We start from the raw sequence: 121,272 nt of genomic DNA on the forward strand, positions 1-121,272 counted from the left end.
ACACATATTTTTTGTAGTACAAGTCTTTTGTTTTTGAGGTATAAAGCATTGAAAATTTGCTCGAAATTTCCAGTATTCTACTGAATTGAAGTAATTGGGAAAAAAGATACTGAAAATTTCGAGTAAATTTTCAATGATTTATATCCCAAAAGCAAAAGGCTTTTACTAGAAAAAAAAATTGTATTGCATTTGTATTGACATGCATTTCCAGAACACTGTAGATATTTATAAAGAAAATATCAGAATTGTATAAAAAGAAAAAGGTATAAAAATTACAAAAATCAGAAACGAAATAAAAAAGAAAAGATTTATATCAAAAACAACAAACAAAATTTTTTAAATTACCTCTATAGATATAATATTCTTAAAAGAAATGGGTAATAATTAAGTTAATTGGAATGATATTTAATAAGCAGTGCAACAAAATAACAATAAATTGCATTAATTAAATATTAGGAGGTACCAATAATGAAGGATAAATGAAGAAAAGTGAACAAAAGAAAATAATGCAATATACAGGATGATTCATATAGTATCATATAAACTTTAACCGGTGGTAGATTCCAACCCCTAGATACTCTTACAAAAATGTCTAGGTTCTAAGGTTAAAATTGTTGAAGATAAAGCATGTTGAAGAGTGTACTACCACCTTTTAAGAACTGCAGATAAATGAAAATATTTTGCGTTGAAACAAATTGTCAGGCGTTGTTGTCAAAAAGCGAACTTTATAATACCAATATTTTCTCTATAGCAACAATTGTTTGCTTCTATTATGACATTCATGATATTTGTTATACATTGGACGTAAAGTGGAATAATTTAGAGAAGAATGGCATTTACTAATAGTGAAAAAACCGATCTGGTAATTTTTGCCAACTTTTGATGTGACTCAAAATTTTATTGTCAAGAGCCTTTTGAGACCGGAATCTGCCACTGGTTAAAATATTTATGAAACTATATGAATCACCCTGTATATAACAGGTGTATGGTAGATTATTATCAACGCAAAATTAGCGAAAAAACAATGATAAATCTAAAAACAGATCTCTTGAAACAAGGAAATAGTCGTTTAAATTTAAACTAAGAAAGATAAACAAAATGATGACAGTGAAGAAGTAAATGACCAAACTAAATGCCATTATTATTACATATTTTATTTTGCTAATATGAGAAACTACACCAAGTGGAAAAAGTTTCCGCAGAATAATTTAGTACCATCCCAAAATAGTTTCTTTGGAGCAAACAATTAAAATTGATTCAAAGAAAGAGGAATAAGTATTGGTATTCAAAATCTTGAAAATATCGGAGTGGGCGTCTGGTGCCTGCGTGGCGTGGTGCTAACTAACATCTTTTGGATATCATGGTACTCATTTTGGGGACGATGGAGCAGTAGTAAATGAGTGAGTGAAGCTACTCACAAAAAAACAAAATGAAGTGAAGACATTCGATATTCGATGGTATCAGTTATCAAAATAAAAATTTCAGTCCTTCTGACCGGGACTGTAAGGTGGCTGTTGTAATAATTTTCCTCTCGAGCACTTTGTTTGTCTCGCAAGATAAAACGATGCATTCAGGACATTACAAACTACAAATTTCACACTTTTTGGTTCAGATTTTGAGATTAAAAAAAACAGCACTTTGAATTCGAGATCTTAATCGCGTCTGCACAACAAAATCGTCCCTTTGTGAATTTTGTTGTGAAACATACTCGTATATCTCGTCGTTCTAAATAGTTGTGTTTTGTAAATATTATTATCAACCCCCCGATTGACTCACCTCCGACGCAGCGTCGACGACCGATACCCAAAACACCCCAACAATCCCAACAATTTTTTTTATTGTTCGACGCACTATTCACGAATACCAGATCAAACTATTCGACCAACATTAGTCAGACCATTTTTTTAATATCGTTTGTTTCAACGTTGTTCGTCAGCGCATTTAAATACTTGATAAACAAGTGAGAAACGAATGCACGATTATTGCATTTTTTATTGGCTCATTTTCGGTCCGTCACGATCTTTCGTTTCGTAATGTTCACGTAAATTCAGTGGGTGAGGGAACAGGACGTGGTGCACGTTGAGGTTTTCCCCAAAAAAAAAAGATACGAGTGGTTTGTAGTTTTTTATATGGAGATTGAGGTGTTCTGAGACGGTCTGCGTTAAAAATAGATCAATTCAAGATTGTTATAGTGCCAAGTCAAATAGCCAGATATAAAAGTGATAAGATAAGAGGTGTATCCGGTTGCAGTGAACAGATTAGATGATTTAGATGTTGTCCGATTCAAATTTACATTTTTACTAAAAATGGCATTGTGCAAGCGCACACCATTCTGTTGGAAACGTACTTTTTCATCTTTCATGTAATTATTGCACGAGCGCGGCGAGGATCAAAATATACCTTTTAGTTTATTATCATGTAATACAGAGTCTCCCAAAAGTACCGCCTTTCCTTGAGGGTGCGTCATCTAGAAGTGTTATGGAGTACTGAAAAATTGTTTAAAAAATTCAATATCTACTTCTACGGTGACTCCTGAAATGCTTGAGCGCGTTCACGGCAACATCGTTAAAAGAGCCAACGCATGTTTAGACGCAAATGGGCAAAATTTTGAAAATTTATTTTAATAAAATAATTTTTGTTGAAGTGTTTGGTTGTTGTGTTACCTCTCAAGCTCAAGCCTAGGTATTCAATAATACACTGCTATTACGTATTTCTGGGTAGAGGTAATTCTCAGGTTACAGCGTTGCCTTTTTTATATTTTAAAATTGCCTATATTTCCTAAATGGAGGGTCAGGATTTAAAAAAAATATTTTTCTAGCACTCCACTACATCCCTAAATGACGTACCTTCAAGAAAGGCGGTACTTTTGGGACACCTGTATAAGTAGTATTTGTCTGGCAGAATTTTTTTTTTTTGAAAATCGTTTTTGCTTCGTATTTTTTAAAATATTACTCGTAATTCACAAGATTAAAATTTTGTAAATTTTAAATTAGATAGATTTTAATAATAGTTATTTATGGTATAAGTGGGTTATTTAAGATATTACCCACGAGAGGTATTTGTAACCTACGAGGGCTTGCCCGAGTAGGTTATTACCTCGAGTGGGTAGTACTTAATAACCCACGTATGCCATACAACGTTTTATCCAATATTCCAAAATTTTTAGATAATGACATTATTGATGAAATTCTGCTCCCGATGGGTTATGAACGTTAATAACCCACGGTGCTAATGGCAACGTGGGTTATGTATGTTATAACCCACGGTGCAAATGGCAACGTGGGTTAAAACAACAGACTAGTTATAGCCCAGTTTACTCAATTAAAACTAACTAGTAAAACACGATATTACTATTGAATGTTGGATAAATAAATTTTATGATGGTTATTTAGCATAATAGTTATTTTTCGAATATTAATTAATTGAACTGGAACTTTTTTTTAATAAAAAAAAATGCTTCGATAAAGTGAAATGTTAAATGTTAGCATTTTGGATGAAACATTTGCATTACGAACGCCTAACAATTTAGACAATGTCATCTTTTTTGTCAAGTTCTGCTTCTAACAGGAACATAGATACATAAATAACCAGTAATAAAATAAATCCAAACAAAATTTGTGTTAAAGTAGCCTGTTATATAGGCAACCAATAATTGCCTAGGTGTATATTAAGTTGTTAGTGAGTTAGGCGCCTAGTAGTGTTAGTACTTAGTGGCGCAAGTATAAGAACTATTTTCTACTCTCTTTCTTTAAAGTGCCACACTGTGCACTCACAAAATATCTTTATTTCTACCTTCTAAGTAAATGACACTTTATAGGCATTTGTGGTAACTAAGTAAATGGGTAGTTACAGGCAGAGCCCTGTAATATTTAACAGGCACGTAGAAGAGACCTGTAAGGACTTTACAAGGCTCATCAAAAAATAATAATTAATCAAAACTAATTATGTAAATGATTTTTGAAAAAGTTTATTATAAACACAAATTTAACTAATTACATACGTTAATAATGCATTTTGATCCGTTTCGAAAGCCATTGTCATATCGCTCCTGGGATTGAATCAGTAGAGAACCGCACTTGCAGCGTTGGTAATTCCGTGGTTATTTTCTTGGATTTCAAGAAAATCGCCTTCAAAGTTTTCATCGAGCATTAAAGCCTTTCTTTCTTTTCTTCCTTTTTGCAACAAATTTCACAAAACTTCTGACAGTATTTTTGTTGTTTATTTCCACACAATGACGACGTAGGTAAAATTGCCTCACCGCCTTTCATTACAAAATTTTTATAAACATAAATAACAATTAAAAAACGAAATTTAAAGGCTGAAGGTGGAAATAAAAGTTTGTATGCAACTCGCTTAGCAATTAATCTTTACTGGGCTTACTGGCTTATGGAGACTCGTTCCTTACGTCACTCGTCCCACAAGTGCCAGCGCGCCCGTAAAGATTAATTTACTAAGCGCGTCACATAAATAACTATTATGGTCAGCATACTCCATGTTACGATCAACAATTAATCCCATAGACAACGTCGGAATAAGTAAATATCACAAACTGCGAGGAATTCCGTTTGCTTAAATTTTAAATTTTCAGTAGCCTGAAATTTCACCTGACATTTGTAACTTTGATATGTAATTGATTGTGCAATTGCTTAACCGCCAATGGAGGTCATTTTGAACATTTCATTTAATTTTTATCGAAGTAAAGAACCTTGTTATAACATAATAATGAATCTATCGTTTTTAAAGTAATGTTCAAACAATTTTTTGCAAATAACATTTTGATTGTAAATTGTCTATTACAACCATTTAGGTATTACAAAATGAAGTATATAAGTAGATAATATTATTGTTTAATCTAAAAACAACGCTAGGTTTTGTAATTTTCATAAAAATAAAAGTTAACAGGGGGTTGAAAAATTAGCATGTAAAACCCTATGTCCAGTCTTTAAAAAAACTCACTGTATAAATAAATGTACTTTTTTTCTTGAGTTGGGAACAGTTCTCAAAAATTACTTTGTGATAAACCCAGACGAAGGCGCGGGGGTGAAGCGGCGAAAGTGGGGGAATCTCCAACTCGAAAAAACTTTTGTTCGATACCTCCCTAGAAAATGGGTCTGTATCCATGGTTACCAGTGAGTGAAGGTTCCACTTTCGCTCACGCACTTTCGCTCACGTACTTTCGCTCACGCACTTTCGCTCACGCATAATTGAAATTCCATTTTATGAAAAAGAATTTGTATATTGAAAATAATTACATTACATACCAATAATAAATTTTGGCTCTGTAATTATGTTTTGTAAATAGTGACATGCAGCTAACCAACATAATGCGAATTTAGCAATGCTCAATCCATCGTGAACGGTATTTACCTGCATGTCACTGTTTGCTAAATTATTTGACCTTGAAATGTTCAATTCAACGTGAATAACGTATACAGTGCGTTTTTTTAAGACTGGCCAGACGGTTTTACATGCTAATTTTTCAACCTCCTGTTAACTTTGTATTTGTAATACCTAAATGGTTGTAATAGACAATTTACAAATAAAATGTTATTTGCAAAAAATAGTGTGAACATTAATATTTTACATTTTATAACGATAGATTCATTATTTATGTTATAACAAGTTTCTTTACTTTAGTAAAAATTAAATGAAATGTTCAAAATGGCCTCCAGAGGCAGTTAAGCAATCACATAATCAATTACATATCAAAATTACAAATGTCAGGTAAAATTTTAGCCTACTGAAAATGTAAAATTAGACCAAACGGAATTCAAAAAATGTCTTTTTGCTATAACTTATTCCTTGATTCTGGTTATTAAATTGAAATTGTTTCAATACATTATCATATCCCACAACTTTACTACAAAACTGGGTTGAATATTTTCATGAGGACAAAAGTTAACAGGGGGTCGAAAAATGTAGCTTGTAAAACCCTATGGCCAGTCTTAAAAAAAACTCACTGTATAACAATTCATCACTTTACATAATTAATCACGACGGCCACCGAATATGCCCATCATCATTACAACTTTCTGAAGGATCCACTCTTGGTCCGCCGCTTCCAGTAAAAACTTGCAAACATCGTTTCTTGAAGAAGTTGTAGCTTTTTTCGGCTGATAGTTTCTACATTTTGTTTTCAAAAAGGAGGTGAGACTGTTGAACCTGTACAATTTATTATATTAAAACAACTAATAGCTTATTAAAAAAACCTCTTACCTGGATACCTGGAGATATAAACGTTTTGAAATACAAACAGTGTACTCTTCAACATTGAATAACCGCGCTGATGCTGCTTTCGTCTTTTCCCTTGATCTCGGTCTGCCATTGTGTAAATATTTCCAATTCTTTCTGGTATCGTAATTTTGATTTCGTAGGCACCATTTGGTACTTCGCGGCACTTGCCTCTTCCAGGACGTCATCAGGAACACAGAATTCTTCGTCATCCATTTCCACAACGTGGTGTGCACAATCACTGTATTGACTTTGCAAAACTTTGTTTATTTTGTATTTTATTTTTTTCCATAGCAACAGATCTCTCCGAAAATGTGATTTATTTATTTTATTTTAATTTTATTTAAAATTTTGAATATAAAGTTACAGACTTAGGGGGTCATTCACGAAACTCGGTAAGGCTCGATAAGGCGTTGCAAATTCAAAACCATGACAACCGACATTGTTGAAGCATTGTATTTGCCGTTTCGTTAACGATTTGCAAATTTGCAAATTTGCAAAGTTTCGTGAATCTCCCCGAAAGAAGTTATGTCTGATATCGAACAAAATCAAATACAGCACTCGAAAGTAAGGCCGCTTTTGTTCACTTGAATTGCATCGACCACTCCGCTGCGCGTCGTGGCCGAACATGCAATTCGCGTGAACAAAAGCTTTACCTTCCTCTCTCGTAGTGTAAATAACTATTTTTCACTACCGGTTAGAAATGTAGGCTGTGGATACCTCATTTGAGGTGAGAAAATTCAACTTTCTCGCTAAGGTAAGAAAGTTAATCATGAAATGTTTATGGTAAAACTGTACCAAAATACAAATGTCAAAAGTGTCAAAAGTGAAATAAGTTATTGATAAATGAAAGCCAATTCAATAAAGCAAGTTGGTAGATCAATCATATAATCTGGAAAATAAACAGAAAACAGTAGGTAGATTACTTTACCCTGTTTATATCAAATTTTCGAACGAATGTCAAATCTTGAAATGCGATGACAAGTTAATTAAACAAATAACCCAGCCTACTATTCAATTCTCAAAATTTTCGTTTTATTCAGGAATATAACCATTTTTTTTTTGACTTTTTTCAACGAAGTTGTGCCGGTAGGGAAAAAAATAGTATTCAAACTATATATACTATTTTATTAATTAATTCATTAATAATTCCTAGTAACGCAAGCTTTTCAAACGTCTTTTGTGTTCGCACTTCGCAGCATCGAGTAATACATCCACAATGATGAGGGGCTACGTTTCTTTGACTACATAAACAAAAAGGTAACTATCACTACGAACACTTACCAGTTCATGAAAATACGCCAACATAACACTTTCATATTTACAGTCGTAACCTTATTTAGATCTTGCCATTGTTTGAATGTCTCGTGTGATTTCAGATACCTGCCTTTTGTTCTCCTTCATTTAAAACGTTTTGCCGTAAAACACTATCATCAGTCAAACTGACTTTGCAAAATGTCTATTTGTATAAACAACCAAATGTAACTATGACACCTGAATATATCATGCAAACCCAATTTCCAACTTGAAAAAACTCTGTGCTCAAGAAGGTTGAAAATGGTAGTAGGAGTTGGTTCTTGTAGTAAAATTAAAGTAGACAGCAATTTCCCCCCTGTTTTGAAGGTCACATGTGTAAAATTTCATCAAAATTGGAATAAAACTGTAGATTTGCATACCAAACAAACAAACAAACAGACATTGAGTTTTATATATCCTATATAGTTTTTGAACACGTTGTTTTTTAGGTATGGAAAAAAAATAATCAAGACAAGGTGAAAGTCCGGAAACTTTTGTTGAAATTCTTCAAAAACTCGAGATGTCGAATAGGACCATTTGCCGTTCTCAAGTCTTTCTTCATTTGTGAAGTAACACCGCACAATGAAAATTTTTTACTCTAAAGTAAACATAATAGCAAATTTTAATAGTCAATAATTAATAATGACAGTTACCATTGTAATGACATTTGATCTGATGACATTTGAATTAAATTTTTACGTGCTGCCAACTGAAACGAATTAATTACGGCCATCTCGATTTTTTTTATTTTCAATCGCACGGTACTTTATGCGATAAAGTTTAACAAGAAAATTCCATCGTTTTGACTGAAAAATTGCGAAAAAGGACTTTCGGTTTTGGTGAACATCTTTTATCTATATTATACAATGTAGTAAAATTGTACAAATATTCATTAATAAAAATGAATTGATGAATTATTTTTATGATTATTACGTGTGAGGCAACTATTGGGTGATTCAAAATGATTGTGGATAAATTTGGCAACTATGTACCATAATCTATGTAGCAACTGTATGGGTGGAGTAGAGTTGACATTTGTATAACATTTCATAGGCGTGTAGAGTGGAAACTCTTTAAGGAGAACATGTTGAGTCATCCAAATCTGTCACTGATGTTTTGTCCAGTGACGTGTCATTAGTGCTCTGAAATGGGGGGATGGTAAATACGCTTTTATTTGAATTATTATGATATATTCAGCCTTGCAAAAGAAGAAAAAAAACTGATTTTAATGTAATAGAAAACAATCCAGAAATTACGAAACACAGTGGAACGAGTTCTGCTGCAAATCACAAAAAAGCATCAACCTACGCCGCTGACGCACCATGGCCGGTTAACAGTTCATACCTTCCTACCTCTAATTTTGAAAAATGGACTCGACCAACGTATTCCGTCTACTGCGCAACTATATTGGTGTGTTCTCCTTCAAGTGTTTTCACTATATTTGATTTTTTTTTATATCGTTGCACATTGACTTGACAATTTTCAAAATTGGCAACTATGAACTGTCAAAGAAATGTCAACTCTATCCTACCCATACAGTTGCCACATACATTTTCGTACATAGTTGCCATATTTATCCACAACCATTTTGAATCTCCCAATAAATACATCAGTTAAAATACAACAACTACTACTTGTTAATAAACAATTTAGTAACGTGAACTACTGAACTGATCATTATATCGAACACGTGACAAACATTTATTCGATCGACTTGTCTGATAACTCAAATTTTCCATAATTACCTTTGTTTTTCCAAGTGTTGTTAATAAACAACTGATAATGCACAAAAAAAAATGTTATAACAAATAGTTCCAAATCTTTATTCGCTATAATAATCTCCATGTTAACAATTTTCTTTTTTCTTCTCTTCGTTTTGCGTGTCAATCTCCTCGGGGTCGTTCCACCACTGTACTTCCCCCGAAGAGAAAATCCCAAAAAAGAGACCACCACAAACGTATAACCCTGCAGCCAACCAAAACACTTTCCTCCATAAGATTGGATCTGTCTGGAACGGTCCCGTTGAGAGATTGAAAAATATCGATTTTTTTTACCTTATCGCTGCCGAAAAATTGCACACTCAGCGGTCCCAAAATCGAACAGACCGTCGAACTACCATTGGCTATTCCCAGCAATGTACCGGCGTGGTTCGGTGCCAAATCTATCAGATTTACTTGACTTCCAGAATATATCAGTCCAGTGGAAGCAACCGCTAGTACCAGCAGTGCCAGAGTCAGATCTTTCTGCGATCCGTCGGCGAAACCCAAAGCAAAGAGAGTCGCGGCTGGTATGAGAGTACCTATCAAGTTGAAAACTTTTCTGGTGGCACCAATAGTGAGGGTTTTATTCGAAATTAGTCTGTCAGCGACTGGAGCAGAAGCTATGGTTATCACAAGCAACACACAATAGGGAAGTGCCGACAGTTGGCTGTTCTGCAATTTTTTGAATTAGATTTTGACAGTGGCGAGAAGAGAGTCTTACCGAACTGATGTCGAAGTTCATAAGGTTGCTCATGTAGCTCGGTATCTCGGTGAGAAGAGTGAAACTCCCCCAGGCTTGACCGCAAGTGGTTATGACAACTGTCCATACTGGTAGCGAGGTGGCAATCGCCCTCCAAGGAGTCGGTACTTTCTGCAACCAGATTTGAACCAACTGGACCCAAGACTGTCCGACTTTACCTTTCTCTCGTGGCTTATCGAATTGCTACTCTCGATGTAACGTTTCTCTTCGGCAGATATTTTCTTATGATCAGAAGGCGAGTTTTCGGCAAAAATGACAAAAACAACGGCCCACACTATTCCGCATCCACCGTATATGTAGAAAGCGGAAGGCCACCCCAAACTGGAGCCACAGATGGCTCCAGTAGCGATCATCGAAACAACGATACCTAGAGTAGCTCCTGCGTACACAACACTGGACATTGTAGACCTCTCGTAGAGCGGCGTCCATTTGCTGAGAAGGGTGTGGACGGAAGGGAAGAGGAACCCCTGGGTGAGGCCTTGGATCACTCGACAAATTATCACTCCAGTGGGACCCAAACTTGCTGCCATCGTTGGTACCAAGATGTTGAAAATGCAACCGATTATCATGGTACCGAAGAGGAACCACTTGGGACCGAAGTGTTCTCCGAGTTGTCCAGCGCCGACTTGAGGGACAATGTACCCCCAAAAGAACGACGACAAGATCGTGTCGGTGTTGGTCCAGTTGGGATAAGTCTACAAGATAATGATAACATTTTGATTGTGGAGCTTTTGGGACTTACTGGAATGCTCGGATCTGGCGGAGTCTCAGCAGTCATGGCGATTATACCAACGGAGAGAATGATGCGATGACCATAGAATATAAGAAGTGTGACGAACATCAAGAAGATTTGAAAGTGTCTGACTCCGAGCTTTTCTAAAATTTTATCGTTAGTACTATAGGTACACAGTGAACTTTTTGCAAAACTACTTGGTCTAAACGTTTGGACATCTTCCGAGATCGGTACTTTTATATCGTCCATTTTGCGATTGTAGCGTGAGACACGACGACACGAAGTTGTCTTCCATTCTGGAAATGTTGTTTTATATGAATAGGTGATTGGTACTATCTAATCACTAACTCACACGATTTGCGCTGCTTTGAACAGAATTTGCGGTTCGATCACAATGAGTACTTCAGAATGGTAATCATCTGAGTAATCAGAATATTAGAGAGGTTATAACAAAAAAATTTGTAAACAATGAAAACTCATCGAAAGCGACAGATTCGAGTGCTAGTCCACGAGCGAAGAGGACATTTTTTTTTTTCAGCTAATAACGATTTTACTTCTGACACGTTAACTGATACTATATTTGATTACACAAGAAATGTCTTTCTGCATCTTTTACAATAAGAAAGATTGATCGGAACTAGAAGTTTGTGTTTTTAAGTGTAAATAAATAGTAGTTTATTTGACGAGTTTGTGTGTAAATTGGGCCTTTTTTGGCACGAGTGGGCCATTTTAAAACGCTTAAAACCTTTAAAATTAGCTTGACGTTTCGTTTTGACAAGTTGTGACATTTATCCGTTCACATAGGAGAAAATTCTCAAATTCTGACAGTGTCGAACAAAAAATAGCTATTCCTGTGTAAAATTTGTAACAGGAAGTTAACTTTCGTGCAGATATAGATACACGTAGAAATCCATTTATTTGGCCTTTCTATAGATGAGGAACTAAAGATATTTCTTCAGCCAACAAGACAACAATGTTATCGAGCTGATTTTAAGTACGTAAGGGAAAATGTGCTGACACGTGTTCCGCAACAAATCAACGGAAAACCTGCACTTTCAAAACCACAGCCGCTTATAAAGTGGGTCAAGTCAAGACATAAGCCATCCTACATCGTTTGCTTTGAACCGACATCACATTATTACAAGGTAAAGCAAAACACAGCTAATTATTTGGCCCCTTTTTACTGGCGATTTTCGCCGGCCACTGATAACGGTGCGTCGTGCGGTGCATGCAAAACGTGCCCGCTATAGGCAACCAACGATGCCGATTCCGATAACGCCAAAAAATGAATTCAACCCATAACATGGACAACCCCCAAACTGAGCAACCCCCAACAATGAGCAACACCAAATCTCCGAAAAAAGAACAAGCCATTATCTTAGCAGTAACCGCCGACCTGAAACTGGTAGACTATGTAAGGCCAATCGCAAACATCGTAGGAGCAAAACACATCATTTTCGCATCCCGAATATCGAATAACCGAATCTGCATATACCTAGACAGCGTCGAACTGGTAGACAGCTTAATTGCACAATACAAATCAGTCCAAATTAACGAATATGAGGTAAACATCAGGCGTCTTATCACTCCCTCGCAGCGCATTATTCTGTCAAATGTGTGCCCGTCGATACCGAACGAAGTACTCATAAATGAAATCAAACGCATCGGTTACACGACCCTCTCACCTATGACACATCTTCGAGCAGGAATTCGGGATGAAGAGCTCACCCACATTCTAAGCTTCAAGCGGCAGATATTTGTGCAGCCCAACGATACAATTACTCTACCATCTTCCCTAGTCATCAAAGTTCAGGGCCACATCGCCTCGCAATGTACTGCACCCCCGACACAGCAGGACAATGCACCAGAAATAAACCCAGACACCAACAAAGAAAACCAAGAAGACACCGTACAAAACAACATGGACTGCGAAGACAATGACACTCGCAAAGGAATAGAAAAGATGATAGGACAGAAAAGGGCGGCGACATCCTCTTCGGCTAGCGTGCCACACGACAGTACAGAAAATGACCTGGAGGAGACCACAGTGTTTAAGGGACCTCAGCAGCAGAAAAAGAGACTAAAAAAAGACGCTTACGCAGAACAAATGAAATCTAATGACGACAAGCTTCAGACAATACACACATTCATGAATAACCTGACAGAACCAACAAAGATTGAAGCAAGTAAAGTAGTTCACTTTTTCAGGAATGCATCAGGATGCAAAGACCCGCTGGCCCTTGTAGAAGAATTTACCGACGATATCGACCACTTCCTCGACTTACTGGCAAAACTGCACTCCCATTTCAAGGATAAGGGTATGAAACAGAGGTGCACAAAGTACAGAAATAGAATAGCTAAACAATGCATCCACAGGAAGCAACCACTAACAGAAGTCTCAGACACGGAGGAAAGCTGCACTGACAGTTCCCTCTCTAGTTTGAACTAACTTCTTCTACTTCTCTATCCTTTTCACTCCGCAACAAGCCCTCTCAACAATACTACAGTGGAACCTCAACGGCTACTTTTCACATCTAGTAAACCTTCAACTTCTTATTTCAAACCTTAGTCCGTTAGTTGTGTGCCTTCAAGAAACACACTTCACAAATCAGAAGGTGCATGTCTTAAGAACTTACCAAGCTTTCTACAAAAACAGAGCTATCAGGGAAAGAGCTTCGGGTGGAGTGGCGATTTATGTCAAAGACGACATTCTCTGTACAAAGATATCACTTGAAACAACTCTTGAAGCGATTGCAGTCTCGCTGTATTTACCAACACAAAAGCTTACGGTGTGCAATGTTTACTTACCACCCAATGCGACTATCACCGTACTAGAACTTAGTATGCTAATCGAACAACTACCCAGACCATTTGTTCTTCTAGGAGACTTTAACGCCCACAATGTGATCTGGGGATCGAACCGCACTGACACTCGTGGAGAGATATTAGAAGGCTTAATGGAAGATTACAATCTAGTTCTTCTCAATTCCGGAGCCAACACAAGACTCAACGCTGCAAATGGAACTTTTTCGGCTATAGACCTTACTCTCTGTAGTCCCACATTGGCGCCTAAAACTGCTTGGGAGGTAGAGCCATATTTGCACAGCAGTGACCACTATCCCATCAAGCTACACCTCCATGGATTACGTCATGCCCCAGACTCTCAACGTCAACCGAGATGGAATATGCAATATACAGACTTCCAAAAATTTGCCGAAGAAGTCGATAAACAGCTACCGCTACTAAATGAGGAAGAAGATATAGACAACATACTGAATCGTTTCAACAAAGTGATACTGGAAGCCGCCCACAAACACGTCAGAAAAGTAGGCTATCTCAGCCCGCAAAGACTTCGTACCGTACCTTGGTGGAACGCAAAGTGCGCAGAAACAGTAGCACAGTGCAAAAGAACCTTCCACAAAATGAAGAGAAACCCTACAATTGAAAACATAATCAACTTCAAGAAAGCTCGGGCGAAAAAACGCTTTACATTAAAACAAAGCAAAAAAGAATCCTGGCAAGCTTATGTCTCAACTATCACATCGTCCACCCCCATCCGGGACGTCTGGAGCAAAGTAGGGAAAATTAGGGGAGTGTCCCGCAACGCATTAATCAGGGTGACTAATGAAAACGGAGATGTAGCAAGCACAAATGAGGAGGCTGCGGAGCTCTTAGCCACACAATTTCAAAATTCATCAAGCAGCTCAAATTATGATGATCGCTTTCTCAGCATTAAGGTTGAATCAGAAACAGAACGCCTTCCAACCATCGAACTAATGTCAGATCATCCGGATAACAAATTATTTACCATGACTGAGTTGGACGATGCCCTTTTAACTTCCCGTACAACAAGTCCTGGCCCTGACGACATACCACTCAGGTTTATACAAAACCTGTCAAGTAAAGGAAAGGAGAGGCTATTGCAAATTTACAACCTGATCTGGACAACACATCGCTTTCCTCAAAGATGGACCCAAGCGATAGTGTTACCGTTCAAGAAACCCAACAAAACAGACAGCATGCCAAGCTCATATCGACCAATTTCTCTTACGTGTAATATGTGCAAGGTACTCGAAAAAATGGTAAATCGGAGGCTTCTTTGGCGCCTAGAATCTAATAACCTCCTCTCAAAAGCACAGAATGGCTTCCGAAAACATCGCTCCACATTAGACAATATAGTAAACTTGGAATCCACAATCCGTAAAGCATTTGCACAGAACCATAAAGTCCTTTGTGTATTTTTTGACTTGGAAAAGGCCTTCGACATGACGTGGCGACATAGTATACTCAAATCGCTAAACAAATGGGGAATTCAAGGTCACATGTTCTACTTCATCAGGAACTTTCTTACCGATAGAGGTTTCCGTGTCCAAGCAAATGGTGTTCTATCAAAGCAGAGAGAATTACAGAACGGCTGCCCGCAGGGATCAGTACTTAGTCCATCCCTATTTCTGATAGCCCTGAATGATATAGGGCAGCATATATCTTATCCACTTTGCCACGCGATATATGCGGATGACCTCATAATATACACGACAGGAAAGCACATCGATCTACTAGAGCGGGAGGTACAAAATGGAATTGACAGATTGGAATCCTGGACACATCAAACAGGGTACAGATTCTCAAGTGAAAAGACGAAATGCATACTCTTTAGCAAGAGAAGAGTAAACCAAACCTCCAAGCTGACACTCTATAGCCAGCCTTTAGCAGCTGTCCCATCTATCCGATTTCTAGGAATAATCTTCGATTCACGATTGAACTGGAAGGCTCATATCACCTCGCTACATGCAGCCTGTACTAAAGCTCTAGGACTACTACGTAGCTTGGCAAGTCAAAACTGGGGCGCAGATACTAAGACTCTACTCTCCATTTACCGGAGCCTAATTCGATCGAGGATCGAGTATGGACTAATAGCTTTCGGAGCATGTGCCAAAACAACGTTCAGGCAACTCGAAGTGATACAAAACGCAGCCTTACGAATTGCCTTAGGCGCCTTCCGCACCACCCCCACGGCTAGCATGCATGTCCTCTGTCAAGAGCCTCCTTTAACCCTAAGACTTGAACAACTAACTCTTATTTATGCCGCGAGAGTATCCGAAAGAGCTGACACTCACTCAAATTATGGGCTGTTATTTACTCCGCACACTACCACCTTATACTCGGAGTCTAACCAGATACCCCCTATATCGGAAAGAATTCGCCGTCTCCTAGAAACTTACTCAATGTCGTTGCCTTCCTTCTACATTACGGAGCATACATCCACCCCCCCATGGACCATAGTTCGACCGAGCATCTTCCTTGACCTGGCCAAATACAAGAAAGCAGATACGCCACCCAGTCTTCTTGTCAACGCGTTTCACCAACTCCAGAACAGATATCCCACTTCAAACTTTCTATACACAGATGGATCAAAGATCGGAAAAGATGTAGGGGCAGCGGTTTTCTCACACAGCCACACAGCGCAGCTACATCTGGCCTTCTACAGCAGCATATTTTGTGCAGAACTCGTTGCCCTACTAAAAGCGCTTCGTATGATAACCGAAAGCGAGAAGTCTGAATTTGTGGTGTGTACGGACTCTTGCAGTGCGCTACAGGCTCTCCAGCACCTCTACTCAAACAATCCTCTCGTGCGGGAAATATCCGAGATCCGTCAACGCATTCATTTGCAAGGGAAGGAGTTGCCGTTCATCTACTCGCCGTCACATATTGGAATACGTGGCAACGATGAAGCAGACACACTAGCCAAGATGGCCGCAGCTGACGTAGACTCTCCATTAGCTGTCTACAACTTGATGGCAGACTTCACAGGATACATTAAATCGAAAATATGGGAAAAGTGGCAAACAGCATGGAACCAAGTAGACAACCATCTCCATACAATTCAGCCGATCGTCAGGAAAAAAATACTTCTGCCAAATGACCGCAAGTCGCAGGTGGTGATCTCAAGACTCCGATCAGGGCATACCTCGCTTACCCACTCGTGGTTGCTGGACAAGAAAACCCGACCAACTTGCAGCTTTTGTCAACGGGAGGCCGCCACCGTACCACACTTGTTGCGCGACTGTCCAGCCCTTGTCGAACAACGGGGTAGATACAAGCTAGATACAAATGAAACATACACAAAGGTCTTCAACGACTGGCCCACACTCAGAAACTACCTGAAGGAAATAAACTGTCTGAGCAAAATATGATGAATGTAATACAAATTTTGTACATCACTAATGGCCATAGCAGCTGATGTGATGACTTTTCTTTTAAATAATAAAAAAAAAAACAATGTTATCAATCTGGTGGTATTATTTGGACTGGGTTTTGTACTTCCATCTCAGATAACATTTAGAGCAATATAGAAGTGAATTAAGTGGCCAAAAATCTTTTCTGAAACACTTTTTTCTCTTGCTTTCTACTTGTCTTTCCTTATTTGTTTTTTCCTTGTGTAATGTTCCAACTCTAGTAATTTTTCTGAAGAATTAGAAGCCGTTGCCATTATATTACTTCTGAAAAGTACAAAATTTTTACATCAGCTAGTTAATTCCGACAATAAACCATAGCGGCATCATTGCAGATGTCAAAATTGATATTGCTCAGACTGAGAAAATTCGCACACAAATTAAATTCTACTTGTTTTTATACCTAAAAGATTTCTCATGTCATTATCAAGATAACCTGATTGAAGTTAGACGTTGTCAATTTGTGTTGATAATGCTGATATTCTCCACCGCTCACATACTTCTGAACCCTTCTCAAATTTCAGAAGAGTTTATCAACGATTGATAATGCCGAAAGAATCCAATATGATAAATGTTTTAAAATCTTTAATCGTTATTACAGCCACGTTAACACTTTTCTTTTTCCTTCTCTTTCTCTTCTGTGACATTTTCCTTAGCGTCGTTCCACGGCTGTACCTCCCCCGAGGAAAAAATCGCAAAAAAGACACCACCACAAACGTAGAACGCTGCGGCCAACCAAAACACTTTCCTCCATAAAACTGGATCTGTCTGGAACGGTCTCGTTCAGAGATTGTTGGAAAAATATCGATTTTTTTACCTTATCGGTGCCGAAAAACTGCACAGTCAACGGTCCCAAAATCGAACAAATCGTCGAAGTACCGTTGGCTATTCCGAACAGTGTACCGGCGTGGTTCGGTGCCAAATCTATCAGATTTACTACACTTCCCGAACCGATTAGCCCAGTGGCACCAACCGCTAGTACCAGTAGTGCCAGAGTCAGATCTTGTTGCGTGCCGTCGACGAAACCCAGAGCAAAGAGGGTCACAGCTGGTATGAGATTACCAATTGAGTTGAAGAGTTTTCTGGTGGTACCAATAGCGAGAATTTTATTCGAAATTAGTCTGTCAGCGACTGGGGCGGCAACTACGGTCACCACAAGCAACATACAGTATGGAAGTGCCGACAGTTGGCTGTTCTGCAATTGTTTGAATGAGGTTTTGACAGTGGCGTGAAGAGAGTCTTACCGAACTGATGTCAAAGTTCATGATGCTGCTCATGTAGCTCGGTATCTCCGTGAGAAGAGTGAAACCCCCCCAGGCGTGGCCGCAAGTGGTTATGACAACTGACCACACTGGTAGCGAAGTTGCAATCTCCCTCCAAGGAGTCGGTACTTTCTGCAACCAGATTTGAACCAACTGGACCCAAAACTCGTTAACTTTACCTTTGTTTCTTGGTTTATAGAGTTGCTGCTCTCGATGTAGTGTTTCTCTTCGGCAGAGATTTTTTTATGACTAGATGGCGAGTTTTCGGCAAATATGGCGAACAAGATGGCCCACGCGATTCCGCACCCTCCGTACATGTAGAAAGCGGAGGGCCACCCCAAACTGGAACCACAGATGGCTCCGGTGACGATCATCGAAACGACGATACCTAAAGTCCCTCCTCCGTACACCACACTGGATGTCGTGGATCTCTCGTAGAGCGGAGTCCATCTGCTGAGAAGGCAGTGCATGGAAGGGTAGAGGAACCCCTGGTTGAGACCTTGCACCACTCGACAGATTATCACTCCGGTGGGACCCAAACTTGCTGCCATCGCCGGTACCAACATGTTGAAAATCGAGCCGATTGTCATGGTACCGACGAGGAACCATTTGGGACCGAAGTGTTCCCCAAGTTGTCCAGCGCCGACTTGAGGGACAATGTACCCCCAAAAGAACGACGACAAGATCGTGTCGGTGTTGGTCCAGTTGGGATAAGTCTACAAGAAAATGATGACATTTTGATTGTGGAGCTTTTGGGACTTACTGGAATGCTCGGATCTGGTGGACTCTCAGCAGTCATGGCGATAATCGCAACGGACAGAGTGATGCGATGACCATAGAATATCAGGAGTGTGAAGAACATCAAGACGAACTGGAAGTGTCTGACTCCGAGCTTTTCTAAAACTGTATCCTTAGTACCATTCGCAATTAACGTTTTGAAAAATTACTTGGTTCAAATTTGTGGACATCTTCCGGAATTGGTACTTTAACGTTGGACATTTTGCATTTGAAACGTGAGACACGAAGATACGAAGTGAAATTCAGCTGTAGAAGTGTTGTTTTATATGAATAAATAAATGATACGATCTAATCACTGACTCACATGATTTATTTGCATAGCCTGAATACAATTTGTTGTTCGATTACAATAAGTACTTCATAATGTTAATTATCTGATTGATGGAAATATTACAAAGTAGACAATAAAAAAAAACTTCTAAACAATGAGTGTTTTCTGGCGACGATGATAGTTACACACTTGCACCTTTGCACACTAGCACGAAGTAGATAAAGCAATGGAACTTTGTGGGATAGTCTACGTTTACTTTTTTTGCCTTTAATAATACCTAATAATGTATTGATTAAACAGGAAGCTAACTTCTGTGCATTTTAGATGAACAACTATACATTTTTTATAAGAAACTAGTAGAACTAGTCCAAACTCTTCTCTTTAAATTGTTAGATGTCATTCTTATAAAGATAGAAGTAGAAGCAATGATAAAATTTAAGCTGCTAATTTTCTATGTACAGCTTCTCTTGTTTTCAGTGAACAAACTGCTGCCAACTTGATGTTCTCCAAGTCGTGTAAGACATCTAGTACAGAAATCTAATCAGTACTTTACATACGTTTATAATTCACACATTTTTCCAAAACATCTCCTTGTAGCATAAATCACGGATGTAGTACCAAAGCGCCCCGTACTAACCCTTTCGAAGCGAGAATCTAATTGCTGGGCCCCTACCATCATCATCAGCTGCGCGCCGTCGGAGCGTGCCGCATCATCCCCAGCCAGGCTATAAAAGGGATGCACACATGGACAAATCAATCATTATTCATATCATCATTCGAACTCCCTCAAGAGTGCAAACCTTTATTAACTTTGTTTATCTTTATGTAAATAAATAATTTACAACACAAACACTGTTAAACCCTTCATTTCTAAAACTTGTCGATTTTTATTTTATCATTGGATTGGAAATGATGCCGTTTATATTTATTGAAGATTAGTACTGAGAGAGTGTCAAAGTACTAACAGTAAGGAGAAAAATACTGCCCCAAAAACTGTGTTAGAATTGTCTAAGAAAGGTGAGGAAGTTAGATTTGCAACTGGAACGAGTGGCGTGGAGGAAATTGTAGTACTGTTTGTGGTACTGATGTTTCCTTTCGACTCCCTAACGTTCTTTGCAACTAATAGATCTTGTAAAAAGTTTCCAAACAGAAAACAATGTTATCAATCTGTTGTTACTGTAGGACAAGATTTTGGACTACCATTTTAGATAGTATTTAGGTCTACGAAAGGGTCAATTAAATATGCACAGAATTGTCCTTAACCACAGTTTTTGTCGTTGCCTTTGCTTATTTTTTTTTATCCCAAGAACAACACAATTTAGAATTTATGTAAGACTTTCTATCATATCAGCAACAGATTAGTTTAGGCAAATCATAAGATCTAGTAGACTCAGTTATGCCAGATGTCTCATTTTTCGAACGAATAGATCTTGATTTTTATTATTCTGCAAGTGAAGTACTTATAGATTAAAAAACAATTGGAATGCAAATTAGACAAATTAATGATGATTAGATAATAGCCGTGATGCACGAGAATATCACGAGATTACTGAAATTTGACAGTTCTTGATAGAGATCTGAGCCAGCACATTGACAGATGTCAAAGTCGATGTTTCTGAGAGGATTTGTTCTTGTAATTAAAACTTCCTCAGGCCTTATCAATTTGTACTGATATTCTTCACCGTCTTTATATTTGTACTTTTGTGATTTTTCTCTTTGGAATCCGACCAAAATCACACTCTCACCTAATGGATTTACGTTGCATTTTTTTTTTTTAATTACTATTATTTATCCGGCACGTACGTCTGTCGAAGTACGTACTAGAGTTCCTCAAAACATTGAATTGATAATTACTTCAAGTACATAGTAAGTATTTTATCGATATAAATTCAATTTCCGATAATTAACGGTATTTATCAAAAATGTTTATAAACAACTGATAACGCGTAAAGAATTTTCCATGAATTTTAAAAATTGATGATATGTATAATAATAAATCAAGTTTCTTTTTTCTTCTGTTCCTCTTGTTTAACAGTGTGTTCAAGGTCGTTCTTCGGTAGTACTGTCTCCGAGGAGGAAATGCCAAAAATGGACCAGAAGCAGTGCTACCACACAAAACCCTTTCCTCAATAAAACCTAGGACAAGGATTTTCTCGATAGACTTGCCTGATAACTCAAATTTTTGATAATTACTATTATTAAAAAGCAGAAAAGAATCTTCATGACACATATTTCAAAATATTTATTCGCTATAATAACTGACACATTAACAGTCTTGTTTTTTCCTCCTTTCCTCTTCTGTGACACTCTCTTCGGGCTCATTCCACGACTGTACCTCCCCCGAGGAAAAAATCGCAAAAAAGAGACCACAACAAACGTATATCCCTGCGGCCAACCAAAACACTTTCCTCCATAAAACTGGATCTTTCTACAAAGATTTTGTCAAGAAGCTGTTGGAAAATGATCGCTTTGTACCTTATCGTTGCCGAAAAACTGCACACTCAACGGTCCTAAAATCGAACAGATCGTCGAAGAACCGTTTGATATTCCTTGCAGAGTGCCGGCATGGTTCGGTGCCAGATCTATCAGATTCACTACACTTCCCGAATTGCAGAATCCACCGGCGCCAACAGCGACCACCAGAAGTACCAAAGTCAGATCTTTCTGCGAACTGTCGACGAAACCCAGACCAAGGAGAGCCGCGGCTGGTAGGAGAGTACCCGCCAGGTTGAAGAGTTTTCTGGTGGTACCAATAGTGAGGGTTTTACTCGAGATTAGTCTGTCAGCGATTGGGGCTCCACCCACGGTTATTAAAAACAACACACAAAAGGGAAGTGCCGACAGTTGGCTGTTCTACGATTGTTTGAATGAGATTTTGATAGCGGCGAGAAAAGAGTCTTACTGAGTTGATGTCAAAGTTCATGATGCTACTCATGTAGCTTGGTATCTCCGTGAGAAGAGTGTAACCTCCCCAGGCTTGTGCACAAGTAGTTATGACAACTGACCACACGGGTAGCGAGGTGGCAATCGCCCTCCAAGGAGTCGGTACTTTCTGCAACCAGATTTGAACCAACTGGACCCAAGACTGTCTGACTTTACCTTTTTCATGTGGCTTATAGAGTTGCTGCTCTCGATGTCTCTTCAGCAGAGATTTTTTTATGACTAGAAGGCGAGTTTTCTGCTAATATGGCGAACAAGATGGCCCACGCGATTCCGCACCCTCCGTACATGTAGAAAGCGGCGGGCCACCCCAAACTGGAACCACAAATGGCTCCGGTGACGATCATAGAAACCACATTACCAAGATTTGCTCCTCCGTACACCACACTGGACATTGTGGATCTCTCGTAGAGCGGAGTCCATCTGCTGATGAGGGTGTGCATGGAGGGGAAGAGAAATCCCTGATTGAAGCCTTGCACCACTCGACAGATTATCACTCCAGTGGGACCTAAACCTGCCGCCATCGTTGGTACCAACATGTTGAAAATCGACCCGATTATCATGGTAGCGAAGAGGAACCACTTGGGACCGAAGTGTTCGCCTAGTTGAGCGGCGCCGACTTGAGGGACAAGGTACCCCCAAAAGAACGACGATAACATTGTGTCGGTGTTGGTCCAATTGGGATAAGTCTACAAAAAAATTAAACACTTTTGATTGTGGAGCTTTTGGGACTTACTGGAATGCTCGGATCTGGCGGAGTCTCAGCAGTCATGGCGATTATCGCCACGGAGAGCATGACGCGGTGGCCGTTGATTATGAGAAGTGTGAAGAACATCAACAGGATTTGAAAGTGTCTGACTCCTAGTTTTTCTAAAATTTCGTCATTACTAGGAGCTAGTGGAAAATTTTGAAAGATTACTCATTCGAAACGTTTGGACATTTTCCGGGATCGATACGTCGGACATTTTGCGTTTTAAATGTGAAACAGCACAACACGTTGTGGAATTCAATTGTTGAGATGCCCCATTATATTAATTATTGATACGATCTAATCACAAGCGCAAACAGCTTGTCGTGCTTTGAAGAGAATCGGGTTTGCAACAACGAGTACTTCAAAATTTCAAATATCTGTTTCGTCGAAATATTATCTAGCAAGGAACAAAACTAAATGTGATCAATGATAGGATGCGCTATGGGACAGATAAGAAATAAAAAATATTTTTATGGTAACTGGAAGGCTTTATTTGATGTATTACATTTTACTATAATTTGTCAGACATACTACAGAAGTCATTATTAATGACTGTCTAACTTTGCGAGGCTGCAGCACATCCAAAATTTGTGTGGGTTTTCAACGCCAACTACGATGGGACAATAATTTATAATGACCCTGTATTTAATAGTTATTTAATAAACTAGTTTGTTAATGAAGGCGATAAATAATCGAAACTGTTTAAAGCACGAACGAGTGTAGCGAGTGAGTGGCTTTAATAGTTGAGATTATTAATCGCCCATTAACAAAAGAGTTGATTACAAAATTTTTTCGTTGACCGCAATCTTTTTTTTGGTGACAAATTTTGAAATTAAAGCCAAATCAAAACCAATTGCATCTTTTTCCATAAAGATGAGACATTATAAATACCTTCATTCTGTTTTTGTCCTCAGAGTAGGCCATTTTAAAATTTTTCAACACTTTCTATTCACTTTTCCACAAAGAGTGTCAGAAGACGTCAACTCCATTCACATTCAATTTCACGTAAAAATCACGGTTGCTAAGAAAACCTAGTTACATTTGAAAAATATGACATGCGAATTATAACCAAAAATGTCGGTTTTTGAAAAAGTGAATTCGTAATTGTGCAGTTAAGGAGCTATAAAATATAGAAAACCCTGCTGCACTATCTGCTGCAGTGTTGGTGAGTGCAAACAATGCATGTTCGAGGTTGTTTATACATCAAAATTTAATCAAAACGTCAAAATCGCATAAATCGTTGATTAATGAAAAGTAGTGTATTAATGAGGTCCATTAATACACTATAATTTAGAAAAAATAATTCATTAATATTGAAATTAACAAGCGGTCAACGGAAAAATTATATAATGAATTTGTACGTATAAAATTTTTCTTTATCTCTATTTATCTAGTTGTTATTTTTGTAACTTGTTAACACTACTCTTTTTTTTTGATGGTTTGAAAGCCATTGGCAATACATACCGCGTATTTAGGACCGTTGAAAATCTATGTATTTAACACTGTTTATCATATTTTTTTGAACAATTTAATCTTGATTATTGTAAATGAAGTATTTTTTGATAAATTAAAAACCACATGTAATGCACACTAATTACGTAAATAATGATTAGATAATGACAATGATGTATAAGAATGTCAATAAACAATACACTCTTCCAGTTCTTCGATAGTGATCCAAACCAGCAACAAGACTGTAAGACATGGCAGATGTCAAAGTTGAAACGGCGCAGACCGAGAAAATTTCCAAACCCAGTAAACTCTGATTGTGGTGCTGCTTAAAATATTTCTCATGTCCACTTTTAGAGAAACTGATTGGGGTCAGACATTACCAGTTTGTGTTGATGTCCATTACTCTTTTCATAGCTTTCGGCATTCGCACCTCACTCTCTGTAGCGATTATATCGATGACGGAGGAAACTCCCCCAGATCCGAGCATTCCGGTGAGTACCAAACAAAACTCCGCATCAGATTGTCTCATCACGTCTCCGCAGACCTACCCAGAGTGGGACAACACAGACACGATCTTGTCGTCGTTGTTTTGGGGCTACATCATTCCTCAAGTTGCAGCGGGACAGTTGAGCGAATACTACGGTCCCAAATGGTTTCTAGTGGGGACGATGGTGATTGCTTCCGTTTTCCACATCGCCGTTCCTGGCATGGCTGCAGCTTTGGGGTCCACAGGTGTGATGATTTGTCGGATAATCCAAGGTCTAAACCAAGGCTTTCTCTTTCCTTGTATTCACAATATGATAAGCAAATGGAGTCCTCTCTATGAAAGATCTATGATTTCGAATTTAGTGTACGGAAGTCCAAATTTAGGAATCGCTGTCTGTATGCCAGTGATGGGGGCTATCTGCGCGTCAAAAGCAGGATGGCCGGTAGCATTCTACGTTTACGGAGCATTGGGAATAGTCTGGGCTATGGTGTTTGCAATCTTCGCCGAAAATTCACCCTCGATGCATAAGAGTATATCCGAAGAAGAGAAGGACTACATCGAGGGAAGCAACTCAGTTACGCATCACGCAACTAAGGTAAAAGTCTTCAGGTGTGGTTCTTCCTGAGTGAAGAGTTTGTGTAGAAGGAACCAACACCGTGGATCTCCATCCTTACGTCTTTACCAGTGTGGGCAATTCTAGTTACTGGTTGTGCCAGTTGCTGGGGAGGACACACTCTACTCACCGAGATACCAAGCTACATGAGTAACATGATGAAATTCGACCTCAACGAGGTACGTTGTTTGACTGTTCTTCGGTCAATAATCTTCCTTCTTGTAGAATAGCCAACTGTCGGCTCTACCTTACTTTGTCCAGTTTTTCTTGGGCGTTGTCACAGCACCTTTGATTGATCGAATGGTCGAAAAGAAGACTGTCAGTATTACCACTTCACGAAAAATTTGCAATTCTTTGGCTTCGTTCCTACCCGGCGCAGCTCTGATCTATCTTGCGTTCCTAGAAGACTTTAACCCAACTCTAGTGACGGTACTTTTTGTTGTCGCCGTCGCTACGTCAGTGTTCATGCAATCTGGCTACTTGATAAACGTGCTTGACGTCGCCCCGAACCACGCTGGGACTCTTCTAGGATTAATCAACGGCACTAACAATATATTTTCGATTTTGGGACCGCTTTCTGTTGGACTGCTAGGCAGTGATAAGGTGAAAATCGAGCAAACGAGGAAGTGAAGTTGATGCAGATTATTTCAGAAAGATCCGCTTTTGTGGAGGTCGGTGTTTCTGCTAACTGCTGGGATTTACATCGGAACTGGATTGTTTTATGTTCTGTTTACGTCAGCCGAAGTCCAATCTTGGAATGAGCCAAGAGTTCGGAAAAACGTGGTTGAAAAAGATATTTCCAATAAGGTACAGACTGAGAAAATGGAAAACACTAAACTTTCAAACTGTTAAACCTGTTATTAATAATTTGAAGAAATAAAATAAATTTTTTTAAAGTTTTTCTCATTTTTGAGATTGATGAAAATTGAGGACAAATAATTTTTTACTGATTTGTCTTGCAGTTGAAGTACCTACCTCTTAATTGTCACTTTTATCGGGATTCGATAAGGAAACAATGGATCGAAAAATATTAGGACATGATTTCTTTCTCGATTTTTGATTCTGATCTTGATATGTACCGAAACCTCAGAACATATCTTGCTGTTGCTGATACTCGCCATGTATAACAGTGTTCATGGGAAAAGAAACATTGCAAAATTTACTTGTTCGACAATTTGGGGAGTCCAGTTAAAATCAGGGGATAATTGAATTAATGAATTTGATGTTAGCAGGTTTCAAATTGAGAGAACCACCAAATCAATGTTCATTAGGTTAATTTATCTTTTTTAGCATTTTCAAATTTGTGGCATTTTTGTAATTAAAGGGCGAGAATTGCAAATTAGAAACAGAGCACTTTTTCGTGGAAAATAACTAGAATCGTTTGCACTTTTAGTTAGAAAAGTAACAAAGCAAAGTAGAAAGGGAGTCGGTAGAAAACAGGGACAACACGGTAACGGTAAAGCCAGGTAGTCGTAGAAATCAGAGGTGTGAGTGAGAGAGAGAGAGAGAGATTGAAAATTACGAATTAATTAGAACAGTTTTGGGAATCAAACCAATGTAGAACAATTTTTAGAAGTAGCAGATCAACGGAATTTAGTTGCATGACATGACACTTACGTAGCATCGTTTCAAGCCCAATTTAGGTTTCAAAATAATGTTAATTTGTTTCATTTTAGTTCTGTTTGTTTCATTTTAATTCTGTTTAATTTTTGGTGTTGATTTTTATTATTGTATAGAGTCAGTAATTTAGTGTTCTTTTTCAGAGTTAATTCAACAACAAATTATGTGCATTCGGTCTGGTCCTAACAAAAGTCTAAATTTAAACATTTAAAATAATGGTGGAAAACGGAAACTGTAATTTCAAAAGTTCTAGAGATATCGAAAAGGTGTCGCGATAGGCGTAAAGTAGAACCGAGCTGATTGGTCACTTTGGTCAAGTAGGGGTTGCGAAAGTGGGGTGCGCCAGAAATGATAAAACCGAATGCGGGACGGGAAACAGGGCTTTTTTGATTCACTCGGGCTTTGATCTCCAAAGTAGCCGGAGATACGTTCAGTACTTCCGGCAGCCATTTTGTGACCACGTGTTTAACATTTACAAGGTAAATTATTTCTCTAATTCTTGTACATTATTTGCAATCGCGATTTAATTAGTCAAACAGCATTTAGTTCCTTATCCTTCTAAAGTAAAGATTATATTATTTTCTTTGAGCATTTGACGACCACGTGACTCTTGAGAATCTTGAATTAAATTCTTTATCGCGAAGTATGTGATCTCCTTGCATTTACCGATTGGGGAAACGTGTTCTCTCCAAGGCGACCTATTACAACTTATTGTAAAATAGCTTCATTACTTGGGGGCCTTCACCGTCGGGGAAGCTACCGCCAGTGTCCGTCGCACTCAATTAGCTGTGGTCCAGCATAAGTGCACAAACAGCCGTGTCACCCGTAAACGGGACAGTGACCAAACTAGGCCAACTGACACGTGAAGAGAGGTACCCTATAAGTCTGTTAGAACCTTTTGCCCTTTTATTTTCAATCACCGGAGTAGACCAGGCTTTGACTGAAGGTTTCCAAGGCAGCGCGTCGGGTTCAATTTAATTGGGGTAATTTAAATCTACACCGGATCACATAGTTCCCATCTCAAACTCTTATTATAATGCTATTCGCGCCAGAAACTTCTGTATTTGCCCAGCTTAGTCATTTATTCATGAGTCAGATATCAATTCGTGGGCCGCGATTCAAATTTCATTGGGTAAAATTTCCACCAACTTCTGTTATTAAATTCATTTATTTATTTCTATAATTTGTTGGGGCCAAACACCACCACACTCGATTAGAACCTAATTAAACAAAATGAAAAATAAAACACAACGTAGGATCCATAAATATTTCTTTTCTCATTATTTTTGTTTCGTATTTTTCCGCAAAATTTTATCCAAGGGAATGCGGCAATCAACAATACACCAAATGAAGGAGAAAAAAAATCATCGAGGAAAAGTCAAGGAAGTCGAAACGTTTCAGTACTGATGTCAGTTTTCAACTATTATCATTATTATCATTTTTATCTTCTGAAACACAATATTTGCAAATGATAAAACTACTCAACTTTACAAGATAAAAATAATATCTTCCCTCCACCACCCGGCGGCACGGCAATTTTGCCGGAATACATACACTATTACGGATACTACTATCAAGTAATAGTGCAGTGCTAATGAACATAATTACCGGCGTCTCTCCTCCACATTTTGACTTTGTTATGTTTTTATATTATGTTCTGTGTCAATGTTAAGGAAGTTCCTCACGATATGACATGAGTATTGTTGGGGTGTAAAGCCACCCCCTCCTTTCAGAAGAAAGAGAACCACCCCTGCGTGGATGAATGACAGACATTGAGACGACAGTACCGAGATGACCTCAGAAGAGAACAATCATACAATTCCATCACCAAACATCTCGAGTACGGTCGTACGGTAGAACACAATACACATGTAAATAAACGTAAAATAATAGTAGTTTATTTGATGAGTTTGTGTGTAAATTGGGCCTTTTTTGGCATGAGTGGGCCAATTTACACACGAACGAGTTGAATACAACGTTTTTTTGTTCTACGATCCCCTTAAAGGCTCCAAATCGCTTAAAACCTTTAAAATTAGCGTGACGTTTCGTTTTGACAAGTTGTGACATTTATCAAAATCCGTTCACATAGGAGAAAATTCTCAAATTCTGACAGTGTGGAACAAAAAACGTTATAAAACATACAACAATACGGTGTGTCAATTCGAATTCACGCGCGCCTACATTCAAAACCAGTAAAGCCTCCATTAGCCCGAACAAACCCAGGAGCCCCCATTCGGTTCCACACAATCCCTGGAGCCCTCATTAGGTTCCGAACATTCCTGGAGCCCCCATTAGACCCCAAACAAGTATAATAATATACCTTTTTCAATTTCAACTACCAATGTGTTCCCTAAATCCAGAAATTTAAATTTTTTAAAAAGAGATTGCGGTACTATTCCCGTTGCTGAAATTATAAGTGGTAAAATCGAAATTTTTTCTAAACACCAAAGATTTCTCATAGCAACGGCTCTAAATATTTATTAATTTTTGTGTTATAACGGGTGACTCTTAAAATTTTCACTTAGGGTTGGCTTTGGATCATTCTCTGTTTTCCGTTGCACCTTAGACACTGACAAGTTTGACATTTCAATAAATGTTCTTCCTTTTAATTTGGTTATGTTTCAATTGTACAGTTGCGGCCAAATAAAACTGGGCAGCAATTTTTTCTATTGTAAATCGGAATTAAATATTAAATCACCTGAAAAATCATCTCCTAGGAGATAACATAAAAAACTATTTTTCAAATTGACATCATCCGTCACTCTTATGTTGTGCCACAAGTATGGGTATCTGGTTGCCAGAGAAACTTTCATTTTAAAAGCCTGAATTACCAAAATTTATAAAGATGACAAAAAATGTCAATTTAGTGGTCGCTTTTATTTGGCCGCAACTGTACATACTGACTGACATTTGTCGTTCGTTCTTGCGTGTGTCTAAAGTAACAGAAAAAATAAAAAGTCGTTCAAAGCCAAGTGAAAATTTTAATAGTCACCTGTTATGTCTGTGTTATTATATTGTATGAATTTGGAACAGCTATATCTAAAAGATATGCTTGCTTTTGTTGTTTATTTAAAATAATAATATCTGGTCTGTTATGCTTAATATGAATATCAGTTAAAACTCTTCGATCAAAATATAATTTGTAATTGTCATTTTCCAAACAACTTTCTGGTGTATAACTATAATGTGGTTGTGTTTTCTTTAATAAATTGAATTTAACAGCTAAATTCATGTGTATAATTTTAGCGAATGTATCATGACGTTTCTTACATTCGCTTTGAGCCAAAACGATACAAGAAGAAAGGATGTGTTCAATGGTTTCCCTTTCAGTTCCGCAAATCCTACATTTATCAATGATCGACTGCAAACCGCATATGTGTTTTTTATAACTTCTTGTATTTATAACACGATCTTGTATTGCAAATATAAAACCCACCGTCTCAGGATAAATATTTGATTTCTTAAGCCATGCATGAGAAGCCGGAATATTAATTTCTGGTTGTTCCAGTTCTTTAAAGTATCTCCCATGTAAAGACTTCTGTTTTATATTTGCTATAGTGCCTGGTATATTTGGCTCAACAATATCTGAAATTATATTATCACTTAAATTTAAAGGTGTGTAACCTTTATCGACTGAAACCAAACATTAAAAAAAATGTTATCACGAGCTCTATTGAGGAAATAATTTTTAGTGAAGCAATTTGATTGTGTTGCAGTATTTCTAGATTTGAAAAACCCCTACCACCGTTTTCGCGTGGTAAATTAAATCTTTCAATAGTAGATTTCGGATGATGTTAACTAAATTGGTAAAAAGAACTCTGGTTTTAATGCTTATATTCTGTAAATTAGTTTTGGACCATTTTATAACACCAAAAGAATAGGTCAGCAATGGAACAGCATAATATGTATTAACTGCTTTAATTAAATTACATATTATTATTTAATTAAATTCTTATTCTCCGCTTTCCTTTCAACACCCGGCGGCACGGCAATTTTGCCGGAGTACATACACTATTACGGATATTACTATCAAGTGCTAATCAACGTAATTACCGGCGTCTCGCCTCCACATTTTGACTTTGTTGTGTTTTATTATGTTCTGTGTCAATGTTAAGGAACTTCCTCTATTTATCTAGTTATTGTTTTTGTAACTTGTTAACTCTACTCCTTTTTTTGATGGTTTGAAAGCAATTGGCAGTACATACCGCGTATTTAGGACCGTTGAAAATCTATGTATTTAACACTGTTTATCATGTTTTTTTGAACAATTTAATCTTGATTATTATAAATGAAGTACTTTCGATAAATCAAAAACCACATGAAATGCACACTAGGAAATACGTAAATAATGATTAGATAATGACAATGATGTATAAGAATGTCAATAAACAATACACTCTTCCAGTTCTTCGATAGTGATCCAAACTAGCAACAAGATTGTAAAACATGGCAGATGTCAAAGTTGAAACAGCGCAGAGCGAGAAAATTCCCAAACCCAGTAAACTCTGATTGTGATGCTGTTTAAAATATTTCTCATGTCCACTTTTAGAGAAACTGATTGGGGTCAGACATTACCAGTTTGTGTTGATGTCCATTACTTTTTTCATGTCTTTCGGCATTCGCACCTCCCTCTCTGTAGCGATTATATCGATGACGGAGGAAATTCCCCCAGATCCAAGCATTCCGGTGAGTACCAAACAAAACTCCGCATCAGATTGTTCCATCACGTATTCGCAGACGTACCCAGAGTGGGACAACACAGACACGATCTTGTCGTCGTTCTTTTGGGGCTACATCATTCCTCAAGTCGCAGCGGGACAGTTGAGCGAATACTACGGTCCCAAATGGTTACTAGTGGGGACGATGGTGATTGCTTCCGCCTTCCACATCGCCGTTCCTGGCATGGCTGCAGCTTTGGGGTCCACAGGTGTAATGATTTGTCGGATAATCCAAGGTCTAAACCAAGGCTTTCTCTTCCCTTGTATTCACAATATGATAAGCAAATGGAGTCCTCTGTATGAAAGATCTATGATTTCGAATTTAGTGTACGGAAATCTAAATTTAGGAATCGCAGTTTGTATGCCAGTGATGGGGGCCATCTGTGCGTCAACAGCTGGATGGCCGGTAGCATTCTACGTTTACGGAGCATTGGGAATAGTCTGGGCTATGGTGTTTGCAATCTTCGCCGAAAATTCACCCTCGATGCATAAGAGTATATCCGAAGAAGAAAAGAACTACATCGAGGGAAGCAACTCAGTTACGCATCATGCAACTAAGGTAAAAGTCTTCAGGTGTGGTTCTTCCTGAGTGTAGAGTTTGTGTAGAAGGAACCAACACCGTGGATCTCCATCCTTACGTCTTTACCAGTCTGGGCTATTCTAGTTGCTGGTTGTGCCACTTGCTGGGGAGGACACACTCTACTCACCGAGATACCAAGCTACATGAGCAACATGATGAAATTCGACCTCAACGAGGTACGTTGATTGATTGTTCTTCCGCCAATAATCTTCCTTCTTGTAGAATAGCCAACTGTCGGCTGTACCTTACTTTGTCCAATTTTTCTTGGGCGTTGTCACAGCACCTCTGATTGATCGAATGGTCGAAAAGAAAACCGTCAGTATTACCACTTCACGAAAAATTTGCAATTCTTTGGCTTCGTTCCTACCGGGCGCAGCCCTCATCTATCTCGCGTTCCTCGAAGACCTTGACGCAACTCTAGTGACGGTACTTTTTGTTGTCGCCGTCGCTACGTCAGTGTTCATGCAATCTGGCTACTTGATAAACGTGCTTGACGTCGCCCCGAACCACGCTGGGACTCTTCTAGGAATTATCAACGGTGCTAACAATATATTTTCGATTTTGGGACCGCTTTCTGTTGGACTGCTAGGCAGTGATAAGGTGAAAATCGAGCAAACGAGGAAGTGAAGTTGATGCAGGTTATTTCAGAAAGATCCGCTTTTGTGGAGGTCGGTGTTTCTGCTAACTGCTGGGATTTACATCGGTACTGGATTGTTTTATGTTCTGTTTACGTCAGCCGAAGTCCAATCTTGGAATGAGCCAAGAGTTCGGAAAAACGTGGTTGAAAAAGATATTTCCAATAATGTACAGACTGAGAAAATGGAAAACACTAAACTTTCAAACTGTTAAACCTGTTATTAATAATTTGAAGAAATAAAATAAAAAAATTATAAGTTTTTCTCATTTTTGAGATTGATGAAAATTGAGGACAAATAATTTTTTACTGATTTATCTTGCAGTTGAAGTACCCATTAATTGTCACTTTTATCGGGATTCGATAAGGAAACAATGGATCGAAAAATATTAGGACATGATTTCTTTCTCGATTCTTGATTCTGATCTTGATATGTACCGAAACCTCAGAACATATCTTGCTGTTGCTGATACTCACCATATGTAACAGTGTTCATGGCAAAAGAAACATTGCAAAATTTACTTGTTCGACAATTTGGGGAGTCCAGTTAAAATCAGGGGATAATTGAATTAATGAATTTGATGTTAGCAGGTTTCAAATTGAGAGAACCACCAAATCAATGTTCATTATCATTAGGTTAATTTACCTTTTTTAGCATATTAAAATTTGTGGCATATTTGTAATTAAAGGGCGAGAATTGCAAATTAGAAACAGAGCACTTTTTCCTGTATGTAGTGACCCAGTTTAAAACTTAAATTTTTATTACCGGTACCGCCACGAGAGCGCTCCATAGTACTAGCGGCTAGACTCGGTACTAAGGGATGGGGACTCTGCGAGCGGAAATATAGCGGGGATGAAGCGGTCTCTCGCGCGCGGGGATGTAGGGGGGTAGGTCACTTTGTGTTGGGTTTTTCGAAACGAACACACCTTGCGAAGAGCGATCCAGTTTCTCAAATTTGTAAGTTAAATCTGAATCAATTTCACTACCGTCCCGAGTAGATATTTTGTGCCCCCGTGAGGAATTCGACGTTTTAATTCACCTGGGTAATTTATCCCACTTTCGTTGCCTTTTGTTTTTGTGTTTTGTTTTTGGGACCAGGACCACGTGGTAAGAGTATGTTGTAGATTTAATTTTGTTGCATGCTGTTTCTTTAAGAAGCGCCTATTTGTTAATTTTAAGCGTTATCTTTCTCCCGGGACGTTTATTTTTTTAGCAATCTGGTGATTTCGAAAATTCGGGGCCGTCGTCCGAACCGCGTGCGTCCATTTTGTTTTTTTTTTCTTTCACTAACATTTTCTAACGGCACTCGACCCGCCATTTTCTTTTTGTTTAACATTACCAGCGATTATTGGATTTGTGCCATTTAAAGCGTTTTATTTTATCGTTATTTAACTTTGCACTTTGTTCTCTTTTATTTGCTCATTGTTTAATGTTGCGTTTTGATTTGCTTATTTTATCGTTGTTGGATGTGGCGATCTGTTTTGCTGAATTTTCTCATCGTTTAATGTTACTCTTTGTTCGATTGAATTAAACTCGGTTTTTTTTTCTTTGTGTTGTTGCTAGATGTCGGAAAAGTTAAAGTTAAAATGTTGTAAGTGCGATCACATGGGGGCTAGGTGACATTCAGGAGGTCGGGGGGTTGTTTCGTCAAACTTCCGTGGGGGCGACGGTTATGTAGGACCGTATAACGGAGGTGGAACAAGTTCTGCTGTATGCGACTCTGAGAAGCTGACGTGAAGCCCCCGTCGCAGTTATAGGGACCTCGGGAGTTTGTCGGTAAACGGTTGGTTGGGGAAGGTGGAACAAGTTCTGCTCTACGCGACTCTGAGAAGCTCATCGTACAACCCCGAACGCTAATATCACTCGGAATTGGTCGGTACACAGTAGTCTGACACGCGATACCCCGAGTACCTATAAATGTCGCTGCTTTCAAGACGATTCAGATTTTCTGAGTCCCCTCGCAGCCGAAAGTTTGTTACCTCCGGCTCTAAGTTCCCGTTGGCGTACCTTGACCGCGTAGCTCCAAATTAAACATTGTTTTTGCCATTACTCGAATTGTAAAATATGAGTAATACCTGGGATACGGTTTTTGAAGAGGGTTTTTCATCCGTCCCTGTCTGTAATAACTGCACCATAATTTGTTCACTTGTTTTGCAAGCTTTAACCTGTCATTTTGTCTGTTATGTACCCGTTTTCTGTTATTTTAAATATTGTTGCATTCATCTTGTCGTTTATCTTTGTGATGTACTCAACTAGTTAATTTCTTGTACTTCGTTAAACTTAGTTTCTGTCTTTTTGGATTCGTTTCATTTTTTTTTTTTTCATCAAAGTTATTACAGGCATTTTTAATAAAAGGTATTTTGCGTCCCTCACATGTGTGTTTTATTTGCGGCACTCTTCCAACTGGAACCCTCACCGTTTGCATTCCGAACCTTTTTCCGCCAAAAGAAAATCACAACGTAGGGCTCCTCCGATTCGATGACGATCACGACCACATTTGTTACCGTTTTGCGCAGGTTCAAATATTTGGCGGAAAAAGTAATGTATTCAAATCATTACAATAACTAGAATCGTTTGCACTTTTAGTTAGAAAACAAACAAAGCAAAGTAGAAAGGGAGTCGGTAGAAAACAGGGAGAACACGGTAACGGTAAAGCCAGGTAGTCGTGGAAATCAGAGGTGTGAGTGAGAGAGAGAGAATGAAAATTACGAATTAATTAGAACAGTTTTGGGAATCAAACCAATGTAGAACAATTTTTAGAAGTAGCAGATCAACGGATTTTGTTGCATGACATGACACTTACGTAACAGCGTTTCAAACCCAATTTGTAATTTGTTTCATTTTAGTTCTGTTTGTTTCATTTTAATTCTGTTTGTTTCATTTTAATTCTGTTTGTTTCATTTTCATTCTGTTTAATTCTTGGTGATGATTTTTATTATTGTATAGAGTCAGTAATTCAGTGTTCGTGTTAATTCTGTTTGTTCCATTTGTTAGATTGTGTTTGTTTCTTGATGTTGAGGTTTATTATTGTATAGAGTCAGTAATTTAGTGTTCTTTTTCAAAGTTCTAATTGAACAACAAATTATGTACATTCGGTCTGGTCCTAACAAAAGTCTAAATTTAAACATTTAAAATAATGGTGGAAAACGGAAACTGTAATTTCAAAAGTTCTAGAGATATCGAAAAGGTGTCGCGATCGGTGTAAAGTAGAACCGAGCTGATTGGTCACTTTGGTCAAGTAGGGGTGCGAAAGTGGAGTGCGCCAGAAATGATCAAACCGAATGCGGGACGGGAAACAGGGCTTTTTTTTATTCACTCGGGGTTTGATCTCCAAAGTAGCCGTAGATACGTTCAGTACTTCAGTATTTACAAAGTAAATTATTTCTCTAATTCTTGTACATTATTTGTAATCGCGATTTAATTAGTCAAACAGCATTTAGTTCCTTATCCTTCTAAAGTAAAGATTATATTATTTTCTTTGAGCATTTGACGACCCCGTGACTCTTTAGAATCTTGAATTAAATTCTTTATCCTGAAGTATGTGATCTTGCATTTACCGATTGGGGAAACGTGTTCTCTCCAAGGCCTATTACAACTTATTATAAAATAGCTTCATTAATTATTCATTACTTGGGGGCCTTCGCCGTCGGGGAAGCTACCGCCAGTGTCCGTCGCACTCAATTAGCTGTGGTTCGGCATAAGTGCACAAACAGCCGTGTCACCCGTAAACGGGACAGTGACCAAACTAGGCCAACTGACTCGTGAAGAGAGGTACACTATAAGTCTGTTAGAACTTTTTCCATTTTATTTTCAATCACCGGAGTAGATCAGGCTTTGACTGAAGGTTTCCAGGGCAGCGCGTCGGGTTCAATTTAATTGGGGTAATTTAAATCTACACCGGATCACATAGTTCGCATCTCAAACTCTTATAATGCTATTCGCGCCAGAAACTTCTGTATTTGCCCAGCTTAGTCATTTATTCATGAGTCAGATCTCAATTCGTGGGCCGTGAGTCAAATTTCATTGGGTCAAATTTCCACCAACTTCTGTTATTAAATTCATTTATTTATTTCTATCATTTGTTGGGACCAAACACCACCACACTCGATTATTTGTTAAATAAAATTTAAGTGAAGTGTTCTCAATCGTTTTAATTCTATTTTTGAAAAACCTTCCGAAGGTACGGCCTCTCGTTAGAACCTAATTAAACAAAATGAAAAATAAAACACAACGTAGGATCCATAAATATTTCTTTTGTCATTATTTTTGTTTCGTATTTTTCCGCAAAATTTCATCCAAGGGAATGCGGCAATCAATAATACACCAAATGAAGGAGAAAAAAAAATCATCGAGAAAAAGTCAAGGAAGTCGAAACGTTTCAGTACTGATGTCAGTTTTCAACTATTATTATTATTATCATTTTTATCGTCTGAAACACAATATTTGCAAATGATAAAACTACTCAACTTTACAAGATAAAAATAATATCTTCCCTCCACCACCCGGCGGCACGGCAATTTTGCCGGAATACATACACTATTACGGATATTACTATCAAGTAATAGTGCAGTGCTAATGAACATAATTACCGGCGTCTCTCCTCCACATTTTGACTTTGTTGTGTTTTTATATTATGTCAATGTTAAGGAACTTCCTCACGATATGACATGAGTATTGTTGGGGCGTAAAGCCACCCCCTCCTTTCAGAAGAAAGAGAACCACCCTTGCGTGGGTGAATGACAGACATTGAGAAGACAGTACCGAGATGACCTCAGAAGAGAACAATCATACAATTCAGTCACCAAACATCTCGAGTACGGTCGTACGGTCCAACACAATACACATGTAAATAAACGTAAAATAGTAGTTTATTTAATGAGTTTGTGCCAAAAATGCCCAATTTACACACGAACGAGTTGAATACAACGTTTTTTTGTTCGACGAGCCCCTTAAAGGCTCCAAATCGCTTAAAACCTCTAAAATTAGCTTGATGTTTCGTTTTGACAAGTTGTGACATTTATCAAAATCCGTTCACATAGGAGAAAATTCTCAAATTCTGACACAATGGAACAAAAAACGTTATAATACATACAACAATACGCTGTGTCAATTCGAATTCACGCGCGCCTACATTCAAAACCAGTGAAGCCTCCATTAGCCCGAACAAACCCAGGAGCCCCCATTTGGTTCCGAACAACCCCTGGAGCTCCCATTAGGTTCCAAACATTCCTAGAGCCCCCATTAGACCCCAAACAAGTATAATAATATACCTTTTTCAATTTCAACTATCAATGTGTTCCCTAAATACAGAAATTTAAAATTTTTAAAAAGAGATTGCGGTACTATTCCCGTTGCTGAAATTATAAGTGGTAAAATCGATATTTTTTCTAATCACCAAAGATTTCTCATAGCAACGGCTTTAAATATTTATTAATTTTTGTGTTATAACGGGTGACTATTAAAATTTTCACTTAGGGTTGGCTATGGATCATTCTCTGTTTTCCGTTGCACCTTAGACACTGACAAGCTTGACATAATTTGGTTATGTTTCAATTGTACAGTTGCGGCCAAATAAAACTGGGCAGCAGTTTTTTCTATTGTAAATCAGAATTAAATATTAAATCAGCTGAAAAATCATCTCCTAGGAGATAACATAAAAAACTATTTTTCAAATTGACATCATCCGTCACTGTTATGTTATGCCACAGGTATGGGTATCTGGTTGCCAGAAAAACTTTCATTTTAAAAGCCTGAATTACCAAAATTTATAAAGATGACATAAAATGTCAATTTAGTGGTCGCTTTTATTTGGCCGCAACTGTACATACTGACTGACATTTGTCGTTCGTTCTTGCGTGTGTCTAAAGTAACAGAAAAAATAAAAAGTCGTTCAAAGCCAACTCCAAGTGAAAATTTTAATAGTCGCCTGTTATGTCTGTGTTTTGTGTTATATTATGTGAACAGCTACGAGTATATCTAAAAGATATGCTTGCTTTTGTTGTTTATTTAAAATAATAATGTCTGGTCTGTTATGCTTAATATGAATGTCAGTTAAAACTCTTCAAAATATAATTTGTAATTGTCATTTTCCAAACAACTTTCTGGTTTATAACTATAATGTGGTTGTGTATTCTTTAATAAATTGAATTTAACAGCTAAATTCATGTGTATAATTTTAGCGAATGTATCATGTCGTTTCTTATATTTGCTTTGAGCCAAAACGGTGCAAGAAGAAATTACATATGTGTTCAATGGTTTGTTTCCCTTTCAGTTCCGCAAATCCTACATTTATCAATGATCGACTGCAAACCGCATATGTGTTTTTTATAACTTCTTGTATTTATAACACGATCTTGTATTGCAAATATAAAACCCACCGTCTCAGGATGAATATTTGATTTCTTAGGCCATGCATGAGAAGCCGGAATATTAATTTCTGGTTGTTCCAGTTCTTTAAAGTATCTCCCATGTAAGGACTTCTGTTTTATATTTGCTATAGTGCCTGGTATATTTGGCTCAACAATATCTGAAATTATATTATCATATATTATACAACGAGAGGATTGAAAATTCTCGATTATACGAGACGTGTTTCCGGCAACACGTCGAGTAATCGAGAATTTTCCATCCTCGAGTTGTATACAGGTAGACTATATCATGAATAAAATAAATAAATAAACAAATAAACAGGTTCCCGAAACCGACTGGGCGCATTCAGTAGCAGAGCGATTTAATGTGACGTTAATGTGACGGTTAGCGCAAAGAATTTTGTAAGTTTAGGCGGCGAGCGAAAATACAAAGGTTGGTATATTCGAATATACAAAGGTTCGTATATTCGAAATCGCCCTGGTTACTACAATAACCGCTGTAATACATGGTAACTAAAGAAAATCAAAGATTCTTATTGGTTTATAAAGTAATGAATGATATAGTCACTTAAATTTGAAGGTGTGTAACCTTTATCGGCTGAAACCAAAGCATTAAAAAAGGTGTTATCACGAGCTCTGTTGAGGAAATAATTTTTTAGTGAAGCAATTTGATTGTGTTGCAGTATTTCTAGATTTGAAAAACCCCTACCACCGTTTTCGCGTCGTAAATTAAATCTTTCAATAGCAGATTTCGGATAACGTTTACTAAATTTGGTAAAAAGAAATCTGATTTTAATGCTTATATTCTGTAAATTAGTTTTGGACCATTTTATAACACCAAAAGAATAGGTCAGCAATGGGACCGCATATGTATTAACTGCTTTAATTAAATTACATATTATTATTTAATTAAAATATTTTTCTCCGCTTTCCCTCCACCACCCGGCGGCACGGCAATTTTGCCGGAGTACATACACTATTACGGATACTACTATCAAGTAATAGTGCAGTGCTAATCAACATAATTACCGGCGCCTCGCCTCCACATTTTGACTTTTTTGTGTTTTATTATGTTCTGTGTCAATATTAAGGAACTTCCTCTATTTATCTAGTTATTATTTTTGTAACTTGTTAACTCTACTCCTTTTTTTGATGGTTTGAAAGCCATTGGCAGTACATACCGCGTATTTAGGACCGTTGAAATTCCGCAATATACATATGTATTTAACACTGTTTATCATATTTTTTTGAACAATTTAATCTTGATTATTAATTGTAAATGAAGTACTTTTCGATAAATCAGAAACCACATGTAATTCACACTAATTACTTAAATAATGATTAGATAATGACAATGATGTATAAGAATGTCAATAAACAATACACTCTTCCAGTTCTTTGATAGTGATTCAAACCAGCAACAAGACTGTAAGACATGGCAGATGTCAAAGTTGAAACGGCGCAGAGCGAGAAAATTTCCAAACCCAGTAAACTCTGATTGTGGTGCTGTTTAAAATATTTCTCATGTCCACTTTTAGAGAAACTGATTGGGGTCAGACATTACCAGTTTGTGTTGATGTCCATTACTCTTTTCATAGCTTTCGGCATTCGCACCTCCCTCTCTGTAGCTATTATATCGATGACGGAGGAAATTCCCCCAGATCCGAGCATTCCGGTGAGTACCAAACAAAACTCCGCATCAGATTGTCTCATCACGTCTCCGCAGACCTACCCAGAGTGGGACAACACAGACACGATCTTGTCGTCGTTCTTTTGGGGCTACATCATTCCTCAAGTCGCAGCGGGACAGTTGAGCGAATACTACGGTCCCAAATGGTTTCTAGTGGGGACGATGGTGATTGCTTCCGTTTTCCACATCGCCGTTCCTGGCATGGCTGCAGCTTTGGGGTCCACAGGTGTGATGATTTGTCGGATAATACAAGGTTTAAACCAAGGCTTTCTCTTCCCTTGTATTCACAATATGATAAGCAAATGGAGTCCTCTGTATGAAAGATCTATGATTTCGAATTTAGTGTACGGAAGTCCAAATTTAGGAATCGCTGTTTGTATGCCAGTCATGGGGGCTATCTGTGCGTCAAAAGCAGGATGGCCGGTAGCATTCTACGTTTACGGAGCATTGGGAATAGTATGGGCTGTGGTGTTTGCAATCTTCGCCGAAAATTCACCCTCGATGCATAAGAGTATATCCGAAGAAGAAAAGGACTACATCGAGGGAAGCAACTCAGTTACGCATCACGCAACTAAGGTAAAAGTCTTCAGGTGTGGTTCTTCCTGAGTGTAGAGTTTGTGTAGAAGGAACCAACACCGTGGATCTCCATCCTTACGTCTTTACCAGTGTGGGCAATTCTAGTTGCTGGTTGTGCCAGTTGCTGGGGAGGACACACTCTACTCACCGAGATACCAAGCTACATGAGTAACATCATGAAATTCGACCTCAACGAGGTACGTTGTTTGATTGTTCTTCCGCCAATAATCTTCCTTCTTGTAGAATAGCCAACTGTCGGCTCTACCTTACTTTGTCCAGTTTTTCTTGGGCGTTGCAACAGCACCTCTGATTGATCGAATGATCGAAAAGAACACCGTCAGTATTACCACTTCACGAAAAATTTGCAATTCTTTGGCTTCGTTCCTACCGGGCGCAGCCCTCATCTATCTCGCGTTCCTCGAAGACTTTAACCCAACTCTAGTGACGGTACTTTTTGTTGTCGCCGTCGGTACGTCAGTGTTCGTGCAATCTGGCTTCTTGATAAACGTGCTTGACGTCGCCCCGAACCACGCTGGGACTCTTCTAGGACTGATCAACGGTACCAACAATATATTTTCGATTTTGGGACCGCTTTCTGTTGGACTGCTAGGCAGTGATAAGGTGAACATCGATCAAGTGAGGAAGTGAAGTTGATGCAGGTTATTTCAGAAAGATCCGCTTTTGTGGAGGACGGTGTTTCTGCTAACTGCTGGGATTTACATCGGTACTGGATTGTTTTATGTTCTGTTTACGTCAGCCGAAGTCCAATCTTGGAATGAGCCAAGAGATCGGAAGAACGTGGTTGAAAAAGATATTTCCAAGGAGGTACAGACTGAGAAAATGGAAAACACTAAACTTTCAAACTGTTAAGCCTGTTAGTAATACATAATTTGAAAAAATGAAGTAAAAAAAATATAAATTTTTATCATTTTTGAGATGGATAAAAATTGAAGACAAATACATAATTTTTTACTGATTATTTCCTTCATATGTTTAGCAACCAATTGCGTGACAAATATTGACCAATCAAAACGAGAAAACAAAAAATAACCCGATAAAATTGTTCTAAAATGCACACTGTGCAATAATCGGATAAAAAATGTCGGTACCTGATTTTTTTTTTAAATAAATTACATATTTTGAATAAAATGGATTGGAAATAATGCGTTTGTTTTGATTCTATTCAGGAAATAATCAGCCGTATACCTCTCGTACAAAATTTTAATATCGGCAAATTTTTTGTTAATGAATTATTCGGTCAGAAGAGAGACTTCGTCTCGTGCTCTTATTTGCTAATAATTGGTCTTCTGGCCTCATTTACGGATGTTTTCGTTCATTAGCAAAAAATTTTCCGATAAAAAATTTTGCACTTGGGATATAATATGTGATTAAAATATTCCCGCTTGACTCTTGCAGTTGAAGTACCCTTTAATTGTCACTTTTATCAGGATTCGATAAGGAAACAATGGATCGAAAATATTAGGACATGATTTTCTTTTTTCGATTCTTGATTCTGATCTTGATAAGTACCTAAACCTCAGAACATATCTTGCTGTTGTTGATACTGACCATATAGAGGAACGTGTTTTTACAGTAGAGAGTATCACAAGTTGTGCGCTAGGTACTTCCCGTTTGAAATTCAATAGTGCAACAAGTCGAAGGATGAAGAAAAAGTTAAGAAAATAAATGTCAAGTTGTCGACCCATTGAGACAATGAAGAAAATGACAAGACATATTTTTGAAGATATTTTTCAAAAATTAAATGAAAGATGTCTTTCAAAGCTTTGAAGAAAAATCGACAAGGTTCTCCTAAGGCCTGGCCCTTGATTCTTCAACGGAAGCTGTGTAGAGGCAAGATGAATGAATTCCCGTCGTTATCATTTCTTCTGGTTCTACCACTGTAGAAACATTTTAGCTGTTCTGACAATTTGTATTAAAAAAAAATATATCAATATGGACTTCCCGTTTTCTAGAGAAAACCTTTATATTTTTCTTGTGTTGAATAGAACTGAACTCTTTGTACTGGTGGTGGTACTAATGTCAGTTTTCAACTATTATCATTATTATCATTTTTATCGTCCGAAACAATATTTACAAATAACAATCCAACTCGAAAATTTTTAACCAATCAAATTGCAGCATTTTTCAAATTTGGACCAATCAAATTGATTTATAGTGAAAAAACACCGAGCAGTGTTTTTTGGCAGTGACAAATTCCCTCATGTTATGAAAACAGTTGATATTGACCCATAATGTGTCGAATATCGCGAAAAAATTTAGTCATGGTCAGAAAATGCGTCTTCCGCCGACAAAAATCTCCCTTCCGGTGAAAAACCACGTTGACAAGGCTTTTGTTTTTGTTGGAAACACAAATTAATGAACAAAATGTCAGAAAATTATTTTGACGTTTTCCGAAATGGATTTAAAAAATCGTTTTAGAAACGACTTCAGCAGTGATATTGACTACAGTGTGAAAACAATTTGGAATACAACAAGTAAATTGTTGCAGGAAAAGTGCCACGATGAATATAAACTAACCTTTAATTCGTTTTGTGATGTTGTTCCGAATGTTTGTTTGAATTGTTCATTCGGGAATTTGTCTAGACAAATATAACTCGACTTCCCATTTTTTTTCGGAAAATTTTGATTTTATTAGATTCAAAGTTTGTTTCTTTAGGCAAAACCACTCGACCCTAACGGGTCTCGTGGTTATTGCCAAGCAACAAACTTTTCGTCATAAAATCAAAATTTTCCGAAAAAATGGGAAGTCTTGTGATATTGTTTTTGACAATCCAACTCGAAAATTTTTAACCAATCGAATTGCAGCATTTTTCCAATTTGGACCAATCAAATTGATTTATAGTGAAAAAACACCGAGCAGAGTGAAAAAACAACCAGCTGAGTGAAAAAACCACTAGTGGTTTTTCAGCGATAATTTAATTCATGTAAAAAAATCCCATAAGCCGCGATGCATTTGTCACTTTGACATCGGATAAAGTTAGCCCTAACTTTGCATCTGGATAAAATGTGCTTAAACTTCCATGGCAAACTTTTTCCAACCTGATTATTGTTTGTTGTTATGATAACGAACCAACAATCTTAAACATTGACACAGCTTGTAATAAATTGACGTGCAAAAAGGCCAATTCAATTTTTCATAATTACCTACCTATCATTATTAATTAAATTATCTCATCGAATTACGCTCGAGGTTTTTTTCGTCCAGGATAAAATTTCATTTTTTAAACTCTAATTTGGTTTCTTTTTGGTAAATTGACTCCACAAACCACCAGATAAAAAAACTCGTCCTACGGACTCGTTTTTTTATCGGGTGGTTTGTGTCGTCAATTTACCAAATTATCGTAAAAAAATTCAATTTTATCCGGACAAAAAAAGACCTCTCGTGTAATTACAGTCGAAAAAATTTATGTCAAAATAAAACGTCAAATTTATTAGGTCAACTCGATAAAAATTTTCTCGGTGGATTGTCAAGTCGAATACAATTCGTGGTCTAATTTTTTCTGCAAAAGCTCCTCATGTCTTAAATGACAAAATTTGTTGGAAAAATTAGACCACTTATTGTATTATTGTTGATAAAACGACTCAACTTTACAAGATAAAAATAATGTTATTGATTTAATATTATTGTTTGGATACATAATATTTTGTACTTCCATTTCTACTTCTTTTCCATCATCAGTACATATCACGTCTCTAAGACTTTATCATCAGATGTGGTAGATCCAGTTTTGAAGGACCATTGGAGAACAATTGTAATCCACCCTAATGAATGTAATTAACGAATTATGATAATTGATAAGATAATGCCATGAAGTGAAAGAATATCGCTAACACACCATTTTGTCACTTTGTCTGTAATGATCCGAACTAGTACCTACCTAAATTGTACCTAAGACATGGCAGATGTCGCAGCTGATACTGCAAGAAATTCCGAGACAGTTCTCAAACCAAGTAAATCCCTTGTGGCTTTAAATCAAATGTTTGTCATGTCTACTTTTAGAACAACTGATCGGGGTTAGACATTACCAATTTGTATTGATGTCCACTACCCTTTTCATTTCTTTCGGCATTCGCACCTCCCTCTCTGTAGCGATTATATCGATGACCGAAGAAACTCCCCCAGATCCGAGCATTCCGGTGAGTACCAAACAACACTCCACTCACATTGCCCATCATGTCTCTGCAGACGTACCCAGAGTGGGACAACACAGACACGATTTTGTCGTCGTTCTTCTGGGGCTACATCCTCACCCAAGTCGGAGCGGGACAGTTGAGTGAATACTTCGGTCCCAAATGGTTTCTAGTGATGACGATGGTGATTGCTTCCGCTTTCCACATCGCCGTTCCTGGCATGGCTGCAGCTTTGGGGTCCACAGGTGTGATGATTTGTCGGATAATTCAAGGTCTAAATCAAGGCTTTCTCTTCCCTTGTATTCACAATATGATAAGCAAATGGAGTCCTCTGTATGAAAGGTCTATGATTTCGAATTTAGTATACGGAAGCCCAAATTTAGGAATCGCTGTTTGTATGCCAGTGATGGGGGCTATCTGCGCGTCAAAAGCAGGATGGCCGGTAGCATTCTACGTTTACGGAGGATTGGGACTTGTCTGGGCTATGGTGTTTGCAATCTTCGCCGAAGATTCACCCTCATTGCACAAGAGTATCTCCAAAGAAGAAAAGTACTACATCGAGAGTAGCAACTCAGTTACGCATCACGCAACTAAGGTAAAGGTCTTCAGGTGTGGTCCTTCCTGAGTGTAGAGTTTATGTAGAAGGTACCAACACCGTGGACCTCCATCCTTACGTCTTTACCAGTCTGGGCAATTGTAGTTGCTGGTTGTGCCAATTGCTGGGGTGGACACACTCTACTCACCGAGATACCAAGCTACATGAGTAACATCATGAACTTCGACCTCAACGACGTACGTTGGTTGATTGTTCTTCCGCCAATAATCTTCCTTCTTGTAGAATAGCCAACTGTCAGCTCTACCTTACCTCGCCCAGTATTTCTTGGGCATAGTCACAGGACCTCTGGTTGATCGAATGATCGAAAAGAAGACCTTCAATATCACCAGTTCACGAAAAATTTGCAATTCTTTGGCTTCGTTCTTACCAGGTGCAGCCCTCATCTATCTCGCGTTCCTCGAAGACTTTAACCCAACTCTAGTGACGGTACTTTTTGTTGTTGCCGTCGGCGCGTCAGCGTTGATTCAATCTGGATACTTGATAAACATGCTTGATCTCGCCCCGAACCATGCTGGGACTCTTCTGGGAATGATCAACAGTATTAACAATGTCTTTTCGATTTTGGGCCCGCTTTCTGTTGGACTGCTAGGCAGTGATAAGGTGAAAATCGACCAAGCGTTGAAGTGGAGTTGATGCAGGTTTTTTCAGAAAGATCCGATTTTGTGGAGGACGGTATTTCTGCTAGCTGCTGGGATTTACATCGGTTGTGGACTGTTTTATGTTCTGTTTACGTCAGCCGAAGTCCAGTCTTGGAATGAGCCAATAGATCGGAAGAACAAGGTTCAAAAAGAAATTTCTAATGGGGTGCAGACAGAGGACAGGAGAAACACTAAAAGTTCAAACTGTTAAATGTGTTATTGATAATTTGTAAAAATAAAATAAAAAACTCCTGCAATTGAAGAACCCCTTAATCGATTAATTAACTTTGATCAGGATTCGATAAAGAAGCAATAGATAAAAAATATTAGGACATGATTTTTTTTTCAATTCTTGATTCTGATCTTGATAAGTACTGAAACCTCAGAACATATTTTGTTGTTACTGATACTGACCATATGGAGCAATGTGTCTTTACAGTAGGAATTCTCACAAGTTGTGCTCTAGGTACTTCGCTTTTGCGTAAGCCGAAGTCCAATAGTGCAACAAGGCTAAGGAAAAAGAAAGTGAAGTTGTGGGCACATTGAAAATGACAAGAAAACACATTTTTGAAAATATTTTGCAAAAATTAAATGATCGATGCCTTTCAAAGCTTTGAAGAAAAATCAAATCGGCAATTTCCTAAGGCCCTTGATTGTTCAACAGGAACTGTGCAGATGCAAGATGAATGACTTCTATGGTGATCATTTCTTCAGGTTCTACCACTGTAAAAACATTTCAGCTGTTCTGACAATGTAAAATTTATGACAGTGACAGCGACAAAACTGACAGTTCACATGAAAGCGGCAAAAATGTAATAACATGGACATGGCCTACTTTGACTACAATCATTTCGAATAACCCTGTTGTACAGTGAGCGGCAAAAGTATGGAATAAATTCCTTAAAAATTAAGCAATTTTTTTTTTTTTTTAATATTTGGACAGGTCAATTTTAGTTTATAAATAGTATATTATGATACAAGTTTATAAGGAAGCCTTTAAAGCACGCGCAAGTGCTTTAAAGGCCCTTATAAACGTGTATCATACGCTATTTTTTATTATACCTGCACTAAAATCTGAAAATTATAACAAAAAAAGTAAATTGAAATACCTTTTCCGAAGTAATCTAGATCGTTGATATAGAAATGGTCAATTGTTGTTGTTTCGTTACTATCATAAATTGTGTATAAATGTCTATTTATCATTGTTCAAAATGTAGGTGAATTTGTTGCTACCTAAGCAACCTTTAAAGCTTTAGTGTTTTAAAGGCCCTTTTTCGCACGCATTTTGTTACGGGGGGACGTCCTCGTCGCCGGGGCGAGGCTCCTAGGGGGGCGAAGCGCCACGGGATGATGGAATCCTCTCGGGGCCACCGAGCGTCTAGGAGCGACGACGGTGGCGAGCTGGAGCGGTCAGACGAGGGGTGGCTAAACGATGGTGCCAGCGCAGGGACCCCTTGTTGACGGCGGCTGGTATGAGGGGTGGCTGGTCGATTGTGCCAGCACAGGGACCCCTCGGTTTGTCGAAGAAGACGATGTCAGGTTTTTATGCGAAGCGAGAGGTGGTTGGGCGATAGTGCCAACCCTAGGGACCTCTCGGTAATAAAAGCTCAAAATGGTTCAGAGTTTTTTTATTACGGCCTCCTTCACGGTCTGATCCGGAGTGAAGGTTCACAGGTTCAGGTTCAAATACATTTATTCAAATTTTTGTGTAATTACATGTCATTATTAATATTGTGTTAAGTGTGAGATAAGGGTGGAGCTGCCGCTGAGGGTGATGGCCTTTTCAGCAGAATGGAAAGAAGAATTTAAATATAATAAAAAAAAGATAAATAAAAAATATGAGTATAAAAATGAATCAAGTGTTATGCAAAAAAAAAAAAAAAAGTTCTATGTTGTGTGACTCTATATAATGCAAGGTATTAGGTGGCTCTATATAATTCTGGGTTTCTGTTCCTGGTCCTGGTCCTGGTCTGGGTCCTGGTCCTGGTCCTGGTCTGGTTCCTGTCCTGGTCCTGGTCCTGTCCTGGTTCTGGTCCTGGTCTGGGTCCTGGTCTGGGTCCTGGTCCTGGGCCTTGGTCGGTTTCGGCGGTGGCTGGGTTCCTCGTTGGTGTCCACTTGGTCTGCGGGGGCTTGGTGACCTGAAACAGATGTTAGTGGGGAAGGTTCACAAAATGAGCCCCATATTTATATGCGCCCGGCTGAGGGCCGAGGCACCAAGGGCGGCTCCTGATTGGTCCGGCCGGAAACTTTGGTGGCGCAGCCGAAAGAAAACCTGTGCCTATAAAGCCTGCGGAACAGCCGCGCGCGCGTACTATAGGACAGGTCTCCTCGTCGACAACACCTCGCCCCGGCCGGCTCACAACAGAAAAGAAACTTAACTATATTTACAAACTTAGCCTAACTTATCTAACTTAACTAACTTAACCTACGTGTTCTTTATTTACATTTATGTACAATATTTACAAAATCGGGACTAAATTCGCGAAGCGCGGTATCAATTTTAGTGTCAAAAACAGGGATTATGATTCAGGTATAATAAAAAATACATGTTTTAGTACCAAAGAAACTCCCAAGCAGTCATTTGTTTTCGAGTTATGACGTCATCGATAGTTTTTTTTAATGGAAACCCCCTATTTTTTTTCATGATTCTGATAGCCCCTTTAATTGTCTAAATGACAATAAAAATTTTGTTATCTTAAATAAGGAAATTTTTGAGAAAAAAAATAATAATGTTGGAAAAAATAAATTTTATAACGAACAAAAACAAGTCAAAAAACCAAGTAGGTAAATCAAACAGTCAAATGTTACTTTCAATTTCATTCGTATGTGTTACTTGTTTTACAGAACGTTTTCGAAAATGATTCATTTAACAGAAACACAACGTATAGACATTTTAATTTTGATTGGGTGCGGTGATAAAACTAGATAAAACTTGCTTATTGTCAACAAGCTAGGGGATGGCAATTCGAGCATTTAATTCCATAATTTTAAGTACTTACTAACACAGTTTTTGACTTGTTTTTGTTCGTTATACAGTTTATTTTTCCCAACTTTATTTTTTTTTCTCAAAAATTTCCTTATGTAAGGTAATAAAATTTTTATACTGTTGTTTAAGCTTGTTTGACACGATGCTAAATTTTGTAGAAAATTTGTTAGAAAATGAGAGAGACCCTCGATCAGGACCAATGAACGATCAGGATCATAGTCTGACTTTGTCAGATCCTGATCGTTCATTGGTCCTCTCTCATTTTCTAACAAAGGAGAACGCACACTTTATATGTAAATCTAAAGACCACTCAAATGGGGATATTACGATATCAATCGACGCGTCTTGAAATGACAAATATTTGATACCATTGCGCCAAAACGCTAACTCTATAAATAAAGCCGCAATCTATAATTGAAAATCAAAAACTTCCATTTACTTTGTATGAGTGTGAAAGAGAGCGGTAGATACGGTTTTCAGGTTAGTTTTGGGGACTCCATAAATAAAGATAGTTATTTACGGGGGCAATTGACTTCTTAAGAGGGTTCACAGTAGGATGTATAATTGCAAAGATGACACTGAACCAGTACAATGCCTTTAAAAGGGAATAGCCGAATCCGTAATCCCCCATAAACTACAAATGACAATTTTATGAAGTGTTCTGACAGAAATCAGTTGGAAAATATTTCAAGTTTTATCGATTTTGTCGCTTTAATCGCAATGATATCGTCATTCGTCATTTCAAGACGCGTGGATTGATATCAAAATATCCCCATTTGAGTGGTCTTTAGAATGACATATAAAGTGTGCGTTCTCCTTTTCTACAAAATTTAGCATCGTGTCATACAGCCTTTAGACAATTATAAGGGCTATCAGAATCAAGAAAAAAAATAGGGGGTTTCCATTTTAAAAAAACTATCGATGACGTCATAACTCGAAAGCAAATGATTGCTTGGAAATTTATTTTGTATTAAAATATGTAATTTTATAAACTAAAATTGACCTGTCCAAAGATTTTTTTGAAAAAAAATTTGTTTAATTTTTTATTAATTTATTCCATACTTTTACCGCTCACTGTATATGCAAATGAAAAACTACTCAACTTTACAAGATAAAAATAATGTTAACAATGTAATATTATGATAGAATTTTGTACTTCCATTTCTACTTCTTTTTTTGATACTCGAAAGCCATCATCAGTAGCTATAGCGTCTCTAAGACCTTACAAAAATATTTTTTTACACTTAACAGAAATCATCAGATGTGATATATCCAGTTTTGTCACTAGGCTAATTTAGATTAGACCTGGATTACTGCAACTCTGCAAAGATTACTGCAATGCTGCAAGGACCATTGGAAAACAATAGTAATCCACTGTAATGACTGTAATTATGACAATTGATAAGATAATGCCATGATGTGAAAGAATCTCACAAACACAACGGTTTGTCTGCAGTGATCCCAACTACCACCTAAGCTGTAAGACATGGCAGATGTTGCAAGAAATCCTGAGACAATTATCAAACCGAGTAAACTCCTTCTGTGTTTAAAAGAAATGTTTGTCATGTCTACTTTTAGAACAACTGGTCGGGGTCAGACATTACCAGTTTGTGTTGATGTCCATTACTTTGTTCATATCTTTCGGCATTCGATCCTCTCTCTCTGTCGCAATAATATCTATGACGGAGGAAACTCCCCCAGATCCGAGCATTCCGGTAAGTACCAAACAAAACTCCCCCTCAGATTGTCCCATCACGTCTCCACAGACTTACCCAGAATGGGATAACACAGACACGATCTTGTCTTCGTTTTTTTGGGGCTACATCCTCACCCAAGTCGGAGCGGGACAGTTGAGTGAATACTTTGGTCCCAAATGGTTTCTAGTAGTGACGATGGTACTAAGTTCCGCTGTTAACATAGCCGTTCCTGGAATGGCTGCAGCTTTGGGGTCCACAGGTGTGATGATTTGTCGCGTAGTCCAAGGTCTAAATCAAGGTTTTCTCTACCCTTCTATTCACAACATGATAAGCAAATGGACTCCTCTGTTTGAGAGATCTACGATTTCGAATTTTGTGTACGGAAGTTCATATTTAGGAATTGCGGTGTCTATGCCTGTGATTGGTGCTATCTGTGGGTCAAAAGTAGGATGGCCAGTAGCTTTCTACGTTTACGGAGGATTGGGAATAGTCTGGGCTATGGTGTTTGCAATTTTTGCCGAAAATTCGCCCCGGATGCACAAAACTATATCCGAAGAAGAAAAGTACTACATCGAAAGCACCAACTCAGTTACGCATCACACAACTAAGGTAAAAGTCTTCAGGTGTGGTTCTTTGTGAGTGTAGAGTTTGTGTAGAAGGTACCAACACCGTGGATCTCCATCCTTACGTCTTTACCAGTCTGGGCAATTGTAGTTACTGGTTGTGCCCAGCACTGGGGAGGATTCACTCTATTCACCGAGATACCAAGCTACATGAGCAGCATGATGAACTTCGACATCAACGACGTACGTTGTTTGATTGTTCTTCCGTCAATAATCTTCCTTCTTGTAGAACAGCCAACTCTCGGCTCTACCTTACCTCGTCCAGTTTTTCTTGGGCGTAGTCACAGCACCTCTGGTTGATCGAATGGTCGAAAAGAAGATCTTCAGTATTACCACCATACGAAAAATTTGCAATTCTTTGGCTTCGTTCCTACCAGGTGCAGCCCTCATCTATCTCGCTTTCCTCGAAGACCTTGACGCAACACTTGTGACAATACTTTTGGTTGTCGCCGTCGGCGCGTCAGCGTTCACTCAATCTGGATACGTGATAAACGTGCTTGATGTGGCCCCGAATCACGCTGGAACTCTTCTAGGAATGGTCAACTGTACAAACAATGTATTTTCGATTTTGGGACCGCTTTCTGTTGGACTGCTAGGCAGTGATAAGGTGAAAGTCAACGAATTAGGGATGTGGGATTCATGCGGATTGTTTTAGAAAGATCCGATATTGTGGAGGACGGTGTTTCTGCTAGCTGCTGGTATTTACATGGGCGGTGGATTGTTTTATGTTCTGTTTACGTCAGCGGAAGTCCAATCTTGGAACGAACCAAAACATAAGGAAAAACAAGTCGAAGAGAATTTATGAAGAAATAAAACAAAAAATAAAAAAGTGCAAATTATATTTCTGCAAGAGATGTCTGTCAAAACTTCACAAGTCAATACTGTTTATACTTGTTTAGCTAAAACATTTATCATTGGCTCTTTAACATATTCTGTGCCGAGGCCAGATGATTGACCTCCATTTTGTTCACTTCTTTTGGGTCAATTTTTATAAGTACAAATGTTACAGCTTCTGGGACAATTTATATACAAAAAAACAAAATAAAGACATAACTTAACAGAAATATTTTTATTTTTCATCTAAAAAATAGATGTATAAGTACATTTCATTTTTAACAAAATATAACTCAATAAATAAATTTGCTGGAAGGAGAATTTTTCCAAAATTTGAGATTTGGATTTTGCAGTTTGCTAGAACTTTTCATTATCTTCTTCCTTGGAACCCTCCACTTTTGTAACAATTTTAAATTAGTACTAAACCAAACTTTGAACAAGGTACTCACTTTTATCGGTTTCGTCGTTCCAAGACTGAACCTCACCAGAAGCATAAACCACATAGAATAAGTCCGTTACCACATAGATCCCTGCCGATATCCAAAAAACGTACCTCCACAAGAGCAGATCGGTCTAAAACAAACATTTTACTCTATGGTCTTGACCAGTGGGTTGGAAACAGTACTTGCTCGTATGGTATAACTTTTATTGCAAGTGGAGCGATTATCGAAACAACGTTAGAAAGACTGTTGGTGATTCCCATGAGAGGTCCAGCGTGATTCGGTGACAAATCGATGTGATTAACGTTATATCCGCTGTAAACTGCCGCATTGAATCCGACAGCGACAACCAAAAGACCAAGAGCAAGGTCCTTCTGGGAGGAATCGACGAATCCGAGACACACCAAAGCTATAGCAGGTATGATCAAACCTGTAACTCCTTGGTGAGTGTTTTTGTACTAAGCTGCAAAACAATTGTCTCTACCAATACTGTTGAAGATTTTCCTGACGTTTCCTATCGAAAGGTAGTGCCTGACGATAAGAAAGTCTGCCAAAGGACTGAAGAAGAAGCTCAGGATCCACAAGACGAAGTAGGGCAAGGCTGAGAGAAGACTGTTCTGTTGGATGGAGACAAGAATTGGTAAAACTGGACGGACACAGTCGCAGACTCACATCTTTGATGTCGTACTTCATGATGTCACTCATGTACGACGGAATCTCAGTCATCAGAGTCCAAAATCCCCAGTTTTGGCCACAGTGCGTGACGAAGATCGCGATGAAAGGCATAGAAGTAGCGATTGACAACCACGGAGTTGGTAACTCCTTTTTGTCTTCGTCGCTCGTATTTCCTCCGCCTTTTATGTATTCCCTTTCTTCATCCGAAATCCGTCCGTGTTTGGCTGGACTGTCAGCACCGAGCAACGCCCACAGCACTGACCACCCAATCCCAAGTCCTCCGTACAAATAGAACGCAGTGGGCCACCCAGTCGACGAATTCGCGATAACTCCAGTCACGGGAAGCGAAATCACAATTCCCAAAGGACCCCCAGTGTAGACAAAACTAACAACTTTAGATCTCTCAGGAAGCGGCGTCCACTTTCCGAGCAACGTGTGGACCGAAGGGAAGAGAAATCCTTGATTCAGCCCTTGGATGACGCGACAAGCGATCACTCCACCTTCTCCAGCACTGGAAGCCATCACCGGGATCAAGATGGTGAAGAGGGAGTTGATGAACATGGTCACTGCGAGGAACCATTTAGGACCGAATCTTTTTACAAGTTGTCCGGCGCCGATCTGGGGGATGACGTAGCCCCAAAAGAACGCCGAAAGAATCGTTTCTTTTTCTGTCCACTCGGGATAAGTCTAAAAGTGGGGGTGAGTTGCGTCCAGAGATGCGACAAGACTTACAGGAATGCTGGGATCGGGAGGGTCAGTTTCCATCATCGCAATGATCCCAACAGACATGTTGGTACGGATTCCGAACGCCACCACTGCTGATAAGAAGAGGAGGAGGAACTGGACGTGGCGCAGCCCCAACCATCTTCCTAAATTAAAAAAAAAATTAAATCTGACAGTACTGTGACAGTGGTGTACGTACTCGGTTTTGGTGGTTCTTCTGTTGGTCTTTCCACGTCCGAAACTGTCATAATGGAGATTTTACACGCGCTCTGGTACTGAAACTTTCAAGAGTCCTATAACAATCACGATAATCGATAAGTTAATCTGTGTCACTGTTATCTTTATTGTTTGATCGATGTCCTTGAACACAAATTAACCTTAGATAAAAATCGGTCACTAACTTTCTCACTAGTTGTCAGTACCTGCTAGTCGTACTAGTTTTTAGACATTTTGCAGAGACTTTACAAGGATTTGTATCATTCACTCCATAACGTGTTCTGACCGGTTTTGTCTAGTACTTGTCAAATTAAAACCACGGATTTTAAGTGTCGGGAATTATCAATTTTGCAAAATTAAAGTTACTCCGATATGGCAGGACTGGTGGCGGCAACTTAGTCAAAGGAAAGGATACATCTTTCATTCCCCCCCGAAGGGGGGGGCGGTCTGCTGAGGCTTTCCAGAGCCTTTTCCGTCACACTGACGGGAAGATTCGGGATGGCTACGGTGAGGATGGGTGCGGAAGGAAGGTGGTAGGTACTTAGAGATTGATACTGACCCAGCATTCGCCTTATCTGTGATATGAAATATACCACGATGTGATGGTGTGTCAAACCTCTGAAAAAAAAACCCACACCTGGTCGGGCGGCACCGGGGTTGGCACCCGGGACCTCCATAATGTAAAGTGGCGCGCTAAGCGCTTGGCCACAGTACTCGGTGACTTAGTCAAATAACGAGGATCTTATTATATTTCTCTGGTGGTGATGAAGCAAACTCTGAAGGTAGTTTTTTATTTATTTAACTTCTTTATTAAAAACCCTTGTATTCTTTTTTATTACTAAACACTCATAATGATCCAAGACAAAAATGAGGGAAAAAGGTCAGAGTCTCAAGTCATTTATAGTTCAGCATATACGTACACATTTTTTTGGCGCGAAAGCCTCAAAGCGATTTTTTAATAATTTCATGACACTGTCTTCAACAGAGTTGGCAGAGATCATTTCAAAAAGATTCGATATTGTGGAAGAAATTGTTTCTCTTTTCTACACAAGATCTACCCAGGTTTTTCGATATTTGAAAAGAAAGAATGGTATTTGTCAATGTTTTGCAAAAATATGATCAAAAAGAAAAGAGTACGGATTAGATTTCTAGATAGTCGGATGCCATCATAGAACAAAGGCAATGGAAAAAGAAGAATAAGAAGAAGAAGAAGAATAAGAAGAAGGATTAGATTTCTGCACGACAGATTGCCAAAGCCTTAGAAACTGTAGAAACAAAGTCGACAATTTTTAGATTTGTTTCAAGAGAATTTGTGCAAACTAAAAAGGAGTAACTTCTCTCTTGCTTGGTCTTGCGCATTTCTTCTGAATTTGCAGGTTCTGCAGGAACGTTTTATCTTCTCTGACAATTTATATTAAAAACACAAGACTGCCACTTATATACAAAATCCTTTTTATTTTTTTAATAAAACAATCGTATAGGTCAATGTCATTATTATTATAATTAGATATAACTCAATAAATAAATATGCTAGAAATATAATTTCTCCAAAAATTTGGATTTGGATTTTTCAGTCTAGTAGAATCTTTCATTATCCTCTTCTATGGAATTTTCCACTCCTATAATGACTTAGAATTAGTGCTAAATCTAAATTTGAACAAGGTACTCACTTTGTTCGCTTAAATCATTCCAAGGCTGAACCTCACCAGAAGCGTAAACCACATAGAATAAATCCGTTACCACATAGATTCCTGCAGCTATGCAAAAAACGTACCTCCACAAAATCGGATCGGTCTAAAACAAACATTTTACTCTATGGTCTTGACCAATAGGCAGAAACAGTACTTGTTCGTATGGTATAACTTTGATTGCAAGTGGAGCGAGTATCGAAACAACGTTGGAAAGACTGTTGGTGATTCCCATGAGGGGTCCGGCGTGGTTCGGTGACAAATCGATGTGATTAACGTTAAATCCACTGTAAACTGCCGCGTTGAATCCAACAGTGATGACCAGAAGTGCAAGAGCAAGGTCCTTCTGAGAGGAGTCCACGAAAGCTAGAGCCACCAAAGTTATGGCTGGTACCATCAGACCTGAAACAACATGGTGAGTGTTTTTGTATCAAAACTACAATACAATTGTCTCTACCGATGCTGTTGAAGATTTTTCTCACGTTTCCTATCGAAAGGTAGTGCCTGACGATAAGAAAGTCTGCCAAAGGACTGAAGAAGAAGCTCAGTATCCACAAGACGAAGTAGGGCAAAGCTGAGAGAAGACTGTTCTGTTGGGTGGAGACAAAAATGGATAAAACTGGACAGACACAGTCGCAGACTTACATCTTTGATGTCGTACTTCATGATGTCACTCATGTATGAGGGAATCTCAGTCATCAGAGTCCAAAATCCCCAGTTTTGGCCACAGTGCGTGACGAAGATAGCAATGAAAGGCATTGACGTAGCGATTGACAACCACGGAGTCGGTAACTCCTTTTGTTCTCCATCAGTCGTGTTCCCACCGCCTTTTATGTATTCTTTTTCTTCATCTGAAATCCGTCCGTGCTTGGCTGGACTGTCAGCACCGAGCAACGCCCACAGCACTGACCACCCTATGCCAAGCCCCCCGTACAAATAGAACGCAGTGGGCCACCCAATGGACGAATTCGCGATAACTCCAGTCACCGGAAGAGAAATCACAGTTCCCAAAGGACCTCCGGTGTAGACAAAACTAGCAACTTTAGATCTCTCAGGAAGCGGTGTCCACTTTCCGAGCAACGTGTGAACCGAAGGATAGAGAAATCCTTGATTCAGTCCTTGGATGACGCGACAAGCGATCACTCCACCTTCTCCAGCACTCGAAGCCATCACCGGGATCAAGAGAGTGAAGAGAGAGTTGATGAACATGGTGACGGCGAGGAACCACTTGGGTCCGAATTTTTTCACAAGTTGTCCAGCGCCGATCTGGGGGATGACGTAGCCCCAAAAGAACGCCGAAAGGATCGTTTCTTTTTCTGTCCAGTCGGGATAAGTCTAAAAGTGGTGGTGAGTTGGGTCCAGAGATGCGACAAGACTTACAGGAATGCTGGGATCAGGAGGGTCGGTTTCCATCATGGCTATAATCCCGACAGACATGTTGGTACGTATCCCGTAGGCGACAACGACTGACAAGAAGAGGAGGAAGAATTGGAGGTGGCGTACTCCCAACCATCTCCCTACATTGCAGTAAATCAATAAAATCTGGCAGTTCTGTGACAGTATTCTACTCACTCGGTTTTGCTGTGTCTTCGTTTGATTGTTCTACATCGAGGACTGTCATGGTGGAGGTTTTAGGCACACTCAGGTACTGAATGTTTTAAGTGTGTCACGTTTCATATAACAATCAAATTTGCGATAACTCAATCTGTATCTCAAAGTTGCATTTTTGTCTGATGCCCTTGAATAAGAATCCACTTCATGTAGAATATCAGTCATTAACTTATCCTGTTGACATCAGTACTATTAGTACTAAAGGGCCTTCAAGTAAATTTATATTTAGAACAACCTATGGAAATTCAATTGTTTGCAACATTTTTCCAGCGTAGAAAGTGACACAAGAAACGTCTGACATTTTAACGAAATAAAATTAGGTTAGAAAATATTTTTAATTTTTGTTGTGCATTCTCCCTATTCCCCCTCCATGGAATATGACAATATGAAATTGGGAAAAAGCTTACTATGTAACCTGTGTAACTCCGGAGAATAATTGGTTACCTACAAAAATTACTTTACACTGTTAACAGAATTAGAATGTCGCCTACGCCTACTCTAAATATGTATTTATTTGAAGGCCCGATAGCACCGTTTTGCTACAGGTTCACACATATTTTTATTATTGGTTCCATTGTTTGATCTAATCAATTTCGTTTACCACTTGTCACAACAAGGTCAAGGATTTTGAACACACTCGTTGAGAATTATCATTTTTGCAAAAATAAATCTTACCTAAATATTTTAGGACTGGTGGCAACGACATTTTAATCACAAAGTAAACCAGTACTAATTTTTGGACGATTTCGTAGCACTATGTGCAGATCATTTTTACATTAATTGATGTCCAAATGAGGAAAAAATAAAGTGATGAAGCGAAAGAAGAGGAAGAGTAATTTTAAATTATGACCAAACTGTAACAACTTGGAGACGCAGTTTTGAAAGTGGTGAATAGTGTTTCCGAATGTTTTCGAAAGATAAAATAAAACAAGGAAAAGTACTGATTTAGTTTCAAAACTTGAGAAATCAAGTTGACAGACTTTTTACTTAGATCATTTCTCATTGCTCCTTCTACAGAAGGTGTGCAGAGCGAGACAAATGACGATGAGCATTCCTTCTGGTTCTACATACAGAGTGTCCCAGAGTGGCGAAAAAGCTCCATAACTTGTTTGTTATTAAAGATATCAACTTTTACTTTTTTTCTAGATGATAGCTACGCTTCTACTGCATGTTCGGAAAATAATGCGCTATATATACAGAGTGTCCCAATATTATAAAAAACACTAAAGTTATGTTTTTTTAAACGGAACCTACCCAGTTTGATTTTATTTTTGAATTCTATGCTAAATTATGAATCAAATTTATACAGGTCGTTTTTACTTATCTGTCATCGTTTTTGATCAGTGGCTCTTTTTTTACCAGAATTTCGAATTGCAGGGGTCCCTTCGAAAATTCGTACCTTCAAAATCATTGCACATAAATTAAGATGACTGACGCTCTTTGATTTCTGAATGTTTGGCGCATCTGCTGAGTGTTTACTCAACAACCTGCTCAGTCGCATATGCCTACTGCGATTTTTTAGACATAACGAACTAAAAATGTCAAAAACTCATTTTTTTAAAATGGCAGTCCGTATTTATTATTTATTACACTGGTCGAAAGCTTTTTTGACAAACTTTTGAACAATATAAGGTTTGTATAGTCGAATCTGAAAATCTAGGGTGCTATCCTAAAATCGCTAAATTTGCTGCAATTTTTCCGTTAAAAAGACAATACAAAAATCTAGTAGGCCTAATAAAAGATAATCACACAATATGGTCACTCCATAAAGATGAATCAACTAACAAAACAGTGTTTAACAATTAAACATTTAATTATTTTAGTGATTTTTAATGATTTTAAGATAGCACCCTAGATTTTCACATTCGACTATCCAAACCTAATACCGTTGGAAAGCTTGTCAAAAAAGCTTTCGACCACTGTAATAATAAATGTGGGGTGCCATTTGAAAAAAATGAGTTTTTGACATTTTTAGTTTGTTATATTTAAAAAATCGCAGTAGGCATATGCGACTAAGCACGTTATTGAATAAACACTTAGCAGATGCGGCAAACATTCAGGAATCAAACAGCGTCATTTATTTTAATTTATGTGCAACTATTTGGAAGGTATGAATTTTCGAAGGGACCCCTGCAATTCGGAATTCTGGTAAAAAAAGCGCCACTGATTAAAAACTACATAGTTTGGCAGATAAGTAAAAACGACCTGTGTAGATTTGGTTCACAATTTAGCATAGAATCCAAAAATGAAATCAAACTGGGTAGGTTTCATTTAAAAAAACATAACTTTAGTGTTTTCATAATATTGGGACAGCCTGTATACAGGGCAAGTCACATAAGGCTTATTTCTTAATTTATTTTGTACGCAACCAAAAATACTAATGACGCTGACTACTTGATACCATTTATAATGTGATTTAATTTAGTAATCAACGTAGGTATGTAATTTGGCTAAAAATGTCACAATGACGTTTTCCTGTTCTAATTAATGAAATCAAAAATTAAATTCATCAACTGTCATTTTGACATTTTTAGCCAAATTACATACCTACGTGGATTACAAAATAAAATCAGATTATAAATGGTATCAAGTTGTCAGCGTAATTAGTATTCTTGGTTGCGTACAAAATAAATTCAGAAATAAACCTTATGTGACTTGCCCTGTATATACCGCAATATTTTCCGAATATGCAATAGAAGCGTAGTTATCATCTAGAAAAAAGAAAAAGTTGATATCTTTAATAACACACAAGTTGTGGAGCCTTTTTGCAACTCTGGGACATCCTGTATGTACCAACTTTCCACTTTCTCCTACCACTTGTAAAAAGATATATCAATTAAAAAACGATAGCTCTCTAGTTATTTATGAAAATCTTTTTTATTTTTCATCTCTAAAATAGATGTAGAAGTCAATATCATTTATAATGAAATATTAATAAATAAATATGTATGCAGGAAATAGAGTTTTTCCAAATTTGAGTTTTGGATTTTACATGCTAGTGATCCTTTCCTTCCCCTTCTTTGGAACTCTCCTCTTCTATGAAGACTTTGAATTAGTGCTAAATCAAAATTTGAACGAGGTACTTACTTTTACCAGTTTCGTCGTTCCAAGGCTGAACCTCACCAGAAGCGTAAATCACATAGAATAAATCCGTTACCACATAGATTCCTGCAGCTATGCAAAAAACGTACCTCCACAAAATCGGATCGGTCTAAAACAAACATTTTACTCTTTGGTCTTGACCAATTAATGGACGCAACAGTACCACTTCGTATGGTATGACTTTGATTACAAGCGGAGCAATAATAGAAAACACATTAGAAAGACTGTTTGTGATTCCCATGAGAGTTCCAGCGTGATTCGGTGACAAATCAATGTGATTGACGTTAAAACCACTGAAAATTGCCGCGTTGAATCCAACAGCGACGACCAGAAGACCAAGAGCTAGGTCCTTCTGAGAGGAATCGACGAAACCTAGACACACCAAAGCTATAGCTGGTATGATCAAACCTGAAACTCTACGGTGAGTATTTTTGTACTAGGTTGCACAACAATTGTCTCTACCGATGCTGTTGAACACCTTCCTCGTGTTTCCTATCGAGAGGTAGTGCCTGACGATAAGAAAGTCTGCCAAAGGGCTGAAGATGAAGCTCAGGATCCACAAGACGAAGTAGGGCAAGGCCGAGAGAAGACTGTTCTGTTGGGTGGAGACAAAAATCGGTACAACTGGACTGGCACATTCCCAGACTTACATCTTTGATGTCGTACTTCATTATGTCACTCATGTACGACGGAATCTCAGTCATCAGAGTCCAAAATCCCCAGTTTTGGCCACAGTGCGTGACGAAGATAGCAATGAAAGGCATTGACGTAGCGATTGACAACCACGGAGTCGGTAACTCCTTTTTCTCCTCACCGCTAGTGTTTCCACCTTCTATGTATTGTCTTTCTTCTTCTGAAATCCGTCCGTGTTTGGTTGGACTGTCAGCACCGAGCAACGCCCACAGCACTGACCAGCCTATCCCAAGTCCCCCGTACAAATAGAACGCAGTGGGCCACCCAATCGACGAATTCGCGATAACTCCAGTCACGGGAAGAGATATCACAGTTCCTAAAGGACCTCCGGTGTAGACAAAACTGGCAACTTGAGATCTCTCAGGAAGTGGCGTCCACTTTCCGAGCAACATGTGGATCGAAGGGAAGAGAAATCCTTGATTCAGTCCTTGGATGACGCGACAAGCGATCACTCCACCTTCTCCAGCACTCGAAGCCATCACCGGGATCAAGATGGTGAAGAGAGAGTTGATGAACATGGTGACGGTGAGAAACCATTTGGGACCGAATCTTTTTACAAGTTGTCCGGCGCCGATCTGGGGGATGACGTAGCCCCAAAAGAACGCCGAAAGGATCGTTTCTTTTTCTGTCCACTCGGGATAAGTCTAAAAGTGGTGGTGAGTTGCGTCCAGAGATGCGACAAGACTTACAGGAATGCTGGGATCAGGAGGGTCCGCTTCCATCATCGCTATAATCCCAACGGACATGTTGGTACGTATTCCGTACGCCACGATCGTCGACAAGAAGAGGAGGAAGAACTGGACGTGGCGCAGCCCCAACCATCTCTCTAAATTGCAACAGATTAATCAAAGTTGTATAAACTGTGACAGTGTTGTATTAACTAGGTTTTGTTGTCTCTTCTGTTGATCTTTCCACATCCAAAACTGTCATGGTGAAAGGTTTGGGCCCGCTCGAATACTGAAAGATTCCAAAGACTCACATTTTTTATAACGATCGAATTTTCGATAAGATAATCTGTGTAATAGAACTGCAATTTTGGTTGTTGTTCTCGAAGAATAATCCACTTCTGATAAAACAATCTCTCATTAGTTCATCCAGTTGTCGTCAGTACTATTCCTACTAGTAAGAATTTTTACCAGGATTCACAAATGTATTTGTCTTATTTACTCCATTGTTTGATCTAATCAATTTTCTTTGTCATTTGTCACATCAAAGCCACGGGCTTTAAACGTGTCGATGGGAATTATCAGATTTGAACGGAACTTACCCAGGTCAGGTAAGATTGCTGGCGTCGAGGTCTCAGCCGAACTAATTGAGACTCACATATTTTTTTCTTTTACGGTAGGTCTTGCTAAGTAGAGATGATGAATAGAAAAAACATTTACTTCAAGGTGATAAGTGATCATATCAATAACAACTTAAGCATTTACAATTTTTTTTATTATATTTAATTCCCTCATTATAAACTCTGCGACTTTAGCAGACGTGATAATGATCTAAATTTAAAAAAAAACTCTTAATTCGTTTATGACCCATGAGAAGTGTACTGACTTTTTAAGGAAGCGTTTTTCAAAAAGCAGTTTTTACAAAGCTTGCAACAATGTAATGGAAACAGTGACAGTGATCTACAGGTTCATTATAAATGATTGTCCCATCGCAGTGGGCGTTGACGGCGTAGTTGAATGTGCCGCAAGCCTCATAACATGGATGAGACTTGTGGCGGTAATAGAAATCTGCCTACTAGTTTGTCTGACGTTGTGAGGCTGCCGGCACATCCAAAATTTGCGATGGGACAATCATTTATAATGACCCTATATATATTGGTACCAGATGTAATATACAGTGCGTCCTAAAAAACGCCGCAAGCCATATCTCCATTATTTAAGGCTCGATTTAAATAAAACAAAAACTGTAATCAATTAATTTAAAAACACTATAAGCACAATATAGACTAATTATTTTTCAAAAAATCATTCAAGGTCAGATGAATGTCAACTTTGTTTTTTCAAATAGCTTAGTAATTTTTTTATTCCGATTTTGAAAGAGATAATTTTTCTGAATCCAACGATATGCCACATGATAGAATGCATTTAACAGTAGAGGTATTTTCATATTTAGTGGCGGAAACAAAAGACTGAGAAATGTCACAAAATTGTATTGTCAGTGTCAAATTTCTCATAAACGCCGTAAAAAGGAATGTCTCGGTAAATTTAAATTTTCGCTAAATAGATTGAAAAAATAAATTCTCAGGAAACCAATTTTTGTCAGTGGTTCAAAAGGAAAAGTTATTCTCATATAATCAAACGTATTACAAATTATGTCTCTAGTTCGACGATGAATAACTTTCTTATTGCCAATTTGCTGCATTTCTGTCGAAATCACGAACGTCTTTGAGAAATTTGACACTGACAATATAAATTTGTGACATTTCTCAGTCTTTTGTTTCCGCCATCAAATATGAAAATATCTCTAACCGCGAAAATAAATAAATAAAATAGCATTATTGGAAATTTTTTCTTCGAAAAAAATCAGATATACTATGAAAAACAATCCTAAACGCAATAACAATACTTTCTGACAATTAAAAAAAAAAATGACAGAACGTGTAATAAATATTGCGTTTAGGATTGTTTTCCATAGTATACTTGATTTTTTTCGAACAAAAAATTTCCAATAATGCTATTTTATTTATTTATTGTTTTCAACTGTCATAAATTCTCATTTTTCAACTTTGCAAACTGCCTCCTAACTGCTCTAAAGCAAAAAATAGCAGATAACTAACCGTTGCCCTAGACAACACATTCAAAGTGCCATTTCTTGAAAAATTTGTCAAAACTGTCAAAAGCAAATGCGAAATCATTTTTAAAAGATTTGGAAGCTTTAGGGACGTCGTTTCAAACAATAAAAGTTTGTATGCAACACGTTTCTGTGCAAATTGGGCTTTTCTAATTGCCCTCGAGGCCTTAAAATCCTCGCTACGCTCGTGTTTTAATCTTGTTCCTCGGGCAATTAGAAAAGCCCAATTTACACAGAAACTCGTTGCATAAATAACTATTAGTTGTTCTAACATGTGGCATATCGTTGGATTCAGAAAAATAATCTCTTTCAAAATCAGAATACAAAAATATACCAAGCCATTTGAAAAAACAAAGTTGAGTATCATCTGACCTTGAATGACTTTTTGAAAAAAAAAAACAATTATCTACATCGTGCCTATAGTGTTATAGTTAAAATGATTGATTCCAGTTTTTGTTTTATTTAAATCGAGCAATAAATAACGGAGATATGGCTTGCAGCGTTTTTTAGGACGCACTCTGTATACAGCGTGATCAAAAAGGACTGTTTGAATTGGCAGTACAGATTTTTGCTTTTACTTTTTACTTATTTTCGAATAATTCGATAATCAAATTATTGGTTCTGTATATTTGAAGTTGTTTCTTTGTACCGTTGGTTTTTATACATACCTACCTACATAACCTACAATTTTGTCGGTGTTGATTTCATGTCAAATATTTGTCAAAAGACGTATCCGGTTGTAGTATTGCAAACAGCTGAATAACAAAACGCTCTTAATTGTATTGCCAACTTAAACAGTCCTTTTTGATCACCCGGTATATTCTTTTTTTTTTATTCAGTTGTCAGTGTCAAATTTTTTGGAAGACAATAGTTTTTTGTAATAAACTACACTTGCAGTTTAAACAATGAAGAAAACGTTTATTAAAAAGAAAAACTGTCAATCATCGTCAGACTCTGACCAATCACCACGCAAATGACAGTTATGGGTAATGACAGCGCTGATGACCTTGAACGACTCGACGCATTGTGAAATGCATTATTTGCTACTTTCAATTCCTCATACCAACTTGACAACACTTTGACAGCTGATTTTAAAAAATCACTTTAGAAACATTTTCGTTACCCCTTCAATCACCTGATTTGTCTCCTATTGGAAACGTTTGGTTTTTTAATCGAGATTAAGAGGTCCAAATTATTTTAACACGATAATATATTGACGAAATTTTCCGTCTACTAAACGTGTATAGGGTCACTTGAAACACAGATAACTCAATAATTGGAACAATTAATTTGTAATTTCTTATCAGTTTTAATTATGAAATCATAACATTCATAATTAGAGTACAAACAGTACAGAGTGCTCAAATGCCACATCTATAACAATTTTTCTCTTTGTTGTCAAAATTTTGTGTTGTCAGATTTTGGAGTAACAACTCCAAATTAGATTCGACACCAAACACTTTATCTCTTTATTAATATTGTTATCATTACACTACTCGACATTAATCTGTTATCAAATTATCACAGTAAAATTGCAGTGTAAACGTATAATTGGCACAACAAACTCATTCTTGTTTACTCCCGTCGTCCTCCTTCCACGAGTACTTCGCGCTATTCTCCTGGGCAAGGTCGTCGTTCCAGTCTTGCACCTCTCCGGAGCCGCAAAAGATGAAGACGACATTGCTGACGACATAGATGACGGAAGCCACGCAGAAGACCATCTGCCACTGCGACGTGTCTTTCTGCAAGAAACAACAACTCCCTCGATGAAAACAAAAAGTCTGGGGGGGACCTACCTCGTCGGTGACGATCACTTGGACGAAGAGTGGCGCCAGCAGAGAGAAAATGTTCGAGACGCAGTTGGTGATGCCCATCAGGGTTCCCGAGTGGTTGGGCGAGATGTCCATGTGGTTGACGTTAAAACCGGAGTAGATGGCGGAGTTCATCCCGACGGCGACTACTAGAAGCGCGATTGCCAGATTTTGGTGTTCCTCGTCCATGAACCCTAAGAAAACTAACGCCACTGCTGGGATGACGAGGCCGATAGAGTTGAAGATTTTTCGGGTGGTACCGATGGAAGTGTAGCTTTTGATGATGAGGAAGTCGGCGATGGCGCTGAAGAGGAAGCTCAAGACCCAAAGGACGAAGTAAGGCAAAGCGCTCAAGTAGCTGTTCTAAAGAAAGGGGTTAGTTTGGGGTCGCGGAATTGTCAAGGGAGTTACCGATTTGATCTCGAAACTCATCACTTTGTCCATATATGTTGGGATTTCGGTCATCAAGGTCCAGAAGCCCCAGTTTTGGCCGCAGTGGGCCACGAGGATTGCCCAGACTGGACACGACGTCAGGATCTTGGCCCACGGAGTGGGCAACGGCTGGAAATCACTCGTCATTCTAGACCTGTCCGCATAAGAGTCGTACCTTTTTGTGTTCACTATGCCCTAGACTAGACTCGATGTAGATCCTTTCTTGTTCTGAGATCACTTTACTTTCTGACGGTTTGTCAGACCCTAGAAGCGCCATAACAATCGCCCATAGTACTCCCAGACCTCCATAGATGTAGAAGATCAAGGGCCACCCTTGCCAACTGGCTGAAATTATCCCGGAGACTATCATCGAAACAACAGTACCAAGAGGACCACCTAGAATTTTGTTTTGATGACATGCCCCTTCCGATTCTTGTTGTATTACCGGCATAGACGAAAGTCCCTAATCTGGATCTCTCAGATATCGGTACCCAATGACTCAACAAGTTGTGAATAGAAGGGAAGAAGAACCCTTGACAGAAGCCTTGCAACGCTCGACAGATCATCACCCCTTCAGAACCCAACGTCTGGGCCATGACCGGGAGCAACAAGCTGAAAAGCGAACAAATCGTCATGGTACCGACGAGGAACCACTTGGGTCCGAATCTCTTGGCCAGCTGGCCGGCGCCCACTTGAGGAATGATGTAGCCCCAGAAGAACGACGACAACATGATGCTCTTGTCGTGCCAATCGTAGATCTACAATCGATCGTGGTACCACTTAATTGTCGTAATTGGTGTACGTACCGGAATGTCGGGGTTATCGGTGGCGCGTGTGGTCATCGCGACGATGCCAACCGACAGGTTGACCCTGATTCCGTAAGCGATGAAGGTCAGGAAGAAATTTAGCAGTACTTGGATGTGGCGTACTCCAAACGGTGCACCTGGAAGGAGATGATGTGAGTTTGTTGCAAACGGACGCGGCCTTGGTTGCGTCGCGGTTTGTTATTAATTAATTCCAAGAAAGAGAATTAATACGGAATGTTATGTAAGGTGCTGGTTAGGTGGAAACGGTGGAGTACCACGATGGTACTATTTTAGAGGCGACCTTGGAGCAGTGAATACACCGTGCAATTTTAAAAGGTGAGGTGGAATTAAAAAGAGATTTTTGTTCCTTTTTTCTAAATGATGCAAGTAAGAAGATGATCATCATATCAATAAATGAAAAATAAAAATACAAATGAAAAAAAAAAGAGTTGAAAGAGTATATATAAAAGAAAGAAGAAGAAAAGGAACAAGAACAAATAAGAACACTGGAAATAAAGAAATACATATGCATACTGGGTGATTTTGAAAGTTGTGCAGATATTTTATTCACGAGCTACTGGCTTCATGTAGAACTCGGAAAAAATGTTTAAAAAATTCTATGTCAAAAAATAAAATGATACTTATATATTTTTCGAGCTACGATTTTTTTTAATTGCTTTTAGTCTTCTACGTTGTCAAACACCCTCGTAAGTAAACCTTCGGCACATTTTAAAAATACACCCTGTATATCATATTTTATAAAACGTACACCAATGCGGTTTCCTTGTTTTAAAGCATATTTCCTATAGGTTACTTCGCATTGGCGTACATGTTACATATATAAACATGATATACAGGGTGTATTTTTAAAATGTGCCGAAATTTTACCTGCGAGGTTGTAGGACAACGTAGAAAACTAAAAGCAATTTAAAAAAATTGTAGCTCAAAAAATTAATGTCATTTTATTTTTTGACATAGAATTTTTTAAATATTTTTTCCGAGTTCTACATGAAGCCAGTAGCTCGTAATTAAAATATCTGCACAACTTTCAAAATCACCCTGTATACATTCTAGAATGTCAATAGAATTAAAAATTGAAGAAATTAGAGTAGTGAATGAGGCGTTTTCAGAGAGTGAAGGGAACATGTGAAAAAATATAAACCGACAAATGAAGTAGGAAAAAAAGAATAAAGAAAATACACGAAAAAAAGAAATTGGAAACGAAATACCATCAAGTGAAAACGTAAAAAAAGAGTAAAGCATAGAGGAATGAGTTAAAAGAAAGGCAAAAAACAAGGAAGAAAGAATAAATAAATGTAAAAGTAAAAAACTAATGTAAATAACGAAAATTAAAAGCAAGTTAAAAAATGGGAAAGAAACGAACAAATTGTGGAAGAGTCTCGCCATAAAAGTTTTTCCATAAATATTTTATTATCGTTATTGGTATTGTGATTGTAAAATTTACTTTCAGATATTTTTATGTTAATTACTCGTGGTATCAGCTGATAATACAAAATGAAAATACAAAAATAAATCTTTTACGCAGAAAAGAAGAAATAAAAGGCAAATGAACAGAAAATCATAATTTTGAAGAGTTCAAGGCCTTGACACTTATTATCAAAGTTTTATCAAGATCGTGACTTTTTCGAGGCGAAACCTTTTTAACAAAATGAAACAATCTCGCATCAACTGTCAATTAATTTTGTTAAGGAGCAATATTAAAACAATACCACAAGACAATCGATTTGATTCGATGACGTTACTTTTTGGTGCTGCACATTCCAAAAGCAAAAACAATCATTGAGTGAAGTTGTTCGTGTTCCGACGCAATTTAAACAATTTTTTACCGAAAACGAAACTAGTTTGTAGTGACACACTTTGCTCAAGTTCGCCAAAAAAACAAACGTAAATTTTTAATTGGACGAGAGCGTTCGAGGGAATCCATGCAAGAGTTGATTTGTGCACGCAGGAAATTTCCCCGTCGAGAAAATCCCCAAGATCTTTAACCTCCGCTCACAACAACTTATCGAGGTGGAAAAGTTTCAGCAGTTCAACAGCACCGGACTCACCTGCACCCTCCACGTGCTTGGTTTCGCTCTCCGCGGGCTTCTCCAGGTCCCCCATCTCGATGGTTTCCTTCGACATGACGAAACTCCCGCACCACCGGCTCGATTGTCCGCACGACAGCTACTGTGGTCAAACCCGTCCGCGTTGCACACCACCACGCGACCTCTAACTCTTGCCCGACATATTTTTCGTTTTTGCGTCAGTTCCCCGACAAAAAACTCCTCGTCCTTTGCGCACCCGGAAGGAATTCGTTGCACTCGTTCGACTTTCGTTGGACCGGACCTTCGGTTTTTTTCTTCTTCCTCTTCGTCGCCTCCGGCTCGCCGACCCCAATTTCGTGCCGCGAGACGAGGCGCAAATGTCGCACCGCTGCTCCTGTGCAAGAATCTCGTACTTCTCCGTCGACGTTTTGCGATTGTCCTTTGATGCGAGCGGTGTTGAAGGTGACAGTGGAGGTTTGACAGCGCACACGTGTGCAGAAAACCGATGATGTGACGTGGTCTGTTTTGTCTTCGACTGATGTTCTGGGACTAGGGGGTTTACCTAGAAGGGGACTTTCAACGACGAAAATGGCGATAACAAACCAATAAATTAGTGATTGGTGATAAGGAGGCACCGAAACGACGAACAAATATTGTACGGCAATTAATGCAAATTGTGCAAATTGTGTGACAAAAAAAAAATCACTGCGCACACTAATGAGCGTTTGTCATTTTTGCGACACGATTATGAAATTAGTTTCTAAACGAGACTAATTTCCTATTGATTTAACTAACAGACCAGGTAGTGTTTTACGAGCTGCTAATTTAATTTGACATACAGTGTGAGCGCGAAAGTAACAAAATTACAATTGAAAATTACAAGCATTGCTACTATCTTGCTTAGAACTTGCTCAAGAGCAAATCCCATTTTGTATTTTCTTTATTTTCATTCTCTGGTGTTACAGTTTCTCTCCCCAACACTCTTTACTTTAAAAAACGAATAGCTGCAACCCTTGTCTTGACGATACCATCCACAAGATTTCAACCGGGTTCAAATCAGGCGATTCTGAAGGCCGAAACAACATCTCCTCTCTCCCGTCCAAGCTGGTAGCGCAAATTCCCTACCGAATCATTGTGATGATTTTATGATTACACATTTGCAATTGTAATTGTTTAAACAAATATTTACCAATGATTTAATTTGTTTGTTTCGCGTATTTGGTTCTATTTTTATTAAGTGAAATGTACCTACGCGAAAATAAATAAACACTGGAATTAATACAGGGTGAGCAACAATAACTGTTTCAGTTGGCAAAAAAAAAAATTTACATAAAATTTTCAAGACTGAATTGTACCTATTTCGGTTTGTTTTATTGACATTATTGACAGCTACATACATTTCAAATTTAAACGTCTTGGTTTTTGTAATCTTTTATTAATAAAATGGTTTTCTCGTTGGAACATGACATAAAAGTCACCAAAAATCACCAGAATTTATTGCCAACTCAATCAGTACTTGTTGCTCACACGGTAGTTATTTATGTATTAAGGGCGTAAGAAGGCTTTTATGGCCTGAGATGTGATTGTGAGCCCGAGTAATAACGAGGGCTTAAAACACGCTGAAGGCCATAAAAGCCAGTTCACCCCCGCAGTACATACACTATTTTATGCACGATTAAGACCTAAAACCCTAACATTTAACAAAAATTAATAAATAAATGTCTGCCCACACCACGGGATGTTTGCATCGCGTAGTGCTCCCGTCAAATTTTTAGTTTTGCGCGTAACCTTGAAAACAGTGAAAACACCCGTAGCCATTATGCCAATTGCAATTTTCGGTTATAAATTCATTAACGAAATGATAAACGAGGATGAGAAAGCGGCAGAAATGAGTGTCCAGTATCGAGTAATCCCCATTCGGGATTAGGTAATTTAAGTTAAGTGGCAATTTTTTTCCTAATTTCACCAAAAATGTTTTTGACTTTTATTTGACATATCTTTATGGCCCACGGGCATAAAGTGATCCGTGGGCCATAAAGAGACGTTTATGTCAAGAAAATTTGTGCATAATTGTCAAATTATAATATAATCGTGCATAAAATAATTATTGTCTTCCACGTTTGTTGTGTTTTGGTTTTTTGCACAGGAACAAAATTTAAAAAAATGGAGTTACGCTTGATTTCCGGTGTCTCTGTGGCAATTCAAAGCACCATGAAATAACAGTTTTGTTGTTATAAATAATAATAAACTTATGAAAAATACAGAATGTCAATGCCAGGTTTAATATGATTCCAACTACGTCACTAATTACTGCCTTGGCAAGTCAGACAAACAATTCGAGCCTGAATCGAAATCTTTTTGGTTTCGAACTTTTGAAGAACGTTCTGAAAGTGTTTGGTCCGAGTTGTCCCTCTTGTGGTAGCAGATTACTCAAGATAAACTAGATACATCCAGTTTTTCTTTTTTTTTTGATAAATCCCACAAAACATGAGCTTTTTGTAAAAATGTTTTCCTACAATCGCAGATCCTAATCAAGATAATGATAACGGAATTTAGCAATTTTGACTGATTGGGAGCACCGCACCAGGAACATTCTTTTAATACTTTAAAAGTAGAACTCATAAATCAATCTTACAATGGCGAATCGAATTCGACTAATCTGTGTATTAAGATACAAAATAAATAATGAATGACGAGTTGTATCAGAGCGGAAAGTTTAGTACCACCCCCGAAGTCCAGTCCGTTGACCTAACCAATCAATAATTAGGAAGAAATCAATCCGAAAAAAGTTTCCATATAACGGGTGACTATTAAAATTTTCACTTAGGGTTGGCTATGGATCATTCTTTGTTTTCCGTTGCACCTTAGACACTGACAAGTTTGACATTTCAAAACTATGATTCAATTGTCCTGACTGACATTTGTCGTTCGTTCTTGTGTGTGTCTAAAGTAACAGAAAAAATAAAAACTCGTTCAAAGCCAACTCCAAGTGAAAATTTTAATAGCCACCCGTTATTTATTTCTTACAAATTTTCTTAGACACATTACAATCATCATGCGACCAACAATGTCGATGTGTACGAGTACAATTGGTTGCCTACAATCCAGGTGCACAACTTTGTACTTGACATGACCATAATGTTTACCCACGCAACTTCTGTTTATCCTCACCAAAACGAGCAATAACTGTCAGTTTGCTTGTTTTTGCGTCGAGAGCAACAAACTATTGTTCACACGTCAATAATTAAATTTTCCAATTGAAAGAAACGAGTGGAAGTAATTGCGTCAAATTAATTGCCCTCGGTTACATTAACGAATTAAATAGGTCAAAGCCGTAAGAAACGTGAATAAATATTAATTACACGGTTCGTGTGTTGCGCTTTTTGTTCTTCCAGTGGTCCAGTACATACAGTGTGAACCAGTGAAAATTCAGTGCCCTCAAATACAGACAAGATAAGATAATTCGTCGGCGCAATTTCCTTGCATGGTTATTGACACGCTTTGCCCCTCTCCTGCTTAGTTTAAGTCGGCTTTTTCTCGATTAAGTGGGATCATCGCCTCGACGAAATCTGATGCGATAAGACGGTCTAGATCGGTGCATCGATTGTTGTCATCTGTGGTCGTTGTGTTGTCGAGATAGTGGGCGTGTCGGCGGCGTTCGGCTGACTTAAGTGACTCACATGTTGTCGACAATAACAGTTGAACAGAGCGAGCATGGCCGTGTTACTCGACAACATCACCAATTGCGTGTGGCAAGCCTTCGACGTCCTGCAACAAGACAAGTCGGGATACGTCCACAAGTCCAAGCTTAAGGTGAGTCGCTTCGAAGTGCTTAAGTGGCATGTGCGGTTTGACCGTATTTGGAAGCGCAGGTGCTCCAGTATGTCAAGGTTGGAGGCTTTAAACTTGCGCCGGTCGCGTTATCACCTTCGATGAATCACTCGTGCTATTTTTGTTTCGTTTGGTTTAGGTACTGACCGCGAATGTTGGTACTTTGCTCGATTTGTACGGCGTGGAGCGAGGGTTGGAGCACTTTCGCAGCACCCCCACCCTCAACTTCGACCAGTTCAAGTACTACTTGCAGAAGGAAGTCTTCTCGTCGCTCCCCAACAAGCTGCCCCTGCCGGAGCTGCGGAACTACGAGGCGAGGATCGCCGAAGTGTGCTGGTTGGTGTGCCGCAGGAAGTTCGTCTGCAGAGAGAACAAGATTTTCTCCGACGAGTCCGTCTTCCAGATCTTCCGGATCTTCTGCTTGTTGGGGGAGCTGATCCCGGACCCCCACACCGAAGACACCTACCAGGTGCTGCTCCACCCTTCCGAGGCGTACAACATCGCGCAGACCCTCGCCAACTCCTTGGGCTGTCCCTGGGACGATGAGGACTTCACCAACTTGAGCATCTCCATGGGTACTTTCCGCCTGACCCCGTTCATCGCGGTGCTGGAATCTCGTTCGCTGGTCGGGGTCAAAGACGGTTACGCCATCTCCGAAGCCGTGACCGACATCTACCAGACCCTCGTCGAAGACGTCATCAAGAAAGGCTACCTGACCAAGAAAGGCTACATCTTCCCCACGATGCGCGAGTACTGGTTCGTGCTCAGGCCGTCGGAACTGAGCTACTACAAAGGCCGCTCGGAGAAGGAGTGTTGCGGCTCGCTCCCCATCGAGCCCGGAAGCCGCGTCGAGGCCAAGTCCGGCTACAGGATAGTCCTCCACACGTCCGAACGCGCCTTCGAGCTGGGCACCACGGACCACATGACCCGCGTCCAGTGGATCTCTGCGCTGCAACTCGCCGCCGATCACTCGGGGGGTGGTCAGAGCTACCAGAGACTCCAAGTGGCGCGCAGGAAGATGCAAAGGGCCGGAAGAATCCAGGAGATGATCCGGGCGAGAGCGCAACTCCAACAGGAGCGTAGCGCGAGGCAGGCGGCCGAGGGTCAAGCGAAAGAGTTGGAGGCGGCGGTCAAAGAGGAGGCGCGGAAGCTCACCGATCTGGAGCAATTGAGGACCAAGCTGGAGAGGTTGTTGGAGGAAGAGACGCAAGCCAAGAGAGACGAGGAAATCGTGAGGGCGCTGCAAGCGCGGGTTCTGGCGGAGGAGTGGGAGAAGAGGGAGGAGCTGGAGCGGCTGCAGGAGGAGCAAAGGGCGCTGTTGGAGCAGGAGAGGGGAAAGCGGAAGGAGTTTGAGGAGTTGCAAACCGAGAAAGAGGACCAGTTGAGAGGTAAGTCGCAAAAAAAAAACAAACGAATATCGGAGAATCGTATTTCGTCTAGCTTTTGTCAAAAACACGCTTGAGGTGTTTCACTCGTTGTTTGGGGTTTCAGGGGCGGAGGTGCGTTTGGCCCAGCTGGAAAAAGAACGCCAGGCCTTGGACGAGCAGCTGAAACTCGCCCACAACAAAATCCGCCTGTCCGAAGACAGGAGAGAGCTCCTGGAGGCGCGACTGTACCAAGTGGCGCCGGCCTTCCGCGACGGCGACCGCGTCAGAAGGGCGCACTCGTTTATGCCGAGCACTAAAGAACGACCGGTGCTGCTGGAGGTCAGGCCCGCCACGCTGAGACGCCCCACCAAGAACTAACCCCCGAACTGATTCCGCAATGCTCAAGTCTCACTTACTACCATTCCAAGTCTAATTTATGATTTTTTTAAGTGCTTCACTAATTTTATAACATGTACCATAGCTTGTAATATAACGTTTCGAATTTTACTCGTCAGTTTTCCAAGTCGACCACCACGTCCCGCTGGGCGAAGGCCTCCTGCGACTTGATCTCCCCCATGATCTCCTTGTTGAATTTGGTGTCTAGGAGGGCGTTGGGGTCGGGGCCGCCTTTCACCGTCGTCGCCTCTTCTTGCTTCTTGTCTGGAAGCGGAAAGGGGTTAACTTAGGGGAACTGGATCAACACTGGCTACCTTTGCGGCCCTTCTTCTTATTTTTCTTGCTCTTGCCGCCTTTCTTACCTTTCTTGCTCCCTGCGCTGCCCCCTTTCTTGCCCCCGGCGCTTCCGCCCTTCTTCTTGGCTGTAACAGAACGTATCATGCGGGTTTACCTCGACGGGATCTGTTACATTTCTTGGCGCGTCTCCTCGCCAGCTTCCTCGCGCGGTACGCCCTCCACGCCCTTTGGATTCGTCTCGCCGCCCTGTTCTGCAGGAATATCCACGCCTTCTCCTCGTTGATGCGCTGTTCCTCCTCCTCCTTCTCCTTCATCAGGACCAGGTACTCCTCCTCCTGCTCGTCGAATCTCTCCTGCAAGGCCTCGTACTCCGCCTTCTCGTCGTTGTACCTGCATTTAGTGACAACTCGCTACCTTTCCTAATCTCAGATTGTAGATTTTATCATCAACAAGTACTCTTATATCACGGCAAATGATAATTACCGCTATAAATTACTCTTACACTCGGCCTTCAACTAATAAATCACATCTTTCTCCCTGACTTACGTCTTCTCCAACTCGTCGTACTCCGCCTGCTTCTCCCCTATGTCCGTGTCGTACTTGGTGATCCAGCTGGCCAGCTGCGTCTCCACTTTGAGCCTCTTCGCCCTCAGAGACTTCTCCTTGTGGAGGTGTTCTTCGAGCAAATTTTCGTATTGCTGCGTCGACTCCGTCGCATCTTGAGCCAGCTCCTCTTGCTTCTCGATGCTCTTGTTGTAATCCTTCATCATTAAAATCTCCGAGTCGTAGACGATCCGATTGATCTCTTTCTTCGACTTCTCCCTCAGCTTGCCGATCTTCTCGGCCAAATCCTGCAGGATTGCCTCCTTCCGGTCGTGCTCCTTACCCAGCTCTTGCCTCTGCTTCTCCAGTTGCTCTTCCAGCTCTTGGATGTTGTCGGAGAGCATCATGCTTGACCTGTACGCCGTCTTGAGGTCGTTCTCTCGCTTGATCTCTTCGCTGGCTGACATGTTGAGTCTCTCTTCGACGATTCTCTTCAGTTGGATCATCGACTCGATGAAGCTTGTCATGAGGGAATCCGGTGTTTCTTCCAGAGTTTCCATGTATTGGACTAGGGAGCGCGATTTGAACAAGATATCGACGGCGTAGCCGACGTGGGTGTCGTAATGGTCGGCGCCGTAGAAGCTTTTTCCTTTTTTCATCGATGCGCTACCCTGGGACAGCGTGGGTTCAATTGGTCCCAGATCTGTTGCAAACTTACCCTCTTTTCGTACATGTTGATTCGTTCCAGCATGTTGCAGATCAGGATCAAGTCCGAGCGGTTCTCCACCATGTTGCGAGAGAACGGTAAGTTTTCTTGGCACACCATTACGATGAAATCTGCTTCAGTTTTGTTCAGAAATTTTCGCAACATTTCACCATCGTTCTCCATCAGTAAGGGTAGATGGGTCTAGATAACGGGGAGAATTGATCATCGAAGCAATGATCTTTGAGGAGATTTATAAAAACACGTTGTTTTCACGATAAAAACCAATCCAAAAGAGAAAATCAAGAAAGGGTTCGTTTTATTACAAAAAAAAAGTAGGTACACGAACGTAACCTCATTTATTAGGAAACAAATATGTCCCTTGTAATTGGTAGAAATGTAATTTTTGAATAGAACATTAATCGAGTCAAGACATGTTCGAGAAACTCAGGAGTGAAGTCGTTTTGTTTCAGAAAAAAATAATAATTACGTGACGAACATAACCTCACTTATTACCAAAAAAAATCTGTATTTATAGTGTTATGAAACGTATTTTTTTAAATTTTATATCAATTACGTGATCAAGTTAAAAGGTATTTCAGAAATTCGGACGAGGAAGAGTAGTCGTTTTATTACCGAAAAATAAAATTATCTCTGCTATGTACATAACCTCATTACAACCAAACAAATCCGTCCACTTGTAATGATATTACTGAAGTGATTGCAGTAATCAACTTAAAATGTATTGAACAAAACTCAGGAAGGGATTCGTTTTATTAAAGAAAATGATTTGCGACATGAACATAACCTCACTTATCACCAGACAAACTTGTTCCTTTGTATTGTAAGGCTACGAAATGTTAATTTATAATAAATGCTGGACCACTCAAATTAAAACGTATCCATATTTATCGATAACAAATAAAATTAATCGTAATTTCACTAATTTTAAATAATTTTCGTGAACAAAATTCAAATTCGACAGATACTGCCACTTCTGTAAAAAATGTCTCTAACTACACTGTTTACATTTTTTTAAATGTCGTCTTATGGCTGTGGGGTCAGGCAAGTGTGGTTAGGTCAATCCAAAGTGAGTATTTTTGAAAAAGAGACAACGAAACAATGGGCAATTTATTCATAGTGGTCAAAAAATCTAGGGTTATATTTTTGTACGATTGGCAACACCAGTGATATTTTCGGGAGTGTCATTTTTCAAATGTTTATTTGAATTTGTTGAAAATGTAAGTTTTCTTTGTGTTTTCCCGATCAACTCTGCTGGGACACTTTTCTTTAGCTGTCCTTGAAGGAAACGCCTCAACAGCACGCATTTTCCGACATGCGTCGACATCACCGAGTAAGTTCCTTGATTAGATTCACATCGTGCACAAATGAATTTTTTTCTTGTACAAAACAGATTTTTTCAGGTTTTCTTTGATTTGTTCGCGATTACCGTGCAAAATTCCGCACTTTCGCAAATTTTTGTGAAAAATATGTCGACTAAGGACTCACCAGAAGTCTTAGCTTGTAGATGGCCTCATCTAATATATTACTTATCCTGTCTTTTTGCAGCTGGAACTCGGAGGTGAACGTCTCGATTTCCATCTGTTCCTCAACTCCGAACACATGGTCTTCCTTTTTATCCTTCATACTCTCAAATTTCAAGAATGACCGGACGCTCGCACCCGAATAAAAACACACCGTTCATGTCACGTAAAAAATCAATAAGATCGTAACACATCCATGGTTACCACAACACATCAGATTTCCTCGTCCGCATCAGTCGTTAGCGAGAGTGCAAGATGGGTGGCAAGAAGAAATCTCTGGCGAATCGCCTGGCCCGGATGAGCGATGAAGAACGGGCCAGATATCTTCAACACAAAGCGGACATCGAGGAAGAAGCGCGACGCCGCAAAGAGCAACTGATTGCCATCTTCATGAAGGTACGAGAGTCGCGAGGTTACCGATTGTACAACGATCTGTTGTAGAACAAAATCAAACGAGAAGATGGCTTCTCGAGGCTGAATCTGGCCAAGATCAACCAGCACTGGCACCAGATCTTGCGCCTGAACAAGTGCAAGGAAATGAGAGAGGACGTGGAGCACATGAAGAAGTACATCGATCGGGTCTTGGAGTACAAAAACCGCACCATCGACAAGCTTCTGGAGGAGTTGGAAATGGCGGAGGACCAGTACGGACACAACTTCCAGGCGCACGTGACTCACATCGACCAAATAATCGGTTGGTAGGAGTCCGCCATCTTGACGCACCTAGTGATTTGTTGTTTCAGCCTCTCACGTCAAGTACATGCAGCTGCTGGAGGAACAGTACCAGAAGGACTTGGAGCAGCTGTTGGAGACCGCCGGCAAAGAACAAGACGAACTCGCGGGGAAGAATCTAGAGCAGCACCAGCACCTCCAAACTGTCATCTTCGGCGAAGAGTCGCGGGCCAAAGCGGGCGCCAAAGCGGACCGCGAGCGCTACTTGAAGAAGAAAGAAGAAGTGACGAGCACGGTATGCAACAGATTTATTTCTAACTAGCTTTAATAACATCTAGTGGAGTGGTAAGTCGCCGATCGGCCAATCGGCACAATTTGTCTTGCCCCTCTCGGCCAGACACGTGACCAGTTTGACCGAGTACGTGCACGGGTCCATCGTGGCCTCCTTGTCCATCTCCTGGAAGCACTCGTCGGTGCTGTCCTGCAAAAAGTCCCGCAGCTCTCTCTTGGTGGCGTTCTTCAACAGTCCCTCCAGAATCTTGGTGCGCACGGGGTAGCCGGTGTTGTCCGTCATCTGCAAGTTCTCGAAGATGCACTGGATCATGCAGTTCTCGGTGACGGGTTCGGGGTTGTCGCTGTCGGTCTCGTTGGCGGCGTCCAGCTTCGCGCTGGACCTCTTCGTTCGAAAGCTCTGCATCATCTTCCCGTCTGGAACCAGAACTATCGATTTGGGGTCGAACTAGGGGACGCACTCACCGACTCGGGGCTCCTCTTCGGACGAACTCGACGAGTCGGACTCGGACGACATCGGCGTCATGTCCCACAAGTCGTCGAGGGTCTTGTTGCTGCTGATGCACTTGTTGATGGTCGCCTTGAGGGCCTCGTTGCTGGTCACGTGGATGCCGCAGTCGAGGGCCTGGAAAATGCAACAGTAGTGTGTCGGGACGGTCTCAAGGAGTAGGTACCTTGGCTGCGCAGAAGAAGAATGTTAACGCGACGATCGTTCTCATCTCGACGGGAATCGAACCGGCACTGGATCTGTGTTAAGGTCTTCTTTTATATAAATTGGATGGGTGATGTTTGCGTTGTTGTTAATTGCGGCAAAGGGATACATGCTGAATTAATGCGGATAATGAACAAAGAGTTGCATTGTTGCGATAGTCACAGAACCAATTTGTCAATCAGTTTTTGTTCGGTGTTCTTGAAAAATTCTATAATGTGTTTCCGTGGTTTTTGTTGGCAGGCTGCACGCGAAAGACATGCGAGCGTGGATAATTTTTGACGATAATAAACGTTTCGTTTTGGGAATTATATCTTGGGAAAATATCGATAAACACTCACGGAATCACGTCAATCGCGGCTTCTGACGCACAGATCGTAATCTTTGTTTATTTTTTAAAGTTCAAGAGGAAAATGCAAGGAGAGATGACGAGGATCCGTCCACCGATCAGGGAAAAAAAATGTTTTATTTTACGGTGAAGCAGAAGGGAAAACGGAACAATTGGTAGTTATACAGGGTGATTTATAACAGGTGTAAAAAACTTTGACATCGTGTTCAGGAAGTCATTTTAAGAAAAAAATATTATATAAGCATAGGTCCTATTTTGTTTATTTACAGAACTACATCAGATTTAAATTTTATTGAAATAATTGTTAAAGTACAACTTTCAAAAATGGATAACTAGAAAAATAAATGACAATGACGGAAGAATATTGCCTGATAAAAATTGTTCAAAATGTCCTTGAGCTCGAATGCAACAATTGATTGGTAAACATGCGCTATTGTTGTATCATCTTGACGAATTTCATTAAAGTTATTTGTTATTTGGTCAAGTTTCACGTGTTTTATCTCGATACTGTAAACCAGTTGCTTCAACTGGCCCCGTAGAAAAAAATCCAAGGGGTTTAAGTCGGCAGGTCTTGGGGGCCAAGCAATAAAACGTCTATCAGAAAATATTATCTAGACCATCACAATATCCACACAGATAAATAAACTAGGCAAAAATGAATAGGGAATTCCACAATTTTTCTTGGAAAGCAAAATAATTGCCCCAATCCTCCCACGTATTTTTAAACACAAGATAAATTTAAAATCTTACAAGTACTTGAAACATTACATTTAATGTGTAGATTAGATTAATTAATATATTTTTCTAATTTTGACATATAAAGAGACACTTTTCAAAATTAATTGACGTTGGGAAACGTCACACTTTTCGTAACTGGTTACGAAAAGTAAAATCTTTCCTAACTGGTTAGGAAAAATTTATTGTATCATCAATTTGACACTGTCATATTTTTTGTTTTTAAGTAAAATAACCGTGCCTACTTACCTACTTGATATTTTAACACAATAATAATTTATTATTAATGAAATTCATTACTTCGTTTAACGTTTGAAGAAACTTTTTTTTTGTCAAAATTAGAAAAAATCTTGTATGTAACACTTTAGGAAATGCAATTTTGTGTAACTCGTTACACAAAATAAGGCATTTCCTAACTGGTTACATAAATAGCTATTGTAACGCATTTCATTACAAATTTTAAACGTTATTTATAAAAAATTCAAAAAAGGAAAAATTCCCTATTCATTTTTGCCTAGTTTAATATCTGCATCTTCAACTACCTATACTAAACTCATTCATTTTGACAACTATCAACTAGTTACAATTGTTTCGGAAATTATGTTGTTTACTTCCATTGCACTTTAATAATTATTTCAATAAAATTTAAATCTGATGTAGTTCTGTAAATAAACAAAATAGGACCTATAAAAATGTTTTTTTTACACCTGTTATAAATCACCCTGTATTTGCAAGTACAGGACTAAAATTCAAAATATATTTTTTTCCTCGCCTTTCTGCAATGAACTGCTGCAAGCATAGACAAAATAAGAACATATAGAACGCAAACTCCCTATACATTTTTTGGGCACAAAGCGTTTACCGCCATCTCTTATCCTGGTGACGGTGCAAAATCACAGCCTACTGGATACGTTTACCTTTCCTTTGCTTTTTTATCATTGCAAATTTTCACAACAAATTAAAACGCCAACAATAGATACTTTCGATATTTTATTTTCAACCGTCTTTGATACAGTTCTGCTTTATTTTTATAAATATTGTTCCTAAATGCTATCGTTCTCGTATCCTACCATTTAAAATTAAATTTTACCCCTTAATGTAAGTGTGGTTAAATAAATTATTTTACCAATAATTTCATCTTCAATTTTATTTTTTTAAAAATTAATATTAGGTACTTATGTTTGAATTACCGTTGAAATTTTGCTTTTAATATTATCGGCCGAAGTTATGTTACCTACTCAATATAATTTTGAAAATATTATGAATCTTATTAACATTTTTTACAAACTCTAAAAAACCCATACTTGCCACTTTCTGCTAAATTTTCATTCAATTTTTTTTATGGACGAAAGAGCTGTTTTTTTAATCCAAAAAATTTTCCAAAGTAGGTACATATTGCGTAAGTGTAGGACTGCTTCCTGCCAAAATTGTGTGTGCCCCGGATTTTTGTAAACTCCACAAGCAAGAGGTTTCTCTCAACGTGGGCGAAATGTCCCTCCCTCCAGATTATTATCAAAGAGTTTGTCAAAAAAGTTCCCAATTCTTCATCATTTAGGTTTGTTCTACCTGTTAGTTAAAATGTATATTAGATTATTAACAACAATGTTATTAGAAATTAAGTACCACAGTTAACTAATAGCGTGATAGTTGAATTCATGATTATGACGACTCAAAACTTGAGTTGCATAGGACATCTTTTGGATCTTTTCTGCAAGTCCGTAATTTTGTGGAGGGCTCTTAATTCGTCCCACGCTGAATCATAAAGATAAACCTTCACTATATGGTCCAATTTCACACTTAAAATTTCTTCGTTTACTTCCCAAACCAAATCTTTTGTTATTCTATAATTTCTAATTCCTTTAATAAGATGAGGTGTATCAAATAATGGTGTAATCTCTTGGTCTTGAAGTATTATTTTTCTTTCCATTTGTTGATTGTTTTTTTTATAAATTTTGCTTGATTCTCTCAACAACAAATTTAGCAATCTTAGCAGCGGTACTACATTATTTGTGAACGTGACACAGCCTCATTTTAAATTACAAGATAGTGACATAAAGATTGACACTGCTTTGACTGATTTTTAGATTATTGAGATTACTTTGATTTTAAAGTTTTGACTTTTTAAAACATTTGCGCCCTCTTGCGGTGTGGTGAGGGTGCGCTAAACGATTTTCCAAAAATTTATTAGGGACTTTTCATTCTATAGTATTTTATTTTATCTATGGCTGCAAGACTCCCAAAATGAGGGAAATTTTGTGCAATTTAACAAAGTCAAGAAATTTGACTTCTGACGGGGTTGTCAACTGATGTTACAGTAAATTCAAAAAACTTCTGGACTGTCAAAATTAAATTTTAAATAAAATTCTTGTTTTGACCGTACTTGGATATAAAAATTTTTCGCTAGAGTGTACCGACATCAAAATCTAGTTACAAAATATATTTAGGTTATGTTTTCATTTTTAATCATTGAACTAAAATTTTTTTGACTCATTCATTGCTTCGAGCACTTGAAGTGAAATGCAGCAACTAAATGAATTAGAGCAATTTAATAAAATTTATAAAAAACACACGACAAACTTAAAACAGGTAACAAATTAAACGACAACCAAAATCATCCAAAATAAACTAATCTGTTTTATTTATTCAGAAGAAAATTATTTAACACTTGATTAACACTTAGGTATCTCTCCAAAATTTTGATTTGTGAATCACAAGAACGAACACCAATTCTTAGTTAAAAATACTGGAGCGGCTTTGGCACAAATTTGCAATTCCCGTTATTATCACTTTTTTGTTTGTTCCTCATAATAATTTCTTACGGCCCTCTTCTCTCGCGCCAATAGAACCACCCTAGTTCGTTTTGAACTTTCCATTTTAACCTTTTTACAAAATACACTTAAATAATTTTGCAATTTATTTGACAATGTCAATTTAAACAAATGAATAGTTTGAAAAATTAAAAAATCATAGGTAACAACTGGGCAATATGAAAATAACTAGTGATTTAACCAACCTAACAAGTGCAATTTAGATTTTGACAGTCCAGATGCTTATTGAATGGACTTTATTGTTGCTGAATGTCTTGAAGAGATTTTCTATACATTTTTGCAATAAACATTTTCATGATGCTGATTTTGTGTATTTGGTAAATTCTACGTCGGTCGACGCTTGCTTAAAAAAATATGTCGACAGCTTTGGAATGAAAAATAGCGAATGGGCTTTGGAGTATGCCACACATGACTTATTCTTGTGTAGTAACTGTGCCTGAGTGAGAAAGCTGTTTGCCAGATTATTTGTGTGGGTTATGCAACTCATAATACACGCGGACAAAGAAATCGTATAAAATCAGGAGATATTACAATACACAATTTGTTTTTTTGCAATTTTACATAAGCAACGAATTTTTTAAAACTTTTGGAATATCTTAGAACGGTGCCCGTTTTTGTAAAATTTAATCCTTTTGTTGTTTTAGTGTCACAACACTGAATAAAACCTCAACAAAGTGACATAAATGTTACACAACCTGGCTCAAAGTGTACAAACAGTAAACAATCACCACTTTAATTAGTTTATCGCTTCCGCTTCAAGTAAAACGGAAACAGGAACTTCATTACCAAAGTGCCCATCACCCATAAATTTGGTTTAATGACCGTACCGATCCTATTTATAATTTAGTGTGAAATTTTCTGAGATACAATCGGTAATTATTGCATTTGCAGTTCCGACTCCAACTGGACTCCTTCGTCAAGAAGCGCGAGAGCCGTTGCGGTGCCCTCTGGAGAGAAATAGCGACAGTAATAAAATCTCACGTGACCCAGACTGACGCGAGACGTCTACACCTTGCGGAACTGAAGCGGATAGACGCCGAGAGCGCTGCAGAGATCGCCACCAACCAGGAGCGCATAAACTGTCAAGAGGTAAACATTCGCGCGACTCGAAGTCGAGAACAATTGAAATCCTTTCCATATCCTTTCAGGAGGAAATCAGGACCTTGACTGTGCAGTTCGAACGTTTGACCGCGAAACGCACCGAAACCATCCGAAACTTGACCGAAAAGATCAAAACCGACACTCGCAAATTGTTCGCGATCCGCAAGAAGCACCGCAAGAGGGCGGAAAAGGACGAGAAGCGGATCGTCCTGTTGACCCACGCGTCCAACCGCAGCATCGACGTCCTCCACAATTTGAGACATGAAGGCGAGCAGATCGTCAAGCTGATGATGACTTGTCGCAAATTCGAAACGGCGCGCGAGCAGGTCACCAAGTGGCTGCCGCTGGGCCCCACCCCCGACGTCAGCGTCGACGAAGACGAGCTGCAAGAGATGAAGAAAAGGGGGAAGAGCGCGGAGTGCGAAGAGATGGTCAAGAAAGTGGTGATCAGCGCCAAGTCGCCCCAGGAGTCGACGTCGACCAGCCACTCCAAGGAGGAGGACATCGTCGACGCGGAGTTCGGCTTGCTGATGGACATGGAGCGCTTCTGGCTGGTCTATAACAAGGTGGACTTGGAGCTGAAGGAGCTGAAGCAGGAGAAGAGGTTGCTGGAAGGCCAGAACAAAGACTTCAGGGGGACGATCCGGGCGGTGCTGGAGGCGGCGGCTCTGGATCGGAGCACCCCCAACAGCAAGGTGCCCACGAGGGCGCCGTCGAAAAGGGGGGCGCAGTCGGCCCCTCTCAGACGAATTCTGATCTGATTTTGACGTTTGACAGTTCCAATAACCTTGACATTTGACAGTTCCAATGAACTTGACACTTGACAGTTCGTCTGATCTGGTCACCACTCACTTCCGTCTCAGATAAGAGACGAAAACAGCGTTGACCAGCACCGGTGTGGGGTCCATCCATCACAATGGTAAAATATGATCGATGGTAAATTATTCACCGATTTGAGTAAATTATATTATTGTGGGTGCGATAACGTGACACTTATTGGTAATTAGTGCGTTATCGGACATCCAACTAATTTATGCTCAGACTGTTTGTGTAGGAATTAGGAAAACAATAAACAATGATAAAATGTAACAATAATTTTATTCAAGTTATTGCTCATTACACGACCACAGTTGAAATAGATTACATCAAGTCCCTAACGTACACAGTTACAACAGTTGGTAAGTTCCAGTATGAGATTTCGAAGAAAGTTGGATCGATCAGAACGCGTCGTGATATTGTCTTAAGTAGATGGCGCAATCCTAAGCTAGTTTGGCACAATTTAAGTAAAACAATCGAACTAAGGCTTAATTAAGTAAGTTATGTACAAAAATAAACTTCTCAAATGATCACAATAAATAAACAGAATCGTGCGAGCGTCGCGATAATTCTCACTAAAGTCACTAGTAGGGTAGATTGTCCCTGAGGATGGCCTGTTTTACGTGCTTGTACTTCTGGCACTGTCCCCACCAGGAGCTCCGCACGCACACCTTCTTGGGCTTGATGACGAAGCACTTGGTCTGGACCACGTTGAAAAAGAGCTTCCCGACGAGATTGGCGTCGCTGGTGTCCACCATCTTGAGGCATGCCCGGAAACTGCAAGAGACAGAACAAGTGAGCGACTCGATAAAGCTGCGACATCCCCTTGGCACGTCTCGTGCTCGGTCAGCACGCGTGACTCTGATCGCCCCGTAAGTCACCCCCATAAAGACATCGCGGCCAGCGCATCGAGAGGCGATCGTCGCGGCTCGAGTGCCATCGCGCCTGCATTTTGCCGACAGTTAGTGCACCGGGGATTTATACCTGCATAATGTCATAATCTATTCCGGGCGGGTTCCTTCATCAATCATCCGGGTTTATAGGAGATGCATAATTTTATCAACAGATGTTACGGATCAGGCGGGGCCTGTTTATTCAGTTTTCCCGAAATAACGCGCCGATTTTTAAATAACGTCGAATTGTTGGAGATTGCTGGACACGGGGGCAGACCTTGGGGGTCTAAATTTGGGCGGCACGTGCCGACCATATCTCGGATTTCGGCACGTTCTGGAAAGCAAGGCGGCGGCGACGGCGGTTTCGCAGGCGAGGTCGCCGGATCCGATGCCAACTCGAGCGAACGAAGAAAACGAGGAAAAGTCCGGTTCTTGGTTGCACCACTGACTCATATTTTAGCACTTTCGTCGTCTGGTTCGAGGCTATCAAACATTTGAAATCTATTTGGCAAATTTACAAAATCATCGTGACCTGTTATAAAAATCAATTCCTGGGTTTCAGCTGGCAACCATAATTTTTTTTTCAAAAAAATATGTTTTGTTTTTTACGAGGAATCAAAGAATATACAGGGTGATTTTGAAATGCGTGTACAAATTTTAACCACGGGCTACTGGCTTCGTGTAGAACTCGGAAAAAATATTTAAAAAATTCTGTCAAAAAATAAAATGACATTTATTTTTTGAATTACAATTTTTTTAATTGCTTTTAGTCTTCTACGTTGTCAAACAACCTCGTAGGTAAAATTCGGCACATTTTAAAAATACACCGTGTTTATCATATGTTATAAAACGTACACCAATGCGGTTTCCTTGTTTGAAGCATATTTCCTAGAGGTTACTTCGCATTGGCATGCATACATTTTATAAAATATGATACAGGCTGTTTGATAAAAAACGCCTCAACCCATAACTTTTTTATTTATTATCCGATTTCAATGAATAAAAAAACCGAAGATATGGTTTTCCATGCACTACGAAGCAGCCATAAAATATTTTTTTTTTGCGTTATTTTCAGTAGCTAACGATAGTCAACTTTTTTTTTTTAAATGGACACATGTAGTTTTTTAGGCTCAGTCTGGTAAAGTTTTTTTTCTGAATCTAATAATGTATTAAAAGTTTTCGTTTGGTCCATAGCTGACTGAAAAAAAATAAAACAATTTTGAATTGTGGGTCAGTTTATTATGAAGTTTTCAAGTGTGCTGTGAAAAACAATTGGAATACAAATAGCAACAAATGTCAAGTGTAAGTTTGAAAATTTTAAGGTGCAATCTTGAAGAGTTTTATTATTATTTTCTTGGAAAGCATAAATAATAATCATAATTATTATTATTTTTTCTATTAACTTTTTGTTTTTGACTAATTGCAATTTTTAGTACACTCGAACATAAAATAATAGTCAAATGACTGCTATCTTGCATGACTGACAATGTTATTTTATACTTAAATAAAAAAAGCTTAAAAAAGCAGATGAAAACTTCTAAGCTGACGTTTAGATGACATTTATCGTACTTTGTATTCCGATTGTTTTTCACGGCACTCTTAAAAATTTTATAATAAGCTGAACAACAAAAAAATGTTTTATTTTTTTTCAGTTAGCTATGAACCAAATGATAACTTTCAATACATCATTAGATTCAGAAAAAAAAACCTTACCAGACCAAGCCAAAAAAAACTACATGTGTCCATTTAAAAAAAAAAGTTAACTATCGTTAGCTATTGAAGATAAACCCAAAAAAAATACATTTTATGGCAGTTTTGTAGCGCTTGAAAAACCATATCTTCGATTTTTTTGTTCATTGAAATCGAGTAATAAATAAAAAAGTTATGGGTTGAGGCGTTTTTCATCAAACAACCTGTATACAAGGGTGTATTTTTAAATACAAAATGTGCCGAAATTTTACTTACGAAGTTGTGGGACGAAGAAGACTAAAAGCAATTAAAAAAAATTGTACTTCAAAAAATAAATGTCATTTAATTTTTTGACAGAATTTTTTAAATATTTTTTTCGAGTTCTACATGAAGTCAGTAGCTCGTGGTTAAAATTTGTACACGCATTTCAAAATCACCCTGTATTGCACGAATGTGATTTTTCTGCAATTTTCGGAATTTTATGATTGATTTTTGTCCATCAAAATCTACATCTAGATACACTGGAAAATGTCTGATCTAGATTGTTTTACCAATAGTAGTTATAGTAAGAAATTAGAAGAAATCACGCAAATAATCGTACATTTAGGATTGCGATGTAAAGGAAACAAGAAAATGTGAGGTGTGCCCGAAAGTCGCTTAGATTATAATCGACGAAACAGAAGTGAGGCGTGCTCACTACACAACGATATGATACTCGCCACAGATTAATCGCTGCTACGCTACTTAGCGCTATTTAATATAATTTCTTTAAATCTTCCTTGTTGCATATTTTCTGCAGGTTTTCTTCTATTTCTATTGTTTTTTAATTCTTGTTCCAACTTTAGCACCCCTTTGCTTACTCTCGTTTCACATTTCCTAAACACTTTTACCTCCTTAGTTTCCTATTCCTTTGCACATGTTTATCAAGTCTTCTCTTCATTCCTACTCCTCCCTTACATTTCCAACGCAGAAAACCTTTCCACCTCGACAAACATTCGTTTCTCGTCCCTCCCTTCTCCTTTCTCCTTCGTTCTTCTTCCACTTTTCGAAAACTTTCGGTTGCCGGAAGCCGTCCCAATTCCGGGTCCATCCTCCTGCATTTCCAACATTTTACGGCGGTTTTACGATCAGCTCTGGTTAGCGATAGAATCGTTAATTTTCTCGTAAATACCTCGTAATTTATCTTCATTTGTACCTCACTTCTGCCGTTAGGATCGACCATCCTCTCACCCGTCCGAGTTTGACTTAAACGCCTCCAATTAACAATTAGAAATCCGTTGTTTGTTTTACGTTAAACCTCTTCCAGCCTGATCGAATTTTACCGTGAATGAAACGTTAGCGAACCCATGTGAAAACCGTATGGTAATTCGAACCAGATAGTTTCAATTAGATACGTCTTGTAAATATTTAAGTACTCGAGTGACGCTGCGTTGTAAGAGTAGATTTACTTACTTAGCAGTGAAATGGTCCTTTTTGGACGGTTCCCGGAAAGGCAATTATCGCGCGGGGACCGATCAATCAGTCCGGAAGGCTCTTATTTATTTGGTCCTCGGTGAAGAGTCGACTCTTCAGACGCATAAATTTTCAACACATAAAAGTTTATTATTAATATAAAAACGATGATTTACGGTGGTTTTAGTGCGGCGGCGAGGCCCGGATTGGCGCCCCCCAAAAAAATTCGGTGCGGCGACAGCTCGATTTGCAATGAGAAATTTATTATTTATCGTGTCGATCAAAGGGTGGTGATTTATGTATTATCGGAGAATGATTTGCGAGTGGATCGGTCGTGCAATAGTCACGCAAAATACCTCGCGTGCCGTGAGTTTGCTTTGGCGAGTGCCCGAAGCGATGTTAAAATGATGCAAGAGCGAGTACACGCAGCTCGGTTGGTTGGTACTTTTTTGGGTAAATAGTGACTCATTTGTACCAGTTCTAAATTTTTTTGACAAACACTCAAACAACGTCGACATTTTTCTTTCTTTCTTTTCTTTTTGTGTTCTTTTTCAAACATTATTCCATCCTGACACCTTACACAGGTACCGTTAGACTCTTCACCTCTTCACCAGTTTCTTTCAAGTGCGATGTTTTTTGTTTACTCACTTTCCTATTTCTGTTCTTCAATCCCGTCATTATTATTTTTCATTTTTTTCTGTTTATTTATTTATGTCCTTTGTTTCAACCCCTCCTCGTTTTTTTTTTAAATATGCCGTTTCTTCTAATTTCTTCTTTCTACCATTCCATCCCTTCATTTGTATACCATTCATTGTTTTCAAATCTTTCTTCAAATTTCTATTGACGATGTTTTTTCGATATTTCAACTCCTTCGTTTTCTTCCTAGATTTTATTTTTTTTTTTTCATTATATTTTCATTTTTTCATCCTCCTTAACCCTCCTACTAACCACCACTTTCCCTCTCACTCCCCCTTTCCCATCCCAGCATTAAAGTCTCCGCCGATCCGCGTTCCCTCCGATTCCTCCCTCACCCGTACCCGCCGCCCCTTCTTGGAGGCCACCCCATCCGCTCTACCGTCCCCCGACTTGTGTATTTTTTGCTTCCAAACGCGCGCCCAGCTCGGCCGCCAAAAGAACTCTTAATTGACAGAAAACAGCCACTTTGGACAGTCTCAAAACCGGAAGCGGTCCCACTAATGATCGACTTCGTTTAAACCGCGATCGGATTGGACTAATCGGCAAAAGCCGACACAAAAGCAATCGTTAGGAGTAAAGTCGGCAAGTAATTGACAGCGATCGTGGTAAGTCGACCGGAAACGACATAACAAGTGTCGCAATTTGGCTCCTTCTTTTCGGCGGCGGCGAAAAAATAAATACCCGACGTGTGAGAGAAACTTAACTTAAAGAGGGAAAATTAACAAGAGACTGTTGGTAAACAGTTACCACCACCATTAGTGTCCCGACTAGTTGCCATTAAAATTATTGTCGTCGTAATAAAACAAATAAACTTGTTGATCGTTAAAACGGATTATATTTCTTTCATCTGAGTGTTAAATAAAATCTGTCAAGTGGGGTCGTTAAGGTTTACGGCGGGCGCGCGGGGAAAGGGTTGCAGTGTGACAGGTGGGCACAAAGCAAACGAACAAGTCGAGACAATTAAACGAACAACAGAAATTAAACGTTTTGCCCAAACGACACTGTCAGAGTTGTCTATTTAATCGAGTTATGATAATTCGTTTGGCGGACTTAAATTAAAATGACAGCTGTCAAAAAAAAATCTCAAATATTTATGTTGGTAACATTTGTTATGAGGCAACTGTCGATGAGATTTAAACCAGTCCCCGTCAGTATCAATAAACTTGGGGTGTTGTAGGAAGACAATCGAACGTGAACGTGATAAAGAGATAGTGTAAATAAATCAAACAAGTGTCTAGCCTGAAATTTATTACAACTTGAAAAAATGAAGTGACAGTTGTGGGAGAGAGAGCGAGAGAACCTGATTGTTATGTTTTGTAGTTTGGTAAAAACTAGCGCAAACTAAATGACAGCTGTCAGTGCCAAGCTTCAAATCTTATCGAAATGGGTATTAAAGAGCGTAGTGATTTTGAATCAATCTGTAACTCTTAAAATGACATCTGTCAATTGTCAAAAATAGCTGTCAAATTGGTCTTTTTCAAGACCAGCAAACCCGAAATCTGCATGTCGTCGGTGACTCCTAACTCCCGTTAATTAAATTTTACAGGATACAATTTTTTTTGCATTGATATGTTTATTATTAATAAACCAGATGAAAGTAACAACCATTAAACATGTTTATTTTTAAAAAGATAACGTAAGTAATTGATAATAAACTGATTTTCAAATTTTGCTTTCTAGAGCAAAAGAGTAAAAGTGTAAAGATCTCATTTTTGGATTTTTTGGGAGTTACGAAGTTTGCTCGTGTCGCCGATGATGTATTGAAATTGATAACTAAATGGAAGTTAAAAGTGTAAACAAATTCTTTGCGTTTTTGCAACTCGTTTAAAAACAAAGCAAAATATATTTTTTAAATTAAACAGAAATAAATGAGGGTAGTCAAGAAGTCAACTTTGTTCACGTCAACACTGATTGTTCAGCAAATAATCCATAAGTTCTTTTTTTTTCCACATTGGCAGAAGTTTGACAGTTGTCAATAAAAATCGTTGATTGTTACCAACGTAAATATTAGAACGAACAGAACAGAATTCTAGTATTTACAAACACCGATTTATCAGTCTTAATCACGGTCTTAATTTAGAATGACAGGTGTCAAAAAAATTTCAAATATTTGTGTTGGTAGTATTTGTGATGATGCAAGTGTCGATAGATTTAAATAAATCTCGTCGAGTAATAATAAACTTTAAATTTTTAAAGACTTTTAAAAACGTCGAGAAATGTCAGTAGAAAATATGAGCCTTAAAATTTCACAGCACACGTTTTTCCGCATCGTCGGAGTAATTTATTGACGTTTAAGAATGTTGAGCGACAGCTGTCAACGAAAGTGTCGAATCGGCGTCAAGTTTGCTGTTTAAGGAAGCGCCTTTCAAATTTATGAACATTTATTAACTAGTCTGAATGACAGATGTCAACTTCATGTATTTATGTTGGTAGTATTTGATATGACGCAATCGTCAGATTTATGTCCATCTTTTCGATGTGAAAAAAAATACAAAGTTTCATTATCAAAAAATATGCCCCCCTGGCAAAGCAAATATCGAATTGGCTCAGATTTGCTGTCAAGAAAGCAACATTTGTGATTTTGTGAAGCTTTATTTACTGATCACAATGACGACTGTCAACTTCAAATACGTATTTATGTTGGTAGCGCTTTTTATCGGACAACTGTCAGTGAGATGTAAATAACTTTTTTCCAAGATAAATAAGCGTAAACTGTGGCAGCAGATAATGATAAATATGCAAAAGTACGAAAGACACGTATCTGAATAAAAGTAAAGGAAAAGGTGACAACTTAAGGAAAATTAATTTAATACAGAAACATGTTTTTGGTCTTTTGCCGCCCCTTCTGGGCCCCCACTCCACCACATTCATTCTGTCGAGCGACTTTTCTCAAAAAAATCCAAACTAATCGAATATTCGCATTGTCGCTTTATCACCTACTTCCGGTCCACCGCCGCCCGTCCCGTCTTGTTTACGACCACCACCCCATTTTCCAAAAATCGTGCAAAACCATTACCGCCAATAAAGACCTCACGCTCGACCGCCAACTCACCAAAATAAAAGCTCATTATTATCATTCGTTCGAACACAGCTGACAAGATTGTCCCCACCAGACAGGACCGTATTTAGACTTTTGCCCCGACATTACGGTGTCAAGAGTCGCACGAGCCAACCAATAGATTTAATTGATCGACGACGATAAAACCAAATCGTGTTGTTAGTCCACCGGACGGCGACGTATCTGTGGGGAATTTATCGTCGAATCCGCCCCTGGAAAAATATTAGGGTATCGCTAACCGCCGTGCGTGGCTCCTCTCGAGCAGAAACTACAAATGACTAACGGCCCCAGAGCCGGACTCCCTCTGACCGAATTTCGGGGGTCCCGTCGTCCCCCTTGGGCCACTCCGCTCGGTTGAAGCTTCATTTTTCCGTCGAGTTTTCATCCGAGGCGGCGGCGAAACAACAAACAGTCGGTGCGTGACGAGAGAAAAAAGAAACGTAATGCGGCCCTGGAGGCGGCTCCCGGCCCGCGTTGACACACAAGCGGGAGGCGGCAAAGAAATGACCCGTACGAGTATTATCTGATTGAGAAGTATCTTCACACTTGGCCGCCCCCTTTCTGCGCCTGTCAATTGTTAGACACGGCCTACTGTCTCATTGCCACCACCGCCGCCACCATCTCTCTATTTTACGATCGTTGGGGTTCCTTTGTCCCGGCGACTTCGAAACACGATTGTTATCGCGCGGATGAGGTTCGCTCGGGGGCGGCGCTGACCACACATTTAAAAAAATACCAATTATGGGAACCAAGGCGGCGGCGGCGCGATGCTCCAATTGAATCCGGTGCACTCTCGCGTCTTGGCAGTTTCAAGGGCTCTTGATTCAGATTAACTTGTATCGGGTGTTCATTTAAATTTACCCTCAAAGTAGGCGTTGAAGAGTCGATTGTGAACGCACCACGGATTACAGATCACGAATCAGCTCCAGCTGTTTAAATCTAACCTCACTTTTTGCGTTGTTTGTGGTCACAATCGACTCTTCAACGCCAACTCTGAGAATCAATTTAAATGAACACCCGATATTTTGGTTGGACATCTGTCAAGGAAGACCTAAAACCGTTGTCAGATAGCAAGATCCTTTTCGAGACCAAGCTATCTCGTCACTTTATAGGAATTAATGGAGAGTCGAAGTTAATATAGAAGATGCCCTTGCTGATTCATTTTAACGTCCACCAACAATAATAACAGTAACGAATAAAAATTTGAGTGCACTTTGTGGTCTGCACCGTCTGGTAATTCATTTACCGAGTTAAAAATTAAATGACCTGGGGACTAATCAAGCTGCCGCTTATCGGGAGCCCATGCCGGCGCGTCGACCGGACAATGGTCCGATTGAATTCCGTCTCGGCCGGGCGCGATCGCTCCGCTCTCGTCTTTTTCTGACAGCCGGCGAGCAATTGCGGAACACCGAGACGACTCTAATCGAGTCCTTGTTAGACATCTCTTAAAATATTCAAAGCTGCGAGCCGAAAACCATTTAATTATTGCGAAAGTGCTCCGGGGCGGTTTTAGCGTCTCCTTGCCTAACGCTCGATTTTTCCCTCGTCGATATTTGCATTCCGACAGGACAAATATTTGAACCCTTATCGTGGCGACATCTACGGAGAAAAACTACCTGGACCTGTGGGCTCAGATTACCACCCTTATCGGCCCGATCTGATACTTGTTAATATAATATTTGGGAATAATGCGGCCAATTAGGAAAGCCAGTCCGGAATGATTTCACTGTCAGGGGGGATTAAGTCGCTGCTCACTTTGTTGGAGGGTGCTTTGTTGGGGCGGCGGCGTTTCGGCACTTGGGGCGCCTTTGTTGGGAACGGCAGGGGGCCCTTCTGAAAATTCACAAAATTCTGTTCGGCCTGTCGTGACATCGAAACATTTGTCTAGGGGACAGGTGCGGACTGAATTATTGTCTCGGGGTGCAGTTCGTTTCACAATAGGACGCGCAACTGTTCCGACTGTAATTTGTGCGGTTCAATGACGTCAACAAATGAACATGGTGGTGACGTTTACAATTTATTCGAGCCTAGACCAACTAGATAATTACAGCGTAATCGAGTGTACCAGCAGTGATTCTTGGAATTTGGAATTCGTTCGTCTTCTGTGAATTCTATCCAATTGAGATTAATTTACTTGTTGATGTGTTTAGAAATTTGTAGACGAAGAGAAAGAGTTGCATAAAATCGAGATGACTTCCTTTGTTTTATTATTATTTGTGACCACACCGTAAATTTGCCACACCTGGTGTTGTGCATACAAAAAGTATTGTTCAGCAACAATCGATCTTTAAGCACTTACAACTACTTGAACTAATAAAATAAATTATTAACTGTGAAAGGGTGCGGCGCTGTTTGCACTGACACTACAAAAAAACGTTAGGTGTCATTTCAAATTTTAAAGTTGATGTCATTTCCGGTAGAAAATTATACTTTTGTTTACGACGGTGGCAGACACAATTGTAGTTTAATAAAAATTCAATAATAAAACAAATGTTTTCTTTTTGTAATAATAATAATATGTAATAGCCAAAGAGGGATTTGACACTTGACACAAAAAATAATTGTAAAAATTGAGCAAGCAACAAGTTATTGGTAAGAAGCAACAGAATAAATAATTTCTCTGCACAGTGAATTGGGCTTAAATCTGATAAATTCAGTGGCCATATTGCATATTTTAATGAATTTTCTGGAACTTTTTTTAAAAGGAAAATGAAATTGACTCTGGCAACGCTGCACAATGTTGCCAACGAGGCTGTCTTTCTCCCTTTCGCTTCGAATTGTACAGTTCAGTAGTATGCCTTTGACTTATTATAAAAAAGCGTACGGTAATGAAAATGCGTGCGGTAATAAGTTCTTATCTACGCGCGTGAGATAAATGACACTTATCCCATCCATTTTGCGTGAGATAAGAACTTATTATAAAAAAGCGTGCGGTAATGAAAATTCGTGTGGTAACGAAAATGTGTGCGGTAATGCAGTTCTTATTTCACCCAAAATAGATGGGATAAGGCTCTTGCGGGATGGAGCTTACGTTTTGATTTGGTTTTTGAGCAATTTTGACAAAATTGATTAAAATGTTTTTTTCTTTCGGTACGAACCGATTTTGTTTTGTTTTGGAAAAAAAGTAGTGACCACCGATGGTGCGTGGTGTGAAACGGCCCAGCACCAGAGTGTCTGAAACTGTGCTTTTCTCGAGGCCAAAGTGAAAGCGATAGATCGATCAGAGCGTCCTGAAATTTTATACACACAGAGAACAGTTTATTTCAAATAAATAAAATTAATTATTCATCAATAAATGATTTCTTTACCGGCGGCGAATTAAACTTTTATTTATAGGAACTAAACCATTTAATTGCATTACGTTTGCTATTGACCACAAACGCTTAATTACAAATTTGGAGTTTTGCTTATTTGGAGTCACTTAAATTTGTTTGTGAGAATTAAAACATTGCGAACAAATTTCGATAGTTTTATTAGCCTCCAGTTGGCTTTACTGCGCACAACAAATGTATATTTTAATTTTCTTACCTTCTTTATTTATAAGAAGTTACAATTTATTTCTAGAAACTGCAAGTTTATTAGCATGTACTCTAGCTTTACAGTTGCAGCAAAATGTGTGGATAGAACGTTCTATAGTTGTTTATTTCAGAGTATCAAAATAGTCTTCTGAAAAATTAATTATCGGCTGTTAGTTGTGAAGGATTTATTAATGGCAAATTTATTGTTTATTCCTGAAATTTACATATTTTATCTATAGGTGGTATGTAGGTACATATTTGGAAATTAAAAAAATATATTTTGCAAATATTTTTTTATTTAAGAAATACTTACGAACTGGTTTATGTATACATGGTAACATTGCAGTTCTAACTAAACTACTTAACTAACTATTCTAACTAGACTACTTAACTAAATTACGAACGGAAAAGCTTATAAAATTGCCGAAAAACCTTTACTGAATAATTTTTGCAATCATATGTGTTCCATCAATTCCTATATGAATGGATCGAGGAATAATTAAATGTTGTGGATTAAGTTTTATAATTCTTTTTCTATTTTGTTTAGTTGAAATCTCGATTTCAAATGCTGCCATGTGACTGTTAAAACCCACAGTGACACAACTGTCATAAACAATGTAAACGCTACCGCTCCAGTCTGTGACAACATTTCGAATTACACCAAAAATTGGTTCACTTACGTCATTTGTTTTATCGTGAAAAGCATAACCGATCTTATAGAATATTCCATTAATTTTAGCCCAACTAACTACATACAAGTCACTGATGCAGTCTGTAGGAAATGCATCGTTTAAGTTATAATTCTGTAAAGTACCAAGGAATTTGCCAGTTTCAAACGAATTTTCGATTCCCTTATTACTCAAAAGTCTATATGCCAATCGCAATTGTAACTTTAGTGATAACGTATATGGCAAATTTATTCTAGAGTTAACAATGTGGGCATTAACTTTCGACAATTTATGCATAGCCTCATAACGAATGGACGATAGATGTTTTAGAGGACCAACACATAGCATAGTTGAAGGATAGTGAACTAAAAAATGATACTTGGGTTTCAAGCCTTCTTGGAATAATTCTTGATAAAGACTGTTATGCTCGGCAATTAAACATTTTAAAAGGCTCAAATTAGAAGTTGTAATTGCAGGACTCGTAATTATGTCGACTATATCATATAACAACAAATATAGCCTCCAATGTTCGTCTCCTTCTGGTATTTTGTCACCTATTATTATTCCAAAGTAAGTTACAAGAGCAGCCATTTCTGAAGCCGACATTATTAAACAACCCTTAGTTAGATGATGGTCAGAAATGGCTGGTATAGGATTGCCTATGTCAACATTGCTGTTATATTGGAAGTATTTCAATCGGTGATTTAAGCAATTTAGTGAGATATATTTTTTTGATATAAGTTGTTTTATAATTTTCGCCATATCATATCTACAAATACCCTCATAAATGTCATGCATTAAGTCAAATGTGATATTTTCAACATTGTGATAGTTTTTTAAACTGTTAAAAATACAGGAACCTTGAACCCCAAATTCTTTGTTAACGACGTCAAGCTTATAATTTTGTTGATTCCTCAAAGTGGAATAATTTTCAAAAATGGCCACCTGAGTTTCAGCTTTGCTGCTTCGACATTTACGACAAAAATAATGGCTGCTAAAAGATTCAGTAAATCCGAGCAAAGAGTTAAGTCCCAGATTATCTCCTAATACAGCAAACAAACAAAAGTAAACTCGCAAATTACCTTCTGGAAGTTGTAAAGTAACACCATTCGATTCTAGAAACTGTAATTCCTCAAGTAATGAATTAAATGCCTTTCTATTTCCAAACATTGACCTATCAGAGCTGTACATTAATTGACAAAGAAAAATATTATTTAACGTTGAAGAAAAAGAAGGTGGAATGCCAGCAATTGTATAGTATAAGGCACCTATTTTATGTATACCAGCTTTAGAACCTAAAGGATTATTCGATTCAAAATCGTCATAGTACAGTAAAATCGGCAAAACAATTTTTTCACCAAAAGTGTGTTGTAGATTTTTCCACAAGCTCCCACAAAAAATGCTAGACAATTCCTGATCCTTATTTGATTCACTGACAATAAATGATTGAATGACGGTAAAAACGCCAGGAAGTTCCAAAAATTTTTTTAAGCATTTTCGCATAGGAATTACTTGCGCCTCACATTTTCTTGAGCTCATGATAATTGTATTTTCCGGATTTCTACGACTGTCCGGCATTTCACCAATAACAACAGACTTTGGCTGTATTAGGTATTTTTCAGATTCCATGTATTTAAAACGTTTATATTCTGTTTTAAAGTTTTCAAATACACTGAAGTTAAATATCGGCTGTATTATTCCATGAAGGTTGGAATCCAAGGCTTTTGTTAACTCAATCTTAATATAGTTTAGTATGTCATCAATTAATTCAGAACTATGCGAGATTATCTCCTGGACAAGATTTCTTGTTATGGAGGGATTACAATATAAGGATCCAATAAATTTTAAGAGACATCGAGTCAGATCTGTGTCTGTAAGTTGAACTGGTATATCTTTAGTGTTTATTTCATCAAAATCAGAAATGGCAGCATTATCATCTTTGTCATTTTGAGATACATTACTTCGATTACTTAAGTCACTGTCCACGCAAACGTTCCTTGTCTTAATATGGTTTGAGGCTACAACCAAATGATTACTGCTGTTCATATGTTTCTTCAAACTGAATACATTGGAAAATTTACGTAAACAATATTGATAACCACATAAATAATTTTGCTGCAAAGGATGTTGTACTTTCAGATGAAAAATAAAAATATTGCATTTCAAAAAGGTTTTTCGACATAAAGTGCAACGTAACATTGTGATCCTATACTGATTTTTGATTTTTAATTTGATTGTGGAGTTGGAAGATCTGGGGCAGTTTTTTATCACTTTTTAAATGAATATCGTAAATGATCCACTGGATAAGAAACCATATATGTTCAGCCTCCAACGGATATTGTAAGTCAAAAACTATAAAAGACTTGAAACATACGTCAACGGCTTTCAGCAGAGTTGGCACTGTATATAAAGTGTCATGGATGTAGAGATGAACAGTCTGGATGTCGTAAAATGTTGGGCCGACGATGATGATGTATGGTTGGACGGTCATCCCAAAGCTGGCCATTTTAGTCCTTTTCGCCTCAATGGCATCGTGAATGTTACTTGGAGCCTGCAATTGCTATTACTAATATACTTGTTTCAATATAAACAGAATGATATACCTTAACGTGAAGAATGAAACCCTCCTGAGATTCTGCCACCGTAGGTTTCCAATAAGTTTTTCCTCCTTTCTTTACCACTTTGCTAGCATTGTTCGAAACTGTTTCGAACAACACTAAAAACTTAATGACATCTTCGGAATCTACAGAAATCATATCGCACTTTATTTATATAGAACGCGCCAAGATAATTATGAATTACCCTTTTTAAGCTTTCCGCCATTCAGCAATTCAAACAGTATGCCGTTGGTCGGCTTCTTGTTTTTTGATACTTCTAACACGCTTTCAAATGTTGATGGCCAATGTTCGAAAAGCATGCAAACTTTGTCTTTATATAGTTCTTCGAAATCACTTTCTATCTGAAAAAAACAAGGGAACCTAATTATGAAAACGTGTGCAGGGGTGCCCCATAATTATTCGTTTAAAAAATTTCAACGTTAGGTTTTGTTGCGCAAACTTGTGAAATAATGGGTTCCCTACCAGTTATTTTATAATTTAAAGCATTACCAGTAAATATCCCGTGGATAATTTTAAAATAGGCCAGTCGTCATAAATCGATGATATCGTAATGGGGTCGTTATTGGAGTTAGGAGAAGAAAACTTTTTTCTTAGTTGGAATGATTTTTTCCAGTGCGCTAAAACACTTTCAAATGGCTCGCAATTGTTTTTGAGCCAATCTGCGCTTCTCATTACATCATCCAAATCTACAATGTAATTCGTTTTATAAATATACCTAGATAATGTTACCCCATTTCCACTCATTATGGTATAAGCCCCTTCCCCACGCGGAAATGGGGGTACCTAATATGCATAGGTCTACATACCAACATGAGATTCATCTCCACTTCCTCCATTATCGTCTTCAGAGGTATCCTTTTTGGATAGCATTTTGCATTTTCTTAAAAATTGTAACATGTTTCGATTTTTGTCTACCAGTTTACCTCTTGCTATGCCAGCTGTATTGGTTTTGGAGTACCTTTTAGGAACTGGAGCAGAAAAGTACACTTCTTTGCATTCTTTTGGAAATAAATCCACTATCGCATTGGCGACTTGTGACAATATGTCATTCGTGAGGCGGACGCTGGTGGAGAAAAATAATCATTGTAACACACCCACTGTTTACCACTTACGTAATTATAAGTACTAACTTTATATCGATATCAAAAAAGTTACAGATGACTATGTTCGTTAAATACCCTTGGCACTTAGGACTCAACCCTCTGTCATTGTATGACGCCATTATGGCTTGGCCAGTAACAGTTTTAGCAAGTAATTTCTTTAGGTCAAAATCCACCATGCACTGATGGAAAGTATTATCTCCAAGCTTCATTTTTTTAGGGAGAGGTTGATCTGATTGTTCATGTTCATTATTACTTTCTAGTATTAATATCTCAGCATTCAATATTGTGTTCGGGAGAGGTTGATTTGTTGCCGATTGAACATTTTCGGTATCGTTGTCAAATTCTATTTCAGCGTTCAATCTGTCATTGACATACTCGTAACTGTTTGCAGATAAATTTGATGTTGATGGTATGGTGATGGTGGAAACTTCTGAATCTGTAATGTCAGGTGTATCCTCTGACGGTCGCTGATAATCGCCCTGTTGAACAGGAACGTATTATTCTATGGTGCACGTGATCATGTGATTCACAAGAAAGATAAACACACAAAAATAGTAAGCATAATAAGTATACTCATTTAAACCAAAAAAATTAAACGAAATAAGCTTACATGTAACGGTTGTGCATTATGTATATTATGATGCCAATGTCTCTTTATTCTTAATCGTTCACCTATTGACGGTACAATTGTCGAAAATAATTCATCATTTCCTGTTAGTTGTTCCAACTCCTCTAGAGTAATTTGGTTTTCTACAATGAACATTTTTTATAATAATAAATTTTTCATTAATAATGCTACGAGGTATCTACATATTTTCACATTTACTTAGTTCCTATATACAGAACATTCACACAGAAAGTGCATAAGGATAGATAAAGAGAGAATGATTAGTTCTTTATATTGAAAGTAACAACTGTGCAAATAGACTCACTAATATACAATAACCATCAAAATTTTATAGAATATTATTGATGAGATAAAGAAGGAGAATTGATTATTCAATCCAGTATTTTTTTAATTCATAAATTTAGAAATTTAGAATGAGGTAATGTGTGTAATTAATACTTATTTATGTATGGTAAGATTACTCAATAATGGACCCAGTTATTTCAAAAAGTTTGCGACAATTAGTGGAAGTAACCAAGTGGATATTTAATTTTTGGCAGAAATTAACTCTAATAAAATAAAATCTCACATGCTTAGCTTGGGGTTAACCATGTTTTAAAAGAGTGTGGAAATTACCCAGTTTAGTGACATTATGGAACAATTAGATATTTTGTTTATTTATTCTTAAAAAATTTCAAAAACTTTTGAACATGCAATGACCATTATAAAAATTGGATAACTTAGTCCTCAGAAATTAATATCAACAATGCGCGCCAAATTACACCCTGAACCTACATTTTTAGATAACTTCTGTGGCGCGAACGCCATAGTGCACAGACTTAGAGCGAGGAACAAAAATATGAAATTCATCTGTAGGAACGGGATGGGTGAGAACTGATAAGTGATAACTCTATCAGGATCAGGTGGTTACAAGCTGCTGCCCATTACTAAAGCTAAAAACGTGAAAATATGATAAAAATACTAAAATCCATTAGCCTTTGTGATTTATTCTATTTTAATTTAGTACTGCCTTAGAAACAATCCTGCTGCAGGGTTCGATATGTAATGTTGCGCAATAATAGGTAAAAGTAGGTACTCACCTGTGAAGACTTGCACCAAATGTTCTAGGTTACACTTTTCAATAAGGAATCTAGCTAGGTCCCAATATTGCTTTTCCATTTTGATTATTTTTACTAAATTCCACAATTCACAAGAACACACACACATTAGACGTTGGCACAGTCGAAATGCCAATATGTTAAATGCATTGTCATCCTTACAAAAATTTACTACAAAAGCACGTTCGTCGATACCCGATATCGGAAGAACGTAATTCTATTCTTATGAATAAAATTTAATAATGGTAACTAAATTGTTCTTTCATTTATATCCTTTTTGATTTGTTTGAAACAAAATCATTCCTCAGCTCATTCCCATAAAAAAATGTTATTAAACGCAAACAAATGTCTTACAGCATTCAAACAAATCTTTTTGATTTTCTTCACACAAGGAAGTATTAGTTGTGTATAATAACGATATTGCAAATAAATGGTTTGGTTGCAGGAAATTGTCGTAATTTTTTCTCATTTCTTCTAAGGAGTAAAGCTGTGTTCCGTGTAAATTTTCTTAATATAGAGTAACAAATGGATGTGTGTGCAACTAAATCATACACCACAAGTAAAAACAGGAATGTTTATTAACGTAAAGCAGAAAATTTTTCTGTGTGTAGATTTGTCCATATTTGACGTTTCACCTCTTAACCAACCGTTTAACCGTGATAATTGGTGTTAAGAAGGCGCAGTAAAACTCGCCTTCTTGTTTACCCACTTAGCCCCCCTTCTGCTGCCCCTTTTCCCGACTGTCCCATTAGCTGGTTGCACAAGCCGCCTTTCAACACCTAACGCATATTTGATGATGATTACTGACCGTTCGTCGCAGCTGCAGTGCATGATCGTGTTAATTCTCCAGTTGAAGAGTCCGTACTTGGTCTCGAAAGCGCCGATCCAGAACCTGCACGAGAGGTCGTGCCTCCTGCAGCACTTGTCCGTCCTGGAGAAGCCCCCCAGGCGTGTGTACTTGTCGGCGGAGTAGCCCTTGCCGCACCATTTGGTCCCGGGCACCCGCAGCAGGTCGGACACGTCCCGCTTGGACCTGGGGGCACGACGGGGTGAGAAGGCGCCGCGTTTGCATTGTGTCCGTGGTGGCGGTTGCGGCTTTCGTGATGCTTTTTTGACGCGAAACGATCGATTTGCGCTAGAGGAATTTCAGGCGAAAAAATGGCGCCGAACGCGACATCACAGACGGAATTTTTAATGTGACGGGGGCGGCGAAGCGAAACACTGATTCGGAGGGCCAAAGGCCGCCGCACCGAAAGAACGAACCACACCGAAAAACAATCGCTCGGATGGTCCGCATCAGATACAAATTTTCTCAAACCTCCCACCCAAAACTGCACTTTTCCAAATTTTCACCAAAAAAAAAAATCCAAAAACATTTTTTTTCCTACCCACAGATAAAAACGCAACAACGAGGACAATCTCGTCTTGTCTCCACTAGACACATACGCTTTATCCGCTTGATCGTCAGATCTGAGTCCAATTGAAAAGTCGTAGTTTTGATAGAAAATTTTTTCTCTGGACCATCTGAGTCGGTTGTGAAAAGGGTGCCTACCTTGAGTCGCAGTAACAATGGGAGAGAGTGAATGGTGAATAGTTATGGTAGTGAAACTTGGTGGTGAAGCCTGGAATGTTCCGTTTGCAATGGTCGTGTCTTCGACAGCACTTATCAGTGTTCGACATGGCACCCAGCTGGGTGTATCGGTTCGCGTCATGGTCGTTGCCACACCACAAGGTACCCGGCACTATTAAAATCGATCGTTTTCGCCTGTCCTTCGACCTGATCACAAGAAGAAAGAGAAGATGAAGACGAAGAACACAAAAAGAAGCAACACAAGCCCCCACCAGACACAATACGTTTGACAGAAACGGCGACGTGGACGCTTTTTACCTATCGGTTTGGCGATTCTCCAGCGCCTGTTTCTTCATTTGGTGGTGGAGTTTGCGACAGGCGTTTCGCATTTTGGTGGTGTTGAACCACGTGGAGATGTCTTCGGGGAGTTGTTTGTTGTCTAGGGATTCTATTGTGACGTTTGAGGTAGCTATGAGATTGCTCAAGTCGCTTTTGAAGGAGTGCAGGAACTTTCGTACTTGGTCGCGGTGGTGGATGATTTCGCAGTCTTTCAGTTCTTCGCCGTCGTTGTAGATCAGTTGGATTAAGTGGTTCCTGTCTGCCAGTTGGCGAAATTTGATGTCAGTGGGAGACCTACGAAAAAAAAAGTTACAGTGAATAGAGGAAATCACAATTTTTTACTAAACAAAGCGGATAAAATACAATAAAACAACAAAGCGTTTAATCGAAGGAAAAATTACAAGAACTAGTTTTTTATCGGATAAATTTTTCAATTTTGCGAAAACTGTTTGTTTTGACAATTTTACGAGTTGAATTTGGGTATTTTTATTCTGGTTAGGCCTGAGAGCTTTAGGTCGAGGGTTTAACCTTCAAATAAAAATGCCCAAATATCAACGAGTAACATTGTCTAATGTATCTGTCACAATAGTGTTAATGGTAATGTTAATGTTAGTGTTAGCCAGAATGTTAATCTTCAGAACATTGGTGAAACGTTCAACCGTTCACAATAATGGTGATGGTGATGTTAATGTTAGAAACGATGTTAAGAGATCCAGAAAATGTCTGGTTCTTTAACATCTTCGTTAACATCTACCAATCACTATCGAGAATTTCACGCACGCGCAGGCGCAGTGACAGTTCACACCACGTTGACAGCTGTAAGAGTAACATTCCGTTAACATTATTGTGAACACTGGACTACTAACATCACCATTGCCATCTCCACTAACATTAACACTATTGTGACAGACCCATAAAGCAAAAATATTTAAGTGAAAATTGAGAAATTTATCAGATATAAAAAATTAAATCGTGTTATTTTTGGCAAGATTAATTCCAGAATACAAACTTTAACGTTAGGTAATTTTTTATTTATATGTAATACAGTTATTAAAAACAATTTGAGAATCTGACAGGAGTAGCATGCAATTTTAATCACTTTTGACAGATGACAGAGTAGTAGGACGTTTTTACCGGGATAAACATTTTTGATTGGATGAAAGCAAGCGCTCTGATTGGCTGAACACGCACGTTTGATGTACGTTTGACTTTATTTAATACCTAATATAAATAGTTGTCTGAAATCTCCGAGTTGTCTGTTCCAAGTCAAGTTTTTTCATCGGGCAAAGAAAGTTTTTTAAATGTTTCTTCTTTTGGCTCCTTGCTATTGTTCGTCTTCCATTTAATATTAGTCCCCATACTCGTGGACTTCATTTACATCTTTCTTCTTTTATCAGGATTGTTCTTCTTTTTAACTGCTACATCTTCAGTGCGATCTTCATTTTCCCTTTTTCTTATTGAAATATTTCTACACTTTCTACCAGATTGCTTCGTGATAATTCTTTTCAAGTGCTTTTTCAATTCCGTATCTTCTTAGGAAGCTCTTCCGTTATTATTTCTTCCTTTTACAATCAAAAATTCTTCCGATCCTCTTTAGACTTCATATGTATCTTCCTTTTTAATACCAAAACAGCGATCCATTCTTCTCTACCCAGATTTTGCCCGTCTTCCTTTTTTTAGTCAATTCTCCTTTTCCTTTTCTTCCCACATAATGGCCGGTTTTACCTTAATGTTTCTTGGTCCATATTTTTATTCGTCCAGTTTATTTATTACATATTTTCTACTGAACTTTCAAAAATTTTAATTTGTTTGTTTCATTCCTCATCTCTCCACCAATGTACTTTTACTATTCTTCCCTCAAAAATTGTTTCTTCATATTTTCCTCACTGATGCTTCATTTTTTTTTTAATTTCAAATGACGGACATACCGAGTGACTATAAATGATTGAAGGAAAATAGTGGATTGGCAACACTGATGCAGTTGGTAGTGCAAGTCTTCTCATGCATCATCTGTCAATCATTCCTATTTAGGTTAGGTTAAGTCACGAAGTACATTGTCGATTTAGATTTTTTTGACGTTTGTTTCAATTTTAAAAATTGCGTGTGTCATGCCAACGATGTTGCCAACTAAAGATTTCAAATGTGTTACCAACATAACAAAATAATTTTCAATCATTTATAGTCACTCGGTATAATTTAAATGTTTTCTTTCTTTCGTTCTTCAAATATTTCTTCTACCGTTTCTTTTTCAGTAGCCTTTTAAAATATGATGGTTTAATAAACACAACACTACATTATCTTAAAATCTTTCTTCTTTAATTTTTGTTCTCTCTCTCTCTCTCTTGCTTTTTGCTTTTTGCTTTTTTATTTCATCTTTTTCCCATACATGTACTGCATTTTTTCTATTTATCATCAAAAGTACTTTTCTATTTGACTTGGGTACTCTCGTTGCGGTCTTTTTCATCTTCTAAATTTTTTGGCCCTATTTCTTCATCGTATTTTTTGTTCTTCTTTTGCTTTAATCTTAATTGGTCCCAACTTTTTGTTTTCTTAACAACTTATTCACTCTTCTACGTTCTTTTTCACTCTTCCTTCTTACAATTTACAATTTACATTTCAATATACAGTGCGTTTGTAAAGTTCAGACAAAACTGTCAATATTAATTTTTGAAAAAAATCTTCGAAGAAGTCAACTTTGTTTTTAAAAAGTGCATATTCTTCAATACTTTACTTATGTTGACACCCTTTCTTTCATCTCTTAATTATGACGTCATAAATATATTTTTTTAAATGACAACACCCACTTTTTTCTTCTTTTTCTGATAGGCCTTCGTACTAGCTAAATGATGAATTAAAAAAATTGATACCTTACATAACAATTTTTTGAGAAAATGACAAATTTTACTTCAAAAATTTAATTTAATTTTTATTGTAAAAATTTTAATTGACCTCAAACAAAAGCAAACAAACATCTAAGGTTAACAATAAAGTTCAACGCAAATGTTGAAATTGCCTCCCGCCAACCATTTAGCACTCACCGACACTTTGTACACTGCGCTCAATAATGTCAGGGCTTATTTGTTCCATTTCAGCGCGAATTCTTTGCCGTAAATCTTCTAAATTGTTTGGTCTATTAAAAAATAATATATAAACCCACGATTTTAACTATTATTAACTAATTATTTTTTCATTTTTTCAAGATTTTGTCAGTTTTCTTCATTGCTTCAAGCAACAACTTTTTCTCTTGTTATTGTCACAAAATGTTGACAATTTGAACTGTACTACATTTTACTATTTTCTGATATTTCTTCATCTCTCTTTCATTCATTTCTTCCTTATTCCATTTTTTCTTCCGCTTGACAATTTGTTCTCTCTCACTTATTATGTCTCATCATGTAGCGTTCTATTTCTGTTACCACCCACCACGACCCTCGCCCTAATCCCTCTCAAGACAAAATAAAATTTTGCTTTCTCATGTCGATTCTCCAGTCCCTCTCGAGTCGGCATTCTTCTACTCAAAACCGCTCGGTCCGTCCCTGGTCGCACTCTCCGTTACTCCAATTATAGCAGCAGAAAAATCAAATTCCCGACAACTTATTTGTAATAAATTTTAATGAGCGTATGTGGAACGTACCGTTGTAACTCATTGGTGCATTATTATTCCGAGGTCGCTTCTTCATCCACTCGCGCCCCTCGCATCTCTCCTTTTGCCAGTTAACTTTACATACAATAATATACAAACATGAAAATTCCTTCCAGATGTACAAATACCCTTAAACGGAGGCTCTTAGCCGGAATTATGGAAATGGTGGGGCAGGTAGCGCACCCCGGCCGGGTAAATACGGCGCACATGGGAACAAATAACAATAAATAAAAATGATTTTGTGGCGATAAGTGAGGACGCGGCCGGAATTTTTTCCCTCGGTATTAATGGCCGCGTTTAGTTATCAAGCAAATCCGGGAACGGGCGTCGACCACAATGGGCCGTGAAGAGGCCAGGGAGAGGGCGAGTGCTTTCGACAACCCTCTCGATCTCGGCTTGAAGAATCGAGTCATCCGGTCTGGAGTGCAGACACGCAAGCCGAAATTACGCAACGGAAAAAGTCACCCGACACGAATATCCCATTCGGTAATCCACCACGATTCCACTGTTGTTGGCGAAGAAGTAATCCGAGGGCGCTATCGGAATCATCGGCCCGCTCTGATTGATCGACCCGGCTCTGGGATGCGAAGGGTGCCGCTCTAATTTCTACGTGTACGAGGCCCGGACCCGTCGTACCAGAAAATGGTACAACACTTTCGAAACAATTAACAAACGTTTTTTCCGGAGAGATTTAATCGCTGGGACCGACAAGACGGAGGTGTTCTTCGAGTGGTTTAATTGAGACGATTTTTAACTCTCGAGAAGACCCGAGCAGGCAGACCGAGATACGGAGAACAAAACGTTTTTCAAACTATTACTTTTTTTTTAAATTTAATTACTGGAGAACCGTTGGAAGAATGGATTGTTCGATTTTACCTCTAGATGCCACCACAATTGCTCCTTCTGAAGAAGAAAAGCATAGAACCAGATAGTGGACTGAAAAAAAAAACAAACTATCGATATCACACCACATCAATTCGATTGGAGTGAAATCGGGAGACCGTAGTGCTTTATTCGTACCATCTTTTTTGCTGTGATTCCAGAAACTTGTTCAAATGAAATCCTGGGCTGAGTAGGCGTTGCAAAAATTAAACCGTTTAGAACAGTGTAAAGTTTGAATTTCCCGCCATTTGACACGAATGACATTTGTTTGTGTATAATTAAACATATTTGTTTTTTGCTTAGATATTTGCTTCGAGAATAGGAATCGTTAAGTTATTTTACTTTTAATGTAAAACATTGCAAAGAAAGAAAAAAGGAAGATTTGTTTGGCTCTAAATTTTAGGTTAGCTGTCAACACGCTCCAATTAATCTACGCTTTAAAAAAGCACAACAGTTGACGGTTTCCAACGCCTCCCCAGCCCAGGATTTCATTTGAACTCGCGATATTGTGTCAATTTTTTTTTTTATAAAATACATAATTCAATAGAAACAAATTTCAGACCACGAATTTTTTAAATTCTTTTGCGCTTTTTTTTTGGCCCAACTATTTTTTATTTTCAAAAAAACTGAACGAGCCTTCATTGTCACCGTAGCTTGTCGCTGTGACGTAACGTAACACATTTTGTTAACATTTTACGTCACAACCGTACCACTAATTTTATTTTTTCTCTGTTTACGCTACGTTCTCTTGCGTAACTGCAACCGTTACACGCTTGTCTATTTCGGTCTCGCCGTTTACGTTATACATTTCTCCGCACATTTATCATATCTTTCCCGAATAATTCGCAAAAATCCGGCTCGACAAGTTTATTTACAAATCAATTACATCAAAGTCCGCCATTTTCACATCCCGGGTCCGCTTCCAACAAAAACAAACACTCCAAACTTCCCACCAAAAAACCAATCAAACACAAAATCCCCGAAATCTAATTTAATAAGAATGTTGTCACGTGACCACCACCTCACCTAAATCATCTCCGGGGGCTGTTCCGACCCCTCCCACTCGCATTCTCGATTTCTGCGTTTTAATTCGAATTTAATCCGGTTGGGGGGTGGGACGCAGACGGAAAAAATGTCTCGCTCAGGAATAATGTGTAAACGTCGTTTTAGTGGTGGTAGCCGAGAGTACTTGTCCACTTCTCGGCTGGAATTGATGGTCTTATTTTATTGCGCCATTTGAAACAATGCCGCTCGAGTGGAGCCATCAAAGGGGGCTGCACTCGCATCACTAAAAGGGGCAATAATGATCCGGCTCTGAGCCTACTGTTAACCCACATACGAGCAGTTTTTACCCCAGGAGAAGACGTCGAGGTGTGCTGGCGATGGCTTAGGGGGCAGGACCGGATCCGGCCGCGCGAAGGACCAGCGCCGCAGAGAAACTAAAAAGCCTGTACAATTTTAAAGAAATCAGAAAACTTTTTAAAATTATTACTATCGGGCCTTCAAATAAATATTTATTTAGAGTAGGCGTAGGAGACATTCTAATTCTTTTAACAGCGTAAAGTAATTTTTGTAGGTAACCAATTATTCTCCGGAGTTACACAGGTTACATAGTAAGCTTTTTCCCAATTTCATATTGTCATATTCCGTGGAGGGAGAATAGGAAGAATGCACTACAAAAATTAAAAATATTTTCTGACCTAATTTTATTTCGTTTCATTTTCTACGCTGGAAAAATGTTGCAAACAATTGAATTTCCATAGGTTGCTCTAAATATAAATTTATTTGAAGGCCCGCTATTATTATTATTTCGACCAAATTCACCAAAGAACAAATGCAGATTTGCTAAGTTCACTTAATCCAAATAATTACGTACAACACACCCGTTGATGCGGCATTCAGGCCGGCTTAATTGATCATTACGCATGTTATTATCGAATAGTGATAAATAAACAAAAATAAACAAGATATTTATTGTTATCATTATGGTACGAGTATTGTTATTATTTTAGTAGATGTCTTTATTTTATACGCCTGAAGGGTAAATTAGTTCTGACATCCTTTGCCCGCAGCCTCCCATGATTGATAATTACAACCCCAACCCTTCCGGCTCTTACAGCAGTATCACATGTCGGCTCCTCCCTCTAAAAAATTCCCAAAAAAAAAGAATCATAACTAATGTTCGATTGGGGTTGACGCAGGGGCGACAAGGTCCGCAGATCAAACCCAAGTGAGTCACTCTTGATTGAATTACTCCTGAAATGCGAACCGAATCGCGTCGGCATGCGCCGCCCCCGACCTGCACGTCGCGGGATGATAATAATGATAATAATTTACTTCGGGCAGCGAGCACGGGGCCCGTAGCACACACGAAGAGTACGACCTGGGTGTGCGTGAAATTTGAGAAAAAAAGAGAATCGGTGGGGCCGACCCATCGACGATGGGCGGATAAGACAATAATTACAAGTACGGACACATTTTACCGAATAAACAATGGCGCATATCAAGTACGGGATCAAGTAGGCGAAGTTACATATTTGTATTGAAACAAAAGAATGCGAGATGGCGGCTAGACAATGTTGCGGGTAACGAGCGTTGCGTGAGCCGGGGAGTCGAGGTTAGTGTCAATTTCGGCTGAACTTGTCGGCTTTGATTGGGCACGTGACGCAAGTGGAAACACGAGGACGGGGGAAATGTCAATTGCTAAGTTGCCAACGTGATTGTTGACAGCTGACGTTCAAGGCTAACTTATCTCAACCAACAGCAGATAGTTTCCACTTATCTTTTATGCATTAGATCTCAAGTTATCTTACACCGAATTGACTAATCGAAATAATAATAATAAGGAAAGCCGGTTAACTGCCGGGTCAGTGGTGGGAATTGATGATACATAATAATAATAATAATAATGGTGTTTAGATGCAAGTGTCACTCTTGGTGCACTTTCCATTTCAAAAATGTCTCATCGTGTTCCCAAACAAGAAATCTCAAAAATTTCTTTGGCATGTCGTAGAACACTTGATACTCCAGGACCAACTCCTACCGGACAAAATGAGAGAAGTTTTCCGTTCGATGAGTGTTTTGACATTTTAATAATGGGGGTCGGGGGTCAGATAATCTTCGATTTTTGCCGGGGAGCAATTAGTTGTCTAAAAATACACAAGTGATAAGTTTTTTGAGACACAATATTGTCACCATGACAAACAGTGCAATAAATCGCCAAACAGGATCTCGCGATAAGAGATACCGAGTAGTACCTACAACGTGTGGTGTGATCCTGACTGTCGAATTCTGGATGGAATTTGAACGTTTCTAGAAAGATCAAGATGAGAAAAATCTTATCAGATCGCCGATTGGTGCACAATCAGATAGAATAGGCCGTGAATCACCAGATCGGTGCGTAACTTGATTGGTCCGCTGCAGGTTTGACACGCCACCTGCCATAAACGGCATTTTACCATTATTATTACTGACATTAAAATTATTACCTATTATGAATGGGTGGACTTTGGAATTTGGTGGTGTGATGCGTAATTTTATCTAAAGTCATTCATCTTATCGTGATACTCTATCTACTCACGCGTTGATCGTTTCGACTCAATTATTTTGGGCGGGATTAAGAATTAAGAAGACACGAAACCAATGCCAACAGCAATTAGTACACAATTGCACAGCAGAGTGGAGTAGGTTTTAGAGAAGAATTTTTTTTGACGTGTCAGAAATGACAAATCACAAAAGTGCCAGTAACGGGACTGTTTTGAGCTGTCAAAGCAGGCCTTGACGGAATATGAATTGCGCATGCTAGGATTAGGTTGCCATAATTTATTGGAGAAATTGTTGCAATATTTTTAATCTCTAAAGCCGGTTAGATAGACGTTGCATTAATTGTAACACTAAAAAATATCTGGAGATGTAAGTCAAGGACATGTTTTTTTGAAAAACAATTTGAAAAATTGTGACGCGTTGACCTAGAGCGACACAAATGATTTATTTTGCCGTATCTGAAAGGTGAGAAAGCTGTTTGGTGTGTACAGGGCTACCACTTATCTGCAACGGTTGTCTTTTTAATGGAACACCCGTATATTTTTGTACCGGTACAAATCTGAGAGAATTGAAGATTTGTCTTGTTTTCTAGAAAAATAGTTAGAAACTACAGAAATGCATTCGAAAGAAACGTTAGTACATTGCATTATACAGAGTGGTCCATTAGACACCCGGTGTAATTAAAGCAAAGAAAAATCACCTCCAACTGGATATTTATTGGAAATTAGTTGAAATCTTTACAGTTTTCAAAAAAATCAGAAGTTCTAAATCTTCTTTTTGGTACAATTTGTCAACATTTTTTTTTTATAAGAATGTACCTAACGTACCTTTTCGCATTTTTAAATTAACTGAGTGTTTATTTGAAATTATTTTCCAAAAATTTTATTTAAACGAAAGCTATATTTAAAAATCTTCTCAATTTGACAATTAAAAGTTCAAAAATCCGAAAATATGTTTCATTACAAATCAGAAAAGTATTGTTCATTCGTTTCAGACTTTTCTTTCGTAATTGTGTTTCTTTATTATTTTTCTTTTAATTCTACAGCTCACTGTTTTGTTTCGTCATTTTGAAAAAATTCAAAAACCCCAAAAACACATTTCAAAATCTTCATTTTTATAGTTTCAGGTACTGCAGTGTGAAGAGTCTCCTTTTCCTACTATAAATTAGAAAACTATTTTTACTGCAATGCTATTTACAGTTTCATAAAATTTGACATTTGTAAAACTCACACTGTATAATTTTTTACATTTTTGGTGAATGACACGTGGAGTGTTCCTTTTAAAAAAGATGTCGCTGAAAAACACTAACGTTTTTGGATATTTTTGAATTTATTTAAATTTAATTTTCAATTACAATTTTTTTTTTCAAAATATGTCGCTTTGGACCTCTACATTTCTTTAAAAATATTTAAAAAAACGTCTAAAATCACAGACATCAACGTAAGTTAGTGTAAAATGAAAACCACGCAAATACTTGACAAAGCAAGCAAAATATGGAAAAATTGTCTGTAAACAAAATAAATAATGTAGGGATATTGACACAGTAGCATCGTTTGGCAAACAGCGATAGTGTATCTAACAAACGTTCAATGTTTAAATTGATTCATCAAGTATTTATCTACGCCTACAGAAATTTCCAAAATTTTCGGAAAACTTCAGGGTGAACCATTTTTTTAAACCAAAACTAAAAAGTTTGGTCGCACCGACAAGACATAAATTCTATTATTACTATTATTATTACAAATTGACAACTGTCACAGCGTGTACAACAATTTCCATTTGTCCACGAGAAGGGATGATTTTGGCAACATTTCGAAAAATAGTCGCCCTGTATATGGAATTTGTGTGCTATCTAGATCAAACAATCGATATCTGAACTGTCAATTAATCACGATCGAATCATAAAACTGGTGACGGAGAATTTAATGAGTTGCAACATTGTCGAAATGACACCCACGAAATGGTCGTTACCAATGGTACAACTGGAAAAATGCTCCGGATAGGAGATAAATTCTTGTAATCACCTGACACACACTGTAGATGTCAAAAGCGGCGAGATTTATTATCGCACTGTATAATCGACGTATTGGTCATCTCCCAACGATTCCCAGGTAATAAATTCTCGAGGAAGAATTTTGAAATCGCGCGGAATAGCAATCAGAGAGGAAGTCACAGTGACGGACACCTTCCCCGTAGGTCCTTACCCTCTGCCGACGGAGACCTCTTTGGCGCTCACCCCCTGGAACAGCACCCTGGTCTCGACCTCCCCGTCCGGCAGCTCGTTCACCGCCACCAACTGCTCGTTGCGGTCGCACCGCCCCAACGCCAACAGCCCCGCCACCAGCAGGAGGTGCACACACCCGCCACCGGTCTCTTTGAACCGCCACATTGACACCAGTCACATCCCCCGCACGACACTATTTCGCGATTGACTGCCGACAATCGAACTGCCGCTCTTATAAGTGGCGGCGATTAATTTGGCGGCGCGCGCGGATAATGAGCGTCTTGATCTTGGCGAGCGTGCGGTGATACTGCCGGCGAAGAACGAGCGCAGGTTGGAGTCCTGCTCCTTGCGGGGATTTCGACGAGAGGAGCGCCACTCGGGCTTCGCCAAAGCGCGACTCCTGGATGGAATCTTCTGGCCTTGCGGGGAATTAACGGGAATTAGGAGGTGGAGTTGCATAATGCGGAGGTGAGGGTGCTAAGTGTTGAGTTCATTTGAAATATTTGGCCGTCTTCGGGATGAGCATCGGCTCTAATGAACGGTAATTGGGTGTTGGGAGTGCATGTTTGTGTGATAACAAAGTGAATCATTGGTGGTGATAACACGTGGAGTTGCAGTTCGGAGAAATTTTTCGGGGAATGAAAAAGCAAAATGCGTAAAGATCAATACGACGAAATTCTAGATAACACACAAAAGTAAATAAATTTTGGGTAAATATGCAAAATAAAATAAATTGAAAGTGATAGGAAAATAGATTTCGGATGAAAAAGCACTTCTTGTTAAAATTAATAATAAAATAAATAAAACATGTTTTATTGAAGTAGGTATGTACGTAGCTATCTATTTTAGAAACGTGTAATGGTAAATAAAGCAGAAAAAAAGATGATAAGGATATAGGAAAAAGTTAAATTAAAATTAATTCTTAAACCGCACACGGAAGTGGTGTTGATTATAATATTGAGGAAGAGGAACAGGAAGTGTCCGAATTTTTAATCGGAAAATAATTCGAAAAAGCTTTCAAAAGGATGATTTTTTTTTAAAGCTTTTTTTATATTTTTCGAAAATTTTGTTAAGTAAGGTAACTTAACAACGTTAAAAATGAACACATCGAGTATTGAGAACTGTAAAGTAAAAAATCGACGAAACAGAAATAAATATAGCGAGCCCACTACACCGCAGATGCCCAAATTTATTATTACGGCGCTACTCCCTGATGCCATATCGTGATGAGACAATGTGCAGAGCACAAATACGAACTTTCTCTTTGTAACAAACTTTATTTGAAGAAAATCTGTCGGTTAGTTTTTGAGTTATGTAGAGAACCAGATACACAAAGATTCCAAAAACGAATAAATTGTCTTCTATGTCGCGTGAGTAACCGAAATATAAACAGACGGTCCAATGTTTTGTTTTCAAACTCTCATTTGCAAAAAAAAATAATTTTACAACAAAAGAAAAAAGGATATTTTGGATAATTGAAATTAATTTTTGTTACTACATACATATATGCAGAAAATTGTGGATGGCAAGAAAGGATAAAAAAAAATACAAAACTATAAATAAATTATGTTTAAAATGTTTTATTTCAATAAAAACTAAATATTTAAAATTAACAATAACAATTTAATTTTTTCAGTATTTTTCCTTATCTAGTATGTATATTAATGTCCCTCTTCGTACTTTCTCTCTTTTATCGTGTTTTAAAACTTATTTCTTAAATTTAGTTTAGTTAAAAAATAAATTTAAATAATGTCAAAACAAATTAATAAATAAGAAAAAACTCAATTTGAAATATAATTCTAACACAGCGGATGTGTTATTATTAACTTTTTACTGTCGTAGATCGATATGAAAAAAAATAGAGACTGATTCACATAACTTTCCGACCCTAATGAAATTTAAACGCAGCCAGTAATACGTTATTCAGTGATAACTTGATCCCTTTATTTATTATGAAATATGGACACTTGGTATTATTGACAATCACTTGACACTTTCTTTTTGTATAATTCTGTAATAATTTTTGCTAATTAAAATGTGCTCCAATGACGAAAGGATATGATGATATGATGTTGATAAAATTATGAGGAGTCAGTTTCTTAAGTTTAAAAAAAAATTGTCGATTACTGCCATTTTAAAATTTTTATAATTGAGACTTTTTTACGGGATGTCCAAAACATACAAAAGTTTAAAAAAAATCATGTTTTTGGATCAAGTTATAAATAAAAAACGTATTGCTGACTGTATTTAAATTTTATTTCATCCTGTGTCAAATTTCAATACTTTACGTCATCAGTTTGAATCCGGGAAAACGCAAAAAACGGCCGGACGCCGGTTAAGTGTTGCTACTGGAAACACAAAAGTAACAATCGCAATAACAATGATTCAGTTTTAAGAAATGTTTTATTCAAAACTACATCTAAATACAAATTAACAATTTTACTATTTCGGCCACAAAGAAGATGCACTTACTTTCTCAGACTAAAAACGGTAGTTCACAAATAAAATAATACAACCATTTAAACCAAATCTAAAAAATAGGCCAGCCAGCATAACCTCTTGCGTAATTTTCTTCACATTATTTTCTGATTTCCATTTACAAAAATGGCTGAATTGTTTTTGGTACCTTTCACCAGACTTGCTAGGTATTAATTCAGCACAGGCTTCTGCAGATTTTCTTACAATTTCTGGAGGATTTGCTTTAGAAGTCATTTTGACGCACAAAATTATTTCAACAAAATAAACAACTGCCAAACAGCCGTTGCTAATCATGTTCCTAAAATGTGACTAGATTTGGAGCTTTTGTTGAATATTTTGAAATTAATTTCAATGTTTCTTTCAAACGAAATTTGAGGCAGGATGAAATAAAATACATAACGACATTCGTCCGTGAACTCTTTTTACAGTACTCGTTTCGAGTTTCAAGACTCGGCTCCTTCGTCGCCTCGTCCTTAAACGTCTAACTCGTACTGTAAACTATGAGTTCCCGGACTTATAACGTTAATTACTATTGTTAAGGTCGGAAAGTTATGTGAATCAGTCTGTACAAGTCCAGAAATTAAAAAAAAATCTAATTTTATTTAAATAGAATTGGAATATGTATTTAAATTTAACAAAACACGTTTGACTGTTTTTAGTTTTTAAATTCTGAATTTTCACTGTTAATTGACACCAAAACTTTGCAGCAAAATTTTGCATCGAAGAATCTTAATTGGTGAAAATCAGCGAAGTGGCTGACCTCTGGTGGTAATTTTTGAACTAACGAAATAGGGAAAACAAATGTTTACGTATTGGCCGTAATACATTTCAATCGCCTAAAAATAGCCAAATTCGTTTATTTTTCATTATAAATTGTTCATGAAGTGATGACGAGTACCTCAAAGTGTTATTGTTCCGTGCCGCAGTGTGATACAGTGTGATATTTAGTGAGAAAAGACATTTCTTTGCACTATTTCCATGATGTTATTTCCCAATGAAAAACTCTAAAAAATACCAAGCAGGAAGTTTTAAAAATCGGAAAACCTATTAAAGAGCTTCTAGAAATAAGTGAGAATAGAGTCAATTGCTTTATTGGCCCCTAAGAGTTGGGTATCAATCCCTAATAATAAACTGTGTAAAACCCCTTGCAGCAGGTCAAGATGTTGCGATTTTTTGCAAGCAGACTCAGGGACAGGCTAAATTCGGAGATATTTTTATCGGGGGTTACAAAGCACTTTCTACCAACCGATTTTATACCTTTGGGCAAGTTTGTGAAGCTTTGATGATTATAGTTTTTAACACAACAAAAAAAGGTGTCAAGTGAGACAATTGAAACTCACAATTTACCAGTGGGTACCCACAATAAAACCGTAAAATGTCGACAAACTACTAACAGGTAACGCTTCTTAGGTACTATGATAACACATTTTATTGACCGAACTAGTGTTGTTTTTTTGTAGTTCGTGAATGTTAAATTTTGGTGTAAAAAAAGCAGGAAATGATCTGGGTGACGCTGCTGATGCTGACAAATTTTCTCCAACTGTTGAACTGAAGAAACAGCACAACAGACAAACATAAATGTTGGAGAGCCGGTTCAGAAAGTTGCAATGACAAAGGTCTTGGTAGACAAATCAACACAAACTGATGATCTTGGTTGTTCTTATAACTTACAATTTGTTTTAAACCATTTATTATAATGTAAAATGTAAAAAATTGTTACCGGCAAATTAAATCCAAATACAAATGAAATCAGCTGTTCTTTGTTTTCCCTATTTCGTTTAAGGTTCTCGATGATAAATAAGGTAGCGACAACTCATTGTTCATTTTTGAGACTCCAAATTAAAAGAGAGGACATTATCGACAAATGTCGTGAGTGTGACAAAGACAGAAGTATACACAATTTTACGGGGTGTTTGTATCGTGTCAAACAGATTAGAACTTGCATAGACTCCAAATTAAGTGAGATGGAAATATTGGCGCAACCGTTGTCGTTACCTTTTGTAATCGAGAACCTTAATTTCGTTCAATTTGCAGCGCCATCTTGCGGTTGCTGATTTTCTCCAATGGCGAACATATCTAATTTGACCGAGTAGAACAGACAAATCTTTCCATTTTTCACCGAAAACATTTTCTCTTCAAATCTAACGAAGTGCATAGTTCTTAAAACATCAATCTGATATTTCTCTACATTTTCCACCATTTCTTAATGCATCATTCCACACTGCTTGCATTTTATTCGATTTTTAAACTTTTAAATTAAAATTATTATAATTTGTCGGAATCGTCGCCGGCCATGTTCTGGAATCAGCTGCCAACAACGCGTAATTTTGGCAACGTCGAATTCAAAGACAAGATGCGAAAATACTTTACTTTCCGATAATTTTTTGTCCGATTCACTTACGTCACATTCCTCTTCGCTATGTTTGTTTTGCAATTCTTCCATCTGCCAAAATTGTTCCTTTCTTAAATCCATTTCTTCAAACACTTTTTACAATTTGACGTCAACAGCTCATCACTCGCAATGGCGCAGTGTTGCCACATCTATTTCACACAACTGTAGTCAAATCATTTACAATTTTTTATTTTCGATTACTCAAATATTTAAAAATCCAATCGTGGATTATACTGAG

At 38.4% G+C, this 121,272-nt stretch overlaps 18 protein-coding genes, 1 long non-coding RNA gene and 1 pseudogene across 22 annotated transcripts in view; 8 read left to right on the plus strand and 12 right to left on the minus strand.

Annotated features, from left to right (window-relative positions):
* Positions 1-1,795, minus strand: part of LOC138138761 (putative inorganic phosphate cotransporter) — a 4,725-nt gene extending 2,930 nt beyond the window's left edge. Inside the window, exon 1 of the mRNA XM_069058775.1 lies at positions 1,777-1,795. The gene's annotated coding sequence lies outside the window, so the exon portion shown is untranslated. The remainder of the gene's footprint in view (positions 1-1,776) is intronic.
* Positions 1,796-9,336: 7,541 nt separating this feature from the next.
* Positions 9,337-11,303, minus strand: LOC138139203 (putative inorganic phosphate cotransporter). The gene is made up of 6 exons (XM_069059399.1): positions 10,978-11,303; positions 10,790-10,923; positions 10,206-10,742; positions 10,009-10,158; positions 9,582-9,959; positions 9,337-9,535 (listed from the first exon to the last, which is right to left on the minus strand). Exons 1-6 carry the CDS (start codon positions 11,027-11,029, stop codon positions 9,374-9,376), a joined length of 1,413 nt encoding a protein of 470 aa, XP_068915500.1. The 5' UTR covers positions 11,030-11,303; the 3' UTR covers positions 9,337-9,373.
* A 6,278-nt stretch (positions 11,304-17,581) lies between these two features.
* LOC138138269 (putative inorganic phosphate cotransporter) lies at positions 17,582-19,346 on the minus strand. Its single transcript, XM_069058101.1, has 6 exons — positions 19,223-19,346; positions 19,039-19,172; positions 18,455-18,991; positions 18,258-18,407; positions 17,831-18,208; positions 17,582-17,781 (listed from the first exon to the last, which is right to left on the minus strand). Exons 1-6 carry the CDS (start codon positions 19,272-19,274, stop codon positions 17,620-17,622), a joined length of 1,413 nt encoding a protein of 470 aa, XP_068914202.1. The 5' UTR covers positions 19,275-19,346; the 3' UTR covers positions 17,582-17,619.
* A 2,225-nt stretch (positions 19,347-21,571) lies between these two features.
* LOC138138270 (putative inorganic phosphate cotransporter) lies at positions 21,572-23,392 on the minus strand (annotated as a pseudogene).
* Positions 23,393-23,411: 19 nt separating this feature from the next.
* Positions 23,412-26,486, plus strand: LOC138138267 (putative inorganic phosphate cotransporter). Its single transcript, XM_069058098.1, has 6 exons — positions 23,412-24,790; positions 24,842-24,978; positions 25,030-25,569; positions 25,617-25,766; positions 25,813-26,190; positions 26,239-26,486. The coding sequence occupies exons 1-6, from the start codon at positions 24,739-24,741 to the stop codon at positions 26,437-26,439; spliced, it is 1,458 nt and encodes a 485-aa protein (XP_068914199.1). The 5' UTR covers positions 23,412-24,738; the 3' UTR covers positions 26,440-26,486.
* A 5,062-nt stretch (positions 26,487-31,548) lies between these two features.
* Positions 31,549-35,512, plus strand: LOC138138268 (putative inorganic phosphate cotransporter). Of its 2 annotated transcripts, none has more exons than XM_069058100.1 (6): positions 31,549-31,705; positions 31,757-31,893; positions 31,945-32,484; positions 32,535-32,681; positions 32,728-33,105; positions 33,154-35,512. In XM_069058100.1, exons 1-6 carry the CDS (start codon positions 31,654-31,656, stop codon positions 33,352-33,354), a joined length of 1,455 nt encoding a protein of 484 aa, XP_068914201.1. In that variant the 5' UTR covers positions 31,549-31,653; the 3' UTR covers positions 33,355-35,512. The 2 variants fall into 2 exon arrangements, with proteins under 2 accessions (XP_068914201.1, XP_068914200.1); XM_069058099.1 differs by having other exon boundaries at positions 31,551-31,705; positions 32,532-32,681.
* Positions 35,513-40,903: 5,391 nt separating this feature from the next.
* LOC138138500 (putative inorganic phosphate cotransporter) lies at positions 40,904-42,896 on the plus strand. The gene is made up of 6 exons (XM_069058479.1): positions 40,904-40,995; positions 41,047-41,183; positions 41,235-41,774; positions 41,822-41,971; positions 42,018-42,395; positions 42,444-42,896. Exons 1-6 carry the CDS (start codon positions 40,944-40,946, stop codon positions 42,642-42,644), a joined length of 1,458 nt encoding a protein of 485 aa, XP_068914580.1. The 5' UTR covers positions 40,904-40,943; the 3' UTR covers positions 42,645-42,896.
* A 2,699-nt stretch (positions 42,897-45,595) lies between these two features.
* On the plus strand, positions 45,596-47,452 carry LOC138138499 (putative inorganic phosphate cotransporter). The gene is made up of 6 exons (XM_069058478.1): positions 45,596-45,746; positions 45,796-45,932; positions 45,982-46,521; positions 46,569-46,718; positions 46,765-47,142; positions 47,191-47,452. The coding sequence occupies exons 1-6, from the start codon at positions 45,692-45,694 to the stop codon at positions 47,389-47,391; spliced, it is 1,461 nt and encodes a 486-aa protein (XP_068914579.1). The 5' UTR covers positions 45,596-45,691; the 3' UTR covers positions 47,392-47,452.
* Positions 47,453-51,595: 4,143 nt separating this feature from the next.
* On the plus strand, positions 51,596-53,550 carry LOC138138310 (putative inorganic phosphate cotransporter). The gene is made up of 6 exons (XM_069058147.1): positions 51,596-51,695; positions 51,745-51,881; positions 51,933-52,472; positions 52,520-52,669; positions 52,716-53,093; positions 53,142-53,550. Exons 1-6 carry the CDS (start codon positions 51,653-51,655, stop codon positions 53,289-53,291), a joined length of 1,398 nt encoding a protein of 465 aa, XP_068914248.1. The 5' UTR covers positions 51,596-51,652; the 3' UTR covers positions 53,292-53,550.
* On the minus strand, positions 53,541-55,469 carry LOC138138309 (putative inorganic phosphate cotransporter). Its single transcript, XM_069058145.1, has 7 exons — positions 55,358-55,469; positions 55,168-55,304; positions 54,433-55,122; positions 54,245-54,377; positions 53,946-54,190; positions 53,770-53,893; positions 53,541-53,715 (listed from the first exon to the last, which is right to left on the minus strand). The coding sequence occupies exons 1-7, from the start codon at positions 55,404-55,406 to the stop codon at positions 53,678-53,680; spliced, it is 1,416 nt and encodes a 471-aa protein (XP_068914246.1). The 5' UTR covers positions 55,407-55,469; the 3' UTR covers positions 53,541-53,677.
* A 1,334-nt stretch (positions 55,470-56,803) lies between these two features.
* Positions 56,804-58,792, minus strand: LOC138138777 (putative inorganic phosphate cotransporter). Its single transcript, XM_069058831.1, has 7 exons — positions 58,635-58,792; positions 58,443-58,579; positions 57,708-58,397; positions 57,520-57,652; positions 57,220-57,464; positions 57,045-57,168; positions 56,804-56,993 (listed from the first exon to the last, which is right to left on the minus strand). Exons 1-7 carry the CDS (start codon positions 58,681-58,683, stop codon positions 56,950-56,952), a joined length of 1,422 nt encoding a protein of 473 aa, XP_068914932.1. The 5' UTR covers positions 58,684-58,792; the 3' UTR covers positions 56,804-56,949.
* A 2,739-nt stretch (positions 58,793-61,531) lies between these two features.
* LOC138138308 (putative inorganic phosphate cotransporter) lies at positions 61,532-63,793 on the minus strand. The gene is made up of 8 exons (XM_069058144.1): positions 63,736-63,793; positions 63,350-63,425; positions 63,158-63,294; positions 62,426-63,112; positions 62,238-62,370; positions 61,939-62,183; positions 61,761-61,884; positions 61,532-61,709 (listed from the first exon to the last, which is right to left on the minus strand). Exons 2-8 carry the CDS (start codon positions 63,396-63,398, stop codon positions 61,669-61,671), a joined length of 1,416 nt encoding a protein of 471 aa, XP_068914245.1. The 5' UTR covers positions 63,399-63,425; positions 63,736-63,793; the 3' UTR covers positions 61,532-61,668.
* A 2,926-nt stretch (positions 63,794-66,719) lies between these two features.
* LOC138139194 (putative inorganic phosphate cotransporter) lies at positions 66,720-70,903 on the minus strand. The gene is made up of 7 exons (XM_069059387.1): positions 70,383-70,903; positions 68,314-68,450; positions 67,953-68,265; positions 67,683-67,903; positions 67,487-67,636; positions 67,061-67,438; positions 66,720-67,006 (listed from the first exon to the last, which is right to left on the minus strand). The coding sequence occupies exons 1-7, from the start codon at positions 70,456-70,458 to the stop codon at positions 66,830-66,832; spliced, it is 1,452 nt and encodes a 483-aa protein (XP_068915488.1). The 5' UTR covers positions 70,459-70,903; the 3' UTR covers positions 66,720-66,829.
* LOC138139198 (uncharacterized) lies at positions 68,450-70,739 on the plus strand. The gene is made up of 2 exons (XR_011162231.1): positions 68,450-68,649; positions 69,444-70,739. It is a non-coding gene; the product is annotated as an uncharacterized lncRNA (long non-coding RNA).
* Positions 70,904-73,549: 2,646 nt separating the features above from the next.
* LOC138139191 (switch-associated protein 70-like) lies at positions 73,550-76,066 on the plus strand. The gene is made up of 3 exons (XM_069059382.1): positions 73,550-74,174; positions 74,332-75,580; positions 75,684-76,066. The coding sequence occupies exons 1-3, from the start codon at positions 74,076-74,078 to the stop codon at positions 75,935-75,937; spliced, it is 1,602 nt and encodes a 533-aa protein (XP_068915483.1). The 5' UTR covers positions 73,550-74,075; the 3' UTR covers positions 75,938-76,066.
* LOC138139193 (dynein regulatory complex protein 10-like) lies at positions 75,981-79,145 on the minus strand. Of its 2 annotated transcripts, none has more exons than XM_069059385.1 (6): positions 79,008-79,145; positions 77,514-77,702; positions 76,799-77,466; positions 76,425-76,642; positions 76,318-76,377; positions 75,981-76,219 (listed from the first exon to the last, which is right to left on the minus strand). In XM_069059385.1, exons 1-6 carry the CDS (start codon positions 79,143-79,145, stop codon positions 76,071-76,073), a joined length of 1,422 nt encoding a protein of 473 aa, XP_068915486.1. In that variant the 3' UTR covers positions 75,981-76,070. The 2 variants fall into 2 exon arrangements, with proteins under 2 accessions (XP_068915486.1, XP_068915485.1); XM_069059384.1 differs by having other exon boundaries at positions 76,270-76,377.
* Positions 79,146-79,297: 152 nt separating this feature from the next.
* On the plus strand, positions 79,298-86,813 carry LOC138139192 (dynein regulatory complex subunit 2). The gene is given in 5 exon segments (XM_069059383.1): positions 79,298-79,438; positions 79,484-79,736; positions 79,786-80,009; positions 85,518-85,721; positions 85,724-86,813. Coding segments are annotated over 5 exon segments (1,587 nt in total). The 3' UTR covers positions 86,489-86,813.
* On the minus strand, positions 80,006-80,896 carry Obp59a (Odorant-binding protein 59a). The gene is made up of 4 exons (XM_069059388.1): positions 80,827-80,896; positions 80,680-80,746; positions 80,471-80,630; positions 80,006-80,422 (listed from the first exon to the last, which is right to left on the minus strand). Exons 2-4 carry the CDS (start codon positions 80,722-80,724, stop codon positions 80,049-80,051), a joined length of 579 nt encoding a protein of 192 aa, XP_068915489.1. The 5' UTR covers positions 80,725-80,746; positions 80,827-80,896; the 3' UTR covers positions 80,006-80,048.
* LOC138139197 (uncharacterized) lies at positions 86,807-116,522 on the minus strand. Its single transcript, XM_069059390.1, has 5 exons — positions 116,145-116,522; positions 105,852-106,166; positions 105,516-105,740; positions 104,772-105,098; positions 86,807-87,320 (listed from the first exon to the last, which is right to left on the minus strand). The coding sequence occupies exons 1-5, from the start codon at positions 116,327-116,329 to the stop codon at positions 87,128-87,130; spliced, it is 1,245 nt and encodes a 414-aa protein (XP_068915491.1). The 5' UTR covers positions 116,330-116,522; the 3' UTR covers positions 86,807-87,127.
* On the minus strand, positions 98,135-104,578 carry LOC138139189 (uncharacterized). Of its 2 annotated transcripts, XM_069059380.1 has the most exons (7): positions 102,849-104,578; positions 102,266-102,717; positions 101,942-102,198; positions 101,625-101,821; positions 101,320-101,476; positions 101,121-101,260; positions 98,135-101,068 (listed from the first exon to the last, which is right to left on the minus strand). In XM_069059380.1, exons 1-7 carry the CDS (start codon positions 102,999-103,001, stop codon positions 100,724-100,726), a joined length of 1,701 nt encoding a protein of 566 aa, XP_068915481.1. In that variant the 5' UTR covers positions 103,002-104,578; the 3' UTR covers positions 98,135-100,723. The 2 variants fall into 2 exon arrangements, with proteins under 2 accessions (XP_068915481.1, XP_068915482.1); XM_069059381.1 differs by lacking the exon at positions 102,849-104,578 and having other exon boundaries at positions 102,266-102,730.
* Positions 116,523-121,272: the final 4,750 nt, after the last annotated feature.

Source organism: Tenebrio molitor, chromosome 9 (genome assembly GCF_963966145.1).
Source record: "Tenebrio molitor chromosome 9, icTenMoli1.1, whole genome shotgun sequence".
NCBI classification, from domain to species: Eukaryota; Metazoa; Arthropoda; class Insecta; order Coleoptera; family Tenebrionidae; genus Tenebrio; species Tenebrio molitor.

Coding starts and splice junctions, on each gene's coding strand:
- LOC138139203 (XM_069059399.1), bottom strand. CDS start 11,029: ATGGACGATATAAAAGTACCGATCTCGGAAGATGTCCAAACGTTTAGA. Junction 9,960..10,008: donor TGAACTTCGACATCAGTTCG/GTAAGACTCTCT, acceptor AAAAAATTGCAG/AACAGCCAACTGTCGGCACT. Junction 9,536..9,581: donor AATTTTTCGGCAGCGATAAG/GTAAAAAAAATC, acceptor GGACCGTTCCAG/ACAGATCCAATCTTATGGAG.
- LOC138138269 (XM_069058101.1), bottom strand. CDS start 19,274: ATGTCCAACGTTAAAGTACCAATTCCGGAAGATGTCCACAAATTTGAA. Junction 18,408..18,454: donor CTATAAACCAAGAAACAAAG/GTAAAGTTAACG, acceptor ATCTGGTTGCAG/AAAGTACCGACTCCTTGGAG. Junction 18,209..18,257: donor TGAACTTTGACATCAGTTCG/GTAAGACTCTCT, acceptor AAACAATTGCAG/AACAGCCAACTGTCGGCACT.
- LOC138138267 (XM_069058098.1), top strand. CDS start 24,739: ATGGCAGATGTCAAAGTTGAAACGGCGCAGACCGAGAAAATTTCCAAA. Junction 24,979..25,029: donor CCCCAGATCCGAGCATTCCG/GTGAGTACCAAA, acceptor ACGTCTCCGCAG/ACCTACCCAGAGTGGGACAA. Junction 26,191..26,238: donor GACTGCTAGGCAGTGATAAG/GTGAAAATCGAG, acceptor AGATTATTTCAG/AAAGATCCGCTTTTGTGGAG.
- LOC138138268 (XM_069058099.1), top strand. CDS start 31,654: ATGGCAGATGTCAAAGTTGAAACAGCGCAGAGCGAGAAAATTCCCAAA. Junction 31,894..31,944: donor CCCCAGATCCAAGCATTCCG/GTGAGTACCAAA, acceptor ACGTATTCGCAG/ACGTACCCAGAGTGGGACAA. Junction 32,485..32,531: donor TTACGCATCATGCAACTAAG/GTAAAAGTCTTC, acceptor GAGTTTGTGTAG/AAGGAACCAACACCGTGGAT.
- LOC138138500 (XM_069058479.1), top strand. CDS start 40,944: ATGGCAGATGTCAAAGTTGAAACGGCGCAGAGCGAGAAAATTTCCAAA. Junction 41,184..41,234: donor CCCCAGATCCGAGCATTCCG/GTGAGTACCAAA, acceptor ACGTCTCCGCAG/ACCTACCCAGAGTGGGACAA. Junction 42,396..42,443: donor GACTGCTAGGCAGTGATAAG/GTGAACATCGAT, acceptor AGGTTATTTCAG/AAAGATCCGCTTTTGTGGAG.
- LOC138138499 (XM_069058478.1), top strand. CDS start 45,692: ATGGCAGATGTCGCAGCTGATACTGCAAGAAATTCCGAGACAGTTCTC. Junction 45,747..45,795: donor CGAGACAGTTCTCAAACCAA/GTAAATCCCTTG, acceptor GTCTACTTTTAG/AACAACTGATCGGGGTTAGA. Junction 46,522..46,568: donor TTACGCATCACGCAACTAAG/GTAAAGGTCTTC, acceptor GAGTTTATGTAG/AAGGTACCAACACCGTGGAC.
- LOC138138310 (XM_069058147.1), top strand. CDS start 51,653: ATGGCAGATGTTGCAAGAAATCCTGAGACAATTATCAAACCGA. Junction 51,882..51,932: donor CCCCAGATCCGAGCATTCCG/GTAAGTACCAAA, acceptor ACGTCTCCACAG/ACTTACCCAGAATGGGATAA. Junction 52,670..52,715: donor TGAACTTCGACATCAACGAC/GTACGTTGTTTG, acceptor TCCTTCTTGTAG/AACAGCCAACTCTCGGCTCT.
- LOC138138309 (XM_069058145.1), bottom strand. CDS start 55,406: ATGACAGTTTCGGACGTGGAAAGACCAACAGAAGAACCACCAAAACCG. Junction 53,894..53,945: donor AAGTTATACCATACGAGCAA/GTACTGTTTCCA, acceptor TGTTTGTTTTAG/ACCGATCTGCTCTTGTGGAG. Junction 53,716..53,769: donor GAACGACGAAACCGATAAAA/GTGAGTACCTTG, acceptor TTGTTACAAAAG/TGGAGGGTTCCAAGGAAGAA.
- LOC138138777 (XM_069058831.1), bottom strand. CDS start 58,683: ATGACAGTCCTCGATGTAGAACAATCAAACGAAGACACAGCAAAACCG. Junction 57,653..57,707: donor TGAAGTACGACATCAAAGAT/GTAAGTCTGCGA, acceptor TCCACCCAACAG/AACAGTCTTCTCTCAGCTTT. Junction 56,994..57,044: donor GAATGATTTAAGCGAACAAA/GTGAGTACCTTG, acceptor AAGTCATTATAG/GAGTGGAAAATTCCATAGAA.
- LOC138138308 (XM_069058144.1), bottom strand. CDS start 63,398: ATGACAGTTTTGGATGTGGAAAGATCAACAGAAGAGACAACAAAACCT. Junction 62,184..62,237: donor GAAGGTGTTCAACAGCATCG/GTAGAGACAATT, acceptor GTAGAGTTTCAG/GTTTGATCATACCAGCTATA. Junction 61,885..61,938: donor AAGTCATACCATACGAAGTG/GTACTGTTGCGT, acceptor TGTTTGTTTTAG/ACCGATCCGATTTTGTGGAG.
- LOC138139194 (XM_069059387.1), bottom strand. CDS start 70,458: ATGTCGAAGGAAACCATCGAGATGGGGGACCTGGAGAAGCCCGCGGAG. Junction 67,904..67,952: donor AGGGACTTTCGTCTATGCCG/GTAATACAACAA, acceptor ACAAAATTCTAG/GTGGTCCTCTTGGTACTGTT. Junction 67,637..67,682: donor GGCATAGTGAACACAAAAAG/GTACGACTCTTA, acceptor AGTGATTTCCAG/CCGTTGCCCACTCCGTGGGC.
- LOC138139191 (XM_069059382.1), top strand. CDS start 74,076: ATGGCCGTGTTACTCGACAACATCACCAATTGCGTGTGGCAAGCCTTC. Junction 74,175..74,331: donor TCCACAAGTCCAAGCTTAAG/GTGAGTCGCTTC, acceptor CGTTTGGTTTAG/GTACTGACCGCGAATGTTGG. Junction 75,581..75,683: donor GAAAGAGGACCAGTTGAGAG/GTAAGTCGCAAA, acceptor TTGGGGTTTCAG/GGGCGGAGGTGCGTTTGGCC.
- LOC138139193 (XM_069059384.1), bottom strand. CDS start 79,145: ATGAAGGATAAAAAGGAAGACCATGTGTTCGGAGTTGAGGAACAGATG. Junction 77,467..77,513: donor TCAACATGTACGAAAAGAGG/GTAAGTTTGCAA, acceptor ACGCTGTCCCAG/GGTAGCGCATCGATGAAAAA. Junction 76,220..76,269: donor TAAGAAGAAGGGCCGCAAAG/GTAGCCAGTGTT, acceptor TTCCGCTTCCAG/ACAAGAAGCAAGAAGAGGCG.
- Obp59a (XM_069059388.1), bottom strand. CDS start 80,724: ATGAGAACGATCGTCGCGTTAACATTCTTCTTCTGCGCAGCCAAG. Junction 80,631..80,679: donor TCTTCTTCTGCGCAGCCAAG/GTACCTACTCCT, acceptor TGCATTTTCCAG/GCCCTCGACTGCGGCATCCA. Junction 80,423..80,470: donor CGAAGAGGAGCCCCGAGTCG/GTGAGTGCGTCC, acceptor TTCTGGTTCCAG/ACGGGAAGATGATGCAGAGC.
- LOC138139189 (XM_069059380.1), bottom strand. CDS start 103,001: ATGTTCATTGTAGAAAACCAAATTACTCTAGAGGAGTTGGAACAACTA. Junction 102,718..102,848: donor ATAATGCACAACCGTTACAT/GTAAGCTTATTT, acceptor CCTGTTCAACAG/GGCGATTATCAGCGACCGTC. Junction 101,069..101,120: donor GTTTCATTCTTCACGTTAAG/GTATATCATTCT, acceptor TAGCAATTGCAG/GCTCCAAGTAACATTCACGA.
- LOC138139197 (XM_069059390.1), bottom strand. CDS start 116,329: ATGTGGCGGTTCAAAGAGACCGGTGGCGGGTGTGTGCACCTCCTGCTG. Junction 106,167..116,144: donor GAGGTCTCCGTCGGCAGAGG/GTAAGGACCTAC, acceptor TTTTTTTCGTAG/GTCTCCCACTGACATCAAAT. Junction 105,099..105,515: donor CATTGTTACTGCGACTCAAG/GTAGGCACCCTT, acceptor AAATTCCTCTAG/CGCAAATCGATCGTTTCGCG.